Genomic DNA, 140,405 nt, shown 5'->3' on the forward strand with positions numbered 1-140,405 from the left:
ATATGAGGGTTTAACATTATCAAATTGTTGATATTGGGTTGCTTCTTTTTTTCTTTGTTTATTAAGCTCCTAAAAATTATTTACTAAATGAGATATATACCAAGATAAAAGCTTGCTCGGTTTTTTTTTTCTTTTCTGGATTCAATGGAGAAGAAGAAGAAGATGCAAAAATTAAAACAGTGGGTTTGCAGATATGGACTTTTCAGTGGACATGGTGGTGTAGCACTTTTCGGTGGACAGTGGGTTTGCAAATGTGGACTTTCTGGTTGAATTTTTGGTGGACTTTCTGGTCAACAAGATGCTATAGCACTCGCCACTTTGTCGATCACTTTGTCCACCACTTTTTCTGAATCAAGCAAATAAAAAAATAATGGCCTCAAAACTTAAGCTATTTTGACCCTATAGGCCCCAAAACTTACTTTTCTAACCTCTTTTCATTTTTTGAGACCAAAATGCCCATAATTGAAAAGGTGGTGGACAAAGTGGTTGACAAAAGTTGTGAACAATGTGGTGGACAATATGTTCAACAAAAGTGGTCGACATAAAGTCTACGGAAAAGTCCACGTCTGCAATTTTTGCATCTTCTTCTTTTTCTTCATTGAATCCAAATCCAGATCTGATTTTAAGGATTTGCTGGTGGTCTGAGGCTATTATTTTTTTATTTTCTTAATCCAAAAAATAATATGATTGGTAAAATCCCTTCCACCACTATTTAAAAAATAAAAAATAATATGTTCGAGGATTTACTACTTGATCCAGAAAATCTCAAAGCTGGTGATTTGAGGATTTTGCTTCCCTCCCACCATCTGCAATAAAATGAAGCTAATGGTTTGAGAATTTTACAATATGATTTAAAAAAGAAAAAAAATCTGAATAATATTAATTTTATTTAATTTTTCAGATTATTGCCTTAAGTGCTTCAGCTAATAGGCTGTCCAAAAATTAATAACGATATGTAAAATTAGTACAATTCTCAATCATATTATTTTTTAAATGTGCTGCTATTTGCACACCCCACTTAAAAAAAAGAAAATACTAAAGTGAAAAGACCCTTATCTCCCTCCCTCACCCAAAGTTCATCTTCATTTCTCTCTTTGCACACCCCATCAACAGACAAAAAAAAAAAAAAAAAAACACACACACACACACACATTGAGCCCTCCCCTCCATCACCCTGACCACATCCCTCTCTTTAACTGACCATCCACTCCCTTCAACCGACCACCCCATCCCTCTCTCTCTCTCTGATCTCCCTTTCTGTCTCTGTCCAGCTCCGGTTGTCCAGCTCCGGTGACAACCCCGACCCACCCCCTCCCTGTCCCTTCAGTGACCACCCTTTCCCTCTCTCTCTCTCTCTCTCTTGCTCACCCGATTTGATATCCTGCTTAAATTTTGCACGTTTTATACCTATATACAATGAAGTTCTTACTTGTTTCGCTCACTGAGGTCATATCTAACACTAAGCAAGTGCTTAACATAGTTCGATGATGATGATTATGAAATGAATTCAGTGTATTTTTTTATATTTATATATGTTAATAATAGGGTGAGGGAGATTATATTGATTTAGAGTATAAGATGGATGGTGAGCAGGGTGCGATGAGCGAATTGCGCGCATCTACCTATTATTATTTATTAACCTATAATAATATTTTCTTCAATTTTCTTTTTTCCTTTTCACTCTTTTCATTTTGTTCAATTTTTTTTTTTGTCTAGGATTACAAATGAATATCTAACGAAGATTTTTTTTTTTTTTTTGGTTACAAAGGGAGGCCAAAGAAAGAGGCCTAAAGGGGGGAGGGGGGATCGAAACCCGGTGAGGTGGGGGGCAGCACAACTGCTTGGCCAACTGGCCTACCCTAAGTCCTCTCTAACGAAGATTTTTTACCAAAACAAACAAAGACTTTCTAAATCAAACTAAAATAACTTAATGTCATGTGTTCATTTCCTATAACTGAATATCATATTTTTATATAGTATTTCAATGATATGAATCATCTATTCTTTAGGTCTCTATTCAAAGATTATATTTGCAAAAAATTAGTCAAATCGGAAATCTTATCTAACTTTGATCAAACAAATAGACAACCAAATATATTTGACAAAACTCGGTATTTTGTTTGATCAAAATTAGATAGTTAAATGATTTCTGATTTGGCTAATTTTTTACAAAGATAATCCAATACAAGTTTAAAAAATAGACAGGTTTAGATTGTTTAAAAACTATATAGATTTAGGCTCATTCACCCCATCTCATAAATAAGCTTAAATGCAGGATCTCACATATATATACAATAATTGGTTGGTTAGATATGACACTTACCACCCCTACTACATAAATCGCACGAACTGTTTATTTTCTTGGGCTCCATTTAAAGATTATTATTTAAAAAATTAATCAGATTATCATCACAATTTATTTAATAAATTGTTTCAGCACAATTTATTAATAGTTGATTAAACATTTTTTTTATGAGGATAAAAGATGAATGGTTTAAATTATGAAACCATGTTTTGTAGTTACCCAAAGTGGTAGATAAAGCTTTATTATCTTCTTAAGTTGTGCATGTTGAAATTAGAATTTTTGTTGGTAATATTATCTTTTTAAGTTGTGCATATATTGAAACCATCAATTCAATTAGTTTGGGTAGGTAATTATATTTTCTTGCATTTAAATTTTCAATCTACATCATCCAAATGCACCATAAGTAATGAACCCCTGTAATACATGTTTTGAATCTCTTAGTACTTTCAATCTACATCATCCAAATGCACAAGAAGTAAATTTCTTAGATAGTCCCCGTAATACAGAGTCAAATATATAATTGTTTTGAATCTCTTAGTACTTTCAATCTACATCATCCAAATGCACCAAAAAGTAAATCCCTTGGATGGTCCTCTATGAAGCCCCCTTTGAAATTCACGACCCTAAAGAAGGTTACAGCTTTGTCTCTAATATTCTCTACATCATCCAAATGCACAAGAAGTAAATTTCTTAGATAGTCCCCATAATACAGAGGCAAAATATATAATTGTTTTGAATCTCTTAGTAGTTTCAATCTACATCATCCAAATGCACCAAAGACTAAATTCCTTGGATAGTCCTCTATGAAGCCCCTTTGAAATTCACGACCCTTAAGAAGGTCACAGCTTTGTCTCTAATCTCTAAACATTAATTAAGGGCGAGACATCCAAATGCTTCCAGTTAATTGTAAAATAGTGTGTATATTACTTAACACATATTTATAAAGGGTAAAAGAATAAGTTGGAAATAAATACTAGATGATAATGATTTGGTTGTAAAACAATCAATGTTTCTTCCATATGATAAAATTTGTTTAGGCTATGTTAACTTACTTTTGTCGGATAACTAGATCTGTATCCAATTCAAAAGTACATAAAAAAGCATAGAGAGATGTTTTGGCATCTGGAAACAAACGATCCGTTAATATGCGCATTCTATGTTGGGATATCTGTAACAGTGCAACACAAATCGCGACATCATCATTTAGCTATTGCAATTCTTTTTCTAGTAGCGGGTCACATGTATGGGCTCAACTAGGGCAATGGTCACAAGTTCCGTGAGATAAATAACTCAGGAGAGGATCAAAAACATTACCCCAACAGCTTAATTTGTGTTGCAAACCCCCAACATCTTGATTTGTGTTGCACTGTTGCAGATATCCCAACACAAAATGCGCATATTAACAGATCATTTGTTTCTAGATGCCAAAACATCTCTCTACGTTTTTTTGTGTACCTTTGGATTAGATACAAATCTGGTTGGCCGGCAAAAGTAAGTTAACATAGCCTAAACAAATTTTATCATATGGAAGAAACATTGATTGTTTTACAACCAAATCATTATCATCTAGTATTCATTTCCAACTTATTTTTTTACCCTTTATAAATATATGTTAAGTAATATACACACTGTTTTACAATTAACTGGAAGCATTTGAATGTCTCGCACTTAATTAATGTTTAGAGATTAGAGACAAAGCTGTGACCTTCTTCAGGGTCGTGAATTTCGAAGGGGTTTCATAGAGGACCATTTGGATGATGTAGATTGAATCTACTAAGACATTCAAAACAATTCTATATTTTTGCCTCTGTATTACAGGGACTATCTAAGAAATTTACTTCTTGTGCATTTGGATGATGTAGAGATTAGAGACAAAGCTGTAACCTTCTTCAGGGTCGTGACTTTCAAAGGGGACTTCATAGAGGACCATACAAGGGATTTACTTTTTGGTGCATTTGGATGATGTAGACTGAAAGTACTAAGAGATTCAAAACAATTCTAAATTTTTGACTCTGTATTACGGGGACTATCTAAGAAATTTACTTCTTGTGCATTTGGATGATGTAGATTGAAAGTACTAAGAGAGACACAGTCGTCTTACCAGACATAGACCCCAGCCACCAGGGATTTGACTTTGGAGTATCGGACGCAATTCCAAACTTTTATCCAAGGCAGATTTCAACCCGATACTTTGGAGTATAATGACTTCCGGTGCAGAGTGCAGTCCTTGGCGAATCAGTTAGTAACTTCCTTTGTTTCTTAATGATTTGTAGTTAGTTGATTTAACTTTTTTTCTTTTTTTTTTCAGCCAAGTTAGTTAATTTAACTTTAACTTGCTGATGGAATACCTTATTGGTCCAAATATTTTGTGCAATGAATGGACTCAAATTTACTCGCATTCTCGGTTTGCCATGCCAATCCTCGGACTTTGCAAACTACATTATGTAGGCAAAGTCTGGAATGCAATGCGAAAATGTCTTGTACCATGGATGGTGGTATATGATTCAGTGTGTATGGCCTCATTTACAAGAAATAGGATATACAACCGGCCCTGGACAAGTCCCAAGCCACAATGGATGCCAAGGATGCATGTAGTGGGTACTGAAGACTTCCGGAATAACAACGAACCAGTGTTCCACAAAGTTTTCGAATTTAGTGCATATGGCAACAACCCTTCTGATGAGATGAAGTTTATTCGAAATTGTAGCATTCATGCCAATGAAGAACTCAAGAAATTGAAAATCAGTCTTGGTGATGCTATGGTGGTAGAGGATAACAAATGCGCAGCTGTTCATTACCCTCTACCACCATAGCATCACCCAGACTGATTTTAAATTTCTTGAGTTCTTCATTGGCATGAATGATACAATTTCGAATAAACTTCATCTCATCAGAAGGGTTTTTGCCATATGCACTAAATTCGAAAACTTTGTGGAACACTGGTTCGTTATTCCAGAAGTCTTCAGCACCCACTACATGCATCCTTGGCATCCATTGTGGCTTGGGACTTGTCCAGGGCTCGGTTGTATATCCTATTTCTTGTAAATGAGGCCATACACACTGAATCATATACCACCATCCATGGTACAAGACGTTTTCGCATTGCATTCCAGACTTTGCCTACAGAATGTAGTTTGCAAAGTCCGAGGATTGGCATGGCAAACCTCTGGATGCGAGTAAATTGGAGTCCATTCACTGCACAAAATATTTGGACCAATAAGGTATTCCATCAGCAAGTTAAAGTTAAATTAACTAACTTGGCTGAAAAAAAAAAAAAAAAAAAGTTAAATCAACTAACTACAAATCATTAAGAAACAAAGGAAGTTACTAACTGATTCGCCAAAGACTGCACTCTGCACCGGAAGTCATTATACTCCAAAGTATCGGGTTGAAATCTGCCCTGGATAAAAGTTTGGAATTGCATCCGATACTCCAAGTCAAATCCCTGGTGGCTGGGGTCTATGTCTGGTAAGACGACTGTGTCTTCCCTTACAACAATCAAACCAAGCTGCAGAATTCCGTGATAATGACCATTAACCCTTCTACGCCTTACGCGTTCAATGACTTCTCTCAGGTATTCACACCACTTCCAATGTAGATAATGTTGGCCATCTATGTTTATCCAAAGAGGAATTCTTTGGTCCATTAGAAGTTGTTCCAAAGTGAATTCCATCTGCATTAAAAACAAATATTACAAACCAACCAACCAAAAAACTAATTCACAATATTACAAACCAATCAAATCATTACAATGATTTTAAAAACAAGTTCAGTCCTCATTAAAGAAATTAAGAAAAATCTAAGTATAAAAACCCAACAAATCTTTATGCTAATCAATAATCATGCTAGAGTAAGCCAAACTGAAAGTAAATCCAAAAGTAAAAAATCTCTTGAAAAGTGAAAACTAAAATGCAATAAACAATTTGAAAAGTGCAATAAACAATCAACCAAACAAAATATTTCACAAAATTTCAAAGAGGAAAAAAAAGGTGAGCTTGAGCATAGTGGAAGCATGGCCAATACAAAGTAATAAATCTAAATTTGACTGTCTAAACTTGGAAGACTGAATACTTAGTTTCAATAACACCATAAAAGAGCATATGTGGGGGCTCTCCCCAAGCCATTCATAATCGAGATGGAGCTTAATAATTGATCCTTTGCTGTGTCACATGGAAAAGAAGGAAGAAAGTGAAAAAGTTGTGCGTATGTTTGGAGAAACAAAATCATCATCATCATGAACTCTGGAAATCCATATATGTAATGCATGCATGTCTCTATTGTCTACAGAGTTTGGAACTCTATAACTTATAAGTTTTAGGATAGCACCATTCCAACAATGGAACTAATTTAGTTGGGTTAAAAGCCTTACACTATTACCTCTTCAATAAAAAGAAATGACCCCTATTGATTTCCAATTTGTAAGAGTTGCACACTACCTTTTAAGAAAATGCAAACTCTTCTCCACTTCAAGTCTTCCAACACGAACAATTAAAGGTTTCTCAGGTTCACCATCACTGTTCAGGACAACATATACGAATTAAGAAAATTTTCAACTCCATGGGAAAGTGAAAGACACAAATTGACAAATAAAGGGGCTACCTCAGTCTTAAACGAATTTCATGAGAATGGAAGCGGGGATGGAAGCTTTCCGAATCAACACCCTTATTCCAAAGTCGGATTGTATTAGCTGGAAATAAGCAATAAAAAAAGGAGGTTAATTCAAAAGTAGTGCTGAATGGACACATTTTTTCTGTTCAGTCATGAATTTGCAAAGGCAATTTGAGACATCAAATGAATCTACTATATTGACAGGAAAAAAAAAAATTAAAGGTACGGTACAGAAAAATGAGTCAAAGCACTACTGTTAAAAATCAGAATTTATATTCACCTGCTGCCACCCTAGCTTCTAGGAGATCCCTACTGATTGCAGCTGATGGCACTAGTGTGAGGTCAGCAGCTCTGTGCAGAAATTCTGATGAGAGAAACTACAATGTTAAAAACATGCTCTAGCATATATCCTATGCAGTCAATTCTGTAAGACACAGATACACACACACACATTATTTCTTTAAGCACTTAGATATCTAATTCTAATGATACTAAGTATGGAATAGTACTTACTTAAAAACCAACACCAATGAACCCCTTAGCCAACCACCAGCAGCTCCCTAATCTTTTTTGGGATGTTTCCAAGCCTGCAAAGAACCAACAATTACAATGATTTTAAAAACTAAGTCCAGTCCTCATTAAAGAAATTAAGAAAAATCAAGTATAAAACCCCGAAAAACCTTTATGCTAATCAGTAATCATGCTAGAGTAAGCCAAACTGAAAGCAAATCCAAAAGTAAAAAATCCCTTGAAAAGTGAAAACTAAAATGCAATAAACGATTTGAAAAGTGCAATAAACAACCAACCAAACAAAATATTTCACAATATTTCAAAGAGGAAAAAAAAAAGGAGAGCTTGAGCATAGTGGAAGCATGGCCAATACAAAGTAATAAATCTAAATTTGACTGCCTAAACTTGGAAGACTGAATACTTAGTTTCAATAACACCATAAAAGAGCAGATTTGGGGGTTCTCCCCAAGCCATTCATAATCGAGATGGAACTTAATAATCGATCCTTTGCTCTGTGTCACATGGAAAAGAAGGAAGAAAGTGAAAAAGCTGTGTCTCTATATATGTAATGCATTCATGTCTCTATTGTCTACAGTGGAACTCTGGAACTCTATTAACTTATAAGTTATAGGATAGCACCATTCCAACAATGGAACTAATTTAGTTGGGTTAAAAGCCTTACACTATTACCTGTAATGACCCCTATTGATTTCCAATTTGTAAGAGTTGCACACTACCCTAAGCGATCAGAAATACAGAGGTTAGATGATGTGGTGGTGGGACAGAAGGTTGAAGACGATGGATTTGGGAGACTGTGACAGAGAGATAGGGTTTGAAACTTTGAGAGAGTGAGACTTACAGAGACAGAGAAGGGAACAGCTGAATGAAGTGAGTGACAGAGTGAGAAAAGATAGGGACCTAGGGTTTTTTAGTCACTAATTGGGTTCAGATCATGTGTAGTAGGGTGTATGGTAGCATAACTTTTACCAATGATACGATGACATGTGGAAATTTTTATGTTTATTTATTTAAATTATAATACTTCGGGTCGGGTCGGTTTTTGTGGGTTAGTATATATACAACCCGGTGAAAACCAGTTATCGAGTTGGTATTGCACCGACTGCCATTAGCTTCATCTATACCACCGAACCAGTTTATGCATTTTAGTCGGGTTTGGGTCAGGTTGTCGGGTTGTCCCGCCTTTTTGCCCACCCGCTCTAGGTACTAAACACTTCTTATTGATGCTGCCAAATGGTTTAGAAAGAAAAAAAAAAACACATACAGTAACCACTGCACAAATATACTTTTTATTGTGACAATTCTTCTTGTGTGATTTTATAAATATCATAATTAAGTGAATTTTTATTTTATAAATTATGTGCAAATGATATGTTTGGTGCAAAAATAAAAGGAACATTTTAGCTCACAGCATATGTGGGTTAATCTTTTTTTTGGCCATGGAATGAAGGATTTCATTGAAACAGCCAAGCGGGCTCAATGAAAACAATTCAAGCATACCAGAATCAAAACTAACAAGCAGAAACCAAAAACTAAGATAGAAAACAGCAACAACTAAAACTGGAAACAATTAATATTATACTTGCCATATTTTTATATAACAATTTCATATCACTTTATATGGCATTTTAAGTAGACGCATAACATTAAATTTTTCATTTTTCATTCTTTTATTATAAATAATCACTCAAAATATGTCATGAAACTTCTTATTGTTGGTAGTCCAATTGAAAGGGTCATAAAATTGCTTATTCTGCATCCAAATTCAAATCTTCCTCCCCTAACTAAAAAAAAAAAAAACATCATGAAATCATGTGTTGAAATTGAAAAACAGAATTTTATTTTCATATATAAAATTTGAACGGTTAAATTCACCACATCAGTATAATAGCATCTCGTTGAAGTTTTTCGCAATTGTGAAGGACGATCTGCAGCTGCAGTTATTCCTGATCGAATGTTATGAAATCTGGAGAATCCTGTTTGTAAGAAATTAAGAATGGAAGATTCATTGCATCAATTTGTGGATGTCAGAGGATGGCACACCCCTCCAGCTTTATAATTTTAACTCTTATGTAAAACACAGTAAGCAAGAGATTCAATTTAGAGTTCATAACTCAGATTCTGCTTCTAATTTTGATAAAGACAAGCCTGCCATTTACCCATTATCACTTATTTTATCATTTCACATCAGAAAATTGGGTACACCTTTTAACATGACACGAGTCACATGACTTTGAAATATACATTACCTGATTGCAGGTCAAAATCATGTATGAGTGGCATAATTACAACTTTACAAGTCATATTGTCGAAATAAAAAAATTTAAAAAAAACTAAGAAATATAAAACTGATATTTGATGAAATATGTACTCCAATATTTGGATCTCCAACAATCCAGGAAAAAAAAAAAACCATCAGAAAATAAATACAGAGAAATGCCATGCATTTTAGGAGGCAGTCATTCCATCTAAACCTGGCTTTGGAGCAAGCACAAGAACAAAATAATATCAAAGAAAATGCCTGCAATATTCTTCCTAGTGGTGAGAAGTACAAGAAAAGATAAAATGAAAATAAACATCTCTGTGGACAATAATCACAAGATACTGCATTTGTCAACATCAACCAACTCTTCTCCAGTCGCCTTCTGATGCAGATTTCTATTCAGCAGGAAAGCTGTTGTATAGCCAAAAACAGTACAGCATTGGCACTTCTATCACCCATGTAAATTACTGAAAGAGTCGGAGGAAGTTATTCGCATATGCCATCGGCTTGACATCAGGATGAGGCTGCAAGTTTGCACAAAAAGAAAGGAAAATTTAATTAAAACTCATAATATTATACTCTTAAAACAAGGAAAATTTTGGGAGAGAGAAGGGGGGAGAAGGATTAAAAAAAGGAGCAGTTATAAGTAACAGGAGCCACTGACCACCGCTGAGAAAGTAACAATGTTAGGCTTCAAATCTGGTGCTTCGAAACGGATAAAGGCACCTTTGTTACCCATCTGCGACATGCAAATTATAGACCATCGTTACGTGTTTATATTAGCACTACTTGAAATATGCCCAATAAACACTGGAACAATATGTAATGATCACGAATCAGTCCACTTCTAAAATAAAAACCAAAATACAGCACCAACATCATTGCTGTCGGGATCCTCAATTCTCAGAGATCTTCCAAATGTACAGAGTCCTGTGATAGTTTTACTATTTGTGCCACACTTTAAAGTGCAGAAAAATAACCTTCGATGAACTCTAAATGCAAATGGTACAGTTCATAGTTCATACAAAACCAGCTTTGGAAGATGACTTTAGTAATAATATAAGACTAGCCAACTAGCCATCATCTAGTTACCTGATCACAGTAATTTGGAGCAGAAAAAACAGTGATGAGTTTGCCATCATGCTCAATCTCATAACCCTCGTCCTTTACTTCATGAGAGCGCACAACTAATTCTGTATATTGATTAAACTGGTAAAGCGTTTCAATACATTTTTTAATAAGCAGCAATACTAACTTGAGTAAAATAATCTGTCAAAACTAGTAGACATACCTAAATTGTTTTCCTGCAAAAATCTTTTCGTCACATCAGCGCCAAAAGAAAGACCTACACCACGCTTGCTAGGGCCTCTTCCAGGAATGGGTTGTGGATCACTCCACAACAATTCACACATCAACCCTGATGAAACCCAGAAAAATAAATATAAAACCTATCCGTACAAATCAATTGACAGAAGGTTTGTGATGTCATATTTTCTAGCTTTAAATCACCTGGTTAAGGCCAAAACCAGAGGTCATCCAAATGCAGAATCAAGGGCGAAAAAATGTAATAAATTACCTTCCTCAGGAGGTTCACAAAACCGATTAATTGCTCTAATGCTGGAGAGTTTCACCCCATCAACACTAAAAAGACCCCCATGAACTACAAAAACCTTCCGGTTTATTACATGAGCCAATGGTAAACAACAAAACACTTCAGCAAATAGTTCCACAAATTTTTCGCTTAACTTGGACTGGACCTCGCCCTCAAAACCATATATCCTGTTCATGCTCTTGCTCTCATGATTTCCTCTTGCAAGATATATTGCTGAAAATTATACAAACAGGTTATCAAGTCCGAACATGATTATATTACTAGGTGAAAGAAATGTGTGTTAATTAAAATTGAAAAAAGGGGCAACAGAGCCACAATTGAAAGTACATTCTATAAAAAAATAATTTTGAGAGTTAAATTAGAAAAGTAATTAATTTGGACAGAAAAAATTAAGTAGCAAAATAAATGGTGCAAGTGATATGGCTTGACCATGACTAAACACAGAAAAATTGCTTAATGGACTGAGATATGCAAGGCACAAAAATACTAACTAAATTAACAAAAGAATTTGTAAACCGATCAAGAAAACAAAAGGATTCACCTGACGGGGACATGCACTTAAATGCAAACAATGTTAGGATGACCTCCAAAGAAAATGATCCCCTATCCACGAAGTCACCGTTGAATAGATATGGATTCTCCTCCGAAGGAAGCCCATTAAGCTCAAAAATATTTAGGAGATCATAGAACTGCAGGCATTACAAACAATTAAAAATAGTGCCTAGGACATATATGAATACATATAATATATATGTACAGACAACCACCATAAACAAAAATTTTAAAATATATGATGGATTTGAAGGAATTTGGTTGACTTCAGCAAAACCATACAAGACAATATGAATTTGGCAAGAAACACAACAGCATCCAATTTTTAGAGATTAGGAACAACATGACCTTATAATCACTGTAACCAGAGTGAAGATGTTAAGATTGACATATGAAAACACGAGGAAAGATAGAATAAGAAACAAAGATATCAACTCCTAGATGGCGACACAAATCAAGCATAATGAACCAATAGAAATAGCCAATAGAAATAGCCATTTGATTCAGCTACAAGCAAATAGGGTGGCAAAATGCCACTGGTGGCAAAATGCCACTAGTGGCAGATGTGACAAGGACATGATTATCAAAGATATGAAAGGAATTATGGGATTTGATCTTGCTAAAATAACAACAACAAAAAATGATGCAGCCAACAAGTAGTTGGGACTAAGGCTTAGTCAAGATGAGGTAAAAAAACAAAAGAATGATGCCCATAAGCACTACATTTATCCAACCTCCCAGGAAGCCCTCGTGTCACCTAATGATATAAGTGTACCTCAAAAGAAGAATTTGCAACATTAAGAGATATCCAAAATTTCCAAGACCAAATACATTATGTTTAGTTATGTCACTTCACCACCTAAGTGTACTGTAAAAATTTGCTATGTTAAACATTAAGAGATATCCAAAATTTCCAAGCCCAAATACATCTGGTATTATCTCACTTCACCACCTAAAAAAAATTGTGTCAATTTACCACCTGAATTAAAAATTTGTTGCAATGTACCACCTCCGGCTCATTTTGTCTAAACTTTTATTAAAATAAGGGTGTTTTGGTCTTTTCAAGTCAGTTTTTATTGTGTCAAAGTAGGTAAAGTGTAAAAAAACCATTTTTTTTTCTAACAATAGGAACTTGAAAAAGACCAAAACACTCTTATTTTTAACAAAAGTTTAGAGAAAATTAGCCATAGGTGATATATTACAACAAATTTTTAATTCAGGTGGTAAATTGACACAATTTTTTTTTTTAGGTGGTAAAGTGAGATTGAGCCTAAAGTTCAGGTGGGTAAAATGTAAAAAAGCCTACATTAAATTACAGCTTTTAGTTATGTCAACCAGATGTAGCAGGTTAGGGTTGCGTAATACCAGGTTTAGTTCAATTGAACTTCTACTGAAAGATTGGACACAAGTCACACAAGATGGTTGACAAAGCAAAAAAGCTGCGGGAAAAAGGTTACTTTTGTCATCTTTAAGTTCTACCACCAACAAAGTTCAATTCACAAAATTCACTTTATTAAATTATTCAATTCAATTTATTCTCTATCAACTAACCACCTTTACATCTACACATTTAACCTTTCAGCTTTGAAGTGTTATATCCAAGTCAAATCAAGCACTTGAACCACTATTTAAAGACATAGAGGTACCGTAATTACCTGACCATGTACATCACCGCAAACAGTAAAATGATTGCCGTCAGGAACATTTATATCAACAAGAGAAGGCAGGGCTTGCAACATTTCTTTCGTTTGTAAGACAATTTGGAATGCATATCTACAACATTGATACCAGGTGAAGTGAAAAGACTGTAAAATAATATTTTATGGAATAGGTCTATGACACTGAGTATTGTGCTTCCCACACATACCGTTGGTGTAAATTCTTCTGATTCTTGAAATCCTCCATCATTTTCTTCACAAAATCCAAAGTAACAACATCTCCTTCTATTCTTGCACCTGAATATTGTGGCTCCACCTCTGGAATTCAAACAGTTATCACTTTCATTAGCTCCCAGGTGCTAAAGCAAGTAAATAAGATCTACCACATATAGATGAACTAACAAAATGTTGTGTCACAAGTTTTAACATTCACACAAGAAATCAGCAACTCCATTTCATTTCAATAGTAATAACTTATAAAATGAGAGCGAATTTAGCGTATGTAATAAATAAGCTGCAAAATTTGAACTGAGTTCAGGCAATCAGAGCTGCTAATAGAAAGAAGCTGCTTAATGTGGGCAAACAAATTCACACAAGCACAAAGATATATGTACCTCATGATAATGCAGATTTACTTTCATGTTTATTTTTATAATATTCTGGCATTCTAAATTCATTAAGGTGATATATATGTTAATATTGCTAGTTTTATATTTTCTTAGTATTGCAAACTCAGTCTTTATAACCTTTACATCCAGAGCAACATAGAGTTAAGAACAAGCAAACTAAACTCAACTCTAACTCTAAGAAAAATTTGAATTAAAAAAAACAAAATAAATAGAAGGCCTAAATCTACCCACTTGGGTCGGCTAGAGTAAATATCTTCCATATCCCAGGGGCAGCTCTTTTTCAACTGCACCAAGACCATGCGTTTATTGAAAATCCATTATCGAGAAAGTATGCCATCTAAATAGTAGGTTAAGAACGCATTAGCAGTGAATGAATATATCAGTTGATAATACTTTTCCTAGCACCAAAACGAACTTTTCAACTAGTGGAAGGTCTTTTTTTTTCTTTAATAACTAATTTCCAACTCTTGGAAATTATGAGAGTGACTTGTGACTATTCTCTAATGCTTCATTCATTGTGAACTCAAACCTAGGTCATTTACTCGACTCTTGGTATAAACACCACCATGGAAGCCAGGCCACCAACGTGCCCCCAGGACCGCCATGACCACCACCACTATTGTGGCCACAACTGCAGTCACTTCTGTTCCCATCATAACCATCGCTGCCACAACTGCTATTGCCAGCGCTGCTACAGCAACTTCGGTGGGCACTGATGATGAATTGGGGCCCATTCCTATAATGATACAATATATAAGAATGCTAAGATTAATACTGTTAATAGACACTATATAATATAGTGAACATTAAGAGAATTCTAAAAAGAAAATAATAATCATTTACTTAATACTGATCAAGCTTTTTTTGGTACTAATTACACTGAGGAAGACAATGTTTCAGAGACTGGCTCCTGGCCTAATGAGCAAACAAACCTAGAAACATAGCCCTAGCCTGGACGATGACAGGGACGGATGAACCTATATGCGTAACTAAAACAGCATCAGCATTTTGTACAGTTCATCCAAATGTAAGGCAACAAATTGGGAGAACTACCCAGTTCCAAATAAACCAACATGGGAGACCAGAGAGAGACCCAGTTCAATCTCGTTCATCCAAAGGTTCCCCTATTAAATGCACCATTTAACAAGGTGGAAAAAAGAGTTTAAACCTTAAATAGTCTTTATAGAAATGGCACCCCAGACCATATAAAAAAAGCATGAATTCCAGAATCTAGACATGATCTTCTGTTAAATACAAAAAAAAAAAAACCCAAGTTTGTAGAGAATAAAGGTCCCTCTGCACCCATATCATCACTGTCAAAATCACCATTACTACCCTACCACCACCAGTTCCATCCCTACTGACTTGATTACCATTCTGGCACCTTGCATGACCAACATGCCCACTGCTGCAGCCACCATAGTTGGCCTCCTAATAGCCACTACCAGTGCAACCAACACTACTGCATCTTAGAAATACACTCAAAATTATCATAGCACTATGACTTACAACAGGTGCTATAAAAACTCTCAACATACTTAATTCAGCATCAATATACTAAATTCTACAAACTTGGTTTCATTAAGTGTTGGTGAGATTCATGCTTCCCAATTCTTAGATATCCATTGGGAATCAGGACATTAAAACCTGCATTTTGGCAATAATGCTCTAAAAAATGACGAGAAAATAAAATTGATACAAAGAGGGATCAGTAACAAATTACAGAACTTCAGAAAAAAAATAAAAACCTGAGATGAAATTGGATCAGGTAAAATAACAGAAACAAGAAACAAACCAACTGCCATCATACATTTCCAAGAAAAACAAACCAATGTAGACAAGAGCCAATGTTGCAGTTAACAAAATTTCCAACATAAAAGAGAAAAAATATTTTAAATAATGAAATCGGGCTGCTATCTTATTCACTCCTTTCACAGTGTGCATGCATTTGACTACATTTTCGATGAATAAGATTCACACAATGCCATGAGTATTTATCAGGATTCAGAAGCATATAGCAGCAACTCTAATAAATTTTGCAACAATAATAAAATCCATTGCTTGAAGGATAGGACCATGAACTTCTGCAAACTTTTGAAAACCCAAAGAGAAAAAAGGAAAATACAACAACAAATCTGCATAGCATAAGCAGAATAAAGTGGAAAACTCAAATGAAAAAAACAAGAAGTGAAACCAACAACACCAATACCTATAGAACGATAATTAATAGATTCAGCTATCGGACGCTTCTCAAACTCTGGTAAAGAAATTGCTTCTGCAAATTTAAGCTTCATCACTTCTTTCTCACATTCCTTCAATTTCCTGGTAGCATCAGGATCATTTGGACATATTTTTTTGACCTATTTTACATAAAGTAAAACAAGTTATAAATTGGCATGTAAGACAATAATTGCAACAAAAAGGAACTAAATTCCTGGTATACATATCCAAAAGTATCCTTCCAGTTTATCGTTTTCAAAAGAAAACATGATAACTATAACATAAAAATTTTCTAGGTTAAGATTTTTTTTTTTTTTACAGTTGACTTTACATTGTCTTTACACATTCAACCTTCTAATTAAACGGTTTATCAAATTTGATTTGAGTCTACCCCCAACATTCCATGTTCTGAGTTAGGTGACTTACCAGGTTCTAGTTCTGTGAACCAAAACAATCTATGTTTTAGCTATGGTCCAGGAATTGGTAATACAATATGTGAATTAACAAAGAATAAGGACAGATATTGTGTCGCGGACATTTAAATATGCAATTTGAGAGTGAATAAGAATCAAATCCTTCCCGAGTGTGCATACAAGATACTTTTCTCAGATTCTCCAGATATTTCAATTCATGTGTAACGAATGCTGTCAGGTGTGTAATTTTGATATGTTACCAAACAATCAACTAGGCATAGACCCATTTTCACATGATGAATAGAATATTTAAACCCTCCTGGTTTTATGATTGCATCAATATTAAACATATATTTAAAATGTTCTGATGTCATAAGGGATGTTGGAAATACAAGGGCTTTCAACCTCTTTGAGTATCTGTATCTTAAAATACTAGAAACAAAAAATTCAATTTCACAATTTTTAGGAAAAACATTGCTGAGCAAAGCACCTGCTGAAAATCCTTTAGTGCTTCTTTGAATTTCCCCATAGCAAGATGAGCTGCACCTCGCCTGTAATATCCCTGCAACAATAGACAACCATCAGAGCATAATCACGAAAGTTAAGATGGAAAAATTTTAGGGCATAAAACATGCCTTTGAATATTTGGGATCAACTTCAATAGCCTTTGAAGCATCTTGTATGGCACTACCATATTCCTCCAGTTTAAGGTGGGCAAATGAACGATTGGCCCAATAGACGGCATTCTGACTGTTTAGTTCAATCGCTTGTGTATACAGATCAATAGCTTGAGAATATTTATGGGCTGCAATCATAGTGGAAGTATGAGCACACTGATTGCACAAAGAAAACAAGAAAGCAACAGACACAACAGCTGTTCATAACCAACAGAACAGTGTTCAAAGTTAATCCCTAAGGAGTTCTTGCCAGGATAAAAACAAATAAAATAAAATGCCTCACATGAATTCATTCAATTCAGTCTACTTGTGTGAGAATTGTGTATAGAGTTTGTCACTTGTTACGATTTAGGAACACCAAAAGTACATCTCACTAATATGGAATTAATTTGAATTTGAATTGTTCTCTACAAATTCATTTATAAAAAAACCCAAGGAATTAAAAGGATAGTTCACTTCAATACAATAGTATGAAATTAAATTAGAATAGAAGGTAAAAATGGATTGTAGAAGCATGGATTATACCTTTAAAAGCTTCATTTGCAAGGAGTTTAATTTCTTCAGCTCGCGAAACATTAGAATTATTTGTTTCCATGATGGGCATAAACTTTGTCGTCTACAAGAAGTACGGTCCCACATTAGAAAATTATAAATTCCATGATTAATTTCTCATCCTCATTTTATAACTTTATATCAGCTCTGCAAGGAGTGTTGAGATGATATATTCCCTAATAATTGTTCGTATCTCTTTGGGACAGACAGAAAAGTTATCAAATTCCTAATACAAATTGGCACTAAATCAGAATTAAATACATATGTACATCTAATGAATATGCAATTTTCCATTGTCATACATCTAATGAATATTTTCCAGTCATTACAAGCTAATATACTCTTCACATTCCTCCATTATAGTAGTTAATAGTTACTGACAAAAACCGATTGCTCCTTGAGATCGATTAACAGCTTTGCAACTGTGACATACAACATATGAAGTTCTAAAACCTCAGTATATACCAAAGATAATGACACCTTGCAAGAGTGTCACAATAGACACATACCCATTAAACTTATTGATTGAAAATATCCAATTCTATTAATTTTCAATATTGATTAATGATTACCAATGCAAGAAACTTAAACTGCATCGAAGCCTACGTGTGCGAAAAGGCTATCTTTTAGCTGAAAACTTGCAGAACTTTCAAGCTTTGAAATTTTCAATAAAAATCAGGGAAATGAAAAGCATACAAACTGATCCTTAACACAAAATTGCTCAGCCAATGTGATTTCTCATTGAAAAAAAAACCAAAAACATCAATACGTACAGATTCAAACTTTAATATTCTTATCCCTGTCCTCAATTAAAGCAACCAAATGGAGGGTCGGCCTCTATTTGGCTGCCTGGATAAGCAAGTAGTGAGCCAGTTAAGACTTAAGAGAAACAGCTCGAAAATAAAACAAAGTTTAAACGAAAAGAAAATAAAAAGAGTTATTTTTTATAGCTTTTTTCTTAGAAACCAAACAGAGAGCTAACCCAGAAGAATACCTATTTTAGCTGACACTATCGGATCTCGCCAGAGAGAGAGAGAGTTGGAGGGAAAGAGAAACCCTAATCTTAGAAGCACTGGGATATATATACTAGCAGTTGTTCAGGAGTAAAGACTTGGTCATTTACATGGGTTTAGACTTTAGAGGCCAAGTATTTGGGGAAGAGGAGAGAGAGAGAGAGGGAGACTACTGACTTGTACATTTTTTATCCTTTTTTTCTTGATTTTGGGAAGGCTCTTTATCTAGAAAATTCACTGACTCAAAAAAAAAAAAAGTCTCAAAACAATTTTTATTTTTATTTTATTGATATCTTTAATTTTTTACATTTTCCCCAAGTGATGTGTTTTCTCTTTTTCTATGTTGTTGAGTTTTGTTCATGTGACTCCTAAAAAGACAAGATGGGGTGAACCAACTTGGATTAATGCATATCTCAAAACCTATCATATAACACACCAAACAACTAGGTTGTGTTTTGGTGGTAAATTTTTTCGTAATGTTGGAAATGTCACAAATTTAAATACCCTTTTTCCTAAATAAAAATAAAAAATAAAACTTTATTACTCTCAGCAAAAAAAGCCATTGTGAATTTGTGATCGCCAATCTGAAGGCTGGGTAGATTGTCGGCCTTACTCACTATATAGAGAAGATTAGAAAAGAGGGAGAGAGAGAGAGAGAGAGAGGGTGTTCATATGATCATATGATTGATGAAGTAGCACACTTGAAGGGAGACACAGAGGAAATTGCCATGCTTGATCTGGTCCTGCAAATAAAGACTGTAAACCCAAGGCCATGGAGGAGCCAAAAAAAGAAAGCCAAAAAGGTGCCAGAATTAGAGAAGTCCAAAGTAGAAGAAGATGGGAGTGGTGGGGAAGAGGAAGAGGCACCAAAGCCAAAACCCAAGAACCCTTGTAGATGATATTGGATGACTGGAAGAGGCTTTACTCCATCACAACAAAGACCAACTTCCGGGAGGTTGCTATCGATGGTTTTTGGGACAAGTACGATCGCGAGGGATATTCTCTTTTGCTTCTGTGATTACATGAACAACATTCTCATCATTGAAGCTTTTACACACAACATGGTCATTGAATTTCTTAGGTGTATGGATTGAAGATGCTAGTGACCGGTGTTTGTGATCGAAGAGTGCTTTTGCATGGAACAATCTGATGATTGAAGACCACAAGTCGTTTGAGGGAGAGCCTGTTTTGGATGCCAGGTGCTTCATTTAAGGGTTTGTTTTGTTAATAGTTTGTTTATGCGATCCTCCTGCATGTTTCAGACTGAAGGAGCTTAGTTTTTGGTGCCTTTGAGTGACAAGTATAATTCATAATCCTTTGTTTTTGCAATATATGATGATATTACTTTTTTCTAAACTAAATTACATAGTACAATACCACTACTAGTGACTTGAACTGAAAGGAACATAACAAGGTGTAGTTGTTTAAAACCTATCAAATCTACCTAACCTAACCCCTCACATAAACAGGCGAGGAATAAACAATTTACATCCATTTGTCTTCTATCTTTTCCTATTTACTCTTGAGGGTGCTTCTGATTCCCATCTCCTTGAGCTTTTTGACGATATATAATTATATATGCAGTCAAGCCTCCAAATTGCAATCAGAGGAGAGGAACCTCTGGCACTGCTTTGATATGTCTGGCACGTAGTTCTAGTTATCGACATCTTACATCTCTTTCTTGCTGATCATTTGAAGCACCTTGAGACTTCAATCACCCCCTACCTGCCATGAGCCAGAAAACACTCACAAGCAGTAACTCCCATGAACCTGTGAGAATGACAATAAATTAGGTCCTTGCAAATACTACAAACTCTATGTGTGAGACTGCATGCGCACATCAAACTATAAAAGTAAGCCAATGATGTCATGTCAGCTAAGAAGCAGCTGCACACCTGGCCATAACCCAAACAAAGATATTCTCTCGTATGATGAGAAGGGTAAACAATGTCACAGTAATTTACTAATTTTAGAGAACAAAAAATAACTCATCCAAGAACAAACACTGCAAAATGAGGGCATCCATGTTTCTTGGGATAATACTATCTTCCAGAAGAAAGGAGTGAGGACTCTCTATATTAAAATCTTGTATATTCTTTCCAATCTCGGTTTCGCTCCTCAAAGACATCCCTGTAATCATGGTATGAGCATGACAATCTTGTACCGAAAGAATAGAACATACCTTTGATGTCATACTGTCCAAGACCCCAAAACTCTGATTAGGATCAGCTAATCCAAGATATTCTTGCAAGTGCCACCCTTGAATATTCCCAGAGGTGGTATTTCGATTAAATGGTATCTTGCCTGACACAAAATTTCCAACGCCACCAAATTGTCCAGGCAATGCTTCTTTAATCTCATCAGTGAATGGATCTATTGAACTTTTGGTGATTGATCGAGATGTTGCTGATTCAGAAACTGTTTCCACAGAACTCAACTTTTCCTTGGTAGAGGAGGAGATACACGGTTTAGTTGCTTCAAGCCCCACTTTCACCCCAGTAAGCAGAAACCTTTGGTGTCCGGAAACATAGGAGTTTGCTGTGTGTATGGCAACATCACATTTCCTACAGAGTAAAGCTCTGTCCTGTAGACAGAAGAAGTAGCCAACAGTCTCCTGCAACACAGAAAAAAAAATTATTTAATGCATATATCTCAACAATTACAACTTTACAAACCCAAAATCACCAAAAGGGTGCACCATTTTTTGAGAAATATCATGTGAGGTTTTAGACCAAAATTAAGGAACTGACAAGCATATGCAAGATCAAGTTTGCTTTTTTCAGTGACCAAAAATCATGTGAGGTTTTAGACCAAAAATGCAGATTGTAACATAATCATGGAAAGGATGTCCACCCCAAATCTTTGAAGACAATCAGCAGGAAAGTTAAACCTCTACTACCATCTGTGTGGACCACTCTTCCAGCATGGAATGAATTGCAATGAAGGTGGACATAGTAGATATATATACATGTAGGGCCACACTGAAGCAAAAAGGAGATACAAAATTACATTCAATCACAGATTTTTCACTTCCTGTCAAGTTAGTCAATTACAGTTCTGAAGGCTAGATTTGCAACACTATATCCAATTTACCAATTATCTGATACATTTTCCAACGCTGACTGAGCAAAGAAGAACAACTAGACTGAACCCCAAAGGGCCCTTCTAATTTTTGGAAATTAGGGATGGTCCACCAATCCAACCCAATTTCCAGCTGTGCGGAAATTATCCAATATCCCATCATTCCATCAAGAAACGTCCAAATATTATAGTAAAACAGAAACAGCCAAGAAAGCAAACAACAAACAGGTTAACGGGTAGCTACATCCAATCCAACCCTTTTTCGAAAATAAATAAAAATCAAATCTTTGAACTGAACCAATTAGCACACCCCACCACATTTAGATAAAGAAACAATCAAAACCCAAGATTCATTGTAAAAATTTATGGCTACGCATAAATTAATTAACTTAATGAAATTTCATAACAGATCATAAATAAAGAAACAACTTTGAATGGTCTGTAACTCCTGTAAGCAACAATAGGGTGAAATTATGAGAAAGACCATGGGTACCTGGCAGATATCGCACTTGGGCATTGGAGATGAGGAGTTAGAGAGAGGGACTCGCTGGTGCTTGCTGGCCAACTTGTTGGCGGTGTGAATCTTCTGGTCGCATCCCCAGCAAAGCGCTGCCTCGTCCGCACAGCACAACACCGTCGCCTCTGCCTTGCATGCATTGCACTGTATCTTCATCTCTCTCTCACTCCTAAGCTTCAATGGCAGAGCTGAAGGTGTAGAAATTAAGAAGAAGCAGGTGAAGACGCGAAAAGACAAAGCCCAGTTCGGGGTTTAAGAAGCCTCAACGACTCAGCGTAAACCGACAACTGGCTCATTCAAAACCGACACGTGGCCTTCCCGTGAGTAACCCGTGCCACGCTTGCGTGTCCGCCTGTCCGGACCGTACACATGAGATAAGAGAACGGTGCATGATTTTTCTTTTTTCTTTTTTGGCTACGAACGGTGATGAGAAATTGAGAATGACATTGAGGATGTAGCGGTGATATTTTTCCACAATATCTCGTGATCTCGCCTCATCTTCTTGTTCTTTCTTTTTTATTTTTAAGCTTAATTATATAAACTCTACTAAACTAACCAATTTTGCACTTCAAAGGTCCCAACAAAAGAGAAAACTACAAGATAGCACGAGAGACAACCGGTTTTGCACTTTGTTTCTCTTATTTTGTGACACTTTACATTATGAGCATTTTAACACTTGTCACAAAAATTACAAATTTTATTAGGTGGTGCCACGTGGCCACCCGGTTGAGGACATATTCATGCATGAAGAGAGTAGAGATACAATGATGAAGACAAATGGGATAGTGTTTTATAGTTTCATACTTGAATTCATTCTAAATTAATTTATTTATAAGAAATAAAATCTGCAAGTCTGCAACTGATTAGAGAAGTCGAAATTGGTTACGGAATATATGAATTAATGAGCCAATAATAATAACTAGAATTTAATGAGCCAAGAGTCCGAGACTCAAGAGTACTAGACTATGTGGGGGGGGGGGGGGTGGCGGCACTCATGTAAGTTGTAACTGTTTCGTTAATTCTTATGTAACCGACGAGCAGCTAGTGATAGAAAAGTCAACAGAATTTTGTAAATTATAGTCTCCTTCAAGTATCTGTCAAATCCTCTTTACAAGTGTTTTTATTCTTATCCTCCTCAGTCTCCAACTTCATTCATTCCTCTCTGCAATTCTCTGCATTTAAACCCAAACCCGAACCCGAACCCGAATTCCGATATATGCATACGGACGCAGCAGCTTCAGCTATGCTACAACAAGAAGCTTCCGCGGCGGCGGCGGCGGCGGCGAGGTTCACTCTGGGCAGGCAGTCCTCGCTGGCGCCGGACCGCCGCGAAGACGAGGACTCCGCCGCGCTCGAGCCGGGCGGTGGCGACGAGGCTGTCATCGACCCGAGGGTCCGGCTCATGTACTTGGCCAACGAGGGCGACCTGGAAGGCATCGAGGAGCTCCTGGACGCCGGGACCAATGTCAATTTCAGGGACATCGATGGCCGCACCGCTCTCCACGTCGCCGCTTGCCAGGGCAGAACCGACGTCGTTCAATTGTTGCTACGCAGAGGCGCCGAGGTCGACCTCCGGGACCGCTGGGGCAGTACGGTAAAAAACTGGAAATTTCTGTCGCTGCTTTACATTTGCTGTTGCTGCAATTGCTTAGTGTGTGATTGGTTTGTGTTTATTTAACAGCCTCTTGCGGATGCTGTGTATTACAAGAATCATGATGTGATCAGAATTTTAGAGGAGCATGGCGCTAAACCTCCGGTATTTGCTGGGTTTTATACTTTTATGTCTTATGTATATGTATCAATGTATGTACTCAGTATTTGGCTGTGTAAAGTTTTTATTTTTTATCTTTGAATGTTTGGTTTTTCAAATTTTAGATGGCTCCTATGCATGTTCAAAATGCACGTGAAGTCCCGGAATATGAGATTCATCCCAATGAGCTTGATTTTTCCAACAGTGTTGACATAACTAAGGTAACTCTCAAAAGACATTACCTTTTAGCTAAAGATGAAAAGGGATTGACGTTGAAAACTCAGAAGTGAGTTTCTGGGTGCAAGAGAACAGAACCCACTTCAAATCTATTTGGCTATTAATGGGTTCCTTTGTCTTGAACTCTTGATGCATGCATCTAGTACTTGAGCATGAGTTTTCTGCTTGAGTTATGATGATGCAAGCTATGCATCTCTGGGTTTAACTAAAACTTCCATAATTGCAGTAAGAAGTGAAGAAGATAACAAATTGACTAGTCAAACATCATACATGTATGTGGCATCTGTTGAATGAGCTTAAGAAAAAAAGTTTCAGTTGAGTATGGATTAGTATTGATAAAGGTGTTAAGTCTGATGGGTTACTAGGGATATTGATCTTGATTGCATAATTCACCTATTCATTCTGCATTTCTCATATGAAATATATTCAGGGAACCTATCGCATTGCGTGTTGGCGCGGAATTCAAGTTGCAGTTAAAACGCTTGGGGAGAAAGTATTCTCCGATGAGGATAAAGTGTGAGTTTGTCTAACTTTATGCATAAGTTATTGCCTCGACTTTTATTACTATTTTACTTTGTAGTGTAATTTAATATGATTAAAAGGGTCTTGAATCCTTCTTTTTTACTGGAGTTTTAATGGCTCGATGGAATCTCAGAAAGGCATTCAGGGATGAGCTTGCTTTACTTCAGAAGATACGACATCCAAATGTTGTCCAATTTTTGGGTGCTGTAACACAAAGCAGTCCAATGATGATTGTCACGGAATATCTACCCAAGGTCTCACTAAACATGAGAAGAATTTAGCTTGATGTCTTCCCTGAAGAATTATAATTCATTCCTATGTTCTCCATGTTTCATCATTTTGCATCCAAGTATTTTGAGTTTGACTTGTGATAATGTTGCTTTTTGGATAAGTGGAACTTTTGTCAGAGGAAATCTTCAAATTTTGATACCAAGTGAAAGGCCAAATTTATAGATTTCTAAATAATAAGGCCTTCATCATTTACCCAAAAAGTGAGTGTTGTGGTGGCTGACATAGAGTTTTAAATGTCTAAATTGTTGGATTGCATTGTTACAAAATAAAGGCATAAACAGGGCATTGATACACTGTAGACTGCAGGACACACGACATGATATAGATGTAGTGTGCATTTGTTTGGCATCATTCACAATTTATAATGATTCAACATATTTGTTGATAGATTATTAGAATTTTTTTTTTGTTTTGATATTTTGAACCAACACTTTGATGTTATTTGACGTACAATAATTTCTATAAGAAAAAAAAAAAAGAATTGGGGAAGAAGAATACCGCTCGAAAAGTTGATGCAAATAAACGAATTTTTGTTCTATATTCTTTCTCATCTGAATATCATTACATGCAAGCTTTTGTTAAGCTTTTATTTTTACTTTTGCAGGGAGATTTACGTGCATATCTTAAAAGAAAAGGTGCACTAAAGCCAGAAGCAACGGTGAAGTTTGCACTTGACATAGCCAGGTCAGTCAAGTGGCTTGTATGCTGAATTTGTTTGCAAGTTTTCTGTGGCAATGTTAATGATCATCATAAATGCCTGATCATGACATGGAATCTGATGTTTCTATGCTAGAGAGTTGGAGTTCATTTATCTTTGTGGGAAATTCGAGGCGTATTCATTACCTTTTATAGCTGATTAGTCATGACACCTGTTCTCTTAGCTTAATGAGCACTGTACTGATATACCTTTGCAGGGGGATGAATTATCTGCATGAGCATAAACCTGAAGCAATAATTCATCGTGATCTTGAGCCCTCGTACTCTCTCTCTCTCTCTCAGATCATGTATAATTGCTGTTATTTTTTCTAGTGGGGAAATAGATGTAAACTATTGTAGTTGTACTTGTATATTATTCGCCTCGTGAAATGCAAAAGTTTTTAAAAAGCCATTGGGTCTGGGAAGGACAACCGGAGTCTTACCAAATAATATCAATGGGTTGAAAACTTAATTTGAAGACTAAACAAAAGCGAGTGGGTTCAATCTGGCAGCCCAAATTGATGACTTGTTTTCTTTTTCTTCACTCTTATTCTTAGTTGAATTATGTTTTTCTAAGCAGTGTGGATTATATTCATCTTAGCTGAGCATGTAAAACATCATAATTATATACTGGCATGAATCATGCGCTATCAATAACTAAATGGTTGAAACTATTTAAATTTTCTTAATTGTTCTTGAGTAAGATAACAGAAACATATTGCGGGATGATTCTGGGCATCTGAAAGTTGCAGACTTTGGGGTGAGCAAGCTACTGAAAGTTGCAAATACAGTTAAAGAAGACAGACCTGTGACTAGTCAAGACACTTGTATGTTGTCTGCTTTTTTGAAACTTTGAAAGTTTTTATCCTCCATTTCTTTGATCAATGCTATTTTGTTGTAAAATTATGGAGTCATCCAATCAATTCTGCACTCTAATAAGAAATCAAACCCAGCTAGTTGGGATGAAGGCTTTGTTAATTTGAGCTGAGAGAGGGGATAACCCTTAGTTTATTGAATAAGTTGCTAACCAAATTAGACTCCCAAATTGGGTATTGTAATTCAGTTAGACCTCTAGAAGCTGTCCTGTAATTCCAATTTTGATTATATGAAGTAGCTCCTATCAGCATGAATGCCTGCTGTTGCTGATATAATGAAATCTCTAATGAACAGGGAGATATGTGGCTCCTGAGGTTTACAGAAATGAAGAATATAATACCAAAGTGGATGTTTTTTCATTTGCTTTGATCTTGCAAGAGGTACTCTCTCTCTCTCTCTCTCTCTCTCTCTCTCTTCATGTTCTACAGCAGTATTGCAATAACTTCATGTAGATGTTGTGTTCAGGGAATTTCTGCATGCATTCTCTTCTTTACAGTTATATTGAAATATATAGCATTGGTCTTCATTTTGCATGCAGCCATTTGTAAGCCTCCTTTATCAGGAGAGAATTTCCTGCCTGTCATTGCTTACCCAAAGAATTTTCTCTGTCATTTAAATAAGAGACTGTTTTTATTGCTAGTTATCGTTTGACAAAGTTTGTTGTCATTTGTTAGATCTTCATATTTAACAAATGACAATATTTCATGACATTGGATGTCCTTTATGAATTGAGCACTCAATTAAATTGCTGCATTATAATGTCTTTCCATTTGCGAGGTGTTTATGCACTTGATGATATAACCACAATTTACAATTTCAATGATTGTAAATAATGTTTACTTTTTTTTCACAGATGATTGAAGGTTGTGTACCATTTTCGACAAAGCCAGAGAAGGAAGTTCCTAAAGCATATGTTGCAAATGAGCGCCCACCATTTAGAGCTCCACCAAAGCATTATGCACATGGATTAAAGGCGTAAGTTTTTCGAGTACATCTGATCTTCTTCTGTATATTTGAGGTGTCATTTTTTTTTATAGGTCTAGCTAATTGTTCGTTAGTAATTATGATGTATTTTATTCCCAACTGGAAATGAGTTATACACTGTTTTGTATTCTTTTCCATGGGAGAAAGCTTATTTGCAATTTGTCTACAGGTTAATCGTGGAATGTTGGAGTGAGGACCCATTTCAAAGACCAACGTTCAGGGAAATAATTAAGAGATTGGATGACATTAATAACCAGTTTGCTCTAAAAAGACGCTGGAAGGTACACTCTCTCTCTCTCTCTCTCTCTCTCTCTCTCTCTCTCTTCCCTTTTGTGGCTTATATGCTATATGCAAGTCAAATTGGTTATGATTGTAAAAGGCTTCTGCAATTTCTTGTATTTTATATAGGTTGGGCCACTTAAATGTCTCAAGAACTTTGAATCCATGTTGAAAAAGGATCATTCAAGTCCAAGCGGCCGTTCATCTTCCCGCTCAACAATGAGATGAGTAACTATTGCATCATTTTATGAAGGATTTCATCTCTTTTTTGCCTCAAACTGAGGAAGCTTCTTCTAGCACAGTTTAATTGTGAGATAGCTATACCTTTTTAGGATTTGAGTTCTTAAACTGTGCCACTCCATCATGTCAAGTTTATCTCTCTTAGATGGGCCAAGAGATGCTGTCACGCATGTTCTTGCATGTATAATTTCTAAAGTTTCTCTGAACTGGAGCGTTTCTTTTCTATGAATAATAATAACAGAACCCCGTAGTTTGGTTGTTTTTTGGAATGTCTCCCAGTTTTATGGCTTATTGGGTGTTGTATTGTTATATGTTCATGTCCTTGCTAATGGTTGGGAGCCCTATACTTATCGACTAAAACCTGTGGTTCAGACGACTTCAATGCATTTGATCTGCAGATCTTGGAGGGACAATTGCAGATGTAACATTGCAAGCTAACCAAAATGACTGAATCGTTTGATCAAGATCATGCGGTTGCAATACATCTGTGATCTGTCTATTAGGAAAGGACCTGAATGGGATTCTTTTTCTTTTATACTTCTCTGCTGCCCCACTAATACCCATCTTCTTTTCTCGAACTTTTCCATCAATCGTTGTAACATTGCTGAAGTATTTTTTATGACAATAACAGGAATGGAAAAGGCGTCCAATAGCTCATTAGTATTTCCAAATATATATTTTTTTTAACGTGAAATATTTTGAACATTAAAAAATGTTTTCAAGTTCTAGTTCCCCCTCAAATAAAAATACTTTAAATCGTTTATACAAGAACCATTGACAAAATTTTAGCTGTCAAGGAACCATCGCCATTGGAGCAAATGTTTCCTTATATTTTCAAGAGGAGATTTGCTATTCACAGTCGCCCAAAGCTACTGTGAATCAAAGTTGTTTCTACGCGTAAAAACCTGCAAGAAACTTTCAAGAGATGTAGAGGAGTAGGAGTGTTAGGCCAGGAGCAAATTCATTAGTCTCTCAAGCAACAAAAAATAAAAAAGAGGGAGATTGATAGCTGAATTTGTTTACATCCTTGACAAAACAAGGTAATTCCTTCCAATGCTATAAATTGATATGGACGCATTTCAAACACCATGTTTTCAAACTACGCATTCAGAGGGTCACCATTCCATTAAAAGGAAAAAAAATTTGGTCATTATACATTTATACTGCCATATTGCACGAGTGTAAGAAGACATTATCTAAAACACAATTACACATACACATGCACACAAAGCCACATTGAACCAAACTGTAGGAAGATGTTACAGCCACGTGCACAGAGGTTTCATTTCTGCCATGGCCCATGGAGTACGCAAAATTTCAGATTCTTAATTGTAACAAAAAAAAAAAATCTCTCTTCATTATCAGATAAGGGAACAAAGTCACTAGGATATGTTCTATAACAATTGACAAATATAATAAATATTTGAGCAAAATATTTGAAGATTCCCTCATCAGATTCTATGTTGAGGGGCCTCTCAGGCCTCTTAAAAAAAAAAAAAAAAAGTATCAAGCTGCAAATCATCTCACATTCTTTAAAGTTGGGGAATTCAAAAAGAGAAAAATGGTATTTTCCCCTCAGAGTCAAATGTCATATAAATCGAATCCCTCATTCTTCAACAGGCACGTGGTCAGAGCGAGTTGGTGGCTGACTGGGCTTTTTCCTTGATCAAAGCAGATCAGCTCGCCTTCTTGCATGTCCAGCGGTGTTGTCCACCAGAACATCGATGTAAGTGTTCATTTCATGTAAACCACCATGTATTTGCTGCCATCCTTTTTCTGTCTGCTGTTATCATTGCTGCTATCTTCTTTCTGGCTGCCATATCATTGCTGCAGCTATCTTCTTTCTGGCTGCCATTATCATTCTCATGCTCCTAATCATGTTCGCTAGTTAAACTATTATAAAACTGCAAAACCTTAGGGTGCACCTTAATCTTGCAGCGATCAAAACCAGATAAATACAGACCTTCCAAGCTTCTCACACGGGAAAGAGCTACATAGACCATTCCATTTTCGAAAGCTCTAGAGAGATCAGTGTAAAGGCGGTCAAGAGTCATGCCTTGGCACTTGTGAATGCTTAAAGCCCATGCCAATATGAGAGGTAGCTGCTCTCTTTTAGCAACAATAGAACCTCCCTCTGTCACAACCCATGTTTCTGGCTCAATCACCATTTCTAGCCCTGAATCGAATTTGACTACTGGTAGTAGCCCAGCATCACATATGCCTGTTACATCCATCTTCTCAGCTGGCTTGTAAAATCCCTTAACAGTACCAGTGGCACCATTCACCAGGCCACGATAAGTATTCAAATTTTTTACCAGCATCACCCTTGCATCTTTACACACGGCAATTTCTTTAGGTGCTATCCCTTGTTCAAGCTGTCTCTTCCAAGAATCCTCACCACTATCAACAGCTGTAAAAACAATAAGTTCATTACCCAACCTTTTTAATCTATCTGCATTCACTTTATTCACATCTCCAATCCTCGGATAAAGTCGTACCACAGAAGCATCTGGCTCAGCCTTCGAGCAAGATTGTTCTAAAACATTTAAGTCTTCAGGATCACTTTCCCCTCTTCTTATACCCTGAAGCAACTTGATCAGTTGAGGGTCAGATTGCCGAAAAACCTTTGTAAGATTAACTTGTAAGTCAAAGCTAGAACTCCAACAGTTGGCTTCAAATGCAAATTCTTTACCCCCCGAATTTCGTTGAGGTTTAATGGGGGGTAACTGAAAGAAATCCCCAGCCACAACAAGCTGAATTCCACCCCAAATTTCATCAACTCCCCTAATGTGTCTGGCAATGTATTCAAGACTCTCAAACAACTCTGCATCAACCATGCTAATCTCATCTATAACCAATGCCTCAGCTTTCAACCACCTCTTATAAGCCCTCTTATTCAGGTAAATCCTATGTAGTAAAGTGTCTCTATCAGCCAAGGGATACCCAATACCTGCAAAAGAGTGAAGAGTCTGCCCTCTAATAGCACAAGCAGCAACACCAGTAGGTGCTGTGACAAAAACCTTTGAAGGTTTGAGACATTTTTTCAATAACTTGATAATATGGTTAACCACGATTGTTTTTCCCGTCCCCGCTGAACCGGTAATGAATGCAGATTTTTTCTCAGAAATGGCAGATATGAGTTGTTTTTGTTGGTCAGTCCATTCAATTCTGGGTTTAGTGTTTTTAGGTTCTCCCTTTTTGGCTCTGTATCTACTCTTGTATTTATCTTGAGCCCATTTTGTGCTTTTTCCAGTAGTTTTGGTGCTATAACTTCTGTGTGCAAACAACGCAGAGGCGAAAAACTTCATACCCATCATTTTTTTCCCTCAACTCCTTTCTGGGTCCTCAAGATTTTGTCTAAATTAGGCTTTTTTTCTCATATTTAGTAATTGTAACAACAACAACAAGATTCACAGTGCATCATCAATATGAAACAGAGATAGTTCATATGGTGAAATGAGAGTGTTTGATACTAAGGCAAAGTGATAATCAGTACAGGAGCGTAGTAGAACCAAGAAGAAAGCAAGGAAGAGCCGAAGAGCTTACCTTTCGCATTCTGTTTGGAAACTGGGTTGAGAGAAGTCTAAGAATTTCCCGGCCAAATTGCTTTACCAGCCACTCAGCCAGACCCCAAAATCTCAAACATTTTATTTCTGAATCTTCTTTAATTTGCAAAAGTAATAATAGTGATAGTGATATACTCAAATAGCCAGAAGTCAGAACTCAGAAGGGTTTCCATGGCCGATCTTGGGCTTATATTCATCTTTTTGGGCTTTTTGGACATTATTGTCAACCTTGGGCTTGACACTTGGAGACAAAACCATGACTTGGGCAATCCAAATCCAACCCAACTAAGACCCAATTTGGTATTACTGTGACTTTGAAAAAAAAAAAAAAAAAAAAAACTGATTTGTGTGGTGATACTGTGAGACAAAACTGTAGTGAGATAAAATATCTGAGTGTTTAATAAATTGTATTTTTAAAAGTTTTATAAGTGTAAAAAACAGCATTTGAGTGTTTGATAAATACTAATATATAAGCAGGGATGTGCATACTAGACTAGAGGCAGCACAACAAGTGCGATAAGTTTGTTAGGCCTTAACTATATAATGACCAATTATTCTGACTTTTTTTTTTCAATTCATTATTATGACTAGGTCGCAATTGTTGGATAGCTCTGTTGGAAAAGTTGTTAAATTGCCCACTCTAAACCCGACCAAGTTCGATCCCTGGCCCCTCGATCCCCCAACTCAAACAAAATATTATTATGAGTAGGTCTTCCTACTTTCATGTTATTATGCCATTATGGTTAATTAATGGAGATGAGCAAATAGATACAAAATTTGTATATCAACTATTGGTCTAGTGGTATTTCTCTCCACTTTAGCTTTTTTCGAATACTCAGTTATTTTTTACCGCTATGAAGAATTATTTGTCACACCCCAATCCTGAATAAAATCTAATATCTAGGAGTGAAGCATGACTTACGTCCTAATCGCAGATTAATAAAATTTTTTTTCTACAATTAAGACGTGAGAAGAAAATAAAATAAAATAAAAGAAAAATATATAAAATAATTGAAGAGACTAAGTCAAGTGAAAATGAAAAAATAGACTTTATTTAGCAAACTACTATTCCAAGAGTACCATACTAGATGTTCATCTTCTTATATATTACAATGTATTGTTAAACAAACAAAACATAGTACTCCAGCAAATTCTCTAAATTTCCTTTGGGTATTCCACATCATTGGTCATATTTCCGTCACCTGCATAATTTATTAGGGTGTGAGCTTTTAAGGCTCAGTAAGGTATATTGGTCCCTCATGGCCAGTTATCACATTTAATCAATGTCTCAGTAAAAGAAAATAAATACAGATAATGATTTTAATTATATGCAATGAGAATGTGTGTACTCACTCCTTAATCATTCCCGTTGACACATACCCAAGACAAACAGGCCTACACGTCTCATACTGTGCATCCTTCCGCTGTGGCCCCGAATGTCCCAAGTATGAGCCAACACCCATCCGTCCCTTAAGCCCAAATATTTTGAATATAATTAATTCCACTTTTTCTTCAATAATTCTTCCACAAATCATGAGATCACCAGGTACATCTCCCTTTCTCCATGATATCTCTAATAAATCACGAGACCACCAAGTTCATCTCCCTCTCTTCTTGGTGTCTCAATTAATCATTTTCTTAACCTTGTTCACAATCACACTTTCCTTATGCACTTATGATTATGCATGTAAAGATAAACATTAATGCATGTATAGAGAAATTAAATTGTACATGCATAATAATTCAACCTTACGCAATTTGAGTATATCACAGACTTAGGAATTTCACAGTGCACACACAAGATTAATAATAAAAGCTTATTCACAAATATAATGCACTGGATACATTTAATGAAAAAATAACATCACATGTAATAAAGATAAATTACTACAAGAAAATAATTCACACAATATGACACAAGGATTAATTGTAATATAGTCCAATCATTGGGGAAATAGAGACCCTACCTTAATTCCTTGAGCACGAGTTCCTTCTTGGTCTGTTCCTATGTGTTCGGGTCTAAAAAGTTTTAAAAAAAAAGTTTAGATATAACTTAATTAGATTTAAATTTATTTCACTCTCTTTTTAAGGAGAGTGTAACTCACACTCTAACTTAAAGGTGTCGGATTGACGCAAAACTTGTACCAATGGACTCGTATCGAAAAATAGAGTTAGGAGGGTGAAAATTGGGCGAAAAAGGTCGCCGGAAACAGCCGCACGTGCCACCACGCGCCGGCGGTGCGAGTGGGGTGGCTGGCCGGGCACTGTTCATCGTCACTTTAAACAGCCCCTGTTTTTTTTCCAGATTTCCAGTTTTTTTATCTCATTTTTTACTCGACTTTAGACCTATCAAACGTTCACCAAATTGAGCAAACTTATACTTGTTTTAAAGCTCTACATCACCTCTTTACAACCATATAAAGAACATGAAAAACGAACGGTTAAAACTCAAGTTATAAGGCTCGAAAGGAGGCCATACAAACATGCGAATTTTCTGGAAAAATTTCCAGATTTTTCATACTTGTTTGTTTTTCATTTTCCTTCAATTCCAAACCGCAAAACATGTTTCTAAGACTATAATAAGGCTATCTACAACCTAATTTTTAGTTTTACAACCTAAAAGAAAGTTGTGTAAATAAAATTATAAAACAACAAGTTTTAGAAAAAAAAAAATTTGTTAAGGACACCCATGTTTCCATGGGTTCCTTAAACTCACCTTTCTTTATTCCCTCCTTGAGTTCTATAGAGGCTAAAAGCTGTGAGTTCCTACAGTAAAGAAAAACCATAGATGACAAAAAGAGGTTAGTTTAAGGAAAGTTTAAAGAAAAAACTTCTAAGATAAAATTTCAGTTTCTAACCTTTCCTTCTCTAACACTTTCTAGTTCACTCTCTCACTCTCTCTCTCTCTCTCTCTCTCTCTGTGTTCTTTTCTCTGTTCAGTTTTTTTTGTTTTCTTCGTTGCATTCGTAGGTGTGAGCTCTTCACACCAGCCCTCTCTTATAATCCAACTTGTTTGCTGAAATTTAGTTAAGTTCATTGGCTCTCATCATTGCCTAGAGGTGACTCATCCCTCTAAGAAAAATCAAAACCATTGATCAAGGCTTATGTGTATATGTAATTAAGGGGATGGATGTTGGTATTATCTCCAAATCCATTCAGATTTTTTTTTTTTTTTTTTAAGTTGGGCTTTTCATCTCTTGTAAAACAATTGGGCTAAAGCCCAAACTTAGAAGTTTAACCCAAATTTTAAAGCCCATAAGTATTATTATTATTATTTTTTTTTTTTTGGACATTACATTATTTTACATATATATACTATTTATTTTTTAGAAAATTAGGATTAAATACCAAATTCTAATAATGTTTTGGTATAGCATGAAAATCATATAATATTTCAATTGAACTATCAAATTTAAATGTAGTTTTAGATTATGTCACAAATATGTTGGCCCCTTTGATTTGAGCATTTTACATTTGACATTTTTATCTTTTGGCCCATATATAATGAGTGTTAGTTAAAATTTATAAGATTTTGACAAAATTGTCCTTGAGACTTTTATATTATCTTGAAAATTTGCTAATGTAGTCTCAACTTCACATTCAGTCATGACTATATGACACTAACAACTTCAAATTTAGTTGTGACTGAACGACAGTCACATCTAAGTTATGAGACCGTCGAAGTTAAGTTGTGACTTAATTGAATTATTTTTAGAGAAATTATACTACAATATAGTATAAATAGAGGTCAAAATAATACTTTTACTCAAACTAATATATAGTATAGTGGTGTGAGTTGTCACTTTCAATTTACTTAGACAGTCACAGTTAAGTTGTGACTGGATTAATTTTTTTTTTTTATACAATACAGTATAAATTAATGTAATATTTATGATGTAATATTATTTTTATTTTTTTATTGTAGTGGCATGTGATGTAATATTTGTAAATTTTAATACTTTTTATTTTATTAATTTGGTTGACTTTTCAACTAATACCTAATCTAAAATACTATTTAATTTTCGTATCTAAACTAAAAAATTATTGAAATTTAATAGTTAAAATCAATGAACCTTTTATTTTTCAAGACAGTTAAGATAATTTTACATAATTCCCTTTTTATTAGGAAAAAAGGAAATTACTTCTTGCTTTTGTAAAAGAACAAGTGCCCTTATAACAATAGTGCTTCTCATACCTTTTTCGTAATTGCCTTTTGAAATTTAGCCATTCCCCATTAGATTAATTAATGCATGGTCCAATTAGTCATGATATCATTGATATGCACGGACTGTTCGAAGCAAATTAAAGAGCGCCTTATTGTTTCATATCTGTTCTCGATGTGCAAATTAAGATGCTTAATTATATCAAGGTGTAAAAAAAGGGAGACAAAAAGAATTATGTATTACTACTTTGATCATTGATTTGACTTCATAAAAAAGTGTGACCATTTTAAGACTGTTGTATAGAATATATCCATATATAGTATATATATATATATATCATAGTCCATTGAAACCATCAATTAGTACTTTGGTTTAAATTGTTGAATATCTTAATTTATAAAGCAGACGATATTGATTATATACCCAGCAGATATTGTTTGGTTCGTGCACCATTATAAGAAATCAATGTAATTCTTTATTCATGCGTGCATGTCTAAAACGCTGTCGATATATGTTCTCAAAATCTAATGCATGCACACACACACTCCTGTGGGGGCCGGAGTGCAAATATTAACTGAATTTTAGAAAACAATATTTGGGAGAGTTTGGATTAACTGATTGTCATGCCAATAGACTAGAGTGAGGTACTGATTGAAAGCATGCAATCATGCATGTGAATTGAACCTGGTTTTTGTTTGTTTCTTTGGCCTTAATTAACATGCATGGAGAATCTTTTGGCAATTAATTACTAATTAATCAACCGGTTTTGTATAGAGTACTTACTAGTTACTACTAATAGAGCAGCTGCTCCTCTCTTATGAATTGCATGCCTCAGTCGTCAATATGTGAGAGAGAGAGAGAGAAAGAGAGGAAGTTGATAAAATAAAGGAAGATCGACATACATGCACGAAATTAAAGATTGTGAATCTGTGATATATGATCGATCAGGTAAACGTACGTGTATGCATATATGAACTAAGACCGAAAATGACCAAACATATATATATGAATTAAGATTTGTCTGATCTGCAATTCTGCATGTACTACTGGCATGCAGTGCAGCAGTAGATCGAGTATTGCTTTTAACTTCTATATGTCTGATAGATGTTGATACATCTCAACAACACAAAGTGATTAAACTAGAATTACGTACGTACGTTCGACCCAAAATCACAATATATATATATAATTAATCACAACATATATATGCATGCACTAATTTGCACACATAATTACGGAATTACCTACATATGAAGATGAATTTAAACTCTCTATCTGTGTAAGAGTTTTAATTATATAACTATAGATATATATATTCAGAGCAAAGTGCATGAAATATAAATTTTGTGGGGAAATTCATATATAATTGGGTGGACTAGCTTGGACTTTGGAGTAGTAGTAGTATGTCTGAAGATTGATAATTACCATGCATCGGTATCGAAAGAAATGGGACAGAGATCTGAGAGACGACAAGGGTCTCGTTGTCTGTGCATATATATGGTCTTAAATTTTTAGCTATATACCTTTCCAATACTTAACGACGTGCAAGTTGGGGACCTTCGATCAATTCCTTCTTAATTAATTTACTAGCTTCTTTAAATTTCCTTGGAATTATCAACTGTTTAAAAAATTATTCTCCAATTTGAAGTGATTAAATGTTTAAGTAACCATGCATGCAGGAACCAGTCAACCTAAATACCATCATCAATTACAGTTCCCCTCACTTCTAAATAGTAGCAAGTATCAGGATAATCATTCATTTACATATCCAGATATATCTTAATCAGTATCGAAATTGATCCAGTACTCGGTACTGTTTCGAACTTTGGACTCAAAAGTGCAGCTTCTAATTAATTCAATTTGGTGTGGGTGTAATGATCGATCATGTGGCCAATCAAGCTAGATATATATTATATATATGTAAGCAAATATTTAATTTGTTATTAATATTATGTTGTACTGAAAAATAAATGATCGAGTAAATTAATTTTTATCTATATATATATATGATTCATTTATAAGACAATATAACAATAGTTTGAAAAAATACAACATGCCGTTCTCTTTTTGAGTCCTGATTCCTAAACTTATCGACTCTTCCATATATAATCTATCTTCTTGTTGAAGCTACAATGAATATATTATATACAAATTAAGTGGTACGTACCTGGCCAAAAAAAAAAACAAAAAACAAATTAAGCGGTGCATGGCTCTGCAGTTTTTGATCATGTGATCATACATGATTACATTTGATATATAGTTATTCTTCCTTTATATATGATCACATGCATATATGCTTTGAGAGTGTCCAAAACATTAATTAACTGCATACATGCCAACTTTAATAACAATTATAGTACTCATATGTTGTATTCAGGAATACCCTACGTGTATCTTTTGATCATACCCTACCTGGCTTTTTGCACTAGGTAGGGAAATGGGAATAGAAGTTAAAGCAAAAGAACTCTGACAAACAAAAAAGTAAAAAAAAAAAAAAACTAGTACGTCCTAAAAGCTAGCTAGCTAGCCTATTTATTACCTAGCTATATATATGCATGTTCTAGAAAACCTAGCTAACATATAAAACCTAAAATGAGGAACTTAATTTATAAGTGACTAAGTGAGCAATATTATCAAGAAAAAAGAAAATTATAAGAGAGCAAAAGCCTAGCTAGCTAGAAAGCTAGGTAAACAACATAATTTGAAGGCAAATTAAGTTTGATTCATTCAACAATGAATGGTCAAGGAGTAAAGATTATGAATTTATTAGTACCCAAAACAGATAGTGGAATTGGTTAAAGTTAAAAGTTTGAGTCAGAGTAATATATATATATATAAGAACAGTAATAGTAGTACAAAAACTAATCAAATTAAACTCATAGGCTCCACATAAATATCTGATTCTTGATCTTAATTTAGACATGAGATTCTTGAAGGGGTTTTGGGAATGAGAAAGAGCCATCGATCAAGAATCAACGTTATATACCAAAATTTCCCTCACACTTTTCATTTTTAATACCTTCCCTGATGGGAATTAGTTTTCATTTCGACTCCTAAAAGTTAGACTAGTTAGTAATTAAATTCCATGTTAATGGGATGGAGTCGGCTCCATTTGATCTCACTTTGATTCCAGACGTTATTAAGCAATTTAATGTGAGGATGCCTCATTCTGATCTCACTTTGATTCCTTTCTATGAGATTAATTATCATTTCCATTATAACTGTATAAACATGGCATCTTAACATTTTTCTCACATTTTTAAAAAAAAATCTTGAATAGAAGTTATAACTCTAATTAGACCAGTCAGTATTATAGTGTTATGTATTTTAAATACTTTAAAAAATAGTAAATATATTTTATTTAAATTAAATAAGAACACATGTCGATCTATTAATAAAGGACGCTTTATAAATGTACATGACACGACACAACTATCTTATTAAAAAGAATGTCTTCACATTATCTTATATATTAAGGGGGAGAGCCTGCAATATTAATTAATATACTCCTAAGTTGAACCTAATTAGCTACCTGCTCAACCAGTACGTTAATATAGTACTTAATACCTTAAATTAAGAAGGCCTCCCAATTCCCAAACAAGTACAGTTTAATTTTCCATATGCATATATGGCCTCAGAAGACGTACACGTACTTCCAAATGGACCACTTCCATAACCTGCATCAAACCAACTCATGCCACATAAAAAATGGTCCACTACATTAGGCATGCATTTGACAACCTAATTCCCAATAATTATAGAATATATATTAAAAGACCTCACAAGACAAGACTTTGTAATTATTTTACAACAGATATTAATTAGTTGTATTCTCACGACTACATTCAGTCTCCGTTCGAGTCATGGATCATGTATGAGTAGGTTAAACTTCTTAATTAATTATCTACCTACTCGTTTTGTTCTCTACAATATTAATAAAAAGCCTTGCAAATGCCAAACGTGGCACACCTTGTATTCGTTCATTTATTAAAAGAGTTATTCAAATAAGAGATAAACTTATACAATTGTGAGAGACAATATATAATTATTATTAAATTAAATTTGTAATTGTTAAAATTAAGGAAGAATTTGGATTTTCTGTTTCTGTTGTTTTTATTTGTTTTAATTATTATTGTGTAATATATATTTAAGAATTTATGTAAATATATTCATTCAAACTTTAAAAGTGCTATTAATTTAATTTTATATTTTGTTCCCTATTCTTAAATAATAAATATATGAGTTATATACTTAGATTAAAAATCAGCAAAAACAAGTAGAGAAAAAATAAGTCATATATCTGTTTTATAAAATTAATAACTTATTAACTCATTATATTAAATTCAACTATTAAATACAATAATTACTAATTGGTGCTCAAAATGAGTGTCTTAGCCTCTTAGGTAAACAAGAGTACAGCACTGTCTATTTATTTATTTCAATTTCGAATTTAGAAATTAAAGAAACGTAATCAAGGACTCATAAATCGTAATTAGCAAGCTAATTAAGATGGGATCATGCGAGATTGTGGTCTAGACGCGCCTCGTAGTGCACGTTGGATATGAAACTATAGTCACAATAATCAATAATCCAAGGGCCGGACAACGCAGCACGTGCGTCAGGAAGAGGACATAAATGGAAAGAGAAAGCATAAAAGCTGCTTCCAAAAACATTAAATAAATAAAAGGCGGGAACCAGAACCAGAACCAGCCCGAATTTCTAGATTCGTGAAAAGTATTTTTTTTGGTCAAAGATTTGTGAAAAGACAAAGATAAAAACAAATTTAATAGAAAAACTTCATTCCCTTCCATATTTTCTTTTTAATATCACTTATTTTTATTTGAAAAATTATTGACCTCACCACCGGATTATTGACCATGCACTGTTATCAAGGAATAAAATTTCGAGTTTCGAGAAAATTTCGATGGAAATTTCGATGGAAATTTCGACGGAAATTTCGAAGATTTTTAAATTTCGACAAAAATTCGACGGAAACGATGAAAATTATTATCAAAATACGGAAATTTTGAATGAAACTTCACAATATGTTTATTTAACATATTATCTACTACATTGATAAAAAACATTGAAAAAAACCAAATTATATGGTAGGTTTCATGTGATATGTGATGAATATAATGCGCGCTGGAGGCAAATACTATGAAATAAAATTAGTATAATGAATAAATAAAATTAATATATTATTTATACTCTATAATATATACACTAAATTCTATATACTTTCTAATCTATACTCTATATTATTTAAGATATCGTATAGAATATTAGGGTTTAGGTCCTTTAGGATATTTTAATTATTTTTTATATAAACAGGTATTAGAGTTTATTGGTTTAGGGTTTAAAAACAATTAAACGAAACTCCAACACGGCCAAACGATATCTCAAATCATTTTTTTTTTTTCAATTGCCCAAAAACCTCAAACTAGGATATGGTATATGATATTAGGGTTTAGGCTCTTTAGAGTATTTTAAATTATTTTTTATATTGAAATATATTAGAGTTTACAAATTTAGGGTTTAAAAACAACTACATAAAACTCCAAAAAAGCCAAATAAAAACCCAAACTATTTTATTTTCTTTATAATTGACCAAAGGCCCCAAACTCCAATCTACCCTAAACCTTTTAATTTTTTTTCTCTTTCTTACTTTTTTTTTCTCTTTTTTTCTTCTTCTTTTTCTTTTTTTCTTTTCTTTTTTTCTTTTTTTCCTTTCTTTTTTTTTTCTCCCTTTTCTTTCCTTCCTTCCCTTTTCTTTCTTTCCCCCGAGGCTCCACTCTCCAGCACAACTTTTCCACTGTTTTTCTTTTCTCTCTCTCTCTCTCTCTCTCTCTCTCTCTCTCTCTTCACTTGATTTCTCTGAATCCCCAATTACCTCTCGATAGCAAGTATATATTAGATTTTAGATATTTTTCCTGTGTCAGTCTGTGGTTCACCGTTCACGCAACAAGTGTCTTGGATTTTTCGTTTTCTTTTTCCTTTTCTACAGCTACAAGATTTTATCATTTTAGAACCTTTTGTCCACATGTGTACGACCTCTTTGTTTCATTAAGAATTTTGTGCGCTAGAAATTAGCAACAGAGAAAGATCTCTGATTTTCAAATTCCCAATCTCTAGGGTTTCCATCACATCAGATCCATCGATCTCTCCCTCAGATCTTTGACCGTCAATACTCTGCTGCCATGGAGGCGATCGAGGAGTTGCTGCAACTTTCAGAATCGATGCTCCAAGGCTCGGCTCTTCTCGCAGACGAAGATGTTGACGAAAACTCAAGCTCCTCTCGTAGGACTTCCACTTTCCTTAACGTTGTCGCTCTCGGCAATGTTGTAAGTCAACCAATCCCCTTTTGGATTCGATTCGTTGGGAATTTGATCTCTTAGATTTGGCTTGCTGCGTTTCCAATTAGCGATCTTTGAATCTTCGGTTTGTGTTTTGATCTTAATTGATGTGGCGGCTGGGTTTCTGGGCTGTTTCGAAATTTCGGCGAAATTTCGAATATTTCGCCGAAATTTTCCGAAATTTAGTCGAATCCGTGTTAAAATTTCGGAACCCCTAAAAAATGAAATTTTCGGCGAAATTTCGCCGAAAACTTCGAAATTTAAACCCTTGACTGTTATCGAATATAATTCACTCCTATATAATTATTAATATATAAAATTTTAAATTTTAAATAATATTCTTAAAAATTATATATATTATAATTTAAATAAATTGATAACATCACATCAACATGTCAACCACATAATTTTATATTCGGTTACACACAATAATTTTTTTACTCATCCTACCTCACTAAAAAGTAAAACTTCAACTATAATTTAATAACTCTAGTTACTATTAATTTTCTCTTTTCACTAAGTTATCTATCTATATAAATAATGCAAATAATATAGTTAAGTGAAACATATGAAATTAAATTGCTCAGGACTAATTAAATTTCTAAAAGAGCAATAATTTATTAGGGGTGGGCATCAACCCATCTGACCCACTGCTCCGACCGCATTGCTGGCCATTTAGCCTCAAGTCGACCCACCCCGATAGAGGCGACTCGAGTGGCAGATTTCGTCCTCTACCGCCCGCCGAAGTCGAGCCTAGCCGCGAGAAAGAGTGACAAGCAAGAGAGATAGAGTTGCAGATGAGAGAGAGAGAGAGAGCGAGAGTTGCAGGTTCTCGATCTCTTCTCAGTCTTCTCCTTCTCCTTCTAGGGCAATCCGTTTCCGACTACCTCCGACCCATCCCCGACAAAGACCGAGCCGACTCCCACCCGACCCATATAGTCGGAGATGGGTTGGCTCCAAGCCGACCCACCCGCCCGATGCCCAAGCCTATAATTTATGATATAAAGGTAAAATAGTAAATAAACAAAGGTAAGTTTCATCTCTATTAGACAAATAGTCCATAAAAAGATCAGTTTATATAGTTCAAATAATTTTATTTAGGCGACAAAATTAGATTTTGGGCGATAAAATAATTACGTCGCCTAAACTGTTTTTTCTTGTAATGCCAGCACTAATACAACCTATATACGTAGACCAAAAGTATAGTTGATCGATCCCCATAGGAATGCCTAGCCTATCTTATTTCATTCCAACGAAGGGAACCCACCTATATTGTAGACCACACAATATGTTAAAATAATTAAGTTAAGGTAAATAAAAATTATTGGCATGTCTTCAAACAATTTCCATATACTTTGTTTCTATAATGAGCAAGCTAGATTTCGCCACACGATTAATCAAGCATGCCAATTAAGCACATTCATCCTGTTACATCGATTTTTATGGTCTGTATACGCTTGACAAACTTGCTATATATATATATATATATTTTTTTTTTTTAATTTATGCCGCGAGCCTATGAATGATTCACGAATCAACTCTTCCCTCTCATTCATCGATGGAGCTAGAGCCACCACTCCCCAAGTCCCAACTAGGCCAACACCTCTTTGCAAGTGTACGTGACACTATGCATGCATGCATGCGCGAGTATGTATGCAAAATCACAATTAACCCATCATAAAATAACTAATACACTTTATTAATTTGCAAAATCTGGATATAGTGATATACATAGACACGTAGTACACGACCTTATCTGGGCGATCGAGGTTCAGACCAAAAAACCCTTTAAAAAAATGCAAAAAAATAGAAATATAATATTAATAAACCATGACATTATTGACATTGGTTGCTTATATAATAATGAAAATAATTATGGGTGGTAGAAAAATATAGTATCTCTGGTATTGTCCTATAGTTGTTACATGTCGTTTTATCCCTTTTCTTACACGCTAGCTTGCTTGTAGCTTCTTCTTTTCAAACAGTATTTACTTATTTGATTTATTAATTGATTAATTTACTGGCCGGTGTTTTAATTTTTGGTACAATCGTGTCCTTATCCACGGGAAGGACACATGTTTCTGGTAGCTGGGTCCTGCGTCAGCTCCTTAGTGTAGTGGAGCGCTTGTCGCCATCGTCACATGAATGTATGCATGCATGCATGCACATGCATGTCAACATACATAAGCATTAACATATACTTAAACAGCATGATGCATGATTTTGAATTCTAAAAGGTAGTGGGGATATATGGGTGGGTAGCTACCGACCTAGCTAGGACATGATCGATGCATGCCTTTTAAAATTAGGTATAAGTTAAAATCAAGGGTCTTCATCATGAGTTTGCAATCCTTCAAAAAAAAAAAATTTGTATTTTATATGTTCATCTCTTTGATTCATAGGTGATAATAATCGTTACATCAAATTTTAATCGTACACTCAAAAGTATTCGATCAATACTTTCTAAAATTCTAAACTTAGGGAGGTGTACTCAATCAAAACTTTTAAAGACTTTTGTTAAATTAAAAAGTCAGGAGGTACTCAATCAAGACTTTTATAAAAGTCTATGAAAGTTAGGGGGTACTCAATCAAGACTTTTTAAAAGCCTATGAAAGTCATACGGTACTCAAAATGTCAATAACTTTCACAGATTTCTCAAATCCATAGACTTTGAAAGACTTTTGGCATTAAAGTATACATACCAAATCTTCTTATTTCTCTTCCATTCCCCCTCAAGACTTTGAAAAACTTTTGACCCTTTTCTTTCTCCGCCTCCTTTAGCATTGCATGCACGCGTGTATGTCCCTTCCAACATTGATACACCTATTCCTTATATTGTCTCATCACTATGCCATTACATATAAATAGACCTGTCATATACGGTTCTAACTTCATACTTCAGTGCTCCAGAAATTAGTTTTATGGGTTTACAACATGTCAATTATAATATATTATTCTACCCTTTTATTTTTTGTATGTTTACGTTGAGAGTTTCAAGGATGACTTGAGTTAGATTTATCTGTTAGATACAATAATAAAGAGTTTAGTTCAACATTATTTAATTCTTTGTGATATACGGATGCTATTATCTTACAATATTTTACAATGATATTTGTATCAAAAAGTCATTGAAAATCTATCAATGTCTATGAAAGGTTTTTAATAAAACTTCATGAAAGTCTATAAAAGTCTATAAAACTCTTTGAAACTCTATCATAATTCTAAAAGTCTATGAACGTCTGTCACTTAAAAAAAGTCTTTAAAAATCTGGATTGAGTACACCCTCCTTAGTCTCTAAAGTCAAAACCCCATACATTAATTCTCACCAAAAAACAAAACCCATATACTACTTCATAATCAGTGGCATACACATATAAAAGATTAATTCTACATTTACTAAACTAAATAACAAATTTTTAATTCCAACTATTAGTTTTATTTATTTTTGACAAATATAATATAATCATGTTATTGCCTCTTACTGTCTTACATTACTTATAATTACAATTTAAGAAAGCTCTTGGTGCATCTAGTTTTATTATTGTCCATAAAATTATTTTTATTCCATTTATGAGATGAATTATTTTTTTGCTTATTTTTTTAATTGAAAACTTAAGATCAGTGTTAGACACGTACAGTCCGATTGCATGTGAGAGCTAGATTGCGAATAGTTGATTTTGTACGGAATTGATTAGTTGCTCACGTGCATGTATGTGAACGATGGATATATACTAACATTCTCTTATTATTTGTTAATTAATGGGACAATACTAATAGTACAAATTTAATCAAGTATGTAACATGATCAAATTAGTGGATTCGAATTTAAAACTAAACTTAGAAACTAACATTGCGGGTCTAGCTGGCTAGCTAATTAAACATATATGATCCATGAAGGATATTCACAATATCAAAAGAAAAAAAAAGGTAATTAAATTTTATAGGAGTATATATCGTAGTACATACTAGTTAATAACTGATTCGGACTCATTAATGTTAGCTCAATTCAAGTACATTACTTCTTCTTGTTGGAAACACTGCTATTTCTTAAGGACCTCGATCTACTCCAAATCCTGCATGGGGGCTGCAAAGAACTATAATTACAACAATATTACAACACTTTGAAGATGTATATATACTAGTCTATACAAATCTGTTGGTATAAGCTACACAAATATATACTAGTCTATACAAATATTTTAGGTTTTTTTAATTACCAGTACATATATCTACTATAGCTAAAAATTAACTTCCTAATTAGCTTAATTTGCATGCAATAAGTGTTTAGTTATGACATACCCTTATTATGCTGCCGACATATATACATAAGGATATGCCAACATATATATAGTGCTGCATATATGTATGTATGGCCAAGCTAAGCTATAGCGATAGCAAATAGAGAAGATGAAAGAAGCTAAAAGTTATATAATTAGCTATTTAAGTCTAGGGGACCAGTACATATGTGTATAATTATTTTGGTGCTAGCTTGAAACTAGTGTACCACTGATGTTAGCTCGACTTAAACAAATTTGTATGCTTTGTGGTCCATATATATATATGGTGAGTACGTGTGAGGTCTTGAGCTTAATTGAGTAGGGTTGGCCTTCACCACAAGCAGTGAACTGTGAAGGTCCACAACCAACAAAAGTTAATTCATTCTAACTGGGCTTGTCTCATAAGTCATAACTATTAACTCAGAGCGGGATCTAGAGTTTAAAAATTCCAAAGTTCATGTACGTACAAGTGGTCCATGCATGTGTCACATATATATATTACATACACCTACTAAAATTAGCATTAGCTATTATAATTAACACAAATTCAAATATTTGGATTTTGTGGGAATAATGGATAATTCAGTCTTAACCGTTTTTAATACTACTATATATAATTATTTAATTAAGCTTCAAGCGTTTCATCAACCATAATTTGGTCTATTAATTAATTCTCTGTAACAGTAAAGATCATATTCAACGCGACAATGAGCAAATTAATCTAACTGAGCAAAACCTGTACCCGCACTGTAGTCTGTCGCGTGTGTTCACGCGACGGTATTCAAGCAGGTGTGTTGTGTACGTTGTGTTGGGTTTTGCTTTTGCGTACCGCACAGATCGAGCAGAATCCTTGTTGCTTATGAGTTATGGCTACAAAGCCTACAAAGAATAATCGAATAGGTAGGTGGTGTGTTGGTGTACATCCAATTTTTTTTTTGGGTTTAAATATTCTTAACCAATTGGTTCTTTTAAAATATATATATATTCTCTCCTCACATTCGGTCCATATGATAGATTGCTAACTATTATAAACTATATGGATAGGTAGAACATTATTAATTAATATTTAATTGATTATATGACACCATAATCACACTATTTGTAGCATAATCTACTCAATTAATTATTTGACAAGTAACAACCCTAATATTCAAACAATATACACGTACATATAATATGATAGTTTGTGAAAATAATTTAAAACCACTCAAACATTATATCCTATTTTTTGAAAGGCATGTATATGGAACGTCCTCTTAATTATAAGATAGTCTGACATATTTTATTATATTGATAATAATGTGTAGTTTTGATTCTTTAATAACATAATACATGTCTAAGTATCATAGAAATAAGTAACAGTAATGCTACACTTACCACATTTTTATACCTAAATTTTATATCATCTTATATGACATTCATACATTGAACACTAAAAATTAAAAATAAAACTTAAAAATGAAAAATGAAATATACCCTTATAGTAGAGTAATGACACATTAAATAGAATACAAATATGAAAAAAAAAATGTGGCACAATTAACATTATTGAATAAGAATAAGAAAACCTCATCTTACACACATATACATATATATTTAAACTAAAATGTATTATATGTTATATTGTTAGCCTATAAACTTGTACCGACATTCAAACAAGAATTTATTTATTAATAATTATGATTGACAATCTCACAATGCAATGATAATATGTAAGGAAATTTGTCTACATATACACGGGGTTTTAAGTCAATACAATTATATGCTTCCGTACACAAAAAGTGAATTTATTAATATCTATTTGCATACTCGTATATGATATTTGAGTTTGTCGATCTTTTCTCGCAGATGAGAGACTGAATGCTGTTAAACTAAGTGATTAACTATTTGTAAGACAAAAAATAAAAAATGTCAACATATGAAATTATTGGAGAAGAGAAAAAATGGAGATCGATATATATGAAAATAGATAATAATAAAAAGAGGTAAATGTGGGGGATGGGATGGATGACATTGAGATGGTGTAGTGTTGGATATGTCGGGTCACTTTAGCGTTTGGGTTGGGGTTGGGGTCTCACAGGTCGCTGTCAGTCATAAATAAGGGGAAAGCAAAGTGCTGAGTAGCCTCTGAGAGAGAGAGAGAGAGAGAGAGCAAGAAAGAGAAAAATACCACCACCAGCTGCACCACCAGCTCTTCTTCCATATCAGTCTGTCTCTCTGTCGTCCTTCCCTCTCTCGAGCGGGAAAATAATGTAATAACATCCAATACAATACAACCAAACAAAACTAAAACCCTCTCTCTCTCTCCATCTCTATCTCTATCCTATTTTTCATTTCCACAACCAGCTCTAAGCTCTAAGCTCTCAACCTCATCCTCTCTCTCTCAAAACGACGATGGCTGTGGCGTTTGAAGGCTTCTCCATCCGGTAAGTTGTTGTTAGTTGTAACTAACTAGTCGATGCAGTACATCGATATCTGGATATTTAATTTGTGATTTGTTGGTTTGTTTGGTTGTTGCGCAGAGAGTATGTGGCGAAGGTGAGGAGCGTGGATGTCCTGAAATGCTGTCCCTTCGCTGCTGCAGACTCCAAAGAAAGAGCCGAGTCCTTGCTGCCTCCGATCACTGTCACCAAATTCAAGTGGTGGTCCCACGAGCTCCACCGCTTAAGATCCACTCAAGAGATAACGCTTCTCAACAAAGAGAGCTCAGATATTCCCCGAAACGACATCCAATTCGCTGTCGCACCACCACCGCAGAAAGTAGCGGCGCCGCCCGAGTTGCTTTGTCCGGTTTGTAAAGAGTTTTCGGCGGCGACTGTCAATGCTGTGAACGCGCACATCGACGGCTGTCTCGCACACGCGTCGAGGAGGGAGGACCGGAGGAAGCAGATGTCGAGGAAGGCCAAATCCAAGCCGCTCAAGAAGAGATCCATTGCTGAGATTTTCGCCGTGGCGCCGCAGATCCAAGCCGCGCTTCATGTTAGTGAGGAAGAAGAAGAAGAAGAAGATGGTGATGATCATCATCAACTTGTTTGTAGCAGTGTTTCAAGGTTGAAGGCGAAGAAGGTAAAGAAAAGGAAGATTAAGGAGAAGAAAAGGGTATTGGAAGAGAATGGTATGGCGGTTGTTGCCAACAAGTTGAAGATGAAGATGAAGAAGAATAATAAGAAGAGGAAGGTATGTGATAATTTGTATTACCATAAAATTATGCTATCATTTTTGCTGTATTTCCGTAATTCATGCCATAAATTAATTGTTGTTGATTAGTACTACTGTAGTCTTGTGAGCCTTGGGGGTTGATTGCTGCAGTGTTCTCCATGGCTTGTTTTTCTTTTTCTCTCTCTCTTTTTTTACACTTTGTGCATAAAATTACTGCTGAAAAAGCTGCTGAAACACTGCAATACGCTTGAGGACGAGAGGGGCAGCGGCCTTGTTGCTGTGAATGTACTTTTTTTTTTTTTTTTTTTGTGTCAACTACGCGGCAATGAGGCTCTCTCAGTGTACAGAAAAAAAAAAAAAAAGTTAAAAAGCAGTTAGAGATCGATTATGGGTTCTTATTTTGGGAGGATTTCATCGGGTTATGGAGGGGCTTGTGGTGCTCCAGCTGTAGTGCCCTACTACGTACAATTACGGATCGATTGGGCACAAAGTTCTTTTATAGGGTCGGAGATTTTTTGTCCTCTGGTATATCAAGTGTATCGTAGCCTAATGATGCTGTTTTTACCCCACTGTTTTAGACTCTTAGTAATCTTTTTTGGGCCTTGGGGCAGCTCTATTTTTGATCAGGTGGCTAATATTATTGATACAGATTGATGGGATCATGGGATGTGATAGATAGATCGAGATAGATTGTGAAGTGATGCTTGAAATTGTGATAATTTGAAGATGGGATTAAGAGTTTTTTAATATGGGAACGGGATTCTCTTCAGTCTTCATCTGGAGATGCAGTACCGAATGGTCAACAATTCATAATATTATCATTAATTTCTCTGGTGTACGTAATCAATTGACAGTGTTATTTTTGTATGTTCTTCTTGGTAGTTGTGGTTGAGAGAGAGAGAGTCCATTGGTAATTGGTGTTTGATTGTCTTTCATTTTGGAGCTTCTCGTTGGCTTTGGGATTTGGCGTTGGAATATCTAAAGTGGGTCTTGTAACCTCTTTCGATTCCCACCATGTGTGCTAGCTGATGATACTTGTACAGCTAGCTTATGCTCAGCTAGACATGTATATCTTTGAGAATCCGAGAGTTGGCGATGTTGGCACTGGCAGTTTTGTTATCTAGCGGGTCCACCAATATTTCAACTTCTGAACAAAAGATATCGATATGTATAACTTGCAGTGTTTGTAAGGGTTACAGCAGGTTGTGGAGGGCGGTTTGGGATGTTGCTCCAGCTCTTCAGTAGGGGTTTGGTGGAGAGGGTTTTATCAGTTGAGGGATTTTGTCTCTTGGTTTAGACTTTAGCAAGAGACAATTGTATCACATAATTCAAGGAGATAATCAACGAGACCTTGAAATCGGTGAGATGTTGATCAGATGGCCGGGATTTGATTCGATAATTTGAATGTTGTACAATGGTGGAGTTATGAATGCTAGATATGGCCTTTGGGATGGCGTTTTAGATGTCTAGTGGGATCTTTAAGTAGTCATTAATTTGGAAGGAGTACTGACATTGAAGTGCTAGATATATATGTATGTATGTGGAGGTGAAGTCCATGCTTCTGTCATCATATGTCATCAGAATAGTGTGACTCCAAAGGTGAAGGATCATTATCACATGGACAATATCATGTTAAGTGGAGTTTATTTTGCCTTCATTAGCTATTTGGCTGGATATTGTTTCTTGAAATCTTGGAATTATGTAAGAAAGAGAGATTGAATGGGTGTTAATTTGTCTTTGCATTTGGAGCTTTCTTGGTTTTGCATTGTCAATTAATCTTTAAGGCATGGTCTGATAGTTTGAATGGATGATACCGAAGAATTACATTTCAATCCAGAAGATGAATTGGCCTAATTGTTTTAAGATAAAGATCATTATATCAATGGGTCATTATATCATTAGTTGAAGAAACTCATTCTGAGAGAAGGATCGATAGACATTATGAACCTTGGTCAATCTTGTTTGAATCACCTATGACCATTGAAGGATTAATGTGAATGTTACTTTTGATTGAGAGCAAATGGTCTGGACAAGAAAGTGTCTACGAAGTTGCTAGTTTTGATAAGAAAATGATTGTTTTGGAATACATGCACTGGCAAGTTAGAAGCATTTGTAATGGAGTTGGAGATATCATCTTATTTGGAATGTAGCTGAATTTCGAGACAGCACGCTTTATGCTGGATATATGGTCAAAATGACTTAAAGTTGTGATTGGGTTGACTGGATCTCTTTGATTGAAATTTTCAGTCTTCAGTTGAAAATTAAAGTGTTAATTGTTGCTAAGAAGAAACTTCAGCTGAGGTGTTTTCTTTTGTGGATGTTTAAAAGTTTGATATACTCTATATTTATGGAATCTTCATGTGCAGTTGATACAACCTTGAGGAGCTGCACTATAAAATGAAGTTGTACTGTTTTTTCATTGGCATTTAATAGAAAAAGGTTTTGAAAAACAGTCATTGCATTTTGCTAGTTGTTAGTATGCAATGATTCTACTGTTTTCTTTTTCTGGTTTCAATTGAAGAGTCCAACAACCTATGAATCTTGATATATTTTAATAGAGATAATTTACTGTATTCAACTCTTATTGTGTCCTTATTTTTTGTTTTTATTTTCTTGGTTATCAACCCCCCCTCCTCATGCGCATGTAATGCGTGCCTTTAGGTTAGAGCTTCAAATCCATTTGGTGGTTGAAGAGACTTGGAAAATAAGAGAAACTTACATGCAATGCCTTCAAGTGAGTTATCTGCAATATGATTGATATGGCAATCTAAAATACTAATTTATTTAGTCCAGTAATCCCTTGGCACACAAGATAGCTGTAATAATTTAATACGTAAATTGACATTGTAGCTAGAGAAATAATTTCCAATGCTTTTATTTTCCAAGTATAATTGAATGCTTATGAACAATTTTAAAACATAATTTCACAAGAAAGCAAATTTTTAATTTACAAATTTAGTCTCATGCTAGAGTAGCACCCTTTCGAGATAAAGTGAGAGAGAAAAGATTATCGTAGTTTGGACATGATTGGTTGATTATCAAAGGGATTCTAGACTATTTTATAGATTAATTTGTAGCATGATTGGTTAATTAATAAAATTTTTGGTTTCTCTATATTTGTACACTTCGCTTTCTCTTGAGAATCAACAAGTTCATAGAAGTCTTTGGTTTCTGGTATTTTAAAAAGGGAATCAACAGTTTTCAAGGAAAATTGTAGGTTGTTTTATCTTCTCTATACTGTTTATACGCTTTGTTGCGTCATAAGTTAGCTTCTGCAGAAACAATTAACTCATATTCAATGCTACAAATTTCATGTCCTTTCATGATCAGTATATGTTATAAATGACATCTTACTCCTAAGCCATAGTTATATTAATATATGCTTCATATATTAATACACTTGATTGCCTTATACTAATACCAAGGAGTTGGTCAGTTATTATGTAAATTTATAGTTTCTGAAATTTGAACTTTGTTAATGTGTTATGATTAAAGGATTTATATGCAATGGTGTAATGACTTCCTTGTCTGAATCAGGAGAATTCTTGCAAACTCAAATTGCAAACTCCAGTCAATTTTGCCAAAAAGCTGAATAAGAGGTTTGCAATGGACATTTTGGATGCTGCAACTGTCTGTGCAAGGACACCGAATCTGAAATATTTGTCTACACAGAAGCAAAAAGTAGTTCAAACTTCCAAATTGATTCCTAAGCATAAAAAACCAATGTTTCCCATACGCAGCATTCTCAAGAATCAAGCTGTTTGTGGGCAGAACTCCACATTTTGCGGCATGCAAGGTGATAGTCAAGCAAATCCATGTGGTACACAACATTCAAAAAGGCATGTTAGGTTTTCTGGCAAGGATGACATACTTGGTCCAAGGAAGAATAGGTGTTCCTCCTTTGAGCATAATACTTCTGGCAACTTATTTTCCGATACCTTCACGAGTTCATCAGAGAAGGACCAGTCTACTGACAGTAATAAAGAAGCAGCCCCCGTGGAGGTAGACAGAAGAGAAAATGATGTTTCAGTTGGCACAGATAACGGAAATGAGGCTTCCAATATAATTGGGAGGAAGCAATTACCTAACATTCCTGATCATGTTGATATACCAAGTTTTCTGAGGCCACATATTACTCATCAAGAACACGTAAATCATTTGCCTGAGAAATCTGTGCCCTCAAGTAGAGTTGCAATTCAAGATAATAATTTGCATATGTTTGATCAAGGCTACCCGACCACCTCACATAAACCTGCATATGCTGGCATTCCTAGAATGATATCTGCTCTAGAAGAACCTAGCGTAAATACTCAAGAAGTTACTGTTTCCAGAGCCTTTGACTCCAGCGGGAAGATGATTGATCATGTTGTACATCCTATCCATGGAGTTTCTGTGATGACTTCAAAGGAAAATACTCGAGCATTTCCTGAACCTTCTTCATCTAATTTCACTTTCAGTGAGAATACAAACGGGAGATTTCCGTTCCTGTCACAATCTGAAATAGACAATATTAGTGATCGTGGTCTGCACTGTCAATCATTATGCCCTCCAATGGACTTGATGAGTGACTCATATCCCTTTCCAGAGTGGAAACAAAGAGCAGTGACCTTTAAGGAAAGGCATTTGGCTGAGGAATTTTTTGGTTTGCCTCTCAATTCACAGGGTGAGCTAATCCAGTTGAGTTCAAGTGGTAGAAGTGGGTTTAACCAGCTGAGGAACTTGAATACTATAACAGGGTCCTCCAGTAGCTTACCTGCTCAGAATTTCACACAGTTAACAAGTAGGGGAGATTATTTGACTGCGTACAACAAGCATTTTGTGGAGAGAGAAGTTCCAAATGATCAGTTAAATTTGTTTCCCATGCAAAATTATGTGAAAGAGAATTCTAGTTTACATTTACCAGATAGGTTAGGTGCTACTTACTTGGAAAGAACTCAAAGAGTAGATATACACCAGCCTTATTTTGAGAGCAGAAGTAGCCACTCTTTCCGTCCACTTGATTCAGACCTGAACCTGATCAATATCTCTTTCAATGGATGCAGACAATTTGACCAGGTACAGAACCAAACGATAGGCGGAATGATTCCCAAGGAAAACTCAGGTCACATGTCACCTAATACGAATCAACAAACAATGCGGTTAATGGGAAAAGATGTTGCAATTGGTAAGAGTAGCAGAGAGCTTCAAGGATTTGAGGATGAGGTTTGGATGGATAAGGAAATTATAACGGAGCATTGTCCTTCAAGTACTGCCTTGCATAATTCTTCATTGAACAGGAATTTCCAGCAGAATTGGTTTCCACACACAGCAGCAGGAAAGTTGAAAGAAACTGTAGCGCAGTCTTTTGAAATTCACAGTGAACAAGCCCCGCTGAGAAGTTTACTGATGAAAGCTCCAGAGTCAACGTTTCCTCACCCTTTCTACAACTGGCAAAGTAATTCAGTGTTTCAAAATGGCAACCTCACCGACAACAGAAGTCCAAGTTCGCATTTGCTCCATTTTGCTCAGTTACCCACCTCCCCTGCAATGTATAATGGGGTTCCCAGCTTCCAAGAGCCTTTCATATCTGGAGCTAAATCTCTACAATCTCTACAGTTTGGCTCTCAACTACCTGTATTATCTACTCCACAAAATACCTGTGGGCATGGGGTTTTGATCAGACCTGCTGAATTCAGTTACAAGCAGAATCCACCTCATTTTACCAAATCAACATTTACTTTTCCTTTTCTAAATCCAGAATGTAGAGAAAATGTCCGGCCACCATGGTTTGAGAGCTCCTCTAAGGGTCTGCCCCCTTGGTTGTTACATGCAACACTACAGGGAAAACCTCCAATTACAGCTTCTCAAGCTTTTCCAAATTTGGGTAGCAAACACCATCAGCATATTATGCCCAGATCTAATGTTTTTAATGCTCCATCCATGCAACATTCATCTGAAATTTCTTATCCTTACAATTCAGTGGCCTTTCATTCACAAGTGAAGAGTTCACCTAGTCTGGCGACTACAGTTCTGCCTCCACTTGGTCCTGTCATTCCAGGAGTAAGACCAACCTCTGCCATCATGGGAAACAGAAACAGAATCAAGGTCAAAGACAGATTGAAATCAAAAGCTTTTGGTATCAAAGATCCTTATCCCTGCAAGAAAACAAAGAAGAGACTTGGAGTGAAAGCAGTTGATTCAACAAAGCCTCCTAACATACTGAACTTAGAATTGCAAGAAAAGATGAGTGCTGTGGCAGGATCGTCAACAAGAAATTTTATCAGTGACATGCAGTCTAATTTGAGAGAACTTAACCTTGACTCAAGTGGGAAGAAAGCAAGTGGTTTGGGAGGTAGCCTAAATGAAACTCAAAAGGATGGATTTGGAGCTTTCGGCATTGAGTCTTCCAAAGTGGATGGTATATTGAGACCGGGTCCCATTAAACTATGTGCAGGAGCAAAACACATCCTAAAACCCACTCAAAATGTGGATCAGGATAACTCCAGGCCGATCCATTCAACTATCCCTTTTGTTGCAGTAACTAATGGTTGTAGAGAACCAGAACCTAAGAAGAAATCAACAAAGATTTACAGGTTTTAGAAGTAGGTTTTATCAACCATAAACTTTTTCCTTCCCCCACATTCTTTTGAACTGTCATGCTTAATGACATCACATTTTGTGAATGCAACAGGATCACTACCTAGGCCAAGATACAAGACTGTTCATATATGAATACCTGAGAAGCTGAGTTCAAAGGACTTCAGGTCATTGCGCTTGCAGTACCAACTCCAATTAACTGTTGAAAACTTTGCAACTTAACATCTTTTTCTTCAGTCATGTATTGTCCATGTGGTATCTGTAAAATATGGCAGTGCAATAGTGGCTTATGGTTTTGTGCTTATCTTACAATTTATTTCTTTTCAAACTAAATCTGTATCTGAAATTCTACTGGGTGATTATTGTTTTCTTAACTACGTATATGAATTGTTCAAAGAAATATATTTTGCTGATGCAATATGCATGTGAAAATCTTAATCCTTTTGTTTTATCTTGGTTTTTCAAGGTACAAATTTTGGATAGGTAGCATTTTCTCCAATGCTTTAGAGAAGTTACCATATAAACTTCTAATGCCAAACTGATCATCCCGAAAGAAGATTACAAAAATTAGAAGCTGCAGTTAACATGAACAGTACTTGCATGTACACTTTATGTTAGTGTTTGTTGTATTATGCTTGATATACATTGTTCGATTCGTTTTTTATAGTTGATTAAGCTACATGTGGGAAGTATTAGTGTGTGTGTGTTGTGTTAGCTAGGCTTGATATACATAAGCGTATTGTTGATCCTGTTTTCTGTTAGTTGTAACTTGACAATTCGAGGGTGATGATAGGACTAATTAATAATGTTGCAATCATTTATAATGGAACTCTTATCTCAAATCTGGCAAAAGGGTTTTGATTCAGTCATAAAACACATCCCGCGCACCAAGAACAAGAACTACCATTTCATGCCTATATAATGTTTCATTGATAACGTTTCATTAATTGTCACAGGGAATTAACATTAATTGTTGCTTCTTTGTTTCATAATTTCCATCTTCACATAGACAAAGACCATGCATATACACAAGACCAACTCATGATATCTTGCGATTCAGATTCCCTTCTATATATCTTTGCAGTTACGTATACAAATTATTCGATCCCATATCTCCTGATCAGTACTTTCTAGCTTCTTTTTCAGCCTGCAAAATTAACCCAGAAGATATATCAGTAAAACTAGCTAGCTCTTTGAATCATCGACACATAATTTAAGTTGACCTTATCCCAACTAGAAAGACATGCATGCATGCATAAAAGATAGTCATGATGATGATGATTATGATTGATTCAATATAATATTATAGTTTACCGCTTTGACGACTCTCTCAAAAGCATCAACTCCATGTTGATCGATGAAATGTTCAACGGACTTTCTTGCATCGAGGCTCATCATTTGGAGGACCTTCTTCTGGCCCTCTGGATGGTTTGAGCTCATCGTCAGATACCCCCCAAGCTTCACATACTTCCTCACAACACTCTCATATATATAGGCTGCCCCATTGAAAATTGGCAACACCAACCACATGCAAAACAACAGCTTCATGTACGGCCAGATTGGAATCCTGCATGCAGCACCCAAATAGTAATTAATTAACATGCATGGTTTTGTTTTTTTATCATGTAAAATCGGTGGGATACGATGTGAAAATTGCATACCAAGCCAGGACTTTCCCACACGAAAGCTCGAATAATGTTATGAAAGAATATAAAACCCAGTATGTTAGCCACTGCTGATCGTCAAGTGCAGAAGGGCTCTCGATTGCTCTCATTGATGCATATCTGTTCATATATCCATATGGAGAAACAAATGTTATGTTAGTCGTCGTGCCTTGTTGCCTCTTTTCGATCACTAATGGATTCTGATCGAAAAGTACATCATTTTTATTAAGATATATATCCTTAATTTGTATACTTACAAAGGATAAAGAAGCATCACTCCTGGCCTGAAGGTCAAAAGCAAAAATCAAAATTAGTTCTTGTTAATTAGGACTTGAAAATATATATTATATATAGATGGAAATTTTCATTGGTAGCTAGCTAGAGATGAATCATCAATCAGTTTTCAACTTTCAAACATGGTGATATACATAAGATGGTCATGTATAAACATGAAAGACTGAAATTCAACAGGAAAATATATATCTTAGTATTACTGATTTTATGTATGTAACAGATCGACTAGGATTATTAATATTCCTGCAGCAACCGTTGGTTTCCATCAGCATTGCAACATGAATATAACAAATATGTCATGCTTATGGCAATTAATGCACGTTTATTTTGACCAATAAATACAAATAGCGTTGATGCCCAAAAGCTAGCGTCTAGTAAAATATCTCTATAAAAATTAAAGAAATTAAGATATCATATAAGATGAAAATTTATATATGCATTTTGACATTTATGTAGGTTCCCTCACTTTTCATATAAAATTATGGGACGTGAGTGTGTGACGGATGTATGATAATAAGAGATTGATATGATAATTGTGAGAATAATACTTATACGTACGTTATGACCCACTAAAGACTTTACCCGATTAATGTATCCAAATGCTTAGCAATCGCTCCAAGAACACCCATAATGCTGATGAAATGCTAAATCTGTGGTCCGGTAGTTGTAATTGCCTCACAAAGCAAGCTGCGATTATAATTCTCAGTGAGATGGTGGGAAAGTATGAGACATATTACATATATGCCCGGTATTTAAAGGTTTGCAGGATGTAAGCTTGATGAAGCCAAGTAAAGAATTTTTGCAATCAGAGGTTTTCTTTGGATATACGAACATGTCATGACATTATATATCTCAGATATTCGATCTCATCAATATTGGAACATATACCTTACCTTTCTTTCTCTTGTAACTTTTCTCTCATTTTTAAAGCTACTTTTACGTTAGCATCTTTATATGTTTCAGTTTTTTACCTTTGTTGCCAAATGACTTAGCCACGCAATGCATGCAAATGGTTCTTTAATTTCCAAACAAAACCCTTCCTGCAAGGTTCGATCAACTCCTCACCTGATATATATATTTTAATTAAAAGGTTAATTAATCGAAGAAGTGGTAAGTATTATTAATACATATATATATACAAATTTAATGTTTTAAAGAGTTGCCAATTGACCCTGATTAATCAAAACATAATTAATTTATACTGCAAGCTCAACTTAATTGTTATTCCTTCTCGTGCATACATTGTGCACGAAATTAAAAATCCCTAGCTAATGTTAATGTGATATATTTTTATATATACTAGTGAGGTTGCCTAACATATAGCATATAATTGATGCATGCTTATACATATGATATGGTCATTGGTCAATAAATAAATAAAACATGAGAGAGAGAGAGAGAGAGAGAGAGAGAGAGAGAGAGAGAGAGAGAGAGAGAGAGTGAAAAAAGAAGACGGTGAATTGGTAATAAAAATGAAGGAGAAAGCAAACCCTAATGGCTAATACCAATCAGAAGTGAAAAAGTCGTAAAGTTGGTGGTAATAAAGAGGGTGGTGAAAGAATCAAGGCATGAGGAGACAGGTGGGGAAGGGGCAGGGTACAACTACAACAAGACTTTATTTTGTGGTCCAAATTAACACAGTATCCTTCCTTAATTATTCCAAAAGCTTTCATCATTGTATGCTTATATGTACTTTTGTGCATTAACTTCATATGGTAAGCAAATTGCCCAATACCCCCGCTGCTCTTCTAGTGCGTGCCACCCACGCTTCGTATTTCATACTTGGTGCGCATGTGATCTATGGTCAATTAGAGGATTTTTTATTTATTTTTTATTAACAACTGTGATTCATGGGTTTTAAATTCAGGATCCCTTATGATAATATATCAAAGAGTATATTTTTGCTCACCACAAAAAAATAATGCTAAGCATTACCACAAAAGTAAATCCATATAAAGTCCATTTTTACTCATCACAATATGTCCCTCATGGTTGTAATTAGGCAACACACCTCTTAGCGAGAAAATCACTTGTGTTATCTAAATACCATGTTAGGGTTTAAGATCGACTCAATGGCTCACTAATGTATTGTTGGAGGGTTTTTCCTCTTTATTAATAAAATCTCTATCTTGCCAAAAAAAGAAGAAGATTATTTTCAACAAATTTTGTCAATATGTAAACTTACATATTATGTATGTGTGTACACACATTCTTTCTCCCATATTCTAACATACTATTTATGCATATGTAATGTGCATATACATCTTTTATCTTACAAATCTTCTCACGTACTATTTACGCGACCAGTACTTACTATAAGAAAAATTGTACTTACTCCATCACATGTAAGTTTTTCTTTCCTATTAAGTATGTTGCATTAGAGGAGGGTGGTATTGGTCACTCTTTTCATACTATTATATGTAATGTGTATTGTGATGGTAACCAAACAACATCTTTTAAGCAAGTATATGCTCATGTTTTCTCATTTATAAGTGTGGGTTGAATCAATCCCCACTTAACTATCTAAATTCTAATGTACTAAGTTCTATACTAACTAAATAACGTAATTCTTCCAAAGAAAAAAAAAATGGAAAAAAATGTCGCTAATTCTCACTAGTAGAGTCTAGTGCATATGCATCAAGTGGCCTGTTTCATGGTGCAGAGGAGTCAGAACACAAGCAGCTCACTAAAGCAAACAAGCTCTGTACTTTGTAGACCCAGCTACAGTAATCAAGGTAAAGGGTAAAGCCTAGCACACGCCACACCTACGTAAATCATCTGAGTTTCATCAAATAATGCCTTGCCATGTGGGACCCACTTTATCAGTTTATCTTCCGAAAGCTTTACCTTGTGCTCTTATCTAATTATCTTAGTACAAATAGAACTGTACAAGAGTAACAAGACATGGCTACTTGGTAACTTGGTAACTTGGTTGGTTGGCTAGTGGCTACAGCCTAAGGGTGGAATTCTGGCCGAAAACCGAAACCGACTGACTATTGACTAATCGGTTGTCTACCGGTTTGGTAGTTGCGTGGGAGTATTCGATTTTGGTTGTCCAATCAAACTGCTTGGACAAGATTGGGGGTCGATAGCAGTAGGGGTGGGTTCGGATCGGTAACCGAACCGAAACTCCTAAACGGTTTTGTGTTGGTTTCTCTAAATCAGTTCGGTTACTGATCGAATTCCACCCCTACTACAGCCTTCCACAAACTCAAAAGCTCCATGAAGGATTGAAGGGCCACATGACCCTTGTTAATTTAGCTCACATAGGCCATTGAGCCATTAAAGTAATAGTACCTAAACTTTGCACATCACAATCTGTTTCCCAATAAAAAAAACAAAAGAAAAAACCTTGTTCACAAATATAATGTCCATGAAAATTATGAAAGAGTGAATGGAAACACAAACATTAAAATTACAAGGAAATTTATTTTCAATAAAAATTACAAGTTAATTGAAATTAAATATAGTAGAAGAAAAAATAACTTTTTTTTTTTATATGGGTCACCAAAATTAAAAGATGTTTTTTGAATATAAAAATAGTAAATTGGCATCTTATCCAAAAATACAAAATATGGGTCTTTTAGCTTATAACTTATAAGTGCTAGTGCGTACGGCCGTACCATGACCAAAATTCCACTTCTTCCTTCTATTATATATTTCTATGTTATTTTTTACATACACAGACTCTAACTGTCACCCCCAAATGCTATCTTCTCTCTCTTCACTCCTATCTCTCTCAACCAAGTATTTCCAAAGGTGGGGGTGGTGGCTCCTGTGTTCCTCATAGGCCCACCGCTCCTACCCCCGCCACATCTTCCTTTTCATTTTTTTCTTTGTTTATGGGATACTCTCCTCCTTATTTGTGAGAGCTTTTTCATCTTTTCATGTGAGTATTTTTATCTCAATAAATGAGAGCTTTTCTGATCGCTCTAGTTTGGTCTATCTGTGGTGTTGTGCGTTATTTGCGTATTGCACAACGTTGGATCCTGCTTTAGCGACGTTTAGTTGCTCTATGAAGTTCTTTCTACCAGTTTAATTGGCTCTGGTTCTCGTTACGCAGTGTAGGGAGGTTACTATGCTCGCCAGTATCGATTCTGCCAGTTACTACTGCCTAATCTGCCACCTTGGGCTATTGTCATACTCAATTTAGAGATATTGGTTGAATTGTGGACCCAAACGCAATTAGTTCGCTAATTTCTACGGTGTTTCACTGGCTTCGTTTGGTGGCTGTAGTGTCTGCTCGATGCCAATGTTACGAGATTAGACTCTTATTTTATTGTAAGCGTTTTAATGCAATGTTATTGTTTTATAAAAAAAAAAAAAATTTATGTTATTTAAAAAACAAAAAACAAAAAACAAAAAAACAAAAAACAAAAAAGGAAACAAATTTCCTTTTAGAAGCAGGGGTAGAATAGTAATTTAACGAAGTTCTTGCTTCGTTACCCCTTCCCTCTGTTTCGCGCCTTCTTTCTAAAATTGTAAGAATACAATTCTACACTGCCACTCTCTCTCCTTCTCACTCTAACAGAAAGCCTCGCTCAAACCCTAACCCTAACCGCAACCCTAATTCTCTTCACCTCTCTTGCAAACTTGGCTTTGGTTAAGCTTCTTCGTCCACTGTACGGCTTCAAACCCTATTCTTATTATTTTCTCGTTTGTTATTCTTTTAAAATTTCGTTAATTTAGTTTCATATTTTAATTTTTTGAGAGCTCGAACCCTAAAATTATTGTCTGGCTCCGGCTCCGAATGTTATTTGGGGCTTTATTACATCTGTGTTTCTTGTGGTAATTATGTTAATATTTATATGTTCCGATTCCGATCGAGAACCGTAATAGGGTTGTAAAGTGGGCCCTTTTTACCCGATTGGTAGTGACCCTGTTCGAGTCGGTTGGGTCAGCGCGTCCTGGCCGCTCTTATCCAGTACCGATCCGGCGAGATCCAGGAGCTCGTCTTTGACTCTTTCCCAAATTCTCCCCTTCTGAAAGTCCGACTCACCATCTTTCTCTAGGACTGGACCCGGGTCCAATTCTCGGGTCAAATTTCCAGAACCTAAATACGTTTTGTTTGATTCTTATTTCTTTAATGCTCTCTTCTCTTTGCTTCTGTATAGCAAAAGCTCCTGAGGCATTGAAGAGGATAAAGATGCTTTCTTTTTGGTTCTCCCAAACAGCATAAATCAAAGAATTATTTTTCCTTAGTCATCTTAATGCACTTCTTATCAATATACTGCAAACCCGGATATGAAATTTTCCTGAGGGCCATTTTCTGCTGTAGTTTTGTTGGGCTTGGCATAGTAAATTTTCTAATGCATGGTTGCTTTGTATATTGCAGTACATGCAAATTGAATGTCATAGCTATTTTATGACAACCCTTTTGTCCATTCTTGTAGAGAGTGTAGTCTGCCTGTATTGCGTTTTATGTTCTGTGCTAGGCAGGCATAACACCTTTCTATATACGCTTAAGTTGGCTGTAAAGCATGCATTTTTAACTGTCAACTCCTATTCTCCTGAGTCCTGAGTCCTGCCCAATTATTGGTGGTGTGTTTTCTTATATATGCCTATACACACATTTCTATCTTCAACACATGTGGTGGTGAACTGTAACATTTTGGAACTAACCCTTACTATCAAATCCATTTTCTGATGAAAGAAGTACAAGAAATTAGTCATCTGCCTAAAAAGATAACCTGAGTATTATGGGCTTATTTTCAATGATTCATGCTCGTTTTACTTGGTGATGTGTCAAATTGTGTCTCAGACATTGGGTCATATTTTTCATATCATATGAATGTTCCATTCTGTTATGTGCCTTTTCTTTAAGCATGTCAAGGTCCAATTCTTTGAACTGGGTGATCATGTTTTTGAGAAATTTGTTACTTGAAAATCCCCATCACTTATTCCTCCCATAGTGTATTTTTGCACCTTAACTGTTGCCGGTTGGATATGAGTGTCCTGTTGATTATCATCCAACAATCCACATGGTTCTCATCTCACCATCAATCTTATAAGGAAGCCATTCCCACATTTTTTGCTAAGTTTTTGAAGTTTTAATTTGAGAACTGTATTTGGAGTAGAAATGTTTGCTGGGTAGCACATCTAAGTATAGACAAGGGTTAGAGAATTAATAGGGTTTGATGGAACAAATCTTGCTGGACCCTAGGTAGCTGGAATGAATATAAGAATCGACGAAGTTGGAAAATATATATTTTTTTAGTGGTCTGCATGAGTGTAGGCTTTGGATCTTTGGTTTTCAAATCTAGGATTGGATTTTATATTGTAGCATCAAAGTTCACTAATTTTTAGGATAAGGGTATTAGTAGATTTAGTTGAACAATTTGCATGTGCTGCGGATTGAAATGATAATAAGAAACTCACAAAGGCATCAGAAACTGTGTGTGGAACTGTGGATTATTTGCCTGTGTATAGGCATGGGTTTTCAAAACGTGCTGTGTACTTAAATGTCTAGACATAGAACTTAAGCAAACAAGCCAACTCTTGTATTTTAGTGTATGAAGCAATATTGACACCCAGATAAAATTGATCCTAGCCATGATCAAGGAACTTAGGTCCAGGAACCTTTTATAAAATTGATCCTAGCCTAGCCATGATTATGAAACTTAGATCCAGGAGCCTTCTTTGCTAGGTGATTCTTCTGCCTTGCAATCTTTGTCTTTCAGCTTTATTGAAAGAGGAATCCTTGGACTTGCAGGCAACTAACAGACATTGTCAATGTCCCGGCCTTACTTTCAAGTTTCAACCTCCCTTAATCCCTCCAACCATTGCACTTCCATAACAAATCTCATAATCCTTGATGCCAAACTTAAAGGACCAGCAAAGAAAAGTAAACTTAATGAAAATCCTTGGAAATTAAAACGAACTCAAGGTAAGAACAACTTAGGAAAGTATAGTGTTATGTTCAAAAGGTTAATTCATTCAAAATGGCAAGCAAAGATTTTTGGTTCAGAAATTGAACTTTAGTGTTTGTAGGAGTGCAGATACAAATGTCTACCACTACTTTATGTTATTTAATTCTGGGTTATTGTAGAAACTTTTTTCTAGAGGTAGTTAGTCATGTCTCTGAGCCTAATATAAATTATTGGGATTGTTTCACTTTATGTTATGTAAAAATGCAAAGACATACATGTCTCACTGCTCCTTTTCATTTTAATTGAGGGCTAATTGATAAATTAAGAAAGGTTGGTAGCTATATACTGTGAGGTTACTCTTCTTCTACCTTTTTTTTCCCAAGTTTTAATTAACTACCTGAATTGGGTTTCTTTACCATTTGTGGAACTCATTTTTGTCGTATTTCTGCATGTTATTGCACTAAAAGTTTGTTTTGGTGCTCAGGTGCATCCTTTTTTTTCTTTTTGGCTTAATGATCATACTACTAATTGTACATATTTATATGTCTTTGATGCGCAGATATTGGTGAAGTACTTAATGCAATGGATATGTCAGATGCTGTAATCGTCAAATCGACCAGATTAAAATCTGTTGTGTGGAATGACTTTGATAGGATTAAAAAAGGTGACACCTGTTTTGCTGTTTGTAGACATTGTAAAAAGAAACTCAGCGGATCAAGTACCAGTGGGACATCACATTTGAGAAATCATTTAATTAGGTGTCAGAGAAGAGCTAATCTTGGCATACCTCAACTCTTTGCAGCCAGAGAAAAGAAAAAGGAAGGAACTGTTACTCTTGCAAATTTCAGTTTAGATCAAGAGCAGAAGAAGGATGAAGTTATTAACCTTGTGAATATTAGATTTGAGCAAGAGCAGGCAAAAGATGACATCATTTACTATGGAACTAGTAACTTTGATCAAAGGCGGAGTAGATTTGATCTTGCTCGAATGATTATTTTACATGGCTATCCATTGGATATGGTTGAGCATGTTGGATTCAGAGTGTTTGTTAAAAATCTACAGCCATTTTTTGAGCTTGTGACATCAGAAAGAGTTGAGGCTGACCGTATGGAGATTTATGTGAAAGAGAAGCAAAAGGTGACTGAAGTGTTGGATAAATTGCCTGGTACAATTAGCCTCAGTGCTGATATGTGGGCTTCTTTGCATGGTGCTGAATACTTGTGCTTGACAGCACACTATATTGATGAATCTTGGAATTTAAATAAGAAGATTTTAAATTTTATTATTGTTGATTCTTCTCATACAGAAGACATGCATTCAGAAATTATTATATCTTTAATGGATTGGGATATTGACCGTAAGTTGTTTTCCATGACATTTGATATTTATTCCACTAATGACAACATAGTCATTAGAATCCGAGAGAGGCTGTCCTAAAATAAGTTCCTTTATTGTAATGGTCAGTTATTTGATTGCCAAGTCAATTCTCTTGGTCTTCAGTTTATTTAATCTTGATTTCAGTAGGTCTTTCCATCTCAGTGAAACTCTTCTGGTAGGTTGTTCAGATATTGTATATAGTAATATTCTGTCATCATTTTGAAGAGCTGGATTAGCATTTCTAGGAATTTTCAATTTAACAATTTTTTTATGCACTGAAAATTCTTTGGACTATATGTTTGGTAATTGTAATTACACTAGTATCCTTATTGAAAATAAAAAAGGTAAAGAACAAATTACAATTTAGTACTTCAATTTTACATGTTGTTTCAACTTAGTACCCCAACTTTGAAAACTTGCAAAAAAGTATTTGAACTTTCATTTTGTGTCAAAATAGTACCTCTGTTAGTTTTTTTGTTAAATAAACTGTTATCTGCTGACGTGGCAGGAGTATTTTCGTCTTTTCCTTAAATTTAAAAATAATAATATTTTTAAAAATTTTTGAATAAAAAAATTAAAACTTCTTAAAAAAAAATGGGAAGGAGATAGGCAGGGGAGGGTCGGGGGTTGGGTAAGGGGTGAGGGGGCTGGGTTGGGGGGGTGAGTGGGGGAGGGGCGACGAGACTGGGGCAGGAAAACCCCACCCCGACTTTGGGGAAGGAGATGTGGTAGGAGAGGCCGATGCAGGGGAGGGGTTGCGGCAGCGCGTAGAGAAAGAGGGGCTGCCTGGGGCTAGGAGGAGCAGGGCAGGGCGGGGCAAGGCAGGGCATGGCGAGGCTAGGCAGGGCAGGGCGGGGCGGTGCTGGGTAGGGCGGGGGGCTGGGTGGGGGAGGGAAGGGGAGGGGAGGGGGTGGGGCTTGGGGGAGGGGGTGGAGGGTGCGACGGTGCTGGGCTTAGGGTGAGGGGGTGCGGGCGGGCTGGGCTAGGGAGGGGATGGGTAGGGGAGTGGTGGCTGGGTGGGGGAGGAGGAGAGGAGAGGAGAGGAGGGGAGGGGAGGGGAAGGGCTGGGTGTGTCAGGGATAAGAGGGGGATGAGGGTGGTTCTGCGTGGGGCATGGCTGGGGAAGGGGGAAAAGATTTTTTTATTTTAAGAAATTTTAAGAAATTTTTTTATTTAAAAAAATTATTATTTTTTAAATTTAAGGAAAAGAAGAAAATACCACTGCCACGTCAGCAGATAACGGTTTATTTAACAGAAAAATCAACAGAGGTACTATCTTGATATAAAATGAAAGTTGAGATATTTTTTTGCAAGTTTTCAAAATTGAGATATTAAGTTGAAACAACATGTAAAGTTAGTGTACTAAATTGTAATGTGCTCGAAGGAAAATATATTTTTGCCTGTTGTAAAGTGAACCTTGGCATTTTCGAGCTTGTGCAACTAGCAACAAAGAAGAAAAGAATGGTTCTGGCACAGGACATTGCTTATAAAGGGTCTTTGATCTATTTTCTTCTAGATTTTCTTTTTATGCCATGTCAGTGCGGATGAAAAGTTTACAATTTGGCAGGTTATGCATGAAAAGTTAGTGCATAAGGTAGCAATTTGAGCCAGAGCTACCACGCCTCTATATGCTCTTCTCTTAGATAATTACTGCACACAATTACCATCAAAATCTACTAGATTGTCTAAAATGGTTATAGGAGGGGTTGATTTTCATGACATGGTGCATGGGTTGTGGCATTGGCTTTTCTTTTTCCCCCCTAGTGTTGAGAGGTTTTAGCACAGCTACAGGCCCACAGGCTAGTGGAGAAGTAGACGTTTAACTTGTATTACATTCAAGGTCTGGCTAAAGAAATGGGCTTTCTGAAAAGCACTCTGACCATACTTTGGCTGTTTGGCACTCTGCTTGCTCCCTTTTCTAAAAGCCAAAAGAAAAAAAATAAGTGAACAAAATATGGTATGTTTGACTGGTTTATGGATAAAAATCTATTTAATCAAAGAAAAACTCTCCAAAACAGTACAAAGTACAAACCAACCTGCAGAATACAGAGGAGGAAATGCAAAACAGCATTATAAACAAAGCAGACCCAAACAAAAACAGAAAAGAAAACCCAACTACACCAAGATCACAAAACAAAGAGAGATGCCAATGATTACAAATACAACTAATGGCTTGCGACCCAATCGACTCTTTCCAATCAGGAACTAATTCTAATAACTTTCTGAAGCAGCTGCTCCTCAGCTTATACATGTGAACATGGATCCTTTCACTCCTTTCCATCCAAATGTTAAGTACAAGGCTATAATCCCGGCCCAAAATGGTTTGAGAACCACACTGAAGATAGCTTTCTTTTGGAGATTCATAAGCCACTCAAGAACTCATAACTCTTCGAATGAGACAAAAGCTGCATTTTAAAAACATGTGGTCTCTGTTCTCAGTTGAAGTTTGACAGACACCCAGTAACCCCAATGAACTACTCTTTCTTTAAGCAATATCATCCACAAAAATTTTCCTAGAATTGTGATCGATATTGGTCTGCTTAAACCTTGCCTCAATCACCAATTAGCTAGTTTTCTACATTTTGCCTATTTATCTAAAGCAACATGCTTAATATTGTGGGAAATGTTCAAACCCAACCTAGTTGCATCACATCATTAATTGGTACACCAGGGTCTTACTATTCTGAGATGCACATTGAATTATCAAAATTAGAACAAAAAATCACTGTAGTCCTTTTAGTTTGTTGGCACAGAGATTATACTCCAAGCAATATTCCAATTCCACTTATGTTGTAGGATTGTGACAGGGTATGTGGCATTTATGGTATTAGGTATAGCATTGAAAACCAGCTTCTTTCACCATCATTTCCAAGTTCAAATGTACCATCAATGTTGCAGCATCAATATATTGTTTGTGGTCCCTCAGCCCTTTTCATTGAATATTAATTTTGCAATGCATTATGGCTTGTACTTCAGATTAGCTATCTCTCTCTCTCTCTCTCTCTCTCTCTCTCTCTCTCTCTCTCTCTCTCTCTCTCTCTCTCTCTCTCTCTCTCTCTCTCTCTCTCTCTCTCTCTCCTCTCTCTCCCTCTTTCTTTCAAAAGAAAGCAAAAGGTCATCCTATTTAGAAATGCATCCTATTCAGCTGTGTGCAACTTTTGCTTTTACCCACAACTTGCACCTAAATTGACATGGGGGATGTTCTGCATATATATCTCGGTGGAAATGGTGCTTGCTCCACTTAATCATGTAAAGACCACAATGTTACATTTTGAAGGAAATTAAGAATATTGAAGACTCTTATGACTTCAAGTGGGTCAAAACTTCTGCAATTTTGGCAATTTGGTTTATGTCATGGTTCATTACAGTCTCATTTGATATGCTAATTAAGTTCATCACAAAGATCATTGTATCTTTTTTGATGAAACAAAGATCATTGTATGTATCTGGTTTCTCAATCATCTGAAAAATTTGTCTTTAATTGAAAGGGAAAAAACCAATTTTGGTCCTTGTATTTTACTCCGAAAGCATATTTGGTCTATGTGTTTTATATTATTAGCAATTTTAGGCCATTTTAACCTAGAACTGGATTCGATACAGTTACCGAACTGTCAGGCCCCAACCGACAATTGACCAATAATGGTATAAATGAGCCAAATTCGTATCGGATGCTACTGCCTCCGACAATGTCGGTATTATCGACACTTACGTTCGGAACGGTTCGGTATAGGCCCAATCCGACCATGATCTTGGGCTTTGTTTTGGGCCAAAATTGTGAGTTTTTTTTTTTTTATTTGGTTTGTGACTTTGTGGGTATGTTTTAGGCCAATTTCAGAGTTTAAATTAAAAGGTTCATTGACTTTAGGTACCAAATTATAATGTTTTTTCATTTCAACTACTAAAACATTTCATTTCACTTTAGGTACTAAATTTCAGTTTAGGTACCAACTTTAAAAAACATGGTTATATCGAACTGTGACTGTCTAACAGTCATAACTTTTTTATTGATTTATTGTTTTTTCAATATTTGCAAGGCTTAAACTTTAATATTTAGTCTTTGAGTTATAGGACTTTATCCCCCAAACCTAAATCAAAAGTATGAAACCCTTAAAAATTTTGATTTTTTATAAATTTTAAATAGTCACAACTATGACTGTTCGACAATTACAACTGTAACTGTTCGACAGTCACAACTGTATAATAAACTGATTTGTGACCTAATCCAAAATGTTTTACTCTAGGTTAGTACCTAAACTAAAAAAAATTAGTGTCTTATTGTTTTATTAAAAAACTATTGATATTTGGTATTTAATCCTAATTTTCTATAAATTAAACAACCCATAATGGTTATGAGTTGTTTTAAACCAAGAAAATGGCCTAAAACATACCCAACAACCCTTGCAAGCATACCTCAATAGGCTCTATTCATCAATTTCATCATCACATATTCACATATTCAGCCCTTTTCTGTGCATACCTAATTTATATATCAATCATGTATTTACATCAATTTACATCACTAACTAAAACATACCTAGCTACATTACATAATAGTATAATACATATTACATACCACAAGAAAATGCATTATTCATGACATTAAACAGATATAGAGTAATAGAGTAGTTTGAAGAAGTTAATTTTCCAACTTAGAAATTAAAATATACAACAAAATAACAAATGAACAAATTTGTTCAAACTTAGCATCTTAAAAAGTTAAAATATACAACAAAATTGTGTTAGTACAAAATCAGCTGAGAATATTTATATACAATTGTATAACTAACAAACTAGCATATATATCTTTACAAGAATGCTCTAAAACTAATTAGTTAGTAAGTTAATACAAAACTAACCACCATGTTGGCCCCATCGCACAATGTAATCTCAAAATCTGAACCGTCTATTTTTTAGGCCCTACTTCAAAGATCATCCCTGTAAAAAATCTCTAAAATCGAAAATCATTTAGTCATTTGATTATAACAACAACTATTTATATGCTTTTATCGAAAACATTGATCATCTATTTATTTGATCTTAATTAGATGACTAAATGATTTCTGATTTAGTTGATTTTTTGTAATGATGATCTTTGAAGTATGACCTAAATAATTGACGGTTCGGATTATGAGATTAGTTATGTGGTGGTCCCAAAAGCATGGTTAGATTTGTATTAACTTGCTAACTAGTTAGTTTTAGAGCACTCCTCTATATATATATACCTAGCTGATCCACGAAAATGTAGAGTTCTCCACGAATATTTACCATAATTTATTTTTCTCAAGAAATGAAATTCAAGCCTTTATGGTTGTAAATGGGAATGGATTCCATAATGTCTATTACAATTGTTTTGTTACGTTACAAAATCTTTGTTACTCGTGTACATGAGTTCTAATTCAAAAGGCATTGGAGTGAATAGAGAAATCGCACATCTTAGGTTCATTAATTATTTACCTAGAAAAGTTGGGGTTGCCCAAATTACTTGTCCTCCATTTTTGTTTTTGTTTTTTTTTTTTTGGGTATTAGACTTGCATGTTTATCAGACCTTGTCCACTATTGGTTCAAAAAATTGATTCAACATTTTTGAAGTATACAAGTTTGGAAAAACAAAGGACATTCTGGTAGCGGAAGTATATATATATATATACTTGATTGGTGCTTAAAAAATATAAATTATTGTATGTATCGGTTATAAAAATATTTTAAAACTAATTAATTATCAAGTTAATACGAAGAACACATCATTATATATATATATATATATATATTTCCCCTAATAATTTTATATCAGAAACTATAATGCGTGCTTTTTTCCATTTTTCTCTTTCACTTTTTTTCTTAAAGAATTTATGAGCTTTTATATATACACAGCTCGATCTTGTAACCTTGTAGTGACACGTGATTTAAAGGGTGCAAAATGAATGGCCTCTTATTATCAATTTATTTGTGTGTATATATGGTTGATCAAATCATATCTAACTCGATCGTGACATTAATTCACTAACTTCTTGGTGGCTATTAATGCTCTGAGGAAACATCATATATGTGTATGTCTTATGGTCAAATCAAATTGTAGGTAGCTAGGGGCTTAGAGGGTTAAGGTCCCTCTCCATACTTGACATGATATCCTAAGAAATTCGGCACCGTACGTGCGTAGAGATGGATAGTCTTGCCGGCTATGTCACATCAAATACATAATTAGGCATGCATGCATGCATGCATCTTGCTCAATCATCTCACCCACAAAATTTTTCCAATCACTAAGTGCTCAAATCCTCCTAGCCCTAGGATTTCATCTAATTGTTAAAATTGATAACGTATTATAAATTCGATTTAACAGTTCAATATATTTGGTGCTGAACTATATATTAATTGTCACTCTTAACATTTAGCCAATCAATATAAAAATCGTGCTCAACATTCTCAACAAGTAATTAAAGATTTTACCTATATAGTACCTAGGTAACCAGGCTAAACTTATTTTGATATCATATCAATTTAAAAGTTCAAAGTATTAAGCAGAGATACTCGATCAATAAGTGAGGGATCAACCAATGTGGGACTATATTGCTCACGAGCAGACAGTGTTTTTGGCAACACAAAGTTACTAACAATTGTGAGCTAGAATAGGAGGATATAATGCCACCAATGTGAATATGCTGTGATCCGCAAATGAATCGCAAATGAAGGTGACATAATGAATCAGAAGGGGGTGTTCCATTCTTACCATAAACGAACACAAAAAAGTGGGATGGTGAAACACTTATTCAACAGGACATCACATGGGAGTCTCCTTCGGTTACGTCACTACCCTAGTAAGTAAGTAAGTAACTATATGTTGTAATAATGCAAAAGAGAGAGAGAGAGAGAGAGAGAGAGAGAGAGGAGGGGGTAGTGATGAAAACTTTCAACAGCAGTGGTGAGGTCAGAAACAAATCTAGAATAAAGGCCAACTCAAAATCCAAGAAGCAAATAACATGGGAGGTCCTCTCATTTTGTTTTTTCTCCTCTATGGACCACGACCCTCTCTCTTTCTCTCTCTCTAATTTCTTTCTTTTTTTTTTGGCCATGATTTCTTTCTTTCTTTATATTGAATGAAGCTCTTGAGTGCATCTTAGCAAAGGGTCCCATTCAAAACGCTATTCACAAGTCACTCTCCAAAAGACCCTTTATCACATCACCTTCCCTTTTCCCCATACATGAAGAAATGGACGGTTAATGGAGAATGAAAGTAATACACCTCAAACCCCCCCACCCTTCTCTTCTCTCCATCCGCTCTTTCTTTCTACTCCCCCATTACTAACTAATACTAACCTAGCTAGCTCTAGCTAGAGAGCACATTTCTATTTATATATATATATATATATATATATAGTATTCTAGACCCATATACATATATGTACAAAACAAATAATGGAGCACTGTGTGAATGAGTTGGGTGATGGTTGAGAGGTCTATTTTGTGTCCATAAATACCCATCTGCTAAACCAAATCACTTCCACTTCTGCAACCCTTCCTTCCTGCTGCTCAACTATGCACCAAACAACCAATTCTAAGAAACTCAACTCTTGAAGTAATTCTTCTTCTGTATATCCTTATTTTTCTAATATATATATATATTATTCCTACTTTTGTTTCCTTTACTAGCTTAGTGGGCTTAAAAAAAAGCTCATACGTACGTAACTGATTCAGCTTAATCTTTGTCTTGCTTTATTACACATATATATACATATGGTTGTCACAATTGATCATCACCAGCTTGTAACTTGTTTTGATTTCGATATTGTTTGCTAACAGAAAAACCAAATTCAATTTGGGGTTTTTTACCATTTTAATCATCTTGCAAACCGACCATGGAGTTCCCAAATCAAGCACCGGAGAGCTCTAATTCCCAAAGAAAACTGGGAAGAGGGAAAATTGAGATTAAGCGGATCGAAAACACCACCAATCGACAGGTCACCTTCTGCAAGCGCCGCAACGGTTTGCTCAAGAAAGCCTATGAATTGTCTGTTCTTTGTGATGCTGAAGTTGCTCTTATTGTCTTCTCTACCCGTGGCCGCCTCTATGAGTATGCTAACAACAGGTCCAACCTCAACCTCTGATCTCTCTCTCTCTTTAAGTCCTCTCTTTAATTACTAACTTGTTTTTGTTTCAGTCCTCATCTTGTTTTTTTGTTGCTGCAATTGATCAGTGTTCAAATTGCACTATCATGTGACCTTTCAAAGATTGTTTTTGTGGATTTTGTTTAAAGTTAAGATTGAGTACTCTTGCTGTTTTTGGTTCTAGCAGCTAATAGGGTCAAGCTTGAGAGTGAAGTGTCCCTATTAACAAAGATTCACTTGTCTTTATTTTCTTCTTTTTGTTTTTTGTTTTCCTTTATGAGCTTTGAGGCATATTTCACCCATCAACCTGAAAATTAGATCTTTGTGGTATATAATTTATATTTTCTGTTTTTCTTTATTATGGTTTTCTTTCTAGTTCTTTGTTTCACTGGATTCCAGATCTGTGGTAACAGATAGAAATGGAAGTGGGGGTGATGTGTGTGTGTATTTTTGTTATCAGTCTAAAAGAGAGCAAACTTAGGGTTACAAACATTTGCAGGTCTGATAGATCAGCTAGCTAGCTTCCTTGCATCTTCATTGTTATTAAAATCTACCATTAATTCTCTCTCCCTCTCTCTCTTCCTCCCTTCTCTCTCTTCCTTCTCTCTCTTCACATGTCATCTATCTATCTGCAGTCCATAAAAAGTCTGCCTCTCACAAGCTGTCCAACTCTCATTAGCCGGTTTCCCTTCATCGATCTCTTGACACTTCCTAAGTAACATGTCAGCTCAACACCTAAACAGTGAAAGCAAAGAAGGACCCATCAAATGGGAATTAGCTAGGGTTCAAAAACTGAAATGAATGCCTCTTAAAAGTTAAAACCCATTGCAAATCAGATCTCAATCAGTTTGCCAGAACTAAGTTCATCATCACCCTTATAGTACGTTATGGGCGTCCACAATATTCTGTCCTCGATCTTTGCCCTTTTTCTTGAACACAAGGAGGAGGGTGTTAATAGCTAGCTAGGTAGCTAGATAGGGCTTCAAAAGTCAAATAGGTGTCTTAGAAATCCTCCAAATCATACACTTCAATCAGTCTGTGAGTCTGAGAAAAAAGTTCATAGCCTAGCTAATAGCCTAATTGGATGTCTAAAGCTTTTTCTTATGTTACACAATTGTTCCCTAGCTATCTTCACCAGAATAACATAAGAACTATGTGATTTGATGATTAGGACCACAAAACTCAACTGGGTACGTATTCTCTAAAACTTGACAGAAATCTCTCTTTAGCCTCCAAGTACCAAAATATATTGAACAACAAAAAGAAATAAACTTTTTCATGATATTGGTGGGTATAAATGTCTAAACCTAGATATAGTTCTTAGGGTTTCAAAACCCAAAACCCAAAGTCCAGTACTGGGTGTGTATATTTATTGACCAATTTACCCTTATTTAATACACATTACAAATTGGGAGTTGGGAGAGAGAGGGAAGCTAGTATGTGATGTGCTTAGGGTTTTCTTCTTGTATGAGTTGTATGCTTTTTTCCTTTGTTGATCAATATATATTTACAGCATACGAATCTTTGGTCACGTCAGACGTGATGTTTCTGTTCTTCAGTCCGGACAAAGAAGCTCGTGTCATGATTCCTTTTTACTGATCTCACCCTTCTCTTTTCATCATCTATCCAATACCTTCCCTTCAATCTGTTTCTTTTTATTTATTTTTTTCTTGTGGTGAAAAGAGAAAAAGAGAGAGTGAGACTCGTTTCATGTTTGTGGTAAAAAAAGAGTCTTATAAACACAGACTTCAAATTTTGTGTAAAAAAAAACCCAAAAGAGGGAGAGATATGATCATCATGATGTTTATAATTTTAAGCTTTTACAAAACCATACATGCATACATACATACATACATACATACATGCATTTATGAATTATCTGTCTCTGCATATACTCCAAGATAAAAGTTGTGTGTCCCTGTGTGTGTGTGTGTGAGAGAGAGAGAGAGAGAGAGAGAGAGAGAGAGAGATATTGAATGAAGTTTAAAGTTGAAATGACTGAGGAATGGAGGTGAGGTACGAGCCAATGGGAGGGTTTTGCAGTTTGCACAACTCAGCTCTCTTTTGGTGAATGGAGGAGGTAAGCGTGTGAAAGACAATTCCAAAAATGGCTGCCAAAACAGACTTCTCTGTCTCAGAGATTTCAGAGACATAAAAGGAAATAAATTCTTTTTCAGACCCATGAATTAATAAAACCCACTTTTTTAATATATGTGGGAAATAGTTACAGGGTTTTTTGGGGTTTGAGGCCATCGAGGTGGGTATGAGAGTGTTCCCTTTGGGTATTACACTCTGTGTAATGGATCAATGACACGTGGCGTGGGTTTAGAGATTGTGGAGGGGGAGCCAATCATATTCTGGGATCTTCTGCCAGCATGGCAGAGACAACCAATCACTGGCTCGACAAAATTAAGGTTACAACTCTCCGAGAGTATAGTGATCAATGCCTTCTTTGGTTATATTCCATGTTATATAACATCGACTAGGACTATATTTACTGTGGTGGAGCCTCGTCTAGGTTCATGGTCTATGGTCCATCAAATTTTGTTGATTTTTTTAGAAAAATATATATAGCTAGTACTTTTTCTTAGAAATTTATAATATAATATATATATATATATATTTGATCCCATAAATAAAAGACTTGGTCTTTAATAATAATAATAAATTATTTGATTATTTTTTATTATTGACTGCATTGTTCTAGAGTTTTTGTTATAGGACTATAATTAATTGTGAGTTGGTCGATAAATATATATGTGTGGTTTTGTATTTTATATTTATTAGTATTTCATTTCATCTTTGTTTGTTACATATATGATGTGGAAATAGTATTATGCTTTTACGTTTTCTTTGTAATGTTACTAGCAAAATTTAATAGTTAATCTAAAAAATATAGCTCATGTACTGCTTGTCTTATATATGCAAGAATGGCATGATTTGTTTATTTTTCAAAAAATTATGTAAAGAAGATAAATTAATAATGAGTTTAATTAATAATTAATTCTTGCATGCATGCATTTTAAATAGTAAATGATATATAAGTGATATTCTCAACTGAGGGCTCGAACTCGAAGAGTTTAGTAATCTAATATTTGAGAGATAATCTTCTTCTTTTTATTATTTTATAAATATATTTCGAGAAATATATGATTGCAATATATACTAAATACTTGCATTGTGGATCTGATAAAAACCAAAATAACATAATTGATTGGAATAGTAATATTTCACTAAATATATCCAACTTCGTCTCTGTGTAGATGTGTGTGTGGGATTTTGATAATTTTGTTGAATGTTGAATTGTCTTGTTACTAGCTTACATAACAGTATTTATTCTAATTAAGTTGGGTCCATCATCAATGGCCAAAAAAAAAAAAGTTGGGTCCATCATCAAATAGGAAAAGATCATGTTATATAGTTCATACAATACGTACTATATACAGTGTAGCCATGCATGCATGTTCATGATTATTCTCAACAATCTATTTAGTAGTGAATTACTGCCATACTCATTTGGTTATTTCATAGTTGAATAATTCCAATTATCCAATACAAGAAACAAGAATACCATGCTACAAATTTTAGAGCTCATGAAGAGATTTAAATCTCTTCATGAGCTCTAAAATTTGTAGAATGGTATTCTTGTTTCTTGTATTGGATAATTGGAATCTCTCCAATATTCCTTCCTAGTGGAAGTATACATGTGCAAAAAACTTTCATGGGTCTTATCCTTAATTATGTGGTAGTCTAACATGCATCTAATTAAATAAACATGATGTTGAGGATGTTAGGGATTTACCTCACGCCAAAAAGCAATAAACTTGATCATCTTCAAGAGTCTGATCAAAGAAGAACCCACAATTGGCAACTGCTTCCATTTGATGGATTAATTTCTGCAATAAACTAAGGGTTTGTTGTTCCACATGACCAAGCCTCCTTAGGATCGATATAGACGATACAAAAGAGACTTTTCAGTCAGTAAAATATAATCACTCATTCGTTTCTCGAGAACATGGATGTGATGATGGGATATTCACAAGGTTTATGAAACAAGAATTTACAAGTACTGCTTCTCAATGAGAAAATATGCATAAAGCTTGACGGAATATTGGCTAACTTTCTTCCTTTAACAGTAATTATGCAATATTGTGACTAATAAAAGAGAGAGAGAGAGGCTTTTTTTTTTTTTTTTCAATATGTGCGGCAGCCCTAGGGACTTTTTTGGACTGAATATAATATACAAGAAAAAAACTTATTTGTATACATCTTATTATGTTTATTTTTCTCTAATTACATAATGAGAGAGATATAAGGACATATAAGATATACACCCGTTACATAAAAATTTTCTCAATTGCACATATTGGTCTTATCCCTTTTGAGGTAACAATATATGCTAATTAGGTGTCATCTAATTAATAATGTTATTTGGTTGCACAATTGTAAGTATACATTCTTGTTGGGATGATGTGGTTCACTGCAGGTTATGTGTGAGAATATAATTAGTCTTATATCAAATACAACAATTTACAATATATAAGGTGATCCGGCCACCATTGTATCGAAATTTTTTGAGATATGCATAGTGGATTGTTAAGTTGCGGACATATTGATAATGATTTACATGCAGTTAGTAGTGGCCGACGGTAAAATTTATATTAGGTTTTTCATTCTCTCATGAATAAGAAAATGGGGCATTGGGAAAAAATCTAACTTGAAGTTCATTGGGATTCCGTAACATTCTTATATATATATATATATATATATATATATATATCTAATTTGAACTCTTTTTCATTGAATTTAATATAATGCCTTTGACTCTTTGAGGATGAAAAACATTTCATTGAATATTATAAAGATTTTGAACCAAATTATAAAACTATTAAGTCAACCGTACCTTTCTTCTTTCCTTGCAGCGTTAGAGCAACAATTGAAAGGTACAAAAAAGCATGTTCTGATTCTTCAAACTGTGGATCTGTTGCTGAAGCTAACGCTCAGGTACGCATGCTCTGTTGGGATGTACGACATGATTAAAATAAGAGTATGATCCTAAGAAGATATGTTTGGTATGCTTATACTTTTCATATAAGATGATATGTTTGGTATGCTTATAATATGCTTATACTTTTCATATAAGTAAAATGCAAAGCCTAATAATCTGACTTCTGACACCTTTTTGTAGTTGTAGAAATCCATAAACTATTAGTCAGAAGCATTAGTCTAAAATACCCTTTTCTATAATTTAATTCCTTTTGTTTTTCCCCAGTACTCCTAGCTAAGAGATGATTCACCAGTACACTAAATTAGCCAAACCCAATTTGTCACCTAATCCACATTGACACACGTACATAAAATATCAAGGAATACATTGCAATGTTCCTATTGAACAAGAAATAAATAAGTAAAAGATCAGTCGCATGCACCTTGTCTAATGAGGGCTGAAAGAAATTGTTACATATGTGATATCAGAAAACACATACTGGAGGGATTCATCGCGCTCTACAAAAATATGTTCAATTTCCTGCATTAATTAAAGACATTCGAACCGTTCAATTAATCTAATGGTCTTAACCATCCCACATTAACGTGATTGTTTTAAGCTCACAACCCACCTAGTTTTATACTAACAGTGTGTTTCTAAAACTTTTAATGCTAATGCTATACTACCACATGCATATATGGCCTCAGTTTTATCAGCAAGAAGCATCCAAATTAAGAAGACAAATTCGAGATATTCAAAATTCAAACAGGTAAAGTACAAATAATTTGCCAGTGTACATTATATATATTTGTACTCATCTAATATCTGAAGGTATATATAATAACATGTGTTGTGTTCAGGAATATACTGGGTGAAGCTCTTAGCACTTTGACCCCCAAGGAACTCAAGGGCCTTGAATCCAGATTAGAGAAAGGAATCAGCAGAATAAGATCAAAAAAGGTAGTGCACTTCAATTCCCTATTGTAATTGGATATTTATTGAACTGTATGTCTTTCACTTTCTATCTCACTCACAATCTCAACTGACATGTTCCAATTAATATACCCACCAGAATGAAATGCTGTTTGCTGAAATCGAATTTATGCAAAAGAGGGTAACTATTGTCTCCTACTCTATCATTTTCTGTTTCTCTCTGTGCTGATTCTTGCATAATGAGCTAGGATAATCTGAGTACTCATACATTTTTCTGGCTTTTAAGGAGAGATCTGTGTTAGTCAAGAACATTTATCTGTATTGCAAATCATAATTCTTTTTAAAAATGATATATGGCATGGGCAATGCTATTTTGTCGTACAGTCCGGCAAGATCGTGAATCTAAACATTAATTAGATGAATATATGTTTGTTTGAATGCATAGTCCAAATTGACTTTAATCTAACACACACACATATATACATATATATAATATATTAGACATTATGGCCTCGTTTGATGCATAAGGTTGGATTTAATAGAATAAATAGCTAAATTCATGTGTATTTAAAAAGAAGAATATGCATGGAGAGTGTCTTCTAATTTGAAGGAAGAAGATGAATATTATTTATAAGGGGAAACTTATCCCCACTAATCCCACCATTAATTTTGGGGATTGAAAGTGATAAGTTTCCCTTTATGATTAGTCTATCTTCTTCCTTTAAATTAGAAACTTATTAATTCCTTAAATACACATGAATTTAGTCATTATCATATCTAATCTAATCATATGCATCAAAGAGGCTTATAGGTCGAGATAAGGTAACTTATATGTCATATCCTTTTAGTGCTAATTATGCTTAAAATGAAACTCGAATATTCCTGTTCTTCTGAGAAACAATGTGTGTGCACATACTGTGCAGGAGATTGAGCTACAAAACCATAACAATTATCTGAGAGCAAAGGTCTGATCTCTTTAATTCTCTCTTCAAGAGTGTAAGACATGTATATATACAATAAATTAGATGACTTAATTATAAGAGGCTGATTACTGCAGATAGCTGAAAATGAGAGGGCACAACAGCAGCAGCAAACAGATCATATGATGCCTGCAGGAACTGCATATGATCATCAGTCAATGCCTTCACAATCATATGATAGGAACTTCCTCCCTGTAATCTTGGAGTCCAATAATCACCATTACTCTCGCCAAGGCGGCCACACAGCTCTCCAACTTGTGTAAGATTCCTTATTCCATCTTCCATTAATTAGCATATGATCTCACCACAATAGCTAGGGGGATATCTTCAACTTTTTCATGCTTGTTAAGCACAACTGATCACTTCCTCCAATCTTATCATATATATTTTTCTTTTCAATTCATATCATACTGATAAGTTTCTCTTTGATTTTTGGATGCAGTTGAAATAATGCTGGAATGCCGTCTGGTGTTCTAATGTCTCTCCTCTGATCTGCTTTCGATCTTAAACTGTATTAGTGTATGTATATGTGATGAGCACCAGGTTGTCTATGCTCACCACAATGAAGCCCATTAGAATTTTCTGTATTAACTAGCTAGCTAGCTAGACTCTTTAACTGTGGCATACAAAAGCACCTACTGCTCTTGTATGATGTACGCAATTAAATTCTATGACACCTCAATTAAAATTCCATCTCTCTGCCCATCTTCATGCATATATGTTTGTCTGCATGCATTCAGTGCTACCTGATTTGAGGCTCAGAAAATTGTTTAGAACAGAGTGAGTTCCAGTAGAATGCTTTGATTGCTGTTCCAATTCTCACAAATTTATAGTTTTGCATATATGCAGAAATGTTTTTAGAAAAATATAATCATAAATTCTTTCACCTGTGGCAAATGGATTGATTGCCTAGGGAAACCAATTAAGAAAGTGTATATTCGATTTGGGCTAGGCTAATAGGCTTTGATTTTATAGAAAATGGCCCATTAAAGTTCAATCTTGATCACCAAGTGGGCTGCTCTTCCAAGTGTGCCTAACATGCATAGACCAACAGCATTATTATGCTTAACTTGGGAAATAATGATATAGAATAGGTATAATTTTATATGCATTCTGTATAATATTTGCAAGAATCACAACCCTAACCTGCCACAACCAGTCAGCTTCTGTCTATGTAGCAATTTGGCATTCCCAAAAATATATTACTTATGCATTAATTTATTCTTTTCTTTTTCCTTTTTTAGCTGGGCGCATATATTAGCTAATTCACGTGAACATTTGTCTTGAAATAAAACCCGACAATCAAACATTACTGTTGTGGTGTGTAATGCTGTTGCAATTGATGAAACTTTGAATTTATTATCACAGAGGTGGGTTTAGGCACATTCTCAATTTTGACAAAGCAGCCTCACCCGTGATTGTGTAACTTTTTGTATGGATTTGGAGTGGTGACAAGATATGAACCATACCCTACCCTACCTAACCCATTTATCCATTGGCAGCACTAGTTGTTTTCTTTCTGATTTTGTGACCGGTATATACATTCATTGGGTCTATCACTCAGATCACGTGATATATTAGGGCACAATGAAAGAAGTAGACATACAAAGTGTACACCCGTTGCAAGAAAACTTTTCTTCTCAACTTGAACCATGCAGGCAGATTCATTGCAGCACTAACCGAAGAGCATACAGGTCAACCCCTACCTAGAGTTTGTGCCCAAGTGGAAGAGAGATACATATATCATTGAGCTACACACCATAAATAATTGAAGAGAGGAACTACACCCATGATAAACAAAAATTAATAGCCTTATTAACAAGCTTCATCATTGAGCTAAGAAATTTCAATTACCTGAGTAAATTTTTACAATATTGTTGAGATACATCCATGAAATTTATATCCCTTATATGCATTGAAGGTTGAATATATATCCTGATTCTATGGTATCTTGCATGGTACCTTCGTCTATTGTCTATTATATGGACATGTAATAACCATCTGAAGCGTCCAGAGACTGAAGCCAAAACCTTCTTCTCTCTGGTCCCAAACTGTGCTTCTGGTTTTTGTCCCCAAATGAATATCTGAGAGAGAAAGAACTTCGTCCTGTTCACCCCATGATTCTACATTTTCTAAAAAACTTGTTTGAAGAATTTACATGTTTATTCCACAAGCCCCGTACCTCTGGAAACCCAATCTCGAGCCATGGCTTTGCAGGGCCACTGAAATGTACAACTGCAGCAGCTTCCAATATCTCTTGAGGAACATCTGGGGATCGACAACCTAACCCGGCCACATGCCATAACGGATCAATAGGGTGCACATGACCCTCAAATGCGATTAGGGCGGGGGGAATTACTCCCGGATGCCACAATGTCAGCCCAGATGTGTGGCTCTGTGAAATACAAATAAGATATTAGTAATGGCAGGATGAAATAAATATTTACATAATAGGGAAACATAATGTAGTAATGTATTTGGTAAACCTTCACTTTCTGATTATGTCCAGATTAAAGAATATATCTGACTTATCAGCTAAAACAAAGTCAGATAGCAGATAAAGATAAAGCTACATTTGTATACTTAGTGTTTCAGTTACTGTAATGTACGTACATCTCCCAAGTGTTTTTATGTAAATCAAATGTTTCTTGTATAGATAACCACACGAGATCAATGAGAAGTATCAAGTCGGATTATCATTCTCTAGTATTGAGCCTCAAGAAACCAGAAAATTGAATAAACATTAATTTCTAGTATTAATATACCAGCAGACTAGAAACATGAAATATTGGTCCAGCAGTGGGTCTTGACTATATAACAAAATGAATCCAAATGGAAAACTCTAATAACCATAATTCCTGAATAAGAAGACACTTACAAGTTTTAGCCATTGATGGTAAGTTTCTGTTATGTTGGTCCTCCTCCAAGCTTCAAGATCAAAGACATTCACACCAAACAGGCACGCACAACGATCATGATCAAAGTTTGATGATATGATAGGGTGTGAAAAATTAAAGTAATCCTTATATTTTCTTCCTGGGCAACAGTTTTCACCGCACCACGAATTGACAACTGCACCAACAACATTTCCTTTGAGATCCAATTCCCACAAAGACGATATGTCATGTTGTACTACAATATCATCGTCCAACAACACTATCTTGTTGAGATCTGGAAACAGCTGTGTGGCCCATAAAAATTAGATGATATCATTACAAATTCACATTCAATGTCATCCATTCCATCAGGGAACATCTGTGAAAACAATAGAGTGATTACCTCAGGGATATAAATTCGAAGAAGGTTCATAAGGGAAATGCAGCTGGGACTCAAAGCTTCTAAGTATCTTTTATGTTCTCCATCATGTTCAAAGTCCTCCTCTTTCAAATTTTTGTAATAATGTCTCCAAATTAACCGATGGATCTCTAACATCTCTTTGACCCCAACATTTACTTCCTGAGACCAGTCGTATTGGTGTAACCCTTTAACTTCCACCACTGCTGATTCAACAGAATTAATTGCAAACCATGCATGCATTGGAGTGTAAGTTTTCTTGTCAGTCACTATGTGAAAAACCAATTTTTCAGGGTTGGCCGATTGTTGGACTGTAGAAGAGATAACAACAGAAGCTGCGAGGACGTTATCAGTTAGGAGAACAAGGTGGTGAAAGGAGGGATCAGAAAGTCGAGAAACAAATTCAGGTGAAGGTAAACGAGATCGAGCCATCGCATTTACAGCATATTCTTCAGCTAATTTGAGGCAAAGACAATGTAGGCTACTGGGAACACCATGTGAAGCTAAATGCCAGTACATCGACTCGCGCTGTCTGGCTGACTGAACCTTGTGTTCCATCCTTGATAGCTACATATTAAGTAAAGAGATCATTTAGATGTGCAAAAGGGTTGGCACTAATAATATTATGTAGTGTACAAATACAATTGTTTTCAAGAGTGTAATGATTCTGATACATAATCTCAGTTCCAGTGGCTTATTACTTAATTTTTGTTAACCATGTTTGTAGATTATCCAAGTCAATATACTTTATGTTCCAGCATCCCTGCTTTCCTTTTTGTTAAAGTCTCCTAGAAAAGAGTGCTTTGGTATTCCAAATTTGTGATTCTTATATGCTCTAATAAAAAGCTAAATCAATTCTTCGTCCAATATAAATTAGCATGGACACCAAAACTTTATTAGCTTGAAGGTCATGTTTAAATGTTTAATCCGTCACTATGTGCATACATTCTTTTCTTATGTAATACAATAATCAAAACAAGGATCCAATCACCAATCCCCAACACACCCATAAGCATAGGAGAAACACACCCATTCATCCACCCACCAATCCAAACACAAATGTTACTTCAAGTGTCTAACTAAATGCAGCTAGCTAGCAGCCAGTTGGCAAAATTTAGACAGCGATTTGATGGAATCACTTTGCCACCTTTCTTTAGTTCTTGTGGTCCAGAAGGCTGGCACAGTCCAAAGTAAAGGTAGCATCATATCTAGAACTAGAAAGTGAAGTAATGTACGCAAAAGATGCTTGAGTAACTTCCAGGTTCTACATAAAAACAATGTAACATGGAAGAAAAATGGAATATACAATGATGTCACAACAATTTCAATCCACTACCATCAGAAAAGGATCTCTTGGACAAAAATAATGCCTAGTACGACCACAAATGCGTAGTCTACCCGTTACTGTTAGAGCCTAGAGGAACATTTAATTGTTTGAACAAAGAGCAAAAGAACAATTTGTAGGTAGTGATAGATGGGCCAGTTGGCAATGGTAGTTTAGTGGCATGGAATACGCAGCACAAGTGAACTAAATAAATCTCTGTTATTATGAAATAAATCATTCTAAAGAAAATTAGTACTCTATAAGTCCCAGTAACTAGGAACAACAATAAAAAGACAATGTAAATTGTTTTTAAATTGAAACTGGAAGCAGGTATTGCTTAGGTTTTTACACACTAGTTTAGTGGGTTTTGACTTTTGGACTATCTAGTCTTTTTCCTTCATATTAGCCATCTAGTTTGCTTCCGTCACTCTCATCGTCCTTTTAGCTTTAACCTCCAAAAACTAATACGTCGGATGCCAAAGAATATATTCATCACAAACAGAAGATACATAAATGGACAAAGAGTCTTCTTCTTAATATAACTATAGTAAGGGACCCAGAAATAATAAAATTAAGTTAGGATGAGATTGGTGGACAGTTGACCAGACGGTCCATACCCAATTAGTCCAACCCCAATAGGCTAATAATTGCAATTGGGTAGGTGGACTTAAGGGGTTTGGAGTCTTTGGACCAACCTTTGGTAACTCCAAGTGGTGGACTAGACACGTCATCACCCCACCACCACCATCACACACAGAAGTAATAATGATAGACATTAAAGGAAACAAAACAAACCACTGGAAATGAAAAGAAATAAATATAGAGTGGATTATATATGGCTGATAAAAATGAGTGCTACTAAGAGTGTAGTGTGTACCATAGCCTTTGTTTTCAAAGCGAAGGCCTTGACGTCTTGTGGTTTTGATGTCATCTCCTGCACAAGCTGGTTGAACGAGTCTATCCCTTCTTCATTAATGTTAGCGTTACCGTCCTTTGCTTCCAGCAGTGCTCTTGTCAACTCCTCTCTGAGCTGGTACATGCATCATCACCCACGTCAAAACAGAAACACATTAGATGATTACGTACAACCGTCGATCTCATTAAAACCGTGTTGACGTTGGAAGGGAGAAAAAGCTATTGCCACTCAAAGTTGAGTGAAGCTTTTTTCTGACAGTTACACGATGGACGTCGTGGAAACAGTGAAATAGTCGTGGAAGTAGAGGTTCTGGACAAAATACTGTGTTTATTGTTTTTATTATTTTTTTCTGTGTTAACGAAAGATCAAGTGGACGAGAATAATATGATTACTGAACAACTGGCCACGTGTCGTGGAAAGCAACTGGTGGGAGTGAGGCGAATGCCGACACTCCCTAAAATGCGCTTATCCATTGACTGTACTCTGTATTTTTCCTAGTACGAAAATGCCATCTCCCACTACATCGTTTAACAATATACCGTCAATTGAATTATCATTTGCGTTATTTTAGGATCACTTATGCTAATTATGAATTGCTAAAATCACTCAAATGATGAAAAAGTAAATAAATAAAGTGGACAAAAATCTTTTTTTTTTTTTTTGTTGGTCCTCCTTCATGAAAATGAATCTGAAAATGGTATTTTGGTGAATAGAGTGGGAGCACTTACTACAGATGCGTCATTGCCGCTGAAAAACCTCCATCCTATACAGTCTGCATTACCAAAAAAGGAGAAAGAAGAGTTGGTAAATTCTGTGAGAGAGAGAGAATATAGACATTGAAGGTATGCAGAGACAAAAGTTGTAAGGCTTGGTGCAGAAATCAGAATGGCTTTATGTTGATGTTTTGGTATGAACACCACCAGTAATGCCATTTCGATAATTGGAAATTGAAATTCAGAAGAGAATTCAGGTACAATAGCCAACAGCCGCAAGAACATTGAATTGTACAACTACGTCACAGCTAGCATTCCAAATTCCTTTTTTTTTTATATAGTTTTAAGAATTTCTAAAAATTAAGAAAATTAGAAATTAAAAAAGAAAGAGAGAGAGAGAGTACCAATAGTGGAAGAGCAGGCAGTGGCAGATTCAAGGACTATGAAGGCAATTCTAACAAAAAGAAAGGGCAAAACAAGAGCGAGCACCAGCAAAAACGGCAGCACCGTCCGGCTGGAAAATCTCCGAGTCGCCGTCGCCGGAGAGGCCTTGCCGGCGCCGGAGCTGGCTATGGTGAGCCTCTTTATCCCCTTGGTGGATATGTAGAACTTCATCATCTTCCGCAACTCTTGGTCCTCCGCAGCTTCATGAATAACACGGTTCCGACTGCGGTGATCGGCTAGAGAGTAGAAGAAGAGAGTAGTAGTAGGGAGTAGAGTCTCATTGAGATCTGGACTGTCCGTACAGATCCAGCGAGCGAGATCGAAATGCGAATGCGAATGATATTGAGTTTGGATTTGGGAGGTCACGGGCTCGACTTGTCTTGGAGACCCTCAACTCAATTAATCAGATCGCTCTCTCTCTCAGTCTCACTCTCTTTTATTTTCCTCTTTTCTTTCTTTTAATAAATTAAAAACCATTCATTTCGAAAAATAAAAAAATAATAAAAAATTGAGAGAGAGAGGGAAAAGCCAAAACCCAAGCCGCGTTGAAAGCCGCGGGAAAGAGACGGGAATTTTATAAGCATTATGCTTTGGAGAGAGAGAGAGAGAGAGAGACAGAGAGTGAGTGAGAGAGTGCGATGTGAGTTGATGAGAGTAAGTTTGGCCGTTTGGGGCTTGGTTTAGGTACAAAATTACGGAAGTGGCCTTGGATTTTCGCTAATCTCACCGACAAATTGTGAGCATCACACGCCTTCTTTCCTCGCTTTCTTTTTTGCTGCTTGCTGCGGATTCCGGCCCAATGGCCCATGGGTCGGTCTGTAACTCTCAATTTGTGCCGACAACTGTTATTCTTGCACAATATTGTTTTTATTTACATACTATCATGATGGTAGAAACCGTAGAATTATTATATTTTTACTGTGCCTAGATAAAAAACTCAACCCAATATAATTAGGGAGGTGTGAATGTGTGATGACTCATGGTGAAGCATGTCCCTACACGATTGGCTTGTGGGAAGGATGTCCTCGGATCTTAAAAATTTTCTGAAAATATTATTATTATTATTTTGTTTTTTGTTTTTGGCCAAAATTATTATTATTTTGTTTATTTGCGAGAAGGGTGTTAAATTTGAGATTCGAACATTATGAATAGACGTGTTACCATGGATATTCATTTTATTTCAATAAATAAGTTGTTAGTCTATTTTTAAATCTACCCTGTCGTATATACTTTTTGGGTAAAACTTGCTCATATCAAATATCATCTATTGATTGTTCTAATAGTTAATTAGTAAAGTTATGGTCGATCAGTCTCATACTCTCATATATATATGACTACTTGTAATTAAAATGCCAGAGCACACAATGGTCATTGATTCCGAGTATCAAATTTGTTCCCCACAGGCCACAGAGTTATTACATGCATGTGCTGTTGCATGTGAGAGTATGCCATCATGCATGCATTGCAATTAATTTGCATGATATATGCTGAACTACCAATTACTTCTTTCTTTAAATAGCTCGATTATTAATTAAGAGATTATATACAATGTGAATGGTGTACGTCGTATTGATAAAAAATTAAAGCGATGACCCAGTGAGAAATTTAATGCATGCTGCACCACCCTTCATGTCAGCTTGTATTATGGATTTCAAGCGTCACAAGATCGATTTTATCGCGTAGAAAAATAATTTTATGTAATCGATACACTGCTACGTAGTGGAATTAATTTAATATATTATAATATAAGTGGATATTATTAATATTATATCATACTAATATAAATATATTATCTAATAATACCCTTATACGTTAAATTAGTTACACATATCACATAACGTATATCGGTTATCTCCAATAATTTTGTTATCACATATCTCATGCATGCAGTTCAATCAAACTTTAAAAACACATGCTTAATATGCTCTCTCTCTCTCTCTCTCTCTCTCTCTCTCTCTCTCTCTCTCTCTCTCTCTCTCTCTCTCTCTCTCTCCTTTCTCTTGTTTCCGGTCACCTAATATTATTAATCAAGTTATATTATAACACAAATATGTCATAATAGATTTGACTAAGTGTGGATGAGCGAACATGTTAACGTGTAATTGAGAGCTCAGCAAAGATTTTTTAAAACAGGCAAGCGTTGCTTTCTCTGTCTAGTTTTGAGGGTATAGGCCAATGGGTTCACTTCATCCCTTGCTAGGATATAGAATGACTTTTGATTCTTAAATCTCAGAGTTAAATCCTAACATAAACATATCAAATTAGATTCCGAGCGCTCGACAGTGGTCATCGAGCACTCACCGCTCGATAGTGATCATCGAGCACTCACTGCTCGCACGTTCACACATGAATGAGCCTGATTTATTAATATTATAACTTAAAAACATAAACTTGTTGTCCATTCATATTATAGCACGAGTCGGTTTTACAATCATGCATATATACTGATGTTTTTTTTCCTCTAACATGCATGATATAGCATAGATAAATATGTGCTTATGCTTTTTTTTTTTTTTTTTTAAGGAAAACATATGCTTATGCTTAAATATATAATTTCGATCTATTTCCTATTAAATATTTATGCTTGTTCGATCCCTATAAGCAGAGACAACCATGCCTCAGGCTCACAGGATTTCAACAATATTATTTAGAAGTCAAATTATGTTAGGCAATCGATCAATTAAACCAAATCAATTAATTAAATTCCACAATGGGAAATGAAAGATATTCAAATCTCACGTTGACCGTGGACTTCTTAATCTATTATTCAACTTGATCCAAATTAATATCATGAATTTATAATCTAATAAGTTTGGTGCTTCACAATTGTGGAAGGTTCGGTGAACCAAATAACAAATTAATGGCATTATATTCTTGGATAAGTTAATTTTACACGTTTTGCTTTTCTTTCATTCATGAAATAAATGCAGCATCAATCACGGCAAAGCGTGAAGAAGTATCTTCTCTGACTCGCCGTGAAAATTTGGGAAGTCGCCATTACTTCTCTGCTTTGCTTTTCACAGCGTCGGTGCCAAATCATTTTATAATATTCAAACAACTTTTAAAGGTTAATTGCCAAACATCCAAAACTTAATTATTGATAATTAATAATTAATAGTTACGACTTACGACTACAGTATACATAGACTATTATTCTAAGTTTAGTTAAGAATTGATATAAAACATGATATGCCAATGAAGTATTAAAATAGAAAACAATTAATAATACCATATCAATTACGTACAATCTCAAAATTAAAGTTAGAATATTAATTAATATATAAATGTCTATATTATTAATATTTTTTACAAGACATATGAATATGGAATTAATATGCATCTATATATTTGATATGTATACAGTAACAACATTTTTCTTAATTAATTTGTTGATTATATATGATGGCGTTGTTACATTAATTTTGGACGTTGGAAGTGACCTCAGTGATGGTGGGACGTCTTTGTCACCGTGCACATGCATCATTGTGGCTTTTCGGCAAATTTTAGTCGTCAATTAAATTAATTAATTCTCATGCAAAGTACTAAAGTTGTACTAAAAACAATAGGGTCCGTTAATGATAACCATTTTAACCAATATTGTTCCTTGGCATCCTTGCATCTGGTTTTTGATGTTATGCATAGTTTTGGAGAAAAAGAACAACAAAAGATTGTGAATGTTATGGGAAGTTGCAATTTAATTAAGGGGGACTTAGAATTCAGTCCATTTTATGAGTCTTTCTTAGACTAAGACCGGTAGTAATTTAGGATTTTTAATTAAGTCCTTTTAGTTTTCTTCTTTGACGGCTTTATGTTAGGTTTTAACTATGAGATTTTAGGCGGAAATCTCGGAGTTAAAACCTAACATGCAGCCTCTACAAAGCCCACTCTATACCCTAGGAGGGGAAAAACCCTTCAAATTGGGAGAAATACTCTTCAAATCGGGGAATAACTTTATTATGAATTAAAAGGATTTTCTTATGAATTAAAAGGATTTTCTTATAAATTAAAAGAATTTTATTATGAATTAAAAGAATTTTTTATAAATTATTATGAATTAAAAAGATTTTCTTATAAATTTTAAAACACCCTCGGTCTCCATCTAAAAACTGTTTTTTTAAAAGGACCTAATCCTAATTATCTCTTTAATTAATCTATTCAATTCTATATCTAAATAATATGCTAGTTATAAAATGATAGTCCTTGCACTACCATTAACAAACTATAAATGAATTAATTCATTCTATAAATAAATTTGTTGAAATTAAAACTCTACAGACTAGATTAAAATAGATCCATAACTTTTGATATATAATATATAGATTAAAAGTGTATTTTAACCCATATATACATAAATATGTAATACCACTTCAAAAGTAAAGTGGCATAATTAATCTCTTGTAAAATTGAAGAGCCTTGGTGAGTTTAGTCTCTAGCTGCATATATACATTTTATTTCACCTACTAATTTTTTTATTTATTATCCTTAATTAGATGACAAACTAAAATAAAAAATCAAACATTAATAAAAAGATAAAAAAACAAGCAGAAGATCTAAATTAATCTTATAATGTATCATTTTGACATATTTATTAGGAAACTAATTGATTACCAATCTACATGGTAAGTTTCCACAGATTGGGACTACTTCTCTTTGTTGGGACCAATCGTTTTCTCCATTGGTAGTGATCAAATAGGTGTCATCGGGGTTGTGGTTGTTAATATTTTTTCTCCCAAAAAAAATCTGCATAATCAATTGAATATTTTTCAAAGATTGGTTTTTTGACAACTCTCTTTCAACCAGACCAATTAAGGCCCCATTGTTTCTATTAGAATATGAAATCGAAAGCAAAGGTAAATCCATCACGATTAGGTCAAAAGTAGGAGCAACCAACCAACCTTCTAATCCTTTTCACATATAGGAAACTTTGAAAGCCAAACCAAAAACGTATTCGCATTTATTCTTCTGTTGTGGTAATATTTTGCCACGTAATTAATTATTGCTTAAGCTTCATTCACATATTTTTAAGGCTCCGGTCTTTATAATTAAGTTATTGCCCAATTATAGAATGATGATGATGTGACAACATTTAAATTTAATTTAAAACATATTAAAGTGTTTTAAAAAGCTAGTGTATAGTTATGACTAATCTTGACCTTAAACAATTGATTCTTTTCACCCTTGCCCAATTTAAGGCACAAAAAGCGAAACCAACAAAAGAAGTTGAATAGATCATTCTTTAGAATATTGAATTCTATATTGTCACATAAAGTTATAACCCATAAGAAACCACTCTAGAGTTAGAGTCTAGAAAGTTCATAATTCTTTAAATTAAGGGGAAAATAAATATAAGATTTACAATGGCAAAACTTTTTTCTCTGCCACTATAATTTAGTATTTGTTGCTAAGGGGATTTATAATTCCAACAGTGAGGTCTATACTCTCATTCTTGTCATTAAAGTTCGACTCTTGTCCTTTCTTTTCTTTGCTCATTTTTAAAAATGAAATATAACCCAAATTAATAAATATGCAAACAATAAATGCACATATTTGTGAGATCTATTTCTTCTCTCATTTTCTATTACATACTAGTCCCAAAAAATGAGAGAAAATTATACGACACCATATCACAATATCTTGGTTAAAAGTTAAAACGATACGTCATATGTGCTCCAATTTTCAGAAACCATAAGCTTAGCTCATGGATGTGAAATTGAGAACTATAATTTAGGTAAAGCTGAACTTATTGAGATAGGATGATGTGATTGCGGATGCCTCAATTTGGTTTGCATGCACATGACTCAGATCTCTATTCTTTTGCTAAAATGGAGGAGCCAAATCCAATTATGAGATGCTGCAATAAAAAGATGGTGCATGTGGGCCTCTCATTGGCCCACAAAGTTTGTGTTCCCTTCTCATCTTGTCGACCCAAACTTCAGCCTAGTAACATGCAATTTGGGCCCCCTCTGGATCCAAAGTCCAATCCAGATGTACACTCGGCATGATTCTAATTTGTTTGGAGTTGAGACAGTTGAGGAGAAAGTCACATCCGATGGAGATGGAAGGGAGAACATTGCTATTCCTTTCTCTTTGTCAAGGAGAAAATTATCATTCTTGTATGGTTTTGATTGATATTTTAACAAAATATTTGTTCTCAAAAGAAAATATTATAATATATATAAAAAATTAATCTCTTATTAAATATCTGAGGTAGTAGGTTGCAAAACTTGAAAAATTAAAATTACATGTTGAAACATAATTTTTCACCTAAGGAAGAATGCATGTTCTTAACTCTTCAACATAATTTTACTTCAAGTGTAACTAATTGCAGCTAGAAATTAGTGGCCACGCAGTTGGTAGGCAGCCCAGTTGGAAAGGCAGTAGAGTTTGCTTTTTGCACCCAAGTTCGATTCCTCCTCCCACTAAACCTTGAAAAAAAAAAAAAAGGGCCAAAATTTATACACAGAGATTTGATGGAATTACTTTGCCACCTTTCAAAAGTTGTTGTGGTCCAAAAGACGAGTTAATTACACTTACATCTCATGATGTTTATTGTCTTTTCACATATACCCCCTAAGGTTTCAAAAATTACACATACACCCCATGAGGCTTCAAAACTATTGCATATAACCCCCTACAAGAGAAAAAAAATAAATAAACAAAAAAGAAAATATTTGTATTGAGATTGGACCTTACACCTTGAGTAATCTTATTAAGTCATTTCACCCCTTGCTTTTTTGCATAATTTTTCATCATTTTTCATCTCATATAAGAGGTTATATGCAACAGTTTTGAAACCTCAGGGGGTGTATGTGTAATTATTAAAACCCCAGCAGGGTGTGTGAAAAAACGATAAACCTCAAGAGGTGTAAATATAATTAACTCTCCAAAAGACTTATATTTGTGGGTGTCATCTCATCTTTAAGAAAAGGTCCAGGAGAAGAAAATAAAGAGCCCAAACTGAGCTCCTGGCCCAAGCCTGCCAGCTGAAAAATTCTTGGAGTAGATGTGGGAGGCCTGAAAATTCCACTTCTTTCTCTAATGATGGGTTTCCTCAAGTTGTCTCACCATCACCGTAGGCACGAGAAATTATTCCATATATACATATATATGCATAAATAAATACAAAATTAAATTAAATTAAATTCCCTAATACATAACACAAAATAAAATCTCATAGTATAAAATTTAAACTACAACCAAAATAAATTAAGTCTTCTACATAGTTTAAAATATCAAACAACCTTTTAACACCATCAAATTTCCTAAGCAAAAAACTTCATGATAAAATCCTTCTTTCCTTCCAGGGAAAATCTTTTTCAACATCTGAAATTTGGTTTCATCATTCGCAAATAGTTCTATAGCTTTCCAAGATTGATCTTCATTTAAGTTTGGAATTGCATTTACCTGCATCAACCAGAAAAGTAGCAACATTTAGTATAAATCCCTTTTTTCTTTTCCAAAAATTAAGTTGATTTGGATACATGGTGCAGCTCAACAAGAAGAAAATAAACCAATTTAATAAACTATTAGCCTGCATTTGAATTTTTGGTTTATGAAGACCAGTTGTCAACTAGGTCTCTTCTAAAACATTTCAGATAATTGAATCATCTTCAAGTAAACAGAGAAAACAAATACCTTTTCAAGGTAGTCTAGTCTAATACGCAAGTAATTATTGAGATGAAATTTAAATGGCTCACCTTGTCACCATCTGGGCCAAATGCCACTAGTTCTTAAGATTTTAGTATTAGTTCTGATCCCTCCAACCCTTTGGAACAAACAAAACCCAAATACTTGGTAAAACAAAAAGTTGATCAACAAATATTTAAAAAAAGAACAATGAATGTTAAATACAAACAAAAATAGTAAGCACCATGAAACCTAACCAAGCAGAGTTCTAGCTTAGAAATTAACCCAGACATCAGAGTTTTAGCTTATAAATTAACCCAAAATTGAACCCTAAAATTGATTTTGATCAGAGATTAAACCCTAAACTGAACTCAAACCGCAAATTGAACTGAAAAAAAAAAAATGAAAGAATTGACACCTAAAAATAAAAAAGCCAAAGAAATATCGAGACCGTTCTAATATTCTAAGAGACTAAGACCAGTTGCATGCTCAGAAACTGCAGTGATCTCTCAAGACCATTCGAGCAAGATCAACAGCTCCACTCTTTTTGTAGATGAGATGCAGATTGAAAGCTGCTTCTCTGCGAAGGTCACAGTAACCCGGTGATCGATGTTCAACAGATCCTGGATTTTCATGGGGAAGTTTTGGCAAGGGGTAATCCTTCTCATGAATTGCAAGAACTTTTTCATAATATGAAGCTGCAAGAGTCACAAGGCCGACTTGATGGAATGCCCTGGCTATGTTGTACAAAGCCTCCTGGCTGTTTTCACAAAGCCGTAAATTGTTGTAGAGGAATGCTAAGCCCTGTGCAACACACTGGTGCTTATTCTGAAGTCTAAGTCCAAGGGCTAAGTTGATTAAGGCAGTACCGACACAGAGATTAATTAGGGGGTTCTCTGGCAATAATTTATAAGCTTCAAGGTATTCTCTTGCAGCATCTTGATGACGGCTTTTTCTTGTAAAATGATGCCCAGTAATGATACTGGGAGGTGCACAGTCTTTGAGTTTGTCTTGCTTACCACGTAGAAACTTATAATGCCTCGCATACCAGTCATCTAATCTGGTAATTACTTTGTAATAGCAATTCCAGGCAGCATAGCTGTATGGATGCTCGTCTGCAATGTATTTTACACAGTCAACCCCATGCTCAGGTTCTGGAGTGTCGTATGCTATTTGAGCTCCAAGAGATCGGAGTTCCTCCCCAACAGAAGACATATTGCGTGTCAATTTCAAAGCAAGATTTATAATCTTCAATGCTTCACGATATCTATGCAAGGAAGCTAGTGACGTGCACAAATCTACTATAAGGCCATGATGCTCTTTATTCTTGAGAAGATCCGGCAGGGGAGGTTCTTTGTATATTTCTTCTGGAAGATCTTCATCTGAATCATCACTTTGCCAGTCAACTCCAGTAGCCGTTGCCTCAGCCCTCTTTAATTCCTTCACTTTTGCCTTTTTCTGAAGCAATTTCTTCGCTCTGGCAGCTGTCATCCGATCAGATGCAGGAGCTACTGGTATAGATCCGCAAAACAGGTGATCTGTTTGGTGATCATCTAGGACTTTGACTCTTTCTAACAGAACACTTTTCGACAGCCTCCTTTTCACTCTCACCTTTTGCTTAAGTGATTCGATACATAATGACTCATGTATCAAAGGATAAATTGAATCCACAAATTCCTCAAGCATTCCTTTTGCTCTGTAAATTTGGCAAAGCTGAAGTTTCACTTTTCCATTGCACCACCATGGTTCTGATTTATCAGTTTGGAGGTCAGAACAGTCTAGATTTTTCGGAGGAGATAGCAACAAAATGGCTTCATCTTCTCTGGCTTCTTCAACAAGAATAGAAGCCAATGTGAATCGGGCCTCAATATTATCTTCAAGTATCTTTAAAGCTTCGTAGAAGGACAAAATTGCTTGTGCTCTGTCATTCAAGGACAAATGACACCGAGCAATTTTCATATGTAAAATGCCATTGTTAAATTCAGAATTTCCTTTCAACATCAAATAATACTTCAATGCAGAACTATAATGCTCAAGACTCATAAACGAGTCTGCAACTTTATTAACCAAGTCAGCATGATCAGCACTCTTATGTTGAAGAGCACTAAAGAGAATTTCTGCCTTCTCCATATTTCCGAGGTAAGCATGGCAAATTCCTGCTTTAATTTTCATTTCCAGAGGCAGCTCTTTTTCTGAACAGAATACAACTTGTGCATGCTCAATATGCTGAAGAGCTTCATTATGTGCATTATTTTCTATAAGTATAGAAGCTAACAGATCAGTGACACTCAAATCAGCTTCAGTTGGATGACCTCTGAGATAATCCTCCAGAATACGGATAGAACGCTCACACTGACCACATCTTTTGTACATCTTTGCCCCTATCTTGAGTGCTTCAACATCATCAGGACAGGTTTGTACTATTTGTTCATACGATGCAGCAGCCTTTTGATAATCTCCAAGCTCAACATAGAGTGAAGCACGTTCAAATTTCAGAGTAATATCTTCAGGATCTGCAGATATTGCTCTTGAAAGGCAATAAACAGCTCTATCAGTATTTCCTCGTGCTCTGAACCGGGTAAAAAGCAGTTTCCAAAAAGATGAACCTCTTGGTGCTAAAAGTGCAGCAAATGTGTAGCAATTCAAGGCTTTCGTTACACTACCAAGAGCATCATGGACAAGTCCAAGTGTATGATAAGAATCAGACACATGCGGTGCTTTTTTAATAACTTCTGCCAAGATGGGTATGGCCTCTTCATAACGGCCAAATACATAATGAAGAGTAGCATCACCAAGCATTCGAGTAATTTCAGGGGTAAGTTTCTTCTTTGATCCTTTCCGCCTACCTTTTTTCTTAAGCTTCCTTGACCTCCTTTGCATACCATAATCCATGGCCTCCATTATTTCCTCCATGCTTGCTCCAGAAATATCCTCCTGCCTGGCCTTCTTAACTGAGCCTTCAGGCTGGCTATCCCCATGTTGTTTTCTCTTTTTCTCAGCTAGAGCCTCATAATCCCTGCCCACAAATTGCTGATAAAGTTTATCACCAAAAGCACTGTCTTCCACAAGATCCGAAGGATTGACCCCATCATTGAAACTGAAAGCATTCTCTTCCTCACCCTCATTGTCTTCTTCCACTTCTCCATCTTCTTCTTCCTCTTCGTCATCCCCGACATCTTCCGCCATGTCTTCCTCAAGGCCCAGAGCAAGGGCATACTGTGAAGCCTCCTCATGATCACCAGTAGCATTGTCTTCTTTATCCATCAAGATGTACAGGAAATGAACCACCCTCTTGGAGAGCCAAGAAAAAAGAAGAAGAAATGAAGAAAAGCAAAAATAGGCAATACCCGGAACCTGTTTTGCCAATAATTTCCATCACCATTAGCATACTCACAAATACAGTCTCAAACAAGGACAAAAATCAGCTTTATCGAAACAAGCTTATCCTCATCCAAGAATAGCATAAATTCCCACAGAGAGAGAGAGAGAGAGAGAGATTAAAAAGCTGATTTCAATAAACAGTTGTAGGACCACAGGTACAAAATCAAAACCAATACTGACAAATCAATGTTTTCAAAGCCGATGCATAAGCCTCACCAGTAGCATAATATTCAATCCAAAATATAAATATTCAGTTATTCATACAACCAATCTCGACAAAAAAAAAGTCACTTCATTCGTTCCACTCCTTATTATCACCCAAAATATTATCTTGATCCATCGCATCAATATAGGTGGGCAATGTTTCTGTTCCACTATCAAATTTGCACCTAATTTATTTCTCTCAGCAACTTCGGCTATGAGACTGAGAGAGACATTGCTTTCCACATTTTTATTTTCCATAAATTTTTTTAAAAAGACAGAATCTTTCAATTAATCAAAACCGAGAGAGAGATAACCCCAGCAAATGATTCCCAAATTAAAATCAGAAATTCATAGCACAAATACACAATTGAAATGTAAAATAACAGAGTCTGCAGGGTGAGAGAAATTGCCTAAAATCAGCAACTTAACTTGGACAGCTCAATTAGGGTCTCAATTGAAATTGGGATTTGGATACAGAGAAATAAATGAAAGAGAAAAAGGAAAATTATATAACTCGAAAATTCTAAGAACTGAGAGAGAGCGATTACCTTGCAGACTTGCAGGGGGGCTGAGATTACAGAGGTGGAAGTATGAAGTGGGAGACCGGAAGTGCTGAGTGGGCTTTGTTTCTAAGGAAAAAACTTACGTGTATACACCTTATTGTGTTTACTTTTCTCTAATCACTTTATAAGAGACATATATAGACATATAAAATCTACCAGTAATGCTACACTTACCACATTTTTATACCACAATTTCATACCATCTTACATGGCATTCATACATTGGACACTACAAATTAAAAAATAAAACCTAAAAAAGAAAAAGGAAATACCCTTCCAATAAAGTAATGACACATCAGGTGGGATACAAATGTGGGAAAAAAAATGTGGGATAACTAGCATTATTGAAAATCTACACCCATTAGATGAAAATTTTTGTAGATTACACATATTGGTCTTATGATTCTTATCCCTTTTGAGGTAACAATGCTAATTAGGTGTCATCAAATTAATAACTTAGTGTCAAATTCGAATTGTGTTATAAACCTGCCTATTGGCATATATATATATATTTTTTTTTTAAAAAAAATTGAATTGTGTTATGGTGTCATAAATTACCAAATGACTGAAACTTTGAAGTTGTTTAATAGATAAAACAGTAATATATAGTCTGGCTTTTATGAGAATTCACAAACAGTAATCAATAGATAAAACTTTGTATAAAATAAATATCCAAAATTACATGTTTTTTATTACATATCCAAAATTACAATGCTGCACGTACAGTAGACCTTTTAAATATTCTGAAGCAATGCAGAAGCTCCTTATCACAATAGGCAAACTAAAACCAATATGATGAAATCAATTTATCCTAGCTATATCATAGGAACAGATTGAACTGATAGGATGACACTGGCGGAATAAATCACAACATGAGAGTGATTCATGCCCAGAAGAACAAAAATATGCATAAATTGGTGACATGGTCAACTTCATGAAAGACTTAATTTGCTGCTCCACCAGCAGATGTTTTCTTGTTGGGTTTGAAGACGTATTTGATCAGTGATTCCTTGATTGGCAACAATTCAGGGAACTCTTTCTTCAACTTGGATGCATCCATCTCATTGTTGCTTCTTGGTGCAACAATAACCTTGGCTTGTTCTTCCAGTGTGAAGTTAACCCACTTGAAACTGGGGTCAATGTAGGTCTTGTACATCTCCAGAATCTCATTGTGGCTCACCACACCAGGGTTTGTGAAGTTCCATATGCCCCTGCAGTTCCTCTTGGCCATCTCAACTGAAATGGGCAGAAGCTCATCCAAGATGGTCATGCTGTTTGGAATGTCCACTACTTTGTTGTACCGTGAGATCTTCGTGATGAAGTTACGTGGGTTGCTGAGATCAGATGATATTGGCATGCGGACTCTGAGAGTGCAAACATTGTCATATTCTTTCAGAAGCTCTTCCACCTGGTACAAAAATGGGAAAGAGAGATATTAGTTGGCAGCTATTCTAAAACTTTCTCTCAAGAATATAACAGTAATGGATATGGATAGTTGAAAGAGATACCATGGCTTTGGTTTTGGAATAAAATGAGCCTGTGAAATTGGGGGTGTCTTCCTCCTTGAACCCAATTCCTGATCTTGACGGATGGGCAGCATCATACTCGAAGATACAACCAGTAGCATAGTTCATCATTAGGAGGCCATGCTCTCTGCAGACACCAGCCAAGGTTAATGTACCAACAACATTGGTCCTAATTGTTTCTGGTTTATGAGTTTCACACCAATCCACATTGGGTCTGCCAGTCACTCCAGCAGCGTTGAAAACATGGGTTGGTTTAACCCTCTGAATATCATCCACGAGCTGTGACCGTTCCTGAAGACGTCCTCGTCCATACTCAAAGGGTATCCCTTGCTTCTCACAAATCTTCCCAAGAAGTCCCCCAATCCACCCTGTTTTCCCATAAATCAAAAACTTCAGAGATGGCTTCTGAGTAGACGGATTGTTCCTTGGAGCTGGAACAACCATTTGGCTCTGACTAATATCACTTGCTGAAAAAGAGTAAGCAGCATTGCCATTAACGAGCCCATCAAATTTTCTTTCAATTCCAGGAACCATGAGCATTCTTGGATGAGGGAGAAGCGCTCCAGATACATCTCCCCACCAATCAGGATTCTTGGCATACCATTCCATTGTTTTCCTCAAACCATCTTCCCATGAAGTCCTTTCATGCCATCCCAAGTTTTTCAGCTTTTGGTCATCTAAGAAATATCTCTGATCATTAAAAGGCCTATTCTCTACAAGCTTAATCTGAGTATCTGGGTTCAAAGAGAAGAGTTGGCAAATTTCCCTAGCCACATCAATCACCCTCCTCTCCTTCTTCGTCCCAATGTTGTAGACATGGCCTACCTCACCCCTATGGAGAATGACTTCAAATGCCTCTGCTACGTCCTCACAATAGAGATAACTCCTGACATTTGATCCATCGCCATGAATTGGAAGAGGCTTCCCTTTCATAGCCAAGAGAAGGAATTTTGGAATCATCTTTTCAGGGAACTGATTGGGGCCATAAACATTATTTCCTCTGGTAGTTATCACAGGCAATCCATATGAACGCCCATAGGCCATAACAAGCATCTCTGCTCCAGCTTTAGTCGCAGAGTAGGGGTTTGTCGGGAGAAGCTGAGAAGCCTCATGATTTCCCACCACAGCATCTTCATCTGTCTCCCCATAGACTTCATCTGTGCTTACATGGATGAACCTTCTGATTTGGCCAGTGACTTTGCATGCTTCTAGAAGAACATGCGTACCATAGATGTTGTTTGTAGTGAACTCAAAGCTGTTACCAAAAGAGTTGTCGACATGGGTCTGGGCTGCAAAGTGCATTATTGTATCAATGGACTCAGTGAGAAGAATGAAGTTGACAAGGTCAGCACTGCCAATGTCTCCCTTGATGAATTTGAAGTTTGGGGAAGACCTTGAGGGATGAAGGTTCTTCAAGTTGGAACAGTAATCAAGTTTGTCAAGGACCACAATCTTGTACTCAGGGTAGTTCCGGATAAGCCGATTGCAAACATGGGATGCAATGAAGCCGGCAGCTCCAGTAATGAGGATGTTCTTTGGTTTATACGAGGTAGCCATATCCAAAAGAATTCTACATAATCCAGCATATAAAATTTGACTAAGAATCTCAAAATTTCAACTAAAATGAAGTATGTTAAGAAATGCAGGAGAAAAAGGTAATATATTGTTCAGTAACATGATTAAAAGAAACAAATCATCAAAGGAAGGAACTAAAATTCAAAATAAAAATGGAAATTCATGAAAAAATGAACTTCTTACGAAGACTTTCATGTGTTATAATTAAAAATTTAGGACATATTTATCTTTCTTAGCCCATATTCAAGTGAAATAATAAAAGAGAAAAAGAAAATAGATTAAAGGTTCAAAGACATTCATTTTCTATTTTGGTATAAAAACACATTCATTTTCTAATCAAGGCTAAAAATGCATATTCCACTACATAAAACAGGTCAATTTGCTGGACTAGTATTTTCAGGGCAAACAAAGTATTATAAAAGTGAAGTTGCTTTGTTTGTAAATGTCAATTTAAAGCTTAATCCAAAAAGACTAGCAAAAATTTAGCATGTCTCTCCAATCAGCATTAAAAAATTTTGAAGAAAAAAAAATTCTTTTATCTGATATTCATGTTTTCATGTAAAATGTGAAACGAAATAAGCTGAAAAAGACATCTAATAATGATTAAAAAGATGCAAAGCCAACAAATTGGTACCAGGCAATAAGAAACTTCATGAAGAAAATAATCAGGCCAGTTGAACAATTTATGGCATAAAAAACAACCAGAACCCAACAATGCAAAGCATCCAAATTACCAATCTACCGGATCTGTCGGAAATGCAGCACAAAATTGACCCAGATATTACTGCTCCACCATAAAAGAAGAAAAATAACATTTTTCCAGAAAACTAAGATACATAAAGCATACAAAGCACAACCCACATTGATTTCAGTAGCATAAACCCAATAAAACACTCTTAAAACCAAATGCTTTCATGTATAAGCAGGAGATCTGGGTCTACATTGAGGGGTCTATTCCCAGATCAACAGCTATGGTTGAGGAAATCAAACAATTTTAATCACAGAAACCATAGAAAGAGAGGAACTTATTTACTCACAAGTTGTGGGTTGGAGTAGATCTTGAGCTCAAGTTGCAGGCTTTTCTTGTATGGTGAATTCAAGACAAGGTGAAGAAGCAGCAACAAAGAAGAGAGAAGAAGGATATGAGAGTGTGTGTGAGGAGGGAAGGTAGTTGGAGTGGGGTATTTATAAATACGTATCACAAGAATTGAATTTTTGCAAATATTTTAAGGAGTTTGGGAGAGATCCTATTTGATGGTGCTCTGAGAAAAAAAGGAGGGTTGGATCACTGAGTTTTGGCCGCGTAAAGATTAAAGTTTTGGGATTTATGAGTGAGAGAGAGACCCACATTTCAAACACTAAAAACACTAATCTAATCAGAGAAGCAGTGATAGGTGTCAGAAAGGGACCATCAACAACCATGCTGATGATGGTGGTAGTGATGGGTAGCCAATGGATTTATGAGATTGAGACCTGGGTATACAGCCGACAATGAGCCAAAGTTGGTGCCTAAGATTTAGAGTTTTTAACTATTAAGGGTGCTACACTTGTTTGATTTTATGTAAATCATACTATGAGGTACAAATTGTCGTTGGATTTTGATCGATAGTCTATCAAGTCTATCATGATGTTACTTTTAGGTTGATTTAGGTTGTTGGATTTTTAAAATCCACAATAAAAGTACAAATTAGATAAAAAAAATATTGTTTGAGCTAATTATCAATTATATGAACTTATAATGAATCTACTATAAGAGAGAAAATGTACGAGTATCTTTGAAAATGCACGGTAAAAGACCGGCCTCACATAACTCCTAAAAAGTATATTTAAAAGACTTCTATTTTAAAATACAATGTAAATCATTCAATTGTATATTTTTTGAACTTGATGAAAATTAAATTTCTCTATACTGTTTTATGTTTTTCCATTCGTTAGGTTCTACATTAGCACTAAATGATATGTTTATAAATATCAAAAGACATTCATGAATCACTATGAATTTAAGCAAACCACTCATACATTTACCTATGATTCTAAAATTGTATATAAATTTTTTCCCATCGCAGATTACATTATAATTAAGTTGGTTCTATGTATTTGGAACATGCTTTCTTAATTTAGAGACGTCGTGAAAGCTAAATGAGGTTATATGCAGTGGATTTTTGTCCTTATGAAAGAGGTTATAATTATGTTAGAAGAAATTTGAGAGATAATGCATTTAAGGGTTGAATCCACCTTAAGAGTTATGTCAAATTTGTAGCATTGTTCTTTACTTGTCCCTTAATATAAGTTTCTGAAATAAGCATTTCTAATTACTTTAAAAGCTTATTAGGATAAAATAAAATTTGGAATGTTTAATTTATTTTTGCAAAAAAATGGAATGTTAGATGAGGAGAGGATTCATGTGCTTTGTACTGTATTATAAATTTATAAGGAACAGTTATTTTAGGAGAAGAATAAGAATGCCATTTTAGGAAGCAAAACTTTTTTTTAAAGGCGAAAGTATCAATGTCTCTCTCTTTTTACCAAGTCTCTCTCTGTTTTTGTTTAATTATTTTATTTATTGCCTGTTGTTTGCTTCTGCAAATTAATTTGAAAGGACAACACTTGGCCACTTAGGTACAATTATTAAATTCAAAACATGTACTCTGCAAAACTAGCTTGTTCAATACATCAAATGAACACTGGACCAGATATTTTTAATGATCCCTAGCTAACAAATATTACCCAATTAAGTTGTTTCCTTTTGAACATGGGTCAAACTGATTTTTCAGTCATTAATAGAAAAATGAAAATTAATGACTAAAACATATTCATTAGGTCAGTCTTTTTCACTCTACCTCCCTAAAATTTTAATTCTTTCACTAGGAAAATTTATGAAATATATTCAAGAACATCAAATATTATTGAAGTATATGTGCAATTTGATGGAAATTATAATTAGAAGAGAGAAAGTGACATTAATTTATATTGAATTAGATGAATGTGGAATAATCTATTATATTATCCTGACAATATGTTACTTGTTATAAATGAACGTTGAGAGTAAATTCATATATGAGTAAATAAAAAACTAACACATTGAAATACAAATTTTTGGGATTTATTTTGATATATGTTGCATGACTTTATATTATAATTTCATTATTAATAAAAGTATAACCAAGTCAATTAAACCATGGGAAGAAGGACTAAAACAACCCTTGTCAAACATCAACAATAAAACACATTACACACCAAACAAACATCTGTGTTGTGCATTTCTAATTAAATCAATCAATAAATGTCGATCTTCAACAAGATGGGTTGCATTTTTCTCTTGTGCTTTATATTATGACAGGGGATCACGTGCTTCATTACATGCAAAAATGTCAATGTCCTGCTCATCATAATGTTCTTTTCTTTTTCCTTGTGAGAAAGCAAGGTTTGCCACCAATATATTTTTGTTTTTACTGCTTAATTTGCATCTGGTTTACATTAAAAATTGAGAAACAACAAAAGGGTCAGGTCCACACTCCACACTATTTATCTCTGAAGTTGAAACCCAGACACATGATCACAGATTCACAGACATTCCAACATGGAAAAGAAAACAAAGAACTTTTCATATCTTTAGCAAATACGCGCGGAAGCAACTTCACAATGATCAGGATGATCACTTGCATCAGTTAAGAGGAAATTAAAATCACTTTTTTGTACATCATGCACCTTCAACAATGATTCTAGGAAATCCTTCCTTCTTATAGCCATTTCCAAAGCTAAAAGGTAAAGATAGCTAGTAGGCTCACCACCAATTTGGATTTGGAGGATAGGCTAATGAGGCAACCGTTTCGAGTTTTTAAATATTAATATGTTATAGATCTTTTATGTGTTATGAATTTATGATGATCCTATTTTTATAATTCGCCTTGAATTTTCATAATTTTAAAATCGTCGACCTTGAGTGAATTACAGTATTTTTTATTTTATTTTTGATGAGTTAAAAAGAGACTTAAGATTTTGAATTCTTCTCATGTTGGAAGCCCACTTATGAGAAAGAAAAAAATCATGTTAATATTGATAGAAACACCATCAGGGTTTAGAATTAATCATCCGGAAGCTTTCAAGTGGGATAGTGAAGTTGTGTCCTCATTAAGACGTAGCATTGTCAATGTTTGGAGAGTTGGGCAATTCCCGATCAAATGGATCGATCAGCAAATTCCACATTGTGCAGGTCCCTTTTGCTGATGTTTGAAACATATGCTAATTTATAAATTATTAACTCAGCTTGAAAATATTGCCCAAAAAAACAAACTCAGCTTGAAAATGATATCTTTTCAACATGGGACATGCTGTACAAAGTGCTGAGTACTGCAACGGTCACGGGCCGTCACGGGCCCAGCCCAAGAAGGCGGGGCCCAAAACCCCTTTCAAACGCATTGAAAACTGGGCTAAAATTGCGGTCCACTTTAGTAAGCCACTTAGCCCAATTCACAAGTGGTTAGTTTTCCAAAAAAAAAAAAAGAATAAAAAAACTCCACGGCTTGTGCATTAACGGTGGTTTTGTACAACTGAAGAAACCACAGCAAATTCTCAGAGCTCAGAAATACTTCAGAATTGGATCTAGAGGGTCCTTACGGGTATGTTTTGGCTGTTCTCTATTCTGAATTTGATAATTTTTTTCATTACGTGTTTGCCTGTTTGGTTGCCGAGAAAACAGAGAAAGACAAAATATTAAAAATAAAGATTAGCTTTTTTTGTTTTTTGGTTATTTTTCTGACTCAGTTTACTGTTAACTGTTGCATGCTCTGCTTGACTCAAAATGGTGTCTAAATTAGTTGTCTCTTTTCTCACAATTTGATGCTTTTGTAATTACATTAATGAAGTGGATAGAAAACTTGGAAACAGGTTGTGAAAATTCATAAAATGGTAATGCCATGTTCATTGATATTTGTCAGCAAAAGTTCTTTGCTTACCACATTTAACCATTAAGAAACTATAGGGGGTTGATTTTTCAAATTCAAATAAGTTAGACCCAATTGAGACTTGATCAAACTAAGATAATCAAAAGTTTTGTCAAGCCTACAAATTGTCCGGTAAAATCGCCAACAGTAATTTTTCTCTTTGGTCAAATGTATAATTTTCCATTTATTCAAAATGCTTTGATTCTATGTTGTTGAGTTTGGCTCAGGTGATTGCAATGTTTGTATTCTATAGTATTGAGCCATTAAATCTTTTTATTTTTAGTTTTTATAATTCTGAAAGGTTTGAGCCATTAAATCAGATTAATAAAATAGAGCTAAATATTTTAAAACCTAGTGTGGGATGAGAACCCATGATTTGATCTACGAGCTTGAACGCATGGATCATGCTGAGAAGAGAAGGTGTCTCAGCACCAAAATGGGGTTATGGAAAAACTTCTTGAATTATAATTGATTCATATCTAATATATCCTCAGCCACTGCATTTTGCACTTTGTCAACATTCTGTGATTTAAGAGAACTCCTGATGTTTATTTTTTATTTTTTCAATTTTGTTTCAGTAATGTGGAAGCACGGAAACAAATCAAAGGCATGGAACGGGCCTCAAAACCGTTCGGTTGCATTTCTGGTGGCATCTCTTACATTATTTCTTCTTGTTGTCGTATTGTTACTTTGCAACACTGATCGAAATCCTGGTCCATTAACTGGACTTCCGAGGAAAAATTGGAATAGCTTTGAGTCATTGGTGCAGCTGTCTCCAACCTTAGAGTTCCGGAATGGAACGGATGTAATATGGCAAATACCAGATTCGCCTAAAGCAGTACTCTTTCTGGCTCATGGTTGCGATGGCAGAGCTGCTAACTTTTGGGACAAATCTTCTCGCTGCCAAAACTGCATTGGTTTGCCAGAAGAAAGGCTAATAGCTCTTCATGCTCTTTTCCAAAAGTTTGCCGTTGTTGCCATATCAAGTGCAGGGAGATGCTGGACTTTTAGGGAGGAAATACTTATTGTTAAAGATATTATAAGATGGTGGGTTGAGAAAAACAAGCTTGGAAATCTTCCTCTTGTGGCTTTGGGGGCCTCGTCTGGGGGATACTTTGTTTCTGTACTTGCCACTGTGTTGAAGTTCACTAGTATTACAATTATGATTGCTGAAGGGATGTTTGGTCAAATAGATATACAGGAGAACTATCCACCCACCCTTTTCGTGCACATGCCCAAAGATGTTATTAGGCAGCAAAAGATAGACGAGTATATGGAAGTTTTAAGAAATAAAGGTGTTGATGTTGCAGAGATTGAATGCATGGAGTTCCCCTTGTCACCACATCTCTTAGCTGATAGAATCCCAGGTCTTGATCAGTCTGTTTCTGCTAAGTTGTTTGAACTCTTCCGGCACAAGGGTTTTATTGATGAGAATGGATATATGAAGAATGATGGGCGTAGAACACGTTGGAAAGAAGCAGTCAGAGAGAGTAAGATTATGTTTCCAGACAAACATCTGGCTCATTACATTCAGGAGGAGTTGAATCTTGCATTTGCATACCATGAAATGACTAGCTTGCACTCTGATAGGATCTTCAAATGGTTTGAATCTCATATGAAGTAACTGCGTGTCAAATTTGCCTTCCTCTGCCTCAAACAGTTATGTGGATCTGGCAACTGAAGCAATGTAATTGTACAGCTTATTACTAACTTTTTCCTAGGAATCCTTGTAGCGGGAAGAGATTTGAAAACACATGTTAAATTGCTCACCAGACCAAGCTTGAAGGTTGCATGCTAAAGAGCATGTGATGGATGTCCATCAGGTTTTAGGTAAATTGGCTCCCCCTGAGATGGAAAACAATATTAAGTGTAAATGGATTTTCCTATTCATTATGTGGAAGTAAGAAAGAATTTCAAAAATAGTTTATTTTTTTCGTTTGTACAACTCTGCATTCATTTGAATCCTCTTCTCCTCTAGTTTGAACAACCAATAGCTGTTCTGTATTATTGTATCCTGGTTGATCCTGTAATCACATGCATGACTTTTTCTGGTCGGAATTTATTTTTTATTTTTTCTGTTGATTTTAGTGAAATTGTTGCCTTGACAATTATTAGGACGATGTTGCAACTAATGCTTGTTGTACTGAGAGAACATGTGGGACGTTGAATCATTGTGTCCATCCTTATATAATGGAGCATTAAAAAGGTCTTCTGAAGCTACCAATAGGAATTGGGAGTAGGGGGTTGCATCTTGGACCGGCATTCTTAGATTGCACAAGCAAATATCAGAAGCACAACACTCCAATTGAATAGAAGATGACATTTAGTTGTCTCCTACAAAAGTTAAAAACCAACCCACAAACACTTTCTAGGTTAGAGAATTTGTGAAAATTCAACTGCTATCATAAATTCATTGCCAATTGCAGACTCCTATGATATTTATTTAAGCTCTAATGTTATCATGGAGCAGTACTCATCTAAAAAATAAAAGTTCATATGAGGCAGTAGCTTGGCCAAGAAGAGCTTCTGAATATTATAATTAATTAATGAATTATGATCTGGTTCAAATGCTTCTGGTTTAATTGCATATATCCTTCTTTTCAAACATTATATTATGCTGAAAAGTCTGGACATGACATTTAAGAGGGCATTCTGCAAATCAAGGGATCAAGTCAACTAAAGGGGTCCATATATGTTCCAGCCACCTTCCATCTATCTTTCTGGCCAAACAACATTTCTACAATATTCAATTGCCTCAAACCCAAGTTCTTTGTTATCCACTTTAAATCTCTTCCTGTAATTATACAAGAGCATAATCCCATTATAATGTTTGTACTTGTGTTTGGATTATGGTCATGCACTCATTCTTCATACAGGTACTTCCTCAAGTATGATTAGCATTAGCAATATGCGAGTCACGCTTTCACTATGTACCAAGAGATGTTCATGCTTGTGCTGAACCAGAAATAGTCAAATTGGTCATTTAAGATTGTGGGCCTTGTATATGCTTTTTCTGCAACATGCATACCTGTCATGCTAGCAAATTTAATGCACCAGTATATTATGTATTAATATTTGACCCTACTATATATCATGTCATTTGTCACATTAATTGAGATCTAGATTAAATTTGCGATTAATGTTGGTGCTTGAATTCAATGAATTGTACTGTTAATTAATGCTTCTATTATGCTTGACATATGCTGCAATAAGAGATATGGAACCCACATGAAATCTTGAATTTTATTTCAAACTAAGATCCAACATGAACTAAGCATTAAAATGTAAGCCTAGTATCCATCTTAACATATGCTGTAACACCGCAAATATAATCAGACACTAAGAACACATAATTCTAGAATAACACACTTTCTGAAGTACTCTTAGTCTTAGATATAACATAATTAAGGCACTCATCAACTGTCAAATTAAAAGCAAATAAATCAAGTGATTCAGGCTCTGGGCTTGAGTTTGCCCTCGTTGGCCAGCTTGAAAACCCGGGCTTGAGTTGCTGCTGCCTTGTTTGATCCCAGTGATCTCACAAAACTGTCCCTGACTTGCTTGGTTGTGAAGTGGAACCTGTTGTCCACCATGGCATTCAGCAAGGAAGCAGTTCCTTCTCTGTAGAGCTCTCCTAGGCCATCAGTACGGGTGTTGGAAAGTGCTTGCTGCAAGCTCATAGAAGTACTGGACCCAAACCCAGGAAGACTAGTCACACCAAATGCATGGCCCAGTGTTGTTCCCCACCAGCCCATCAGACCCCATATCACTGTGGGGTGGTTCCTCCAGTAGCTGCAAAACAAGGTAATTTTGTGACTTAGAGATGAAAGTTACATGAAATGTTATATCATCCTTCATTGTGATATGTTATGCTGTTAAACTGTCAATCTGTATATATATATATATATATATATATATATGTATTTTATGGTGGTTCTATTGAAAGCTTATTCATATTTGAGTTTATGTGATTACTTACTTGCATGTGAAGGGTGGGGAATTGGGATCAAAAGGAGGTGTAGGAATAGCTGGTGGGGTTCCAATGACTGGGATTGGGGGGCTTCCAATGACTGGAACTGGAGGGCTTACAATGACTGGTGTTGGGGGGGTACGACCTCCTGAAGTTGGTGGAGAGTGGTAGTAGCCACCACCACCACTTGGGGTTGATGGGGTTGATGGAGTTGATGGGTCAGGGATGTGTGGTGGGGTACCACAGTTGGAAGGTGTTGATGGTGTTGGTGTGGGGTTGTAGCTTCCACCGCTTCCATGGGAGGGGGGGCTGTGAGAGCCACCATGTGATGGGGTATGGGAAGGACTCCTGTGTGAACCTGAACCTGCATTTTATCATAATGAACAGATTTTGGGAGGTGAGATTGTGTGAACACATGTTACAATTTTACGGACTTGATATTCAGACTAATACTATGACATAATCTCTGCTCCATGCTAGCTAGATGTTTATATTATGTAGATGGAATCAAACATATTTAGATAATATGAAGAAAAGGAAAAGAATCCATTAGCAGTTTCCTCTTGGAGACTGTTGACAAAAGGAAATAATTTGAACTGGTAAACTTGCAAGAATAGAAATGTTTGAAGGGCAATATCATATATAACATGTAGTACAAACAATAGTACATGCATGCATGCACCAAAATGTGTGTTGAGCATACAGCAAATAAGCAATGTACGTATGTGTGTGTGTGTGTGAGAGGGAGAGAGAGAGAGAGACAGACAGAGAGAGTGAGGGAGAGAGAGACAGACAGAGAGAGACGGAGAAACCTCTGGGGGGGCTTCCTGCATGTGGGTCTGGAGAGTAATAGTTCTTCTGGTCTTCAACGGTGGTGGACATGACAGGGATGACCAAGTTGTGGGATAGCATCCCAGCAACCAAAGCCCATATGAGCAAGGAAGAAGATACTTTGCTTCCCACTCGGTCCATTTTGTTCTGCTTACAATACACTGAGGAAAGGAAGAAACAGACCTGAAGGAATGAGTGTTGGAATGAGGAAGACGTGGATATATATATATATATATATATATAGCCTTTAGGGTAGATATAGACGAAGTAAATATTAGCAGGTGAAGGAGTATGTAGTTAGTTGATGTGTTGCAGGTGCATTTATTCATCCTATTAACTCCTTGTGTGTTCTTACAATAATGATCAAGTTCTGAAGTAGCTTAGAGACAGACATAGACCATAAACTCAAAAGAAAAAAGTCTCTCTCTCTCTCTCTCTCTCTCTCTCTCTCTCTCTCTCTCTCTCTCTCTCTCTCTCTCACACACACACACACACACATGTTTTAATTTTGTATCATTTATGATTTGAATTACTCAAGAAGTTGATTGGTTCATGTGGCATGGACTAATCATGTGTTGACATATATTGTTAGGGAGCTAAGTACTGTTTTCTTCTTTCTTGATCTTGTAAGGTCCCCTGCTTGGAAACAAATATTAAGATTTTAATATTGGAAAAGACATAAATGTCCCCTCCCCATCCTACTGGAAACCACAGGAACTTGCTGTTTGCAAGCTTCAGCCTTTAAACAAGAATGAGTATAGAACTTTCTAATCATACTGAACAGAGCAAGTGTCTTGCTCGATAAACAAAACTTGCCTCCAATCCCTATTGGAGGAGCTCTTTCAACCCCCTCTCACAAAAGTATGTCCTATTTAGTCTTTTCATTCAAAGTCCCTAAGTTTTTATTTTTTTATTATTTATTTGGAATGAAAAAAACATGCTGGGGTTTGGAGAAAAATATTGTTCTAGCTGTATTACTTAAGATGATAACCTGAACAGAGTATAAACCCTGTTTGATCGAGTTCCTGTTAACCAAGTCAAAACCCGTAACCCTCCTGTCATTTTTCCACTGTCCTTGTCTTCGTATTAAATTTGAACTAGGATTAGCTGGTACATGTTAATTTTCTGCTCCTTATTACATGCATATATGTTAGATGTTGAACCCAGAGCTAGTGGAGCCCTACCCTTAAATTTGTGTAATTTGTGATGGATCATATACATAGATTTCTTAGGCTTAATTGTGTCGATTTTTCAAATGCATGAAGGAGATCTTTGTTGTTATCTGGATTGGGAAATTAAATCATGACCACCGTCTTGTGGGGTCTCACATTTTGGTCATGGTTCATGGGGAAATTCCCCATTTTGGTCTCCATATAACACAGGCTATGTACATTACATAATGTCACCCTCTCATATCATCCATTTCCTTAAACTACCATTGCAGACCAAATCCTAGCTAGGAAAATATGCTAATCGTGTAGAATGTACAACAGATGGCAATGAATAGTGATCAATTCTTGTGTGTGTGTGTGTGTATAGAGAGAGAGAGAGAGAGAAATGGACCAAAAGATGCTGATACATGAAGTGGGTTCTGTCTGAAACTTAATGACTGTGACAGAGAGGTAGGTGAGGTTGCACAAAAGTGTTAGGAGTGGAGTAAATAAGACAGCAGATATGGGTATTGTTTTAGAGGGTTTTCATTCAAACCATTTCAGACCTGTCTTTGACTAATAATTCTTAAGCACATATATGAGAGAGAAGCAGAGAAAAGCGACCGAGATCTACTTCAACACAGGTTTATGGCTGTGTAAGAGACAGCTTGGCCATGCTATCTATATAGTACACTCTGAGTTGTCACAATTAGGGAGGAGGCCATGCACAGTGAACCCCCAAGTTAAATTTAGCAGTGATGGATGGTAAAGTCTATATATAATATGTAGCTAGCTAGTAGCTAGCTAGCCACTGATATGAGCTTTCATGTGAATTGAAGACACATTTTGGTGGCAGTTGAAAGCATTAATCCCATCAAATTCTTGAGCAACATTTTGGTGCATGCAATGATACAAAAATATATATGAAGTGAAAATATCTGGCTGGAAAGATTAATGTTTCAACAGAGCTCTGGTAGAATTTGGCCTCCTTATTATGTTGTTTAATAAGGCCTAGCCTTGTAACCATCAAGGCCCAAATCTATTATACTTGTTATAGGAGAAGATATATTCTCATAGAATAATGCTATTCTTACCACATTTCTTATACCACATTCTTATACCATCTCACGTGTCATTACTTTATTGGATAAAGTTTTTCTTTTTCTTTTTGGGTTTTTATTTTTATTTTTTAGTATCCAATGTATGAATGCCATGTAAGTTGCCACATAAGGTGGTATGAAATTATGGTATAAAAATGTGGTATATCTAGCACTACTGATTCTCATATGATGGAGGGTTACACATTATGATTGGGTTTGCAATTGCACCATAAATTTTTGTCCAAAAACAAAAAAAGAAAATTGCACCAGAAATTTGGGCTCAACTCAAGTTAGCATGGTCCAACTTCGAATGCAAAATGACCAACAATATTAATAAGGAAATTTTTTCTTTTTGGGAATGAGAGAATGTGTAATTACTTGAAAAAAAAACGTAATTCGGATATTTTTCATTACAATGGAAGGCCAAAGGGGAAGATGGATTCAAACTCTGGTATTTTTGAAAGACTAATAAAACTTAGGGGGCATAATGGAGAACACTAATTTATTCTATGTTTGAAGACTATTCCTGGAATTCTCGTATAGATCCATTTTTCTTTCCTTGAGGAGCTCAAAGAGAGAGAGAGAGAGAGAGAGAGAGAGAGAGAGAGAGAGAGAGAGAGAGAGAGAGAGAGAGAGAGGAGAGTTTCACTGTCTCTATAGTATTAGTATGACTGGTACCTACTACTTCTGTGGAATTTCCAAACAGAAAGAGCCAGACCGCAAAACTTATAATTAATGCTACATTAACTGCTATAGGGATGTGAATTTTACTGCTACTTCTGTGTGCAAAAGTCCAAAAGTCTGAACCCCTTAACTGCTACTACTGACCCTCAGACAAGATGTATTTGATTTTGCATCTCCATAAAGACATGCATATATCTGCATATATGCACAGGGGACTCTCTGCGTTTACGTACAATGCTTGAGTATAACACAGTATATATATAAACATATAAGGAATCTATAAAATTTGGGAGCCCTCAATACTTCGGGCCCAAAGCCTTGGCTTTTATGCCTTCCCTCAGGACCACCCCTACTAATAGCATGCATGCATGGGTGCGTAATTTTGATAAATTTGTTTTGCTGGAAAAAGAATGTACTCACCCATGTACTAGCTAGATCAGTACTGAACTGTTGATACATATCTGTATGGCACAACTCAATGCATGGCTACATATATGCTTGTGTGCAAAGTTGCAAACATTAGATAATTCATAACATACATAATGAAGATAATTAATTTTAATTGCAATTGACATTAACATGGGGTATATATATACCCCAAATACAAATTACAATTGACTAAGTTTAATTATCTCAGCAGAAATAGTGATAAACAAATTTAATTATCTTCATTAGCATGGTGTATGTAGTCATCACCCTACTATATGAACCTTATATTTATGAATGATGAATATTCCACATAGATCCACAAATTTTGCTCCCTAACATGGCTTTGGTTTAATTCATGAGGCATCCCCATTGCATCATGACTTAAGACCTTCAATGAAATATAAGGGGTTCTTAGCATTGGTTGACCACAATCTTTATGGATTGCAGCATATATATTATTTTTGCCAGCAGTACTGGTAGTATATGGCATGGTTCCTAGGTCTTATCTAGTTGCTGAAGTCACATTCAATCATACAAGAGGGAAAAGATTCCATGATTTTCATCACGTGTTAATCTTCTTAATTTGTGAAAGTATATATCAGCAGACTTACCAGATTTTTTGGGATACTTTTGTGATTAACAATTAAAAAGGATTGACAGGTCGGCAGCAAGAGATTCTGTATTTATTCTATTTGCATTTTCACATACATTACCCTCCTAAAAATATGGAACTTCACGTTGAGTCAACGTATATGGGGGTGAACTTAGCCGTGATCTGTTAATAATAGAATTGTTGGGGCGGTCAGGACTTCATGATTGGTGACTTTTCAGAAAATCAACAGGGGATTTGACTTTCTGAAGGTTTTCCTTGTTGTATAAAGCAGCAACAATTGCTCACCAGCTGATACCACGTTATTAGAACTATAAACTCCAAAGCTTTTGAGTCAATCTTCGTGATAACAACATTGAATCATCAATGGCTAATGAAATTAGCTATCTTCTTCTTTGCTTGTTCTGTATCTCAGCTGCAATGGTCTTTATTATCATTTTCTTGAAGCACAAGCAAACCTATGACGCAAACAAGAGAAAACTGCCACCAGGGGATATGGGACTTCCTTGGATAGGCCAAACAATGGAGTTCTACAAAGCTCAACGTAAAAACAGTTTGTTTGAGGACTTCGTTCAACCCCGGATTGCAAAATATGGCAAAATCTTCACAACACATCTGATGGGGTCCCCAACTGTGATTGTAAATGGAGCCAATGCTAATAGGTTCCTGTTGTCCAATGAGTTCAAGTTGGTGGTGAGCTCGTGGCCTTCATCTTCAGTTCAGCTCATGGGGAAGGACTGCATCATGGAAAAACAAGGGGAGAGGCACCGGTGCCTTCGGGGGATTATAGGCACAAGTCTTGGTCAGGCAGGGCTTGAGACTTTGGTGCCTAAAATATGCAGCTCTGTGCAGTTGCATTTGGACACAAAATGGAAAGGCCAGGACAAGATTAGCCTGTATCGTTCGACGAAAATCTTGACATTTACCATAGTGTTTGAATGCTTGTTCGGGATCAATGTGCAGGCAGATATGTTGGGGACCTTTGAGAGAGTTTTGGAAGGTGTTTTTGCAGCACCCATTAAGGTTCCCGGGTCCAGGTTCTGGAGAGCAAGGAAAGCAAGGATGGAGATAGAGAAAATGCTGGTTGAAGTAGTAAGAGAGAAGAGAATGGAAATGGAAGGCAAGCTGGAAGAACAGGATCAGGAGGGAGGGATGCTATTATCACGATTGGTGGCCGGGATGATTCGAGGAGAAATTAGCGAAAAGGAAGTGGTTGACAATGTGGTTTTGATAGTTTTTGCAGCTCATGATACTACTTCTTTTGCTATTGCCATGACATTCAAAATGTTGGCTCAGCATCCTTATTGCCACAGTGTCCTACTTAAAGGTATATATATAATCTTTGATTCTTTCATGCAGTCCAAGTTAATCGATTTTGATCATCAGCAACACAAATTAATATCAGTGAGTTGCGTTTCATTTCCTATCAGAACATGCTGAGACAATGAGAAGCAAAAGACCAGGTGAAAATCTGACATTGGATGACACAAAGAAGATGAAGTATACCTGGCAGGTTGCTCGTGAAAGCATGCGGCTTTTCCCTCCCATCTTTGGCTCTTTCAGGAAAGCCATTGCTGACATTGAATATGAAGGATTCACCATTCCCAGAGGATGGAAGGTACACGTGTTCTGCTTTACACACTACAATTTTATGCAGGTGTTTACTTGTACTGTCTTTGGATTAATTTTTATAGAAAATTAGGATTAAAATATCAATAGTTTTTCAACAAAACAGAAAAACACTAATTTTTTTTTAAAATTTAGGTACTAACCTAGAGCAAGACATTTTGGATTAGGTCATAAATCAATTTGCTATACAATTGTGACCGTCTAACAGTCATAGTTGTAACCGTTTGAAATTCATAAAAATTCAAAGTTTATAAGAGTTTAGTACTTTTGATTTAAGTTTGGGAGATGAAATCCTAGAACCTAGAGACTAAATATTAAAGTTTAAGCCTTGCAAACACTTAAAAAGTAATAAATCAATAAAAAGTTGTGATTGTTAAACAGTTACAGCTTGGTAGAATCATGTTTTTTAAGTGAAATGACATACATATTTTAGTAATTAAAATGAAATAACATTGAAATTTAGTACCTAAAGTCAACGGACTTTAATTTCTAGTGGTTAATTTCATGCAGGTACTGTGGACAACATATGGAACACATTACAATTCAGAATATTTTCATGATCCTCTGAGTTTCAAACCAAGTCGGTTTGAGGAGCCTGTACCACCTTATGTGTTTCTTCCATTTGGGGGAGGGCCAAGAGTGTGTGCAGGGTACCAACTGGCCAAGTTGAATATCCTCATCTTCATTCATTTCGTCGTTACCCGTTATGATTGGTCTTTGCTCTATCCTGATGAGCCTATAACCATGGATCCCCTCCCATTCCCTTCCCATGGAATGCCCATCAAAATTATCCCAAAGAATTTTTGAAGCACACACCCAGGAATTCTTGCAACTCATCACTGTATAAATAGCAAGCCAACTCACAACATCAAGATTTAAGCACCCAAGGCTCCACTATATTCAGGTCTTAATTGATCTAGTATCTCAATGTCTCACCCCACTAGATGTGAAGATTGTATTGCAATTCATATTCCACACAAGGAATGATTGAAGGCTGATGAACTTTGAATGTGTATAATCTAATATTGTTACATGCGAGAAAACATTCATAAGTATCACAGTGCATGGTACCTAAACTTAATTTGGGTTTGAACCCAAGGTTCCTGAGAGCTATTATATAGACATTATAAATATGCAACATTCATAATGGTCATTTAGATCTAGAGGCATGCAGTTAGAAGAGAAAGGTGTGATGGGAGTAGGATAAACCTCACTCACAGATTTACAATGAAAGAAGCTATCACAGATTTCTAATCAACTACCACCTGCCAATCTTGTCAAATATCTTTGCCAAAGGTTTCCTTTAAAATCATAACTCATGGGAAATTTGTTGCATGGTAGGCCGAGATTGTGGATCAGTTCGAAAGCATGCAAATGCAAGGTTTGCAACAGTGACCACCTTTTCAGCAACTTGATTTCTAGGAGGCGAGAGGCGCTGGTCCAAGACGTCCTTCAGTTGTATACAACGGGCTGTTGATGTTAATGACATTGAGAAAAAATAGGAGATGAGATCTCCAGGATGCTTTCCCCTGATCACTTCTAATGCTACAACCCCAAAGCTATAAACATCACATTTCTCATTTGCTTCCATTGTGTATGCCAACTCTGCAAAACAAAGATCAATTCATGAGTTAAAAGACTGAAACTTTACTTATATGCCAATGGAAACTTTAGTTGTAGTGTATTGTTGTTTTGCACCCTTTAAAATTCTTCAAAGTGTGTATAAATAAATCAATTTTAAGATTAAGTTAAGATTCATGAACTAGTTCCCTATCACACGGAAAACTAGCAGCTAAGCCTTTTCCTGTGAATGGCTGCTAAATGTAAAAAATTTAATGCAACCATTTAAGTCAAGTCGTGATCCTCTCTTTTGTCATCAAATCATGCATAAAAATTATGGGATACCAAGAGGGTAATCCAAATAACTAGCTAAGGCTTATCCCTTCTGATCATTTAGTTCATCCATCATATCTCTGAAATAGTTGGATGGCTTCCTGACTTCCCCGTCATTAGATGAATAGTACATATGCTATTTGGAAAGAAAACAAGAAGGAAATAACTACCTGGAGCACTGTATCCAAATGTGCCTGCAAATGTAGTCCAATTGGAAGCGTCAGGCTTCAAAAGCTTAGCTGTACCAAAATCAGAGACATAAGCCCCATACTCTAAATCCAGCAAGATGTTCTTGCTCGATATGTCTCGATGAACTATTGGAGGTGAACAATCATGATGCAAATAAGATAACGCATTAGCCACGTCTTTGACAGCATTCACCCTCTCAATCCATCCAAACTTTATTGCATTGTTGTCATTGGTCAGAATGTTTTCCAAGCTTCCCCCTTCTATGAAGTCATAAACCAAGAGAGAGTGTCTTGGATGTGAACAAAAACCATAAAGCTTCAATATGTTGCGGTGACGAATTTCTGAAAGAGTACGAATTTCACTCTCAAAAGCCTTCAGATTTGCTACTCCGCCATCCTGTTGCATGTGAAGTTTCTTTACTGCAACAATCCGACCTGTTTGCAGTTCAGCTTTATAAACACTCGCATTCCCTCCCACTCCTACACAATGTTTGGAGTTGAATTCCTCTGTAGCTTCAATGATGTCTTCATATGCCAGTTTCCCATCATAGCTCCAAACTACAAACTGGTCTTCATTTTGTTCTTTTCGGGGAATGCAAAACACACAAAGAATCCCAACTACTACAAATACAAGAAACAGAATACCTAAAACAAGGACTATGATGAAAATAACAGCTTTGTTACCCTTTTTCTGGCCTTTTGTTGTATATGTGCAAGCGTTCAAACCCATGGCGTTACCACACAAGCCTTTGTTATTCTCAAAAGCTACAACTGGAGCTTCATGGAATGCTTTGTTGTTGGGAAGAGGACCCTCCAAATGATTGTAGGATATGTCAACAGTTGTCAAGCTCAACATGTTATCAAAAGTAGATGGGATCGAACCAGAGAGCTCATTGTGGGAGAGATTCAATGCTTCCAACTTTACCAATTGTCCAAGCTGTGGTGGTATCTCCCTCATCAGTGAATTATGACTAAGATCAAGAACTTGAAGAGACTGTATGCTGCTCATTTGAAGGGGAATGCTCTCACAAAATCTATTTTTGCTCAAATTCAAGTTCAGTAACTCTCTGCACCCATCTAATTGTTCCGGAATAGGTCCAGTCAAATTGTTTGCTGCTAAGTTAAGATGTTGCAGATTGCTTAACATTCCAATCTCTGATGGGACACTGCCAGAAAGTTCATTATCAGCCAGGTTTAGGTTGAACAAGTATTGCAACCTCCCCAGTTCCCTTGGGATTGTCCCATTTAGACGATTCGAAGAGCTGTCAAGTACATGTAGCTGAATTGATCCCTCAAACTGAGGAATCCTCCCAGAAATTCTGTTGTTGCTGAGTTTCAAGCTTTGTAATTTTTGGCACTGCCCCCACTTTTCAGAAAGTTCTCCATAGAATCTGTTATAACTCAGATCGACATAAGTTAATTCAGGATAAATGCCAAACTCTTCACTTATGTCTCCTGTGAGCTGGTTCCTTTCAAGCCTCAATCTAGTTAAGCTGGTGCAGTTTCTCAAGCTTCTAGGGATGGGACCTGTCAACTGATTGTTATGTGCTGTAAAAATGTCAAGTACTCCACCGCTGCATATATCTTGGGGAAGATTACCAGACAAGCTGTTGTTACTCAACCACAACTCCCTTAAATATGTAAGATTATTCATTTCTAAGGGAAGGGAGCCATTTAGTCTGTTATCTACCAATCCTAGATGGGTGAGAAATTTTAGTTTGCCTACTTCTTTTGGGATGGCTCCAGACAATTGATTACCCATCAGGTACAACACCTTCAGCCTAGTCAGGTTTCCTATACTGGAAGGAATGGAGCCAGATAAATCGTTGCGTAGAAGGGCTAGAAAAGTTAAGTTGGACAGGTTTCCTATTGATGGTGGAATTGAACCTGTGAGATTGTTTTGTGATAGATTAATATCACTAAGTGAAATTAGCGTACATATTTCCTGAGGGATATTTCCAGAAAGATCATTGAACTGAAGGGAAAGAATGGTTAAGTTGCCCAACATTCCAACTTCATGGGGAATGGACCCATTGATGTTATTTTGAGCCAGAGAAAGGATTTGAAGACTAGTAAGAAGACCTATTTCTGATGGAATTGTTCCAAAGAGTTGATTGGCAGACAAATCAAGGTGAGTAACACTAGACAGATTAGCTAAGCCAGAGGGAATGGTTCCAAAAAATGAGTTATGGCTCAGGTTAAGGCTTAGGAGACTGGGGAAAGATGAGAAACTCAAAGTGTGAAGTGTACCTCTTAAACCAGAACCAGTGAGGTTTATATGGGTGATGCTTCCAAAATTGTCGAAAGCAATCCCATCCCAGTGGGAAGTGCTGTTTCCAACCCATGAAGACAAGACAGATAGGCTTGTGTTGCTAAGGCTAGCCTTCCAATTCAGGAGAGCCTCTGCTTCTAGTCCTGTTTGTGTTGCTGCTGCTGAAGATGAAGTTGCCAAGGACAAAGAAACCAACATGAGAACTAGAAATGAAAACTGTAAAACAGTACTATTAGAAAGTGGTTTCCCTTCTTGGGATGCCATGACTTTAAGTTCTGAGGATGTCTTCGTTACTGCAAACCATGAGACAACCCAAGAACCCCATATGCTATAAGTAGCTGGTAATGCCTTGAGAAAGTTTCGTACTCGAATTTGGTTCATTACGAGTCTATGACTCTCTGAATACACAGTGCACCATTAGAATATTATATATGTAGGTCCCCATGTAGATAGTGATATCAATGAAATCCTAGTCATATACTCCATGGTTTAACATTATTTTATTAAAGGATTTTTAGTCCTGCCTCTGAACTCTGGAGCAAAGTGTGGACATAAACATTGAAAGTTTCCTTATAAAACCTGAGGTAGACCCCCAAAGTTCTGGTAGACATAAAAATGTATTTTGCATGTGGTACATACAGAGAGGACCAAAAGTCCAAATTAAATAGACCTGCAGCCAATAGATGAGCGCAGCCTAAAAATGTAGCCATTAGACTTGGACAATCACTACGTTCAAAAACTTAGCCGTCTAAAGAAATTATTTGTCAATTGACCTTGACTTTATGTCAAATTGGGTGGCCTAATTACAGGACCCATGTCTTCTTAATCTTAAAACTGGCATTCCTTGCACCTTCTCAAAGTTACTTTCAGAGTGAAAATTGGATGTCCTCCCTTTTCTTCTCCAAGGAAAGTTTTGCAAAGTTCATGAAAGTCATCTTATATTATGACACATCAGCGATAATACTGACATTCAAATCTTTGCACATTCAACATGCATGCTTGGACCAAGAAAAAAGAGAGAAACTTCTTCCACCAGAACTCTGTGTCTGTGACACTCTACTTGGTATTGATTTTGACATCTATCTAACATTCGCATTTTAAAGTTAATGCCACATTGAAACATGTTACTCTAGGGATTAAATTGTTCATGCCACAGGAACACCTTTGTCTTCTCTTCTCTTATGGAACTCAAGCCAGTTTTTTGAAAGTCATTATGTATATATCAATTTGAGTAAGTTATTACGTGTACAACTCAGCTATGCTAGGAAGGCCATTTCCACCTGATCCTTGCACAATCACTCCTTTGAGTCCTTTCCATACAACATTAAAACTCTACAAGGTAAACCCAAATATGATATGTCTCGCTTCATTAGCATAAAGTTACGTCATAACTGTTGTGATTAGGGTTTTTGCCTTTAAATATTCAAGGTGCCCGCCTTTAGTTGTTGAGCCATATCACTTTAGGGTTTAGTCCAATTTCCATATCACTTTAGAAATTTTAAAAATGTACTTCAGGCATATATCTACTATCACAAACTTCTCTGTATACAGTACACAAGATGATAGATATCTTAGTTAAAAGTTGAATTGAGCTGCTTGAATATTTTAACCTATTTTTTACTTTTCCTTCACGTTCTTTCTTTTTCCTTTCATGAGTCAAATTGTGTTTAAACTTAAAATACTACTCAATTTACTGGGGAGAAAAAAAGATAACATTTTCTCTCATTGCATTGAACTAAAAAAATCGTAAAACCGACAATATCATTGGGACAGCTACAAGAACTTTCGTTTTTGATTATATCAACAACAATTCTTACAGGGGTGGTGGATGTTTCACACACTGCATGCCATCTGGCAGCAGCCTATGACTGGTGGGCTTTAACCCTTTCCTAAACCAACGATTCACAAGGGATGTTTCTAGTATCCTCACCTGCAATTACCACCAGTAAATTATCAGAAACAAATAACAGAAATCTAGACCTTTAACTGCAGCAAAATATGAGCGTGGATAGAGTCTCAAATACCTCAGAAGAGTGAATTATAATAAAAAAAATTCATTTCATTCGCATCATCCTTTCCCAACACCTAATCCAAAAAAATTCAACAGCCTAACTACTTTGCTAAGATGATGACCATTGTTGAAATGATATATCAGAGGGGATCCCATGAATCATGATTGGGAGTTAAAATTTGTCAGGGTGTTTTCGAAATTTGAAAGGGGGCAGAAACTTGGTTGGAATGTGTCTCAGGCAACAGTGGTTTTAGATGAAATCCTTCTAAATAGCTTTGAAGGCCTCTGCCCCATTGTTATTTCTATAGGAGGAGATTTAGAGTCCTTGATTCCTCCAATAGTAGCTTTCTTCACCTGTGTGGCCACTACAAAGATTTTGACCATAGATTATCTTACTGAGAGGGATGTTTATCCGCCATCTGAAGTGGCTTTGCTTTTGCATGGTCTGTTTTCAAGTAACTTTCAAATTGGCACAAATTGGTAAGGAATGGCACATGACAAGTTAGGAATCTGGGAGCTGCTCATTTTGCTTGTTTGGGTGAGCTTACACAGAGCTAACAGTTAAAATTTTGAGAGGGTCAGACATTCTAGTAATGAGTTCAAAGCATAGTCGATTTGAACTCTATACACTTGGATGGTCATTCTTCCTCTTTCCTCTTTATTTGGACATTTTTTATTGTTTAGTTTGATTTTCCCTCCTTTCCTTCTTTACCAAAACTTGGGTTTTTCCACCACCCTTCCTCTACAAGACAACTCATAAGAGGATTCTGAAGTTTCCTAAATCACAGGAATAAAACTATGGACAAACGGATAATAACTACTGACATCACAAACTAGGCATTTCTTAAATTAAGTTTTATTGGATTGATTCATTTTTTACCTAATGATGGAAAGAGACAAAACCATTTGCACAAAACAACCTAAAAAGGGCAACTTTAATTGTTTTCTTTTTCCATTTTGTTTGGAAGGGAGAAAATGACACAATATTCCCTTGCAGTGCATGAAAGAGAATTTGAGAATAAACGAAAACCAACCTGCCTAACAATGAATGGCTCCTCAGCAAGACTCAAAGGTTCGGTTAAAATAGTTAGGAAGCCATTTCTATTCCCATAAACAATATCAGTTAAGGGCCGATCACCCACCTACCACAGACCAAAATATCCCATCAATCAGTAAAGTCCAAAAAAATATCAAAATAAACAATTCAAGAGGTTCTATGAATTCTTATCTACCATAATAAGCTGTGACGATTCACAGCCAAAATGCTTCTCGACCTCTTCAGCTGTTCCAGCCGGTTTCTTCACTCCTATTACATAAGATAAAAAAAACTCACATCAATGAAATGCTAAATAAACTCTGCACTTCCTAAGAAAATTTGTGATTAACAAACCTGGTTTCAAAATGGAGTTTTATATATGAAATATGACAAATTCAAAAACTTTGCAGCACAATTAAAGCTTAAATTGAAAAACAAACACTTACTGTGCCTTATGACTTTAATTCCAATAGCCCCTTCAAGCTCCCTAGCTTTTGATCCATCATGGTCATACTCATAAAGCCCTAACCATCAAACAAAGATCATAAAGCTGACAGATTGAGAAAGAAAAACATAACCAACAATGAAAAGCAGCAAAATTTTCCAAATGGGCGATGCTAAAAATTACCAGCCGAGTTACTGAACACCGCGATATCGGGACCGAACACTGATTTACACTCCTCCAGTGAAGACCCAAGCGGACCCCAAAGTGTCAAAGAATAAGGTGCAGTAATGGTATTATCCTTATCAAACACAACACCCTTGAAACCCCTTCTATGCAGCTCAGCCCAATCAATGTACCTTATATCAGGCACAAGAACGTGAGGCAGTGCCAAGTGCTTGTCTTTTGTGACCACCATGGCTGAGCAAACTATGGCTCCAAAGTTTAATCTTTGTCCCAATGCTGCTTTCATGTCTGCCCACCTCATGTTTGCGAAAAGTCCCTTATAATTATTGGCTTCGCCCTCTCTTTGTTCTTGTCCTTGTTCTCGGCTTGGGGCTTCTGGGTTTTGTCTATCACTGTTGTTAGTGCCAGATGAGGAGTTAAATTGCAGAAATAACGTATTTTCGTGATATGGGTCGAAATTGCTCTGGTTGTTGTGTTTCTTGTCCTTGTTTTGGGGTTCTTTGCTGCAACTGTTTGTGTGAAAGATGGAAAGGGCACAGTGGTTTGTGAAGTGAGCTAGGGTTCCTCTGGGAAGGCACAGGAGGTTGATTTTTTTCCTAGGGTGAGGTTGGTGGAAGTGGAAGTGGAAGTGGAAATGGGAGTGCAAATGGTTGGGGAGCGGGTAAGAGCATTTGGGCAAAGGAGCTGATGAGGTTGGCTGCATTTCCAATTTTCTATTTTAAATCTTATTTCTGGGATAATACAATCTGCATTCTTAATGGATCCAAGTGGGGCTTGTGACTTGGTTAGTGACAAGCCCAAAAAGGAATATAAGAGCCCAGCCAATGCTGGCCACTTATTTTCTTTTCCTTAAAAAAAAAAAAAAAAAAAAAGGAAAAGTGCAGATTACATGTTATTTGTTTTGGTAGATGGAGACAAAAAGCCCAAAACAAAACAACAAGAAAAAAGCTACAAATGTACAAATGTATGGGCCCTTGGCACCCCCAATCAAATCCTCAACAAGAAAAGACCCAACTTGGGAGGGGATCTCAAGGAGTCTACAACCCAAATCTAAACTGAGACTGTAGGTTGAAAGACAATTAGCAGCTGAATTATGCTCCCTGTGGATGTTCTCAAGCATGCACAAAGGAATTAGGATCTACAACCAGCAATGAGACCAGCAAGAGGGTGGAGATCTGTGTACCAGGTTTTTGACCAAGTTGACAGCAACAGTAGCAGAGTCAGCTTCAATAAGCATAGCCCAGAGCCTAGGCTAGTTTGAACCCACATAGAGACCCCAGAGCTTAGCTTCCATAATTTGTCCCAATTGCCTAGCAAGGTTGAACACAAAACCAAGGAGCCATTCACAATTCCAATCCCTTATCCTACCAGACAGTCCTTTCTTGCAGCCATCTACATTTAGCTTCACCCAACTTTCAAAGAGTTCCCAAGCCAAGAGGGCAGGAACTTGAGCAGGCTAATCACTTTCTAGCCTCCTAAGCTGCACACCCCAATACAATCACATATGTCAACCATACTAAAACATAATACAATATTGGTTGACCATGAAATATGTGAAAAATATTGACGGATCTGGCTATGGGATACCATTGGTTAATGATGGTGATCAGCAAATTGCACTCACCGTTAACACACACCGAAAAATCCTAGCTGCTACTGAACTAAGAAAACACTATGGTATGTTGAAGAAATAAAATTGAACCATTACCATTTAATAATCAAGTATAATTTCATTCTATAATTTGAATTCAGTATACAACAAAAGAATACAAAAACTGTTGGAGAAGAAAAAAAAAACGAATGAAGGAATCTTTCATAAATGAAATTATAACACAAAGAATGTGATCATCTGTGGTTTGTGGTCTCTCAAGAGGACTATTAGAACCTTGATCTTCTGCATTCAGCTGGGAGGCCTTGGGGGAAGCGTTTGAGGTCAGAGCAGTAGTTGTAGACCATGAACTTTTGCTGCACCCATCGAAGCCTGTTTCGGCCTGTGGCATCAAGCGCTTGAGTCTGCCATGCACTGTCTTGATCTAAGGAATTGGTAGATGTAGAGGAGAGACAGGAGGAGCCAACACAAGCATTGGCCTTGAAGTTTCTGTAAGAGGCAGTGAAAGGAGCTTGAGTCCAATCAGTCTTCACAAGCCCACCTCTTGTAGCCCAGTCATCAGCATTCCACAGGCTTGAGTATATCCTCATGGGTTGGTTTTTGGGAAATGGTACACCCACTGATTCCAAGTTGTTGAACACTCTGATTGGAATGTTGTCCACCAAGAATCTGAACAAATTAACAATTGCATATGTATATTAGAAATTAAGCTTTTAAATAATGTTGTAATTAATGAAGGTGAACCATGCTATAGTACTTACATGATGCGTTGGGTGTTCCAAACAATGGAGTAGGTGTGGAAGGCCTTTGTGGGATCAAACCAAAGATGGAACTGTTGTTCTCTGTTCCCTTTGCCCTGGCTGAACACATTGGTGTGGAGAGTGTAGGGGTCTCCAGATAAGTTGCCCAAGAACTCAAAGTCAATCTCATCATGAGTTGGACCTTGTGAAGATAACTGCATATACATATCTATGAAATTAGTATTAATGCAAATATATATATGAAATTGATTGAAGGACAAAGTTCAAAGTATAGCACAATCACAATGGAAGAGGGATTGAGAGTACATACATAATATGCAGTGACAGTGCCAGTTGAGTTGCCAGGCACCAACTTGATCTGCATGTCGACCCTTCCAAACAAGTACTCATTTTTGGACTTGAAGCCCGACCCAGAAAACTTGTCAAGGGAGAGAGTGAGAAGTTGTCCTCCATTAAGGATCTTAGCACGTTCATCGCCAAATGTGATGTCAAAGTCTTCATAGAAATTACCAGCTGAGGCAGCAACCATCAGAGAACTAATTGAGAAGAAAAAAAGAAGCACCATCATTGAGGCCTTACAAGAAGAGGAAGAAGACATTTTGATCGATTTGGTGAATATTGCAGTCTTTGCAGACAGAGCAAGAGAATTAGCTTGAGAGAGAGAGAGAGAGAGAGAGGGCTGATGGGGTTGCTATTGATGGTATAATTCAGAGTTCTGAAGCCCTTGATAAGTTTATATACTTAAGAGAAAACAGTATGCCGCGTTCAATTAAAATCAACAATAGAGGTGGCAGCTGTATTTGAACTTTTGAAGTTGAAAACTGGCAACAGGTTTGCAAATTAGATAATCCCATATCATATACAAAAGCTAGCTAGCTTTATTTATTTGGGTGTTGCGGTGCCAACTTTACTAGAGCTGGTCAGCTGGAGACAGATTTGCAATTCAGACCAGAGGACTAGGCTCCAAAGAAGCAGCACAGGAAGAAGAGTTTGGCTTGTAGCATATAAGTTGGTGTGTTGGAGCTACAAGCCAAGCCTACAACATATGATATATAAGGACTAAGGAGTAAGACGCAAATTAAGAAAAGTTAATATATGCGAGTTGGATGGTGATGTATGTATGTACTGTCGCTTTTTTATTTAGTTCTACCTACCTAGGCTATTCATGGGACTATGGGAGTGCACCTAACACTAAGTTCACATTAATCAACAAGATTTAGAATAAAAAGACTTATTACCACTTTTGCCACCTAAAAGTGTAATAAAATCTCAATTCATCCTCTCATATTTGAATTGTCTCAATTTGTCACTTGATAGTATATCTTATATTTTAATGTGTCTCTTTGACTCAATTCCGTTATAACTTTCATTAGTCTTGTTGACGTGGTTAGGGGTGGGCGTTTAAACCGGGAACCGGTTGGACCGGACTGAACTGGGGGAAAAAAACCGTAAAAAACCGCTTTGACCAAAACTGGTCAACACCGGGACCGAACTGGACTGGACCGGTCCAATCCAATTCCAGTCCAGTTTTGCACTTCACAGAACTGGACTGGACTGGACTGGACCGGATAATTAATATATATTTTTAATTTTTATACATATTTAATTTTTATACAATTTCATACACTTTTTAAACATTTTTATACACATTTTTACAAACATGTTTACACACATTTTACACATTTTAGATAATAAAATTAATATTAACCTAGCTATATTTTATACTCTAAAATATATTTTATATAACCCTATGGCCTATATTATATATATATAATAATGTTTTAGTATATAATTTTAGTTACACCTTTTATAATACAATTAATATATTCTTTATATATACACTAAACCCTATATACTAAAATTATTATAGTTCTATGGTATAGTATATAGTTATATAACATATAAGCATATAAACCCAATAAGTATATAACATATATAACTAATAACTATATAAGCATATAAACCCAATTGAAATCCCAATGAAACCCCAATTAGACTCATAGTCAACTATAAGTCTATAACCCTATACCCTAATACAATTATAACTATATACCCTAAACTATATTAATTAGTTAATTACTCTATACATATATTATATATAAGTAATAAGTATATAAGTATATAACATATATAACTATATACCCAATTGAAACCCCAATTAGACTCATAGTCAACTATAACCCTATATCCTAATACATTATAACCATATACCCTAAACTATATTAATTAGTTAATTACTCTATACATATATTATATATAAGTAATAAGTATATAAGTATATAACATATATAATTATATAAGTATATAAACCCAATTGAAACCCCAATTAGACTCATAGTCAACTATAAGTCTATAACCCTATACCCTAATAAAATTATAACTATATACCCCCCCTAAAATATATTAATTAGTTAATTACTCTATGCATATATTATATATAAGTAATAAGTATATAAGTATACAGGGCCCTTCCAATAAGGGATCCCTCATTTAGTGTTAAATGAGGGATCACCTTGTGGGGCCCACACGGGTCGTTTTGTGTTAATCTGAACCGTCCATTTTTTACATCTTCATTGATAGATTATCCATGCAAAAAATCAGCCAAATCGGAAATCGTTTACCCATTCGATTAAGCGGTCAAAGTTTAGGTGTTTATAGAGAAATTTGATGTTCGTCCATTTGTTTTAAACTTTGACCGCTTAAACGAACGGGTAAACGATTTCCGATTTGGCCGATATTTTGCAAGGATGATCTATCAATGAAGATGTAAAACATGGACGGTTCGGATTAACACAAAACGACCCGTGTGGGCCACACAGGGTGATCCCTCATTTAACACTAAATGAGGGATCCCTTATTGGAAGGGCCCTGTATAAGTATATAACATATATAACTATATACCCAATTGAAACCCCAATGAAACCCCAATTAGACTCATAGTCAACTATAAGTCTATAACCCTATACCCTAATACAATTATAACTATATACCCTAAACTATATTAATTAGTTAATTACTCTATACATATATTATATATAAGTAATAAGTATATAAGTATATAACATATATAACTATATACCCAATTGAAACCCCAATTAGACTCATAGTCAACTATAACCCTATATCCTAATACATTATAACCATATACCCTAAACTATATTAATTAGTTAATTACTCTATACATATATTATATATAAGTAATAAGTATATAAGTATATAACATATATAATTATATAAGTATATAAACCCAATTGAAACCCCAATTAGACTCATAGTCAACTATAAGTCTATAACCCTATACCCTAATAAAATTATAACTATATACCCCCCCTAAAATATATTAATTAGTTAATTACTCTATGCATATATTATATATAAGTAATAAGTATATAAGTATATAACATATATAACTATATACCCAATTGAAACCCCAATGAAACCCCAATTAGACTTATAGTCAACTATAACCCTATATCCTAATACATTATAACCATATACCCTAAACTATATTAATTAGTTAATTACTCTATACATATATTATATATAAGTAATAAGTATATAACATATATAATTATATAAGTATATAAACCTAATTGAAACCCCAATTAGACTCATAGTCAACTATAAGTCTATAACCCTATACCCTAATAAAATTATAACTATATACCCCCCCTAAAATATATTAATTAGTTAATTACTCTATGCATATATTATATATAAGTAATAAGTATATAAGTATATAACATATATAACTATATACCCAATTGAAACCCCAATGAAACCCCAATTAGACTCATAGTCAACTATAACCATGTATCCTAAATTATATTAATTACTCTATACATATATAACATATATAACTAATTAACTATATAACCACAATTGAAACCTCAATAAAAATTAAAACCAAGTGACTTAAGTGTTTAAAAAATTAAAACCCCAATTTAATTACAAAACTCAAACACTGAAGTCATTAATCAGTAATCACTATTCACTAAACAAGTCCACAGCCAAACCATTTCAATATTTCATTTTGACTGACTTGAAGTCTCGAAGACTTCAAACTCAATTCACAGACTCAAAGTCTGAAAGAGTGAAACCCTCAGCCAGGTCTCTCACGCCGCAGCCCGCAGCCCGCAGACCTCACGCCGCAGCCCGCAGTCACGCAGACCGAAGTCACCCCTCACTCTCGCCGTCGCGATCTTCCTCTCGCCGTTGCGGTCTTCCTCTCGCCGTCGCGGTCTTCCTCACGCCGTCGCGATCTTCTTCTCGCAAACAGCCCTAACCCTGTGTCCGTCGCCGACTCGCCCTCGCCATCTTCCTCCTTTCCCCATACTCGTGAATCACCCAGAAATCCGCCGCACTAAAAAACACAACCCAGAACCCGGTTGGAGATTCGCGGGGGCGAATCGTCATTCCCGGCAGTGACGAGGTGCGAGACGCCGAGACCTGCCAAGTTCTGCTCGCCATTTCTCTCTGAGCGCAGAGGTGCCATCGGATTTCTCATCCGATCAACGGAGGAGGAAAATCAAGGTTTTGCCGATTTTCCCTCGCCGGAGTTGCCTTTGATTCCGGCGACGTCTGGATCATCCACCACCCCACTCAGCTTCCTCTTGACTTCATGAACACGATGGTGGTCTCCGATTGTTCATCGGCCACCACAACGGCCGAATCGAAACCCTAAAGGCCGGCGGCTCCTCCTCTTCTGTCCAGCGAATTCAATGGTGATTTTAGGCAATTAAGGGTATAATTTCAAACAGTGCACCGGACCAAACTGGAACTGTTCCAGTGCAGTTTGGTCCAATTCTGATCGAAAATTTCCAGTTCTATAGCACTGGACTGGACTGGATAACCTCCACAGTCCAGTCCACAGTTTGGGGGGTGCACTGGATTGTACCGGACCGTGCCCACCCCTAGACGTGGTGCCTACTCGCAGGCTATATTGATCATTTCACTCAACACTCTAATTTTGCCGCATGGACTTAAAATGAGACCCACCCTTGAAATTTAATATAAAACATAAAAATTAAAATAAAAAATTTAATAAAACTTAACAACGAGATTCAAAATACTGAAATTCTAGCAGTCAATATTCCATTATTCCTGAGGCACACGGTACACCGCACCCAAATAAAGCTAGACGACTTCAATTAATGGATACAAAATTTGCAAAGCTAGCTGTCGCCAGTTTTGAACATTAATTATTAAATACTGCCAGCTCTATTATTCAACATCGACGCGGCATACCCTGTATATAAAGGGCTGCACAACTCGAATTATAGCATCAAACATTAGTTATATATCCATTCAATCCTCTCTCTTGCAAACACCAAATTAACCAAGATGTCTTGTTGTAAGGTCTCAATGGTTTCATTCTTCTTACTTAGTTCTCTAATGGCTGCTGCCTCAGCTGGTAATTTCTATGAAGACTTCGACATCACATTTGGCGATGAACGTGCTAAGATCCTCAACGGAGGACAACTTCTCACTCTCTCCCTTGACAAGTTTTCTGGGTCGGGTTTCAAATCCAAAAATGAGTACCTTTTTGGAAGGGTCGACATGCAGATCAAGCTGGTGTCTGGCAACTCAGCTGGCACTGTCACTGCATACTATGTACGTTTTTACTACTCTCAATCCTCATCTTTGTAATTAATTTTGATTGTGCTACGTACTCTTAATTTTGTCTTTCAATTTTATATACTTTAGCATTAATGCTAATATATGCTTATATATGTGCACTTGTGCAGTTATCTTCACAAGGTCCAACTCATGATGAGATTGACTTTGAGTTTTTGGGCAACTTATCAGGAGACCCCTACACTCTCCACACCAATGTGTTCAGCCAGGGCAAAGGGAACAGAGAACAACAGTTCCATCTTTGGTTTGACCCCACGAAGGCCTTCCACACCTACTCCATTGTTTGGAACACCCAACGCATCATGTAAGAACTATAGCATGGTTCACCTTCATTAATTACAACATTATTTAGAAGCTTAATTTCTAATATACATATGCAATTGTTAATTTGTTCAGATTCTTGGTGGACAACATTCCAATCAGAGTGTTCAACAACTTGGAATCAGTTGGTGTAGCATTCCCCAAAAACCAACCCATGAGGATATACTCAAGCCTGTGGAATGCTGATGACTGGGCTACAAGAGGTGGGCTTGTGAAGACTGATTGGACTCAAGCTCCTTTCACTGCCTCTTACAGAAACTTCAAGGCCAATGCTTGTGTTGGCTCCTCCTGTCTCTCCTCTACATCTACCAATTCCTTAGATCAAGACAGTGCATGGCAGACTCAAGCGCTTGATGCTGCAGGCCGAAACAGGCTTCGATGGGTGCAGCAAAAGTTCATGGTCTACAACTACTGCACTGACCTTAAACGCTTCCCCCAAGGCCTCCCTGCTGAGTGCAGACGATCAAGGTTCTAGTCTCCTTCACAGAGACCAGAAGCCACAGGATCACATATCCCAGTTCTCATGTCTACCATTCATTAATTCTTTGTGTCATACTTCATTCAATTATGAAATATTCTTTCATTCGTTGTGCAAATTAAATACAGATTTTGTAACATCATCTTAATTTGCTTTTTTCCTTCCACCTCCCACAACTTTGTACTATTTTCTTGCAATAAATTGAAACTATAGAACCAAGTACATGATTATTCTTTCATTATCATAGTGTTTCCGGGGAATTTATTAGCAGGTAGAATTAGTATCGGCTTCAGGCAAGAGTAATACACCAATCAATGGTTATCATTCTATGTGAACCCATTATATCCAAAAGTGAAAAGTGTAATTGTATGACATACAAGATTGTATGATAGAATTTTCTCAAAGGCAATCACCTACACCTCAATATTAATTTGGTGGACGATGGACCACATGAGATAGCTGGACAAGTAACAACAGCTACCCACTCTTATTTGCCTAAGTACTAACTGCGAGAATGTGCATTGTTGTTTAATGTTGGAAAATTATAGCTCTGTGTAAGTGCTTATAAGGATTTAAGTCTCTTTACCGGCACATTACCAATTAGTTTTGAGTTAGATGCTTCAATTTGCTTTAGTAATTCTCTTTTATATTTTAACTCGATCAATTTTCTAAATCCATACTCCATATCACGAGAGAGAATCATATATTCATCAATTAGTTAATTACTCTAATAATTATAATCTCATTAATTTATGTTTGATGTGAGAAACTACTGCAAGTGGTAATGCTAGGATAATACTTTGTCATATATATACATAAACAAACATAAAAAGGTAGCACTGACGTCCATTATGCTTCTTCTAAAGTGATTGAATTTTACGACCGTGTATAGTTTTTTAACGGCCGCTGCTAACTGTGTATAAATTGTAATCCAGTTTATCATTTTACAATACAAATAGAAGAAGTGCATAATAACAAACTGAGAGTGTGAATAGCATTCTCCTCTTTAATTAATTTGTTCCCAATTAAGCCTAAATAAGATTATTTTCTAGATATTTAATTTGAAAGAGATTGTACGTACTCCTGTTTAGTTTCCTGTTTTATATTCTTGTAAATCAGATCACAAGTTTTACTTGGTATATATTACAAAATTGTCACGATGACTTTAGTGGTAAATTGGTAATTAGCGTTAGCTACGTGCATGGTGCGCAGCGCAGCCTAGTTAGGTATATAGATCAAAGAAAGTGACAGATCAGCATACAATACCACCCAACGCGCAAATACGTTGTTGTTATTGTCCATGTGTTGTAGGTAGCTCCAAGTCCCCTACGTCACGTACCAACGTTGCAACCCAAACTCTGCCTTCCTATATATATGCTGCTTCCTTTGCTAGCAAATAAAGCTAGCTTTCATATCTAATTTGCATATATATTACCTGTCGCCAGTTCTCAACTTTAATTATTAAGACTGACTGGGCCAGAAGATCAAGGTTCTAGTAGTTTTCTGAAGAGACCAGAAGCCACAGCTGAATGCATTCAATCTTTGTGTTATACGTACATACTTCATTTATTTAAGAAATATTCTTTCACCTACATATTTTATTCATAACTTACTAACTAGTTAGTTTTAGAGCATTTTTATATATATATATATATATATATATAGATTTTGCAACATCAATTCATATTGATTCGGTTTTTTTTCTTTTCCTAAAATTTTTGTTTTCTTTTACTTATAAACTGAATTCAAATTATGGAATTCAATACTTAATTAAATTATAATTGTTCCAATGGCCAAATAAAAATGATAATAGTTCAATTTTCTTCAGCACTCATATCATAGTATTTTCTTGCAGGAACACTTAATTCCCGCGTGCAATAAATGACCTACGAATAGAAATAATCCTAAATCAAACTGAGAAGTAGCAAAGTCAAAAAGAGGATTCCTCTCTTCTTTCTCTCATCCAAAACCATGCATGAGACTTTCATCTTGCACGGCTCCTAATTAAGTGATAAAAGAAAGAAGAACTCGTCTTTTAATTTCTTTTTTGATTACGATTATATTTGTGAATTTATTAAAAGTGCCGAACTTGATTTACGTAAACTCCCAACTAATTAAAATCTCATTCAAATTTGACAATTTTTTTACTATACAACTTTGTTATATCCCATACAATTACATTTAACAGTGGCTATCATTCTATACCATAAAGGAGAAATATTAACTCAAACTCAAGTTACGGTCCCAAATTTGATATTGGGTTGGCATTTTCTCAATCCAAACTCAAGTTATGCTCCCTTGACCTACAAGACATGCATTGACATCATATCCAATATATATATTACATTCCAGCTGTATTAATTTGGTGGATGATCATATCATGGACCACATCAAATTAATAAAATGGCTGGACAAGTGACAACATCTGCGTTGTAGAAAACCAGTTGCCACGAAATCAAGGAGAAATTAAACATCATCGATCTCTCTTGCTGGGTACAGCCACACACCCTTATATACCTAACGAACGTACTCTCTTTTGAAGGTTTATATTTTAGCTCAATTTTCTCAGTCCATATATACTCCATATCCCCAAGAAAGAATCAAATATTATATTCCTTCATTAATTAGTTAATTAATTATAATCTCATTGATTATTTAATTAAAAAATTAGGATTAAATACTAAATATCAATAATTTTTCAATAAAACAGCAAAACAATAATTTTTTTTAGTTTAGGTACTAACCTAGAGGCTAGAGTAAGACATTTTGGATTAGTTTACAAATTAGTTTGTTCTACAGTTGTGATTATTCGACAGTTATAGTTGTGAATGTTTTAAATTCAAAAATTCAAAAATTGTAAAAATTTAATGCTTTTGATTTAGGCTTGGAGGATGAAGTCCTATAACTCAGAGACTAAACATTAAAATTTAAGCCTTACAAATATTGGAAAAACAACAAATTAATAAAAAAGTTATGATTGTTAGACAGTTATAACTCGGTATAACCATGTTTTTCAAAGTTAGTATCTAAACTGAAATTTAGTATTTAAAGTGAAATGATATAAATATTTTGGTGATTAAAATAAAAAAATATTACAATTTGGTACTTAAAATCAATAAATATTTATTTAATTCATATTTCGATGTGACACAACTACTGCAAGTGTGGTAATGGACCTTTACGGGCTACCTAGGATTATACTACTTTGTCACATATAAACTAGCATAAAAAGGTAAAGAAATTTTCATAAAATTGAACCTATAGCTTTTAACATAGGGAGATTTTAGGTGACGTCCATTCTGCTGCTTTTAAAGTAATCAAATTTTACAGACATGCATAGTTTTTTAAAGGCATCTACTATTCACAATTTCAGTCTATCTGCACTCCAAATTTAGTATTTTATTATTTTATAATACATACAAAGTGTATAATGACAAACTAAAAGTGTGAATAGCATTTTCTTTCTTAATCTGTTCCTAATTAAAGCCTAAAAAAGATTCTCTTTGAGATAGTACTCCTGTTTAGTTTCTTGTAAACCATGTCACAATTAAGTTTTACGTGGTATCACGAAATTGTCACGAGAACTTTAGTGTTGATAAGTGTAATTTAACTTTAGTGTCAGCTACTTGCATGCTGCGCAGCCTAGTTGGTTAGGTAGATCAAACAAAGCGACAGAGCACTCAACGCGCAAATACGTTTTCGTTTTTGGCCATAAGTTGTAGGTAGCTCCAAGTCTCCAACATCACCAACTAAAATGCTTATACACACCCCAAACTCTGCCTTCCTATGCTGCTTCCTATATATGCTAGCACCTACTCAATATTCATGGGGCACCGCCACACCCAAATAAAGCTATCTAGCTTTCATTATTAAGCCTTATCTAATTTGCAAACCTGTTGCCAGTTTTCAACTTTAATTATTAAATACAGCTGCCAAAATCTTTAATCATCAACGCGGCATATATGCTTGCTACAACAACTACTACTACTACTCTTATATATAAAGGGATGCAGAACTCTAGTTATACCACCAAACATCAACCATTCACTCCTCTCTCTTTGAAAATAATTAGCTTATTCTCTTGCATGCTCTCGTCTGCAAACACCAAACTACCAAAGCAAGATGCCTTGTTGTAAGCTCTCAATGTTACTTCTTCTTGCTTTCTTTTTAGTTACTTCTCTGATGGCTATGGCTGCCTCAGCTGGCAATTTCTATCAAGACTTTGACATCACATTTGGCGATGAACGCGCTAAGATTCTCAACGGAGGACAACTTCTCACTCTCTCCCTTGACAAGTTTTCTGGGTCGGGTTTCAAGTCCAAAAATGAGTACCTTTTCGGAAGGGTCGACATGCAGATCAAGTTGGTGCCTGGCAACTCAGCTGGCACTGTCACTGCATACTATGTACGTACTCTCAATCCCTCTTCCATTGTGATTGTGCTATACTTTGAACTTTGTCCTTCAATCAATTTCATATATATATTTGCATTAATACTAATTTCATATATATATATATATATATATATATGTATATGCAGTTATCTTCACAAGGTCCAACTCATGATGAGATTGACTTTGAGTTCTTGGGCAACTTATCTGGAGACCCCTACACTCTCCACACCAATGTGTTCAGCCAGGGCAAAGGGAACAGAGAACAACAGTTCCATCTTTGGTTTGATCCCACAAAGGCCTTCCACACCTACTCCATTGTTTGGAACACCCAACGCATCATGTAAGTACTATAGCATGGTTCACCTTCATTAATTACAACATTATTTAGAAGCTTAATTTCTAATATACATATGCAATTGTTAATTTGTTCAGATTCTTGGTGGACAACATTCCAATCAGA

At 35.6% G+C, this 140,405-nt stretch overlaps 18 protein-coding genes and 1 long non-coding RNA gene across 27 annotated transcripts in view; 7 read left to right on the top strand and 12 right to left on the bottom strand.

Annotated features, from left to right (window-relative positions):
- Nucleotides 1-692: 692 nt before the first annotated feature.
- LOC147287749 (uncharacterized) lies at nucleotides 693-8,314 on the bottom strand. 4 transcript variants are annotated; one of them, XR_015122064.1, is made up of 7 exons: nucleotides 8,114-8,307; nucleotides 7,427-7,500; nucleotides 7,194-7,277; nucleotides 6,905-6,992; nucleotides 6,742-6,819; nucleotides 5,859-5,978; nucleotides 693-806 (listed from the first exon to the last, which is right to left on the bottom strand). It is a non-coding gene; the product is annotated as an uncharacterized LOC147287749 (long non-coding RNA). The 4 variants fall into 4 exon arrangements; XR_015122063.1 differs by lacking the exon at nucleotides 693-806 and having other exon boundaries at nucleotides 5,782-5,978; nucleotides 8,283-8,314; XR_015122061.1 differs by lacking the exon at nucleotides 693-806 and having other exon boundaries at nucleotides 5,782-5,978.
- Nucleotides 8,315-9,782: 1,468 nt separating this feature from the next.
- On the bottom strand, nucleotides 9,783-19,191 carry PP5.2 (protein phosphatase 5.2). 2 transcript variants are annotated; one of them, XM_086239595.1, is made up of 14 exons: nucleotides 19,012-19,191; nucleotides 17,991-18,081; nucleotides 17,424-17,593; nucleotides 17,279-17,350; nucleotides 16,365-16,515; nucleotides 14,685-14,891; nucleotides 13,736-13,844; nucleotides 13,524-13,641; nucleotides 11,858-12,005; nucleotides 11,281-11,529; nucleotides 10,996-11,121; nucleotides 10,797-10,897; nucleotides 10,369-10,443; nucleotides 9,783-10,228 (listed from the first exon to the last, which is right to left on the bottom strand). In XM_086239595.1, exons 2-14 carry the CDS (start codon nucleotides 18,067-18,069, stop codon nucleotides 10,169-10,171), a joined length of 1,665 nt encoding a protein of 554 aa, XP_086095721.1. In that variant the 5' UTR covers nucleotides 18,070-18,081; nucleotides 19,012-19,191; the 3' UTR covers nucleotides 9,783-10,168. The 2 variants fall into 2 exon arrangements, with proteins under 2 accessions (XP_086095721.1, XP_086095722.1); XM_086239596.1 differs by lacking the exon at nucleotides 14,685-14,891 and having other exon boundaries at nucleotides 19,012-19,185.
- A 1,451-nt stretch (nucleotides 19,192-20,642) lies between these two features.
- On the bottom strand, nucleotides 20,643-22,798 carry LOC147287751 (B-box zinc finger protein 22-like). Its single transcript, XM_086242281.1, has 3 exons — nucleotides 22,605-22,798; nucleotides 21,213-21,644; nucleotides 20,643-20,800 (listed from the first exon to the last, which is right to left on the bottom strand). The coding sequence occupies exons 1-3, from the start codon at nucleotides 22,782-22,784 to the stop codon at nucleotides 20,777-20,779; spliced, it is 636 nt and encodes a 211-aa protein (XP_086098407.1). The 5' UTR covers nucleotides 22,785-22,798; the 3' UTR covers nucleotides 20,643-20,776.
- Nucleotides 22,799-23,645: 847 nt separating this feature from the next.
- On the top strand, nucleotides 23,646-28,772 carry LOC147287752 (Integrin-linked protein kinase family). The gene is made up of 12 exons (XM_086241083.1): nucleotides 23,646-24,222; nucleotides 24,310-24,384; nucleotides 24,504-24,599; nucleotides 25,046-25,131; nucleotides 25,271-25,391; nucleotides 26,033-26,112; nucleotides 26,343-26,405; nucleotides 26,836-26,951; nucleotides 27,295-27,380; nucleotides 27,854-27,975; nucleotides 28,154-28,265; nucleotides 28,393-28,772. Exons 1-12 carry the CDS (start codon nucleotides 23,845-23,847, stop codon nucleotides 28,489-28,491), a joined length of 1,434 nt encoding a protein of 477 aa, XP_086097209.1. The 5' UTR covers nucleotides 23,646-23,844; the 3' UTR covers nucleotides 28,492-28,772.
- A 1,119-nt stretch (nucleotides 28,773-29,891) lies between these two features.
- On the bottom strand, nucleotides 29,892-32,167 carry LOC147287753 (ATP-dependent DNA helicase pfh1-like). Its single transcript, XM_086241890.1, is given in 2 exon segments — nucleotides 29,892-30,305; nucleotides 30,338-32,167. Coding segments are annotated over 2 exon segments (1,551 nt in total). The 5' UTR covers nucleotides 31,821-32,167; the 3' UTR covers nucleotides 29,892-30,237.
- A 16,807-nt stretch (nucleotides 32,168-48,974) lies between these two features.
- On the top strand, nucleotides 48,975-57,356 carry LOC147287754 (uncharacterized). Of its 2 annotated transcripts, XR_015121822.1 has the most exons (5): nucleotides 48,975-49,291; nucleotides 49,388-50,042; nucleotides 53,562-56,605; nucleotides 56,695-56,841; nucleotides 57,067-57,356. XR_015121822.1 is itself a non-coding variant. In XM_086241199.1 (4 exons), the coding sequence occupies exons 1-3, from the start codon at nucleotides 49,260-49,262 to the stop codon at nucleotides 56,601-56,603; spliced, it is 3,729 nt and encodes a 1,242-aa protein (XP_086097325.1). In that variant the 5' UTR covers nucleotides 48,975-49,259; the 3' UTR covers nucleotides 56,604-56,605; nucleotides 56,695-57,002. The 2 variants fall into 2 exon arrangements, 1 of the variants encoding a protein (XP_086097325.1); XM_086241199.1 differs by lacking the exon at nucleotides 57,067-57,356 and having other exon boundaries at nucleotides 56,695-57,002.
- Nucleotides 57,357-57,478: 122 nt separating this feature from the next.
- On the bottom strand, nucleotides 57,479-59,306 carry HVA22F (HVA22-like protein F). Its single transcript, XM_086241200.1, has 5 exons — nucleotides 59,141-59,306; nucleotides 58,522-58,548; nucleotides 58,262-58,384; nucleotides 57,915-58,167; nucleotides 57,479-57,747 (listed from the first exon to the last, which is right to left on the bottom strand). Exons 1-5 carry the CDS (start codon nucleotides 59,185-59,187, stop codon nucleotides 57,721-57,723), a joined length of 477 nt encoding a protein of 158 aa, XP_086097326.1. The 5' UTR covers nucleotides 59,188-59,306; the 3' UTR covers nucleotides 57,479-57,720.
- Nucleotides 59,307-74,657: 15,351 nt separating this feature from the next.
- SHP1 (K-box region and MADS-box transcription factor family protein) lies at nucleotides 74,658-82,069 on the top strand. Its single transcript, XM_086239774.1, has 7 exons — nucleotides 74,658-74,887; nucleotides 79,829-79,910; nucleotides 80,601-80,662; nucleotides 80,754-80,853; nucleotides 80,966-81,007; nucleotides 81,750-81,791; nucleotides 81,884-82,069. The coding sequence occupies exons 1-7, from the start codon at nucleotides 74,658-74,660 to the stop codon at nucleotides 82,067-82,069; spliced, it is 744 nt and encodes a 247-aa protein (XP_086095900.1).
- Nucleotides 82,070-83,637: 1,568 nt separating this feature from the next.
- GAUT15 (galacturonosyltransferase 15) lies at nucleotides 83,638-88,913 on the bottom strand. Its single transcript, XM_086240336.1, has 6 exons — nucleotides 88,458-88,913; nucleotides 88,069-88,112; nucleotides 87,302-87,454; nucleotides 85,086-85,667; nucleotides 84,685-84,987; nucleotides 83,638-84,201 (listed from the first exon to the last, which is right to left on the bottom strand). Exons 1-6 carry the CDS (start codon nucleotides 88,669-88,671, stop codon nucleotides 83,917-83,919), a joined length of 1,581 nt encoding a protein of 526 aa, XP_086096462.1. The 5' UTR covers nucleotides 88,672-88,913; the 3' UTR covers nucleotides 83,638-83,916.
- A 6,702-nt stretch (nucleotides 88,914-95,615) lies between these two features.
- Nucleotides 95,616-100,350, bottom strand: LOC147287758 (uncharacterized). Of its 2 annotated transcripts, XR_015121814.1 has the most exons (3): nucleotides 100,257-100,350; nucleotides 96,195-99,477; nucleotides 95,616-95,901 (listed from the first exon to the last, which is right to left on the bottom strand). XR_015121814.1 is itself a non-coding variant. In XM_086241136.1 (2 exons), the coding sequence occupies exon 2, from the start codon at nucleotides 99,385-99,387 to the stop codon at nucleotides 96,613-96,615; it is 2,775 nt and encodes a 924-aa protein (XP_086097262.1). In that variant the 5' UTR covers nucleotides 99,388-99,477; nucleotides 100,257-100,350; the 3' UTR covers nucleotides 95,616-96,612. The 2 variants fall into 2 exon arrangements, 1 of the variants encoding a protein (XP_086097262.1); XM_086241136.1 differs by having other exon boundaries at nucleotides 95,616-99,477.
- A 590-nt stretch (nucleotides 100,351-100,940) lies between these two features.
- On the bottom strand, nucleotides 100,941-104,704 carry LOC147287759 (trifunctional UDP-glucose 4,6-dehydratase/UDP-4-keto-6-deoxy-D-glucose 3,5-epimerase/UDP-4-keto-L-rhamnose-reductase RHM1-like). Its single transcript, XM_086241384.1, has 3 exons — nucleotides 104,410-104,704; nucleotides 101,780-103,367; nucleotides 100,941-101,679 (listed from the first exon to the last, which is right to left on the bottom strand). The coding sequence occupies exons 2-3, from the start codon at nucleotides 103,352-103,354 to the stop codon at nucleotides 101,215-101,217; spliced, it is 2,040 nt and encodes a 679-aa protein (XP_086097510.1). The 5' UTR covers nucleotides 103,355-103,367; nucleotides 104,410-104,704; the 3' UTR covers nucleotides 100,941-101,214.
- A 3,176-nt stretch (nucleotides 104,705-107,880) lies between these two features.
- Nucleotides 107,881-110,246, top strand: LOC147287760 (secretion-regulating guanine nucleotide exchange factor). The gene is made up of 2 exons (XM_086241994.1): nucleotides 107,881-107,991; nucleotides 108,894-110,246. Exon 2 carries the CDS (start codon nucleotides 108,896-108,898, stop codon nucleotides 109,937-109,939), a length of 1,044 nt encoding a protein of 347 aa, XP_086098120.1. The 5' UTR covers nucleotides 107,881-107,991; nucleotides 108,894-108,895; the 3' UTR covers nucleotides 109,940-110,246.
- A 1,305-nt stretch (nucleotides 110,247-111,551) lies between these two features.
- LOC147287761 (protodermal factor 1-like) lies at nucleotides 111,552-113,306 on the bottom strand. 2 transcript variants are annotated; one of them, XM_086240167.1, is made up of 3 exons: nucleotides 113,098-113,306; nucleotides 112,295-112,649; nucleotides 111,552-112,107 (listed from the first exon to the last, which is right to left on the bottom strand). In XM_086240167.1, the coding sequence occupies exons 1-3, from the start codon at nucleotides 113,255-113,257 to the stop codon at nucleotides 111,768-111,770; spliced, it is 855 nt and encodes a 284-aa protein (XP_086096293.1). In that variant the 5' UTR covers nucleotides 113,258-113,306; the 3' UTR covers nucleotides 111,552-111,767. The 2 variants fall into 2 exon arrangements, with proteins under 2 accessions (XP_086096293.1, XP_086096292.1); XM_086240166.1 differs by having other exon boundaries at nucleotides 113,080-113,306.
- Nucleotides 113,307-117,456: 4,150 nt separating this feature from the next.
- CYP718 (cytochrome P450, family 718) lies at nucleotides 117,457-119,538 on the top strand. The gene is made up of 3 exons (XM_086240165.1): nucleotides 117,457-118,417; nucleotides 118,521-118,708; nucleotides 119,230-119,538. Exons 1-3 carry the CDS (start codon nucleotides 117,457-117,459, stop codon nucleotides 119,524-119,526), a joined length of 1,446 nt encoding a protein of 481 aa, XP_086096291.1. The 3' UTR covers nucleotides 119,527-119,538.
- Nucleotides 119,539-119,806: 268 nt separating this feature from the next.
- LOC147287763 (uncharacterized) lies at nucleotides 119,807-123,477 on the bottom strand. The gene is made up of 2 exons (XM_086240164.1): nucleotides 120,783-123,477; nucleotides 119,807-120,324 (listed from the first exon to the last, which is right to left on the bottom strand). Exons 1-2 carry the CDS (start codon nucleotides 123,451-123,453, stop codon nucleotides 120,029-120,031), a joined length of 2,967 nt encoding a protein of 988 aa, XP_086096290.1. The 5' UTR covers nucleotides 123,454-123,477; the 3' UTR covers nucleotides 119,807-120,028.
- A 1,295-nt stretch (nucleotides 123,478-124,772) lies between these two features.
- Nucleotides 124,773-127,487, bottom strand: LOC147287764 (haloacid dehalogenase (HAD) superfamily protein). 2 transcript variants are annotated; one of them, XM_086239010.1, is made up of 5 exons: nucleotides 126,748-127,487; nucleotides 126,566-126,643; nucleotides 126,316-126,389; nucleotides 126,118-126,225; nucleotides 124,773-125,002 (listed from the first exon to the last, which is right to left on the bottom strand). In XM_086239010.1, the coding sequence occupies exons 1-5, from the start codon at nucleotides 127,448-127,450 to the stop codon at nucleotides 124,886-124,888; spliced, it is 1,080 nt and encodes a 359-aa protein (XP_086095136.1). In that variant the 5' UTR covers nucleotides 127,451-127,487; the 3' UTR covers nucleotides 124,773-124,885. The 2 variants fall into 2 exon arrangements, with proteins under 2 accessions (XP_086095136.1, XP_086095137.1); XM_086239011.1 differs by lacking the exon at nucleotides 126,118-126,225.
- Nucleotides 127,488-128,465: 978 nt separating this feature from the next.
- LOC147287765 (xyloglucan endotransglucosylase protein 1-like) lies at nucleotides 128,466-129,778 on the bottom strand. Its single transcript, XM_086239012.1, has 3 exons — nucleotides 129,428-129,778; nucleotides 129,118-129,311; nucleotides 128,466-129,025 (listed from the first exon to the last, which is right to left on the bottom strand). The coding sequence occupies exons 1-3, from the start codon at nucleotides 129,713-129,715 to the stop codon at nucleotides 128,626-128,628; spliced, it is 882 nt and encodes a 293-aa protein (XP_086095138.1). The 5' UTR covers nucleotides 129,716-129,778; the 3' UTR covers nucleotides 128,466-128,625.
- Nucleotides 129,779-134,428: 4,650 nt separating this feature from the next.
- LOC147287766 (xyloglucan endotransglucosylase protein 1-like) lies at nucleotides 134,429-135,792 on the top strand. Its single transcript, XM_086239013.1, has 3 exons — nucleotides 134,429-134,730; nucleotides 134,865-135,058; nucleotides 135,151-135,792. Exons 1-3 carry the CDS (start codon nucleotides 134,461-134,463, stop codon nucleotides 135,548-135,550), a joined length of 864 nt encoding a protein of 287 aa, XP_086095139.1. The 5' UTR covers nucleotides 134,429-134,460; the 3' UTR covers nucleotides 135,551-135,792.
- A 3,804-nt stretch (nucleotides 135,793-139,596) lies between these two features.
- Nucleotides 139,597-140,405, top strand: part of LOC147287767 (xyloglucan endotransglucosylase protein 1-like) — a 1,428-nt gene continuing 619 nt past the window's right edge. The window contains exons 1-3 of the mRNA XM_086242578.1: nucleotides 139,597-139,957; nucleotides 140,092-140,285; nucleotides 140,378-140,405. The exon at nucleotides 140,378-140,405 is cut by the window's right edge and continues 619 nt beyond it. Of these exons, the coding sequence (XP_086098704.1) occupies nucleotides 139,676-139,957; nucleotides 140,092-140,285; nucleotides 140,378-140,405 (504 nt within the window). The 5' untranslated portion in view covers nucleotides 139,597-139,675. The remainder of the gene's footprint in view (nucleotides 139,958-140,091; nucleotides 140,286-140,377) is intronic.

The sequence above is a fragment of the Dryas octopetala genome, chromosome 4, assembly GCF_963921425.1.
Source record: "Dryas octopetala chromosome 4, drDryOcto1.1, whole genome shotgun sequence".
NCBI lineage: Eukaryota > Viridiplantae > Streptophyta > Magnoliopsida > Rosales > Rosaceae > Dryas > Dryas octopetala.

Coding starts and splice junctions, on each gene's coding strand:
- LOC147287758 (XM_086241136.1), bottom strand. CDS start 99,387: ATGGATAAAGAAGACAATGCTACTGGTGATCATGAGGAGGCTTCACAG.
- CYP718 (XM_086240165.1), top strand. CDS start 117,457: ATGGCTAATGAAATTAGCTATCTTCTTCTTTGCTTGTTCTGTATCTCA. Junction 118,418..118,520: donor CCACAGTGTCCTACTTAAAG/GTATATATATAA, acceptor ATTTCCTATCAG/AACATGCTGAGACAATGAGA. Junction 118,709..119,229: donor CCATTCCCAGAGGATGGAAG/GTACACGTGTTC, acceptor AATTTCATGCAG/GTACTGTGGACAACATATGG.
- LOC147287761 (XM_086240166.1), bottom strand. CDS start 113,257: ATGGACCGAGTGGGAAGCAAAGTATCTTCTTCCTTGCTCATATGGGCT. Junction 112,650..113,079: donor AGGTTTCTCCGTCTCTCTCT/GTCTGTCTCTCT, acceptor GATAAAATGCAG/GTTCAGGTTCACACAGGAGT. Junction 112,108..112,294: donor TCCCCACCCTTCACATGCAA/GTAAGTAATCAC, acceptor CTTGTTTTGCAG/CTACTGGAGGAACCACCCCA.
- LOC147287751 (XM_086242281.1), bottom strand. CDS start 22,784: ATGAAGATACAGTGCAATGCATGCAAGGCAGAGGCGACGGTGTTGTGC. Junction 21,645..22,604: donor CCAAGTGCGATATCTGCCAG/GTACCCATGGTC, acceptor TCTGTGTTGCAG/GAGACTGTTGGCTACTTCTT. Junction 20,801..21,212: donor TGGACAGTATGACATCAAAG/GTATGTTCTATT, acceptor TCATTCTCACAG/GTTCATGGGAGTTACTGCTT.
- LOC147287763 (XM_086240164.1), bottom strand. CDS start 123,453: ATGAACCAAATTCGAGTACGAAACTTTCTCAAGGCATTACCAGCTACT. Junction 120,325..120,782: donor ATTTGGATACAGTGCTCCAG/GTAGTTATTTCC, acceptor TTTGTTTTGCAG/AGTTGGCATACACAATGGAA.
- LOC147287760 (XM_086241994.1), top strand. CDS start 108,896: ATGTGGAAGCACGGAAACAAATCAAAGGCATGGAACGGGCCTCAAAAC.
- SHP1 (XM_086239774.1), top strand. CDS start 74,658: ATGGAGTTCCCAAATCAAGCACCGGAGAGCTCTAATTCCCAAAGAAAA. Junction 81,008..81,749: donor TCGAATTTATGCAAAAGAGG/GTAACTATTGTC, acceptor CATACTGTGCAG/GAGATTGAGCTACAAAACCA. Junction 81,792..81,883: donor ACAATTATCTGAGAGCAAAG/GTCTGATCTCTT, acceptor TGATTACTGCAG/ATAGCTGAAAATGAGAGGGC.
- PP5.2 (XM_086239595.1), bottom strand. CDS start 18,069: ATGCCCATCATGGAAACAAATAATTCTAATGTTTCGCGAGCTGAAGAA. Junction 13,845..14,684: donor GAGTCGAGTAAATGACCTAG/GTTTGAGTTCAC, acceptor TTTGAATTCCAG/AGGTGGAGCCACAATATTCA. Junction 10,229..10,368: donor TTGTTACTTTCTCAGCGGTG/GTCAGTGGCTCC, acceptor GCAAACTTGCAG/CCTCATCCTGATGTCAAGCC.
- GAUT15 (XM_086240336.1), bottom strand. CDS start 88,671: ATGATGAAGTTCTACATATCCACCAAGGGGATAAAGAGGCTCACCATA. Junction 85,668..87,301: donor CTTTGAAAACAAAGGCTATG/GTACACACTACA, acceptor CTTAATATGTAG/CTATCAAGGATGGAACACAA. Junction 84,988..85,085: donor TTCGAATTTATATCCCTGAG/GTAATCACTCTA, acceptor TGGGCCACACAG/CTGTTTCCAGATCTCAACAA.
- HVA22F (XM_086241200.1), bottom strand. CDS start 59,187: ATGGGTGTTCTTGGAGCGATTGCTAAGCATTTGGATACATTAATCGG. Junction 58,385..58,521: donor GTGATGCTTCTTTATCCTTT/GTAAGTATACAA, acceptor ATATATGAACAG/ATATGCATCAATGAGAGCAA. Junction 57,748..57,914: donor TTGAGAGAGTCGTCAAAGCG/GTAAACTATAAT, acceptor TTAATTTTGCAG/GCTGAAAAAGAAGCTAGAAA.
- LOC147287765 (XM_086239012.1), bottom strand. CDS start 129,715: ATGTCTTCTTCCTCTTCTTGTAAGGCCTCAATGATGGTGCTTCTTTTT. Junction 129,312..129,427: donor GCACTGTCACTGCATATTAT/GTATGTACTCTC, acceptor ATGTATATGCAG/TTATCTTCACAAGGTCCAAC. Junction 129,026..129,117: donor TGGAACACCCAACGCATCAT/GTAAGTACTATA, acceptor TAATTTGTTCAG/ATTCTTGGTGGACAACATTC.
- LOC147287764 (XM_086239010.1), bottom strand. CDS start 127,450: ATGCAGCCAACCTCATCAGCTCCTTTGCCCAAATGCTCTTACCCGCTC. Junction 126,644..126,747: donor GGTGTTCAGTAACTCGGCTG/GTAATTTTTAGC, acceptor TTTGATGGTTAG/GGCTTTATGAGTATGACCAT. Junction 125,003..126,117: donor AGCCATTCATTGTTAGGCAG/GTTGGTTTTCGT, acceptor TGGTAATTGCAG/GTGAGGATACTAGAAACATC.
- LOC147287759 (XM_086241384.1), bottom strand. CDS start 103,354: ATGGCTACCTCGTATAAACCAAAGAACATCCTCATTACTGGAGCTGCC. Junction 101,680..101,779: donor ATTCCAAAACCAAAGCCATG/GTATCTCTTTCA, acceptor TTTTTGTACCAG/GTGGAAGAGCTTCTGAAAGA.
- LOC147287752 (XM_086241083.1), top strand. CDS start 23,845: ATGCATACGGACGCAGCAGCTTCAGCTATGCTACAACAAGAAGCTTCC. Junction 24,223..24,309: donor GGGACCGCTGGGGCAGTACG/GTAAAAAACTGG, acceptor TTTATTTAACAG/CCTCTTGCGGATGCTGTGTA. Junction 26,406..26,835: donor CATCGTGATCTTGAGCCCTC/GTACTCTCTCTC, acceptor GTAAGATAACAG/AAACATATTGCGGGATGATT.
- LOC147287766 (XM_086239013.1), top strand. CDS start 134,461: ATGTCTTGTTGTAAGGTCTCAATGGTTTCATTCTTCTTACTTAGTTCT. Junction 134,731..134,864: donor GCACTGTCACTGCATACTAT/GTACGTTTTTAC, acceptor GCACTTGTGCAG/TTATCTTCACAAGGTCCAAC. Junction 135,059..135,150: donor TGGAACACCCAACGCATCAT/GTAAGAACTATA, acceptor TAATTTGTTCAG/ATTCTTGGTGGACAACATTC.
- LOC147287754 (XM_086241199.1), top strand. CDS start 49,260: ATGGCTGTGGCGTTTGAAGGCTTCTCCATCCG. Junction 49,292..49,387: donor TTTGAAGGCTTCTCCATCCG/GTAAGTTGTTGT, acceptor GTTGTTGCGCAG/AGAGTATGTGGCGAAGGTGA. Junction 50,043..53,561: donor AGAATAATAAGAAGAGGAAG/GTATGTGATAAT, acceptor TGTCTGAATCAG/GAGAATTCTTGCAAACTCAA.